This window comes from Cibotium barometz, chromosome 8 (assembly GCF_041138505.1).
Source record: "Cibotium barometz isolate CiBa-2024 chromosome 8, ASM4113850v1, whole genome shotgun sequence".
Lineage (NCBI taxonomy): Eukaryota > Viridiplantae > Streptophyta > Polypodiopsida > Cyatheales > Cibotiaceae > Cibotium > Cibotium barometz.
In genome coordinates, this window is record NC_141053.1 from 43825809 (window position 1) to 43948608 (window position 122800).

Sequence of the window (122800 nt, forward strand, 5' to 3'; positions counted from 1 at the left end):
TCGTGTGGCTAGAGTTTACATGTGTGTGTACACAAGATAGTTTAATGTATGTGGAATAGGTGCTATTTATGGCTCTATAGACTAAAAATATGAATATGATTAAAATACCACATGTGGGAGAAGGAGCCACACACGTCGGGGGGGAGGTTGCACCCAATACTTTTGTCCTTGGTGTTGTTGAGTATTTTTCTTCCTTATGCTATGCCATGGTGAAGTAATAATTTTGATTGTGTAATTTACATGTTTTTATTTGAGAGAGAGAGCTTATGTAAATTCTTGGAGGAAAGATCCTGTTAATAAGAGAAATTAACAAGATTGATCAAATTAGATTAGCTATTAAGCTAATATTTATACATCCTTAAAAACACAAAGTTAGAACTTACGTTAGTGAAGAAGAAATAGAAATTCTTCAACGTTTTAGCTAGAGATAAGTTATAAATGTAGAAAATATAGAAAAAAAATTTATTTTTTTATTTTAGAATTTTAGACTTCTTAGACCAACTGATATTAATATTTATAAATAAAAATGAACATAAATTTGATCAAAAGAATAAATTAATTCTTAAAATAAATATAAATATATTAATAAATATAAAATTTGATCAAAATAATAAATTAATTCTTAATATATATATATAAATATAAATAAATAAATATATGAATATATTGTATATATTTATGATATTATGATATATTTACATGGTTTTATTTGAGCGAGAGAACTTACGTAAACCCTTGGAGAAAAGATCCTATTACAAGAGAAATTACCAAGATTGATCAAATTAGATTAGCTATTAAGCTAATATTTATATAGAAATTCTTCAAAGTTTTAGCTAGAGATAAGTTATAAATGTAAGAAATATTAAAAATTTTAATTTTTAGAATTTTAGACTTATTGGACCACTTGATATTCATATTTAAAAATAAAAACAAATATAAATTTTGATCAAAATAATAAATTAATTCTTAACACACACACAGTGTGTATACTCTGTGTGTGTGTGTGTGTGTGTGTGTGTGTGTGTGTGTGTGTATACTTGAATATATTTTATGTATTTGTGATATTATGATATATTTACATGAATATTATGTATATGGATATATTATGAGTTTATTATATTTTTGTTTATATATTGTAATTTTATTTTTCTTCCATTTTTTAATGGCAGGCAACACTATACCATATTTTCCATCTTTGGCTTGAGAAGTGGATACAGTGTGCATTCTATTACGTGGAAGTGAGAAGTGGACATTGTGTCCATAATTTCTAGAAGTTGTTCTTTTGTTCCTTTGAGGTACATGCAATATCCTAGCTCTTGAAGAGGGCTATGCAACCTAAGTAGTCCATTATTACTGGAGGTTGAACTTTCGTTCCTTTGTTGTACGTCCAATATGTTGGCTCTTGAAGAGAGCCATGTAGCTCACGTGGCATTTTTTCCATTATTACACACACTCTCTCTCAGTGAGCTATAGTCTCTTTCTCTCTCACATGTACACGTCTCTCCTCTACTCTCCTCTCTTTTGCCCTCACTTTAGGAAAAAAAACGATTTATTCCTTTGTGTTTTCTATTGTTTTGCATGTTGGTTATAAGGCCCTTTGGATTCCTAATAAAGCTAGCTTTAATGCTTATATACTTGCTCACATATATAGTTGCTTTAAACGAACACCCTATGCATTGCAAGGGCACTTATAAAGAGTTAAAAACCTCCATTTTGTGATTAAGGGCTACCCTTGATTGCAAATCTCTATTTTTGTGAGATTAAGGGCTACCCTTGATTGTAAACCTCCAGAAAAGGGGGATGTCTTTGAGAACCAGTCATCTAAAGGTTGCACCTATGAGATTTTGATTGAAACCTACATTCAGCTAGGATTTCAGATATCTTGGGAAAACTCCTCCTTTGTATCTGAAGATGAGAGATAGAATCTGATTTGTAACTTGTTGAATGGGGTTTGAGGGCTGCCAAGTTAGCATTTGAGATGTAACTGCTTTTTGGTATATAAATATATTTATATTGGTTTTTTTTTTTAAAAGTGAAGTGCTCGTTAATGCTTGTTACCTACAAAAATAAACCATGGCATTAGGAACATTAGGCTAGTAGTTGATTCTAGTCTGGTTTTGCAAACTTTGGGCTGTCGTCGACACCTCGTGCAACAGGTATGATTTCTTGAGCGGGATGGTTATACGATTGTGCCTTAGAAATAATGTTTCTGAGACCCTTGGCTTCAAAATGGATCCTTTTTATCATCAAAGGGAAACCTGCAGATTTGCGCCCACGAAACAGCCGGATGATTGGGTATGGATTGATGTATCAGGAAGAACCTGATGATTTCAACTGTGTATCCAACCAGCTTCTGGAGCAGAAACTTCAGAGCAGGAACTCATCACAATTATACAGGGCTCTTAACCCTAATGCCATCCATGGCTTAACCCAACACAATATTGCCATCAATGCCCCTAACCCTAACCCTATTTCCATCACTGAATATCTTCAAAGCCCCAATCCTATCTATGGTTTGCCTAATAACTTCAATCCTAACAACTCCAATGACATCCATCGATGGCATCAAAACCCTAATTCTAATGCCTTAAATGGGGGGCCTGATATTTTTAATCCCATCAATGACTGGCATCCAAACTCTCATAACCCTAACCCCATCCCTAATCCTATCCATGGATTGCATCCAAAACCTAACCATAACCCTAACCCTATCCCTGATTCCATCAATGTGTGGCCTCCAAGTACTAATCACATTTTGGATCAGCTTCAGCATCCCAGCCCTCGATTGTCTCGTTCAACTTACCCTTCCCTCTTGCGGTTTTGTGGAAATACCAAGTCTCTTTCAGCAGGAAAACAAATCCATGAGCATATTGTCAGAAGCGGACATGAGAGGAACCTCTTTCTTACCAACCTTCTCTTACAAATGTACTGCGAGTGCGGGTCCATGAGGGATGCTCGTAAAGTGTTCGTGACAATGCAGAAGCGGGATGTGTTTTCTTGGAACTTCATGATCAAAGCATGTTCTAGGCACGGGTTAGGGAAGGAGGCCCTTCAGTTGTTTGAGAAAATGCAAAGGGAAGCATTAATACCTGACCACTTTATCTTGGCTAGTGCCATTTCGGCATGTGCTAGCCAGGTGGTTATCATGGAAGGCAAGCGGCTGCACGCATGTGTGGTTGGGAGTGGTTCCGAATTAGATTCTGTGCTAGGAACTGCTCTCATCAATTTGTATGGCAAGTGTGGCTGTCCAGATGAAGCACGGGGGGCATTCGACAGAATGCGAAAACGGGATGTAGTTACTTGGACTGCGATTATTGACGCTTATCATCAAGCAGGGGCAGCAAAGGAGGCATTAAAGCTATATGTACAAATGCAGGAGGAGGAAATAATGCCTGACAGGTTTATCATAATCAGCATACTTGCAGCATGTGCCAGCCAAGGCGCCATTAATGAAGGCAAAGAAATGCATGCCAATATCAGGAGCAGTGGTTTCGAATCAGATGTAATCATAGGAAATGCCCTCATTGACATGTATGGGAAATGTAATAGTTTGGAGGATGCAGAGAAGGCTTTTGCAAACATCCTTGAGAAGGATGTTGTCTCTTGGAACACCATGATTGTAGCTTATACAGAGAACGGGCGAGGCAATTGTGCACTCAAGCTATTTGAACAGATGCTTCACAAAGGAATTAAGCCTGACATAGTCACATACGTTAGCATTTTTGCACTATGTGCAAGCTTAGGAGCAGTGGTCAAAGGGAAAGGGATACACCTTGGCATAGTTGGCACTGAGTTGGAGTCGGATAACATTGTCAGGACTGCCATCATCAGCATGTATGGTAAGTGTGGTAGCCTGCAGGATGCATTGGATGTATTTAACAAATTGCCCAAGCAGCATGTGAGTCTGTGGAATGCTCTCCTTGCAGCGCATGCCCATAGTAGCAGGGGCACAGATGCAGTTCAAATCTTTCAAAAAATGCAATCCGAAGGGGTGCTACCAAACAAACATACCTATGTCAGCCTTCTTGCTGCATGTGGCCATGCCGGCTTAGCAGATGAAGGCTGTGGATACTTTGAATCAATGACACGAGATTATGGCATTTCCCCCACTTTAGAGCATTATAATTGCATGATCTACATCCTCGGAAGGGCAAGACGGCTGAGCGAGGCAGTCAACCTGAGTGGTACAATGCTTGTTGAACCTAGTACAGCAACATGGTTGACCTTGCTTGGTGCTTGCAGAAACCAGGTTGATGTAAAACGAGGAGAACGTGTGGCAAAGCATCTGTTTGAACTGATACCAAATAATGCTGCACCATATATCATGCTGTTTCACCTGTATTTGGCAGCAAAGAGAGAGGCTGACGCAGCTGATGCGATAAACTTGATGAGACGTAATAAGGAGCTCAAGGAGACACGGGGATGCAGTTCAATTGAAGTGAAGGGTATCATACATGCCTTTCTTGCAGACGATCAATCACATCCACAAAAGGAGGAGATATATGCTGAGCTGACGAATCTGAATAGGCTGATGGCAAAGATGGGTATAAAGCACGGAGGCAACGTGCTGTTAGACACTTTGGAGGGGGAATACCATAGTGAGATGATTGCGACTGCATTTGGGCTGATAAACACAGCTCCTAAGGCAGACATTTTTGTCACCAAAAACCTTTGGATGTGCTCAGATTGTCACACTGCAATTAAGTTCATTTCCCAGGTCACTGATCGAAAAATTGTTTTGAGGGATGCAGATTGCCTCCATCTCATGAAGGACGGTGTTTGCTCATGTGCAGATTATTGGTGATTTGTGGACCAGTGTCAAGTTTTCATCTCAAAAGAGGCATTGAAGAGGCTTATTAAGAATGGAGACTTTGAGGCACTTGGTTCTTGCCCAACATCAAGGGCTCTTTGGAAAGGGATTGGACATGGCTATTGGCAAGGAGAGACCTATTTTTAAGGTCAAGAGCTTATCTTAGCCTTACCGAATCAAGTGTTGTTGGGTCTTGCCTTCGAGCCGCGATGCAACTCTCTGATATGGGTACGCTAGCTCGTCCATTGCGTCCTCGCTTTGTTGTCACACCGGAATGTTCCATGGCTATGGGGTAAAGGTAGAGCTCTCTATGCCTAGACAGAGACAAGAAGAGAATGTCTTTGTCTCACAAAAGGTGGAATGGGAATGAAGCTAATGGAAGAGAGAAACCCACAATCAAACCCATCTAGCAAGCATCCGCCAAGCGTGCAAGATTCAATAGAGCACAAGCAAGCAAGAGTAGAGAAAAGAAGAAGCATAATTAGATTCCTACTTGGGCACATGAAATTGCACTTCACTTTAACATTCATTGCACTTCACTTTAACATTCATACTTCGATCTTTTTTTTTGGGCTTTTAGGGCCCTTGAGATTTGTAGTTTGATCGCAATTTAACACAAGTATGTACACAAAGTTCTTAGACTTTTCTTATTTGACATTAAACTCATGGTAAGGCTGTTTGATAACGTCCTGCATTGTGGACAGCCATAATGTCTTTAGTTGGAATACGGTCCATGTAATGGGCCAATGCTGAATTAGTTCTAAAAGGATCTTGAAAGATCCCTATCCCCTTTGCGTAACGGATTCGGGGGTGCTAGTAGCGGAAGTAGCACTCCTTGCGCGGGGTAGGGTCCCTCACTCGGGGCCTCGTCCACGGATATTTAGACAAGAGACTAATCCCTCAGTTCTTCCAAAACCGAACCCGGAAAAACTTCCTCCGTCCGGAAAGCACGAGCGATACCTCTAGGATATTTTTACTCTGATATGGGTACGCTAGCTTGTCCATTGCGTCCTCGCTTTGTTGTCACACCGGAATGTTCCATGGCTATGGGGTAAAGGTAGAGCTCTCTATGCCTAGACAAAGACAAGAAGAGAATGTCTTTGTCTCACAAAAGGTGGAATGGGAATGAAGCTAATGGAAGAGAGAAACCCACAATCAAACTCATCTAGTAAGCATCCGTCAAGCGTGCAAGATTCAATAGAGCACAAGCAAGCAAGAGTAGAGAAAAGAAGAGTTGACAAGTATTCTATTTCCAGGGAATCAACGGGTAATGCTTAGTGTCAAAATTGACTTATAAACCTAAAAATGATCCGACCACTATTACTCTTAAGTATGTGCACAAAGTTCTTAGACTTTTCTTATTTGACATTAAACTCATGGTAAGGCTGTTTGATAACGTCCTGCATTGTGGACAACCATAATGTCTTTAGTTGGAATACGGCCCATGTAATGGACCAATGCTGAATTAGTTTTAAAAGGATCTTGGAAGATCCCTGTCCCCTTTGCGCAACGGATTCGGGGGTGCTAGTAGCGTAAGTAGCACTCCTTGCGCGGGGCAGGGTCTCTCACTCGGGGCCTCGCCCACGGATATTCAGACAAGAGACTAATCCCTCGGTTTTTCCAAAATCGAACCCGAAAAAACTTCTTCTGCCCGGAAAGCACGAGCGATACCTCCAGGATATTTTTACTCTGATATGGGTACGCTAGCTCGTCCATTGCGTCCTCGCTTTGTTTGTCACACCGGAATGTTCCATGGCTATGGGGTAAAGGTAGAGCTCTCTATGCCTAGACAGAGACAAGAAGAGAATGTCTTTGTCTCACAAAAGGTGGAATGGAAACGAAGCTAATGGAAGAGAGAAACCCACAATCAAACCCATCTAGCAAGCATCCGTCAAGCGTGCAAGATTCAATAGAGCACAAGCAAGCAAGAGTAGAGAAAAGAAGAGCTGACAAGTATTCTATTTCCAGGGAATCAATGTGTACTGCTTAGTGTCAAAATTGACTTATAAACCTAAAAATGATCCGACCACTATTACTCTTTAAGTATGTACACAAAGTTCTTAGACTTTTCTTATTTGACATTAAACTCATGGTAAGGCTGTTTGATAACGTCCTGCATTGTGGACAACCATAATGTCTTTAGTTGGAATACGGCCCATGTAATGGGCTAATGCTGGATTAGTTCTAAAAGGATCTTGAAAGATCCCTGTCCCCTTTATGCAACGGATTCGGGGGTGCTAGTAGCGGAAGTAGCACTCCTTGCGCGGGATAGGGTCCCTCACTCGCGGCCTTGCCCACGGATATTGAGACAAAAGACTAATCCCTCAGTTCTTCCAAAATCGAACTCGGAAAAACTTCCTCTACTTGGACAGCACGAGCGATACCTCCAGAATATTTTTACTCTGATATGGGTACGCTAGCTCGTCCATTGCGTCCTCGCTTTGTTGTCACATCGGAATGTTCCATGGCTATGGGGTAAAGGTAAAGCTCTCTATGCCTAGACAGAGACAAGAAGAGAATGTCTTTGTCTCACAAAAGGTGGAATGGGAACGAAGCTAATGGAAGAGAGAAACCCACAATCAAACCCATCTAGCAAGCATCCGTCAAGAGTGCAAGATTCAATAGAGCACAAGCAAGCAAGAGTAGAGAAAAGAAGAGCTGACAAGTATTCTATTTCCAGGAAATCAACATGTAATGCTTAGTATCAAAATTGACTTATAAACCTAAAAATGACGACCACTATTACTCTTAAGTATGTACACAAAGTTCTTAGACTTTTCTTATTTGACATTAAACTCATGGTAAGGCTGTTTGATAACGTCCTGCATTGTGGACAACCATAATGTCTTTAGTTGGAATACGGCCCATGTAATGGGCCAATGCTGAATTATCCATGTTCCCTTTGCGCAACGGATTTGGGGGTGCTAGTAGCGGAAGTAGCACTCCTTGCGCGGGGCAGGGTCCCTCACTCGGGGCCTCGCCCACGGATATTCAGACAAGAGACTAATCCCTCAGTTCTTCCAAAACCGAACCCGGAAAAACTTCCTCCGTCCGGAAAGCACGAGCGATACCTCCAGGATATTTTTACTCTAATGTAGTCAAGAGCCTTAACTAACTGAACTGATCCGACCGAACCCGTAAGTCCCATAGTCAGATCAAGGAAAAGACTTGCACTTGGATCATAGAGACCAACGCTTTTTTCCTCATTTAGAGGCACAGCCGTTGATTCTTTTCCATAGAACAATTTTTATCCGGGATTTACTTCATCTATCGTATCATAACAGAATTGAGTCTCATTTTAGGGATCCATCAATCCAGCCTAACCCCATCCAATCTCGTGGGTTAGCCAACCGCCCAACCACTGTAGTGATGGGATCCATTTAAGAATTTGGTTAGGTTTTTTTTTCGGGTACCAAAGGAAAAGAGTTCCTAGGTCCCCTAGCCGGATATTCATGCAAACTTAAAGCTAGTCACACCACTTACACACCCAATATGAAATTGCCTTTTTCACAGATTCAGTTGACTTTAAAACAATCTTTTAATGAAACCATAGTATCACTGATCATAATCATCCAAAATATCCGGTTGAATTTTCATTTCTAATCACTCCTTCATCGATGTACCTATGGCATCGTTGAGAACTAGAATGCTCACCACCTGTCTACTCAGGGGCCTTTTCGATAGTTCTTAGCTCATAGTACCCGGCAATATATTCACTTATAAAAATCAAAATGGAATCTCCGTTGAAGATCAGCAAGATCAACCAACAGATCCATATAAAAGAGCCATGGACTCATCCGTTGAGGACCAGCAAGGTCAATCAACCAGATCCATGCCCGGTTTCAGAAAACAACTCTTACTCCTTGTTCCAATATCTTCCTCGACGTACGTGTGGGTATCTTCGGCGACTCAAAGCCCGAGCACCGTATGGTCAGCACCCTCTAGGATCTTTCGCAGGTCACCTAGCGCTTCACTCATAGGTCGTTTCCTTGGTCCCTCATCCACCATATCGGAAGCTCACCATTTAAATCGAACCGAGGCTAGTCAAGACCTCGGCCGACCTTGCTACGCGAGATGTCCTCCGTTGACTCTCCGTCAGCTGTTGTAACTTTATCAGTTAGGTCTCCACGACCTCATTCTCAAGATGGTCAAAATGCTTCCCTAGCATTATTGACATAAAACAGTCATTTAAAAACAGGCCATAAATACAGTTTCTGTAGTAACGAACTCTCGTCTTTTCACATTGTTCCACATTACTTAAACCACATCCAATTCATATATATTCCCATTCTCATCCAATCACATCATTTTCTATCTCATCACATCTTTTCTCATTTATTCCCATCACATCTTATCCACTCGCATCTACCCATATCCACATCACATCACATCCATTTCACCTCACATCTCATTCAATCACATCTATCTCAATTCACATCTCATCCATTCACATCACATCTCATTCATTCACATCTATCTCGTTTCACATCACATCACATCACATTCATTCACATCACACATCATCCATTCACATCTATCTCAATTTACATCACATCTCATCATATCCACTTCACATCACATCTCGATTCACATCACATCACATCTCATCTATTCACATCCCATATTATTCATTCACATCTCGATTCTCATGACATCACATCTCATCCATTCACATCCTGATTCACATCACATCACATCTATTCACATCCATCACATTCATTTACATCACATCCATCACATCTATTCACATACATCACATCCATTTACATCCATCACGTCACATTCATTTACATCACATTCATTTACATCCATCACATTACATTCATTCATATCCATTACATTCATTCTCATTACCATCCTATCACATACATTCTATATCCACATTACATCACATCACATTTCATTCATCCCTTCCACGTTACATCACATCCACATCATATCTCATTCATACACATCTCATCTCATTCATTTACATCCATTCTTTCACATACACGTGTACATCTCTTCTTTCACATATACATCCACATCCATTCTTTCACACATCCACATCCATTCTTTCACACATGCACATCCTTTCTTTCACACATGCATATTTATTCTTTCACATACACATCCACATTTATTCTTTCATCCACATTCATTCTTTCACATACACATCCACATCCACATCCATGTATTTTTCATCTCACTCTTTCACATATCCTCTTATCTCATTCTCATCTCATCATTCACATCCACATCCATTTTTATTACATCACATCTTATCACATCCATTCACATCCTATCACATCCTATTTACATCTTATCACATCCATTCACATCCTATCGTATCTCATTTACATCTTATCACATCCATTCACATCCTATCATATTTCATTTACATCTTATCACATCCATTTCACATCTTATTTTCATATAGTAATTTTTACTACTTTGATACCAATAATGGGATTTTTTCTAAATTTTTGTCAATTGCTTGGTCTAGATAAATGTTCTTTTTCTCGTCGATTATTTTCACATTCCTTCTCAATTTCTCAATTGAATTATATTCAATATTATTCTTTTGAATAAAAGAATTCATGAGATTTATAAAAATCAATTCTACCCATATTTACACTTTTGATGAATAATCATAAATTAAATTATACTAAAATTTTCTTTTCTTCCCATTTGATTTCATGGATCTTAAATACCATGAAAATTTCTCTTTTTGTATTTAATTATTTTCATTCCAATGTCATGAAAATTTCTCTTTTATTTTATCAAATATTTCTCATAAAATAAATTTATCTAAATTAAAATATCCATTAATTCAATATGCTAGAAATTTCTCTTTTTTTATTCAAATGATTGAATTTTAAATATCATAAGAATTTTTCTTTTACCATTGAAATATTTTTCATGGATGAAATAAATTTATCTAAAATTTATCTTTGAATTTAAATAAAATATTCAATAATTTTAACATGTTAAAAATTTCTCTTTTCTCATCTAAATGATTGAATTTTAAATGTCATAGGAATTCCTCTTTTATCATTTAAATATAGATAAAATAAATTTATCTAAAATTTATCTTTGAATTTAAATAAAATATCTAATAATTTTAATATGCTATGAATTTCTCTTTTCTCATCTAAATGATTGAATTTTAAATGTCATAGGAATTTCTCTTTTACCATTTAAATATTTCTCATAGATAAAATAAATTTATTTAAAATTTATCTTTGAATTTAAATAAAAAATCCAATAATTTCAATATGCTAGGAATTTCTCTTTTCTCATCTAAATGATTAAATTTCAAATGCCATAGGAATTCTTCTTTTACTATTTCAATATTTCTCATAGATAAAATAAATTTATCTAAAATTCATCTTTGAATTTAAATAAAATATCCAATAATTTCAATATGCTAAGAATTTCTCTTTTTTCATCTAAATGATTGAATTTTAAATGTCATAGGAATTCTTCTTTTACTATTTAAATATTTCTCATAGATAAAATAAATTTATTTAAAATTCATCTTTGAATTAATATAATATATCCAATAATTTTAATATGCTAGAAATTTCTCTTTTTCTATCTAAATGATTGAATTTTAATTGTCATAGAAATTTCTCTTTTATCATTAAATATAATTATCATAATTTCTTTATTTCTTAATTATTTAATTACACATAAACTTAAAAATTAGTTTTCCATTGAATGTGATAAAAATCATTCTTTTAACCTAGGATATTCAATCCTAGAATATGATAAGAAGTCCTCTTTTCATGTTATGCATAAGAACGAATTATGCATCAATTTCTTAAAAAATCTACCATAGCTTCGCTGCTATTACTGGTAATTTTTAATTTTTATAAAAAGAATAAGATATAGTAAAATAATTGTGATAGTATAACTATCTTTTAGCATTAAATTCAATTTATAGATTTATCCCATAATATTACCATATTTTTCAAGCATATAAGTATAAAAACTATTTTCTTAAACCTTTAGCTTCATAAGCCTAGAGTTTGATTTGTGAATAAAGAATTTCTCCATGAGAAGCATTAATTGAATATAGAATAGGTCATAGGAATGACCATTCTTTGGGGGGGAGAGAGATATGCTTTTAAAAAAATATTTTAATTTAAGCCTAAATGAAAACTTTGTGTTTAATCACTAAAATCCACTAGAGAGCTTCAATTGCATTAAAGAGCCATTCAACTGAATACTTCTCAAGCTTGAGGAGTTGAGAAGTGAGAAACGTTTAGAGATTAAGAAAAAGACCATAAATCACACTTTACCTCTTATTTTGCTTGATTCTTTAGTCTAAGGAGAGGCGTCCAACCAATCAATTCGTTTAGTATTATGATGAAGACTCCAAAGAAGGTTGAAGAGAGAGAGAAACTCCATTCTCTAAATTATAGAGGATTTTTAGAGGATAATAGAAAATATCATTATTTCAGTATAATACTGGCATGGTATAGTTCACTTATTTTTTTACAAAGAGCTAAGGATCTATTTATAGGTAAGGGAGGCCTCTAACCAAGGCCAACTAGTTTCTAGAATTTTTTAGGTTCAGTTTGGCTGAATTTGAACAAGATTTGGACCAGTTTGGCTCCCTTTTTTATTTGGTTTGATCCAGGAGAGAGGAGAGATAAAAATATCTTATTATTTTTTAGTTTAAAACTTCTCCACACATGTGAAATAGGCGTCTCCTTGAAGAGTCTCATTCTTCTTATTACAAAGGTGTCCAAAATGTATCATTATACCCAAAATATCTCATTTTTTAGTAATATTCATAGTTTTTTACTAATAAACCTTATACTCAGTCAACTCTTCATCTTATGTGGGCATTTACTCATTTTGGGTATTTTTCTTTTATAAATTATATTTATCTCCTCCCCACACTTGGATTGATCCTATTGGCCCATAGGAACCTTAATTGGACCATAATCCAAAAATTTCTAAAAATCTAGACCCTTAGGCTAAGGTCCTTTATACCTATTTTCAATTAATTCCAATTGCACATTGGAAAGTTCTTTTTGAATTTCTGTTTCTTAGGGGAAACCATTTTAGACACTAGGAGGATTTTTATATCCAAAAATATCTCAATTTTGGATTACCTCCCTCTAGACATTTTCTGTCTCCAAGCCAAAACAGGGTAAAACAAGATCTTTCTTTTATTCCAGAGAGGGGGATCAAAAGGGGAGGTTCTTACACCTGCACACCTCAAAAGCTAGAGGGAGGAATCTTACAGATTCCTTGTGCCACCCTTACAATGTACACCTGTACACCTGTACACCTCAAAAGTTGGAGGAAGGAATCTTACAGATTCCTTGTGCCACCCTTACGATGTGCCTTGGCATCCAACTCCATTACATATTGCATACAAACCACATTTTAGTAATTAATCATTGAGGACTTTTGCTCCTCTAATTGTTGAGGAGCCGAATACACCAAGCTAACTTGGGACAAGCTAGCTAGTACTTTTTTAAATTTCTCCTCGGGTACCTGACCCTGCTTAGCCTCTTATATTTTCCCTTGAACAAATTGAACACTCTCTAATACCATACCATCAATTGGTACAAGCTGCTCCGTCATGTATTGAGAGGATCTGTTATCAAATGGAAAATCTAGCCCAATGGCAAGGAGAGACAAGCACTCATCTTGCTTTACTTTAAACATTTTTTCTAAGTTCTGCAAGAAGAGAAACTCCTCTCCATCTACCACTAAGGAGCTAAGAGTACTTAGTGCTAACTCGAGCATATCTAGTGCTGCCCCTATCTCATCCGCGGGGGCATCCATAGCCACCATTTCTTCCTCCCACTGATGACCCTTCTCCACTGGCCCGTGAAGTTGTACCTTTAACTTTTTTTACCTCTTTATTTTCTCGAAGAAGAACCAAGGCTAGAGCTTGCTCCACCACTTGATCAAGGAGCTCAGGCTTTGGATCTACCTCCTTGCCCATAAAACTAAATTGGCCATGACACATCACCGATCTTAACCTCATCATCAGACTCTTGTTCATTCGACATCCATGATAAAAATTTGGTGCCGATGTTTCCCTTACCAAGGGCAGTCATTTCCTGAGTAGAGAGCACCTTGAAGTGCATCTTCTTGCACAGCTTGTTGGTATCTATGCAATCTCTTATATTAGTTTGCATCGATTTTGTTGATGTAGCGTAGAAGCTTGCAAGGGACCCTGAGAGTGTTACTATCAGGGATGATCATAGCAAAGGGCTTTATATATGTTTCCATGTACTCCAAGGTCTCCTTGTAGTCCTATTCAGTGAGAGGAGGATAGTTGCTTCGAAGTCAATGGTGTGAGAGAAAATGTGAAATAGCTCTTGTTGGCCAACCCACTCAATCCTCTCTAGGAATGCAAGAAAGTTCTCATATGCCATGGAATGATCCATTAAGATCGCAATGAGAGTGGAAGCTAAGCTGTAGGGAATGTATGTTAACAAAGTGCATGCTAGTGATACAAATGACAAAAATGAGGGAGGTTTCCTATTTATAAAAAAAATTAGAGTTTTGAATCGACAATTTCACACATAAAAAATGGCCCAATCGCCCAAAATACTTTATTAAACGTAGTCATTTTAATTAAAATACTTAATCCAAGCATTATATTTAATCAAACGTATCCAAAAAATAATTTTGTACAAACTTATCCAAATTGAACTTATTTCGATCATTAAGCTTGATCCAAATAGTCCGTGCAATTCATTACATATCAACCAAAAAGGGAAAAGTTGGATTACAACGAAAAAAAATTATAATGACCTTACCCAATTACACTCCTAATTGTAATTCCACACCCCCGTCCTTCCAAGAATCATGAACCATGAAAGACTTCTTCATACGTCTCCCAATCTACACAAACACATATGAACAAATATCATCAGAGCATGGATTGTTAAGAAAAATCAACTCAAAAATTAATGAGAAAAAAGCTAATACCTTTCGCTGTTCTATCTTGAAGCTTGCATCTTGTACTTCCTCAAATCCCATGATTAGTAGGTGTTCTCAAACATCTGCTACTAAGCTCCATTCTTTGCTAATGTTGACAAGGTCAATGGTGCCATTGGGTAGTTTGACCGGTAGTTCTATGGGTGAATCAACACCCTCAAATGACTACAGTGGTATCCAATCCCCCTTTTTCTTCAACCATCGCTCGTAAAAGAATCGGATGTATAAATTTGAGCGTACTTTCAAGTATCAAAGTGTGGTACTTGAAATCACAACTCTGTAAGAATATACATCTCCCTTATGCACCCCTTCCACTATATCCCATGAATTTCCAAATAAACCATTCATCTCCTCATATTGCAATTTCTTGCAAATAAACATTGCTGCCGGAGTGGCTTGTGGCAAGAGCTTACAAAACACGTACATAAAAAGATGAATGGGAGCATACCAACTAAGACCTACTGGATTGAGAGGGCTTTGTAAATTTTAAAGAGGATTAGATATTAATAATCATCTTTTGTTTGAAGGCATCTACACTCCATTTGTCTTGGATTGGCCACTCAATACATCCCAATAAGGGAAATGGAAACTTTTCAAGTCTTCCATAGTCTTTAGGCCTAGAGGGAACTATGTAAGAGTGTGTGAAAAAGAATATTCTATTGCCAAGGGTTCTTGTTAGGAAATAAAACCTCACCTATGGTGGAATGAAAAGTATTGAAGGTCCCTATTATGCTCTTCAATGGTTGTTCCTCTATGTAACTTGATGGGAATATGTCGCATACACAGTTTATCATCAACGGACAAAGCATAGAGCTGTGAGGGAGCATTTCATTAGGGAGAAGATACACGATAGAGAAATTGTGTTGAAACATTACAATACAAAGGACAATGTGACTGATATATTTACCAAACCGTTGGGTGGAGAGCTCTTCATCAAACATAGAGCTCATCTTGGAATGAAGGAGCTTTTCTTAAGGGGGAGAGATTGATGAGTAAGGGAAGTCTTCTTCCCCTCTAGTAAGGGAAGGCTTTCCTTAGAATTGTATATACTTTTCTTTTGTGTTTATTTTGTAGGTTTTGAAGATGATGATGACCTCGAGGGAAGCTGTTAAAGTATGTAAGCTCTTATAATCTCTAGCTTGTGTGCTGATAGTAGTCAGTTGTGCTATATAGTAGTGGGGATAGTGCTATATAACACTAGGTACTACTAGAAAGTAATGCTATAGTCATGGGCATAACATGGGCATGACTCACCCAAAATAAAAGGAAAAATAAAAACTAAATACCATTACAATAAGTCAATGGTAAAAGGCAAAAGACATGCATTTGTGAAGGTCAAAAGTGCTCCTATATCATAGGAGAAATTCCATGCATTTTTAGAATGCTGATTTGTAGAGCCTATATCTCTAGATCCAACCGTTGAAATTTAGCCTATATCTCGAAGATGTGAACAAAGTTGGGGTTTTGACTTCGGTCACTTCTTAGAATCAAAACACACTTGTATGAAATCTCACAGCATCCACACCTCCCTTTCTCTCCCTAGGTTAAGATAAAGATAAACACATCAAAGGTGAGACCATAATTCATGGAAGGAAAGATGAAAGGCTCAGGAGAAGCAAGAATTTTTGCTAGTCTTGTAGCTCCAAACAAGAGGGCAATTCTTTGTTGGAAGAAAATCTTCCGACTCAGGATTATGTGAACGGAAACATACGGGGAATGTTGGTAAGGTTCATCCATTCGAATTGGGCAATTTGGACGAAACATCTTAAAGTAAAAGAATATAGCAATCACTTACAAGAGGATAAAAATACATGGGATTTGCTTTTTGATATAAGATTAAGAGGAATTAATCATTATTAGGAAGAAATAATGGCCAAAAGTCTATAAAAATAGAGATACACAAATAATTATAGTTTTAAATCCATATAGAGTGTAGAAAAGAGGATTAAAAATATACGTAGAGCTTGAAGAGAGCTTCGCGCCTATATAAAAACTTTCAAAAACGGGCAACTGAGCGAAAAGTTATGAGCATTTTACTACAAGACTATATAAAACTGTCAAAATTCACCTAAAAGTTAGCAACTTTGGGAGGAATTCTGATCATGAATGAAGTAAAGGATTAAGAAATTAGTTACATGAGTGGAAAGAGCATATAAAGAGCTTCCTAGCCATATGATCAATTTTAGAAACCAATACCCGAGTGATGAGTAATTACGAGTTGAAATTTGGGTATTAGACCACAAAAACTGCACTTCCCTCTCTTTGCATGAAACCTCAATTTTCGCATAGCCTCTTGCCTTTCATCTCCTTCATGATTCAAGCTAGAGGGTAAGGGTTAACATTGCTCAGCAGAGACAATCGTAAAGATTTACCTATGGTCCCCAAAGTCTTTCCACATGCTCATTACCGCTAAAACCATTGGTACCTCCAAAGGAGGGCGGCAATAAGGCAAGGGCTACCTTGAGAAGTTCTCTATCTATCTATCTAACTCTCTCTCTCTAATCCTCTCTTACTCTCTCTCTAACTCTCTCTATCTCTATCTCTCTACCTTTCTCTCTCTAATTCTATCTTTCTCCAACTCTAACTCTCTTTATCTCTCTATCTTACCCTTCTCTCTCTAATTCTATCTTTCTCCAACTCTAACTCTCTTTATCTCTCTATCTTACCCTCTCTCTCTAACTCTCTCACTCTCTAATTCTCTCTCTCTCTCTCTCTCTCTCTCTCTCTCTCTCTCTCTCTCTCTCTCTCTCTCTCTCTCTCTCTCTCTCTCTCTTTGTGCGTATCACCTACATAGAGAGGAAGAGAGCTCTATAGTATCTCACTTATGCAGGCTGTGCTAACGAGTGGCTGTATCTCCTATGTAGAGAGGGAGAGAGCTCGGTAGTATCTCTCTTACGCAGGCTGTGCACGTGGTTGTTGCGCCGCATGCCCGTCTTCTTTGGTGACTATCTGTGTGTGCCTTAGTCTAGCTGTCTTGCCCACCTTCTGTGGTGCTCGGCAATTCGCCGATGTTGCTTGTTGTGACTGGGTGCCGATTGTGGTTGGTCCTTCTCATTGTGGCTGGGCATCATATATTTTTGCATTTGATGTTATGACTATATAAGGCTGCAAAGGATCTTAACCTCTCTGTTTGTTATGGTGATTAATCTATTGGGTGATCCAATAAGTAAATAGAATATCTTGGGTGACCCAAGTGTGATTAATTTGGTTGTAAGTGAATCCAACCAAGTGTGGCATGTGTGACACATGTAAGAAATGTGTGAGTTTGATTGTGAGTGAATCCAATCAACTCTTTTGAATTAATGAGGGTGACCCTAGTTGGTTGTGAGTCCAACCAGCTATATGACATGTGTGAAACGTGTGGTAAGCTTTTTGAATACATGTGACGTGTATGAAAACATTGTCACGATTTGTCCGTCCATCCTTCTGTGGTTAATTGGGGACGCCTAATTAGCACTATGTTTAAAGCATGGCACCTGGGTGATTCCAAATATTCCATGTGTAGGACATATGAAATTAAAAAATAGTTGGAACTAAGTGTTGGATTTATTACTTATGCGCTATCGTGGACTTGTAGATGTGTTGCTAACTCATAGTGTGTTTGAATGGACAACCTTGTAGGTTGGTGAGATTGATGGGCCTTGTGCTTATAAGCCGGATTGGCTGGGACGTGATGGCGGCGATATGGTGTGAGCTATTACCGGGATGGTTCTCATTTTGATATTTTAATCGTAGTGTCTACTACAAGATTTTGTATTGTTATTGGCCATCCCATTTTGATGTATTCGGGCGTCGACCTATTGAGCCGCCCACTTTTGTTATATTGGGCGTGGACTTATTTATTTGCACGTGAATTAGCCCTTGGGGTTCTTTTTGTAATTATCCGTTAGTGGTTAGATAGGAACACTTTACCTAAACTTGTGTTAAAAGCAACCCCCATTTTTGTAAAGGGCAAGCCCATGCATAAGCGTGCATCTATTTTTGGCTTATGGGCTATTTTTGATTAATAAAGTAAGCATAAATACTTAAGAAGTGGAAGGAAGCTGACACTTCTTGAGGGGGGATAGATTACACCTAATGATTCTCTCTTGTGTTCTTATGCTATGTTATGCTTTTATGATTATTTATTAATTTTTCGGTTATGGTAATTTGATTGAAGTGATGAACTAGTTGGTATTTGGTTGGATGGTGTGTCTCTCTACCGTGATCCTAATGGTTTCAGTGGTATTAGAGCAAAGGGGGGAGAGAAGGTGAAAAATATTAAGAAAAATCAAAGGGAGGAAGGCTTGCAAAAGAAAGAGAGAAGGTATGTGCAACTTTTTGGTTTCTGTGAAAGATGAAAAATTCATAAAATCTCAAGGGGATTGAAGGCTTGGTTGAAGGTTTGTTTTTCAAGTCACATCAAGGAAATAACCAAAGAGTAAAGGCTTTATCTAAAGTCTTGATGCATAAGACAAAGCTTAAGTAAAGATTAAGCTTAACCCAAAGCTCTCTACAGACGGCTCTGAGATTCTCGCCCGTCAAGATGGCTTCAAAATTGCGAATCGATGCCTCATGCTTGGGAGATTGGCTCACAATTCTGCAAACCGGTTAGAAGATCTGTTCCATCAAATGCACAAATCTTATACCTTGTCTGAGAGGTTTTGTGGTGGAAGATCCAAGGATTTGAATTTGCAATGGTGGAGGAAGCTCTGTAGAAATCAAGGGTGGAGAAAAATTACATATTTTCTTTACTCAAATTGGTTTAAAAATATAAGAGGAGATTCATAACGCAAAGTTTCTTCAAGCCAAAACTTCATCAAAATCAGCCCCGGCTTCGAATTGGAAATATTTTCAATTTCTTATTCTGGTTCGGCTCAAAAAATTACAGCAATTCAAAGTTACGGGATTTTCAAATTTGGTTGTTTTTTGCCTTCCCGAAGCTTAAATTCATTCTCGATTCTCAATATTTTTTCTACCGGCGGATGCCGACGCTTCAAGACTACTTCAAGCACTTTGGGGGTTGCATTGGTGGATGGCCACACCGCTCTTCTAATTGCCACGAGATTTAAGATCTTCAAAATTATTACCACCACAAGCAAAAAATCATATAAGTATTTCTAACTTTTTCCTATCTTTTATTTATTTTTAGTATTCATGGGGCTGATCTACCTGCACTTCCGTCAAGAGCAACTCACAGCTTTGCAAGCACAATTGGTCAATGAATGCACTCATAGACGTGCATTAGAAGACCAATTGAAATCACATAAAAGTCATAAGCATGACATTGAAGGCGATAGTGATGAAGATTCTATTCTTCGAACCGTGAAAGCAACTTTAGATACTCAAATGGATCGGACAGAATCTCGCACTAGTCGCAAGGTTTTTCTTTTCAGAATTTTGATAGAAAGAAGGATGCACGCACTCTTTTGGCTTGGCTTAGCCAATTCGATGACTATTTTTCATGAGAGAAATTTTTCGAGAAAGACAAGGTCAAGTGTGCTACGAATCATCTGATTCAGAATGCTGCTTTATGGTGGAATGCTACCAAGAATGGGCGACATAAACCTCATACTTGGGAGGATTTTTCACATAAAATTAAGAGACATTTTCTACCTCCTTAGTAGTACAAGGCTGAATCCCAACAGCATTGGGACACTTGTAGACACTTGAAAGGAGAGGATGTCAAATCAATGAAAAATTTTGGAATGCTCTCATTCAAATGCAATCTATAGAAAAAGTGCATGAAAAGCATCTTAAAAGGAAGTTCATCTCAGGGTTGGATCCAAAAACTAGAGCGGAGGTTAATATGTTTCGTCTCCTCACACTCTTGCCTCTGCTAAATCTCTTGCTCTAAATTGTTAAAGAAAAATGGTGTGCCCAGGTTCCAACAAGAGAATCATACTTCTAAATTTTCCAAAGATTTAACATCTTCTAGTGGTTTTGACAGTCTTTCTTCATTCAAAACGACCTTTTAACAACGGTCAAGATCAAAGAAGCCAGCAATTCAACAACAACAACAAAGCAAATATTGGCAACAATAGCAATGGAGCGGTGGGGAACCAAAGAAGACAGATGTTCCAGATTCATTGACTCGAGATGAAAAAACAAGCAATGTTTGATGTTACACTTGCCATTAAAGGGGACACTATGATAATAAGTGTCCAAATGACAACAAAAACAACAACAACAAGAAGCCAATGGCACGGCTTAACATGGTGGATGGAGATGAAGACACTAGCAATGGAGAGGATGATGATGCTTAGGACGACGACTACGAGAGCTAGAGTCTGATGGTAACAAGTTCAATGGTAAATCTGATCAAGAAGGTACTTCTAACCTTGATCCTCATTCTTTTTCACCACATACTTTACGTAAAATGAAGGAAAAATTTCAAGATAAGGAAATCACAATCTTGCATGATGATGGTAGTACACACAATTTTATTTCTGAATGTCTTGCACATGCTCTTCAGCTTGACATAATTCCTTCTCATTTTAAAGTAAAGGCTGCTTTTCAAAACTAAAAGTAATTGCACTAAGAAACTAAAGAATCTTACTTTTTCTATTGCACAATTTTCAGATGAGCGTATTGTCTTAGTGTAGCACCTTTGCATGATATTGACATGATTTTGGGAATGCCTTTTCGACATGAGTACACACCAAAATTTGATTATGCAAAGCACACAATGTCTTTTGTACATCATGGTAAAAATGTTTCTTTTCAAGGAATTTTTAAGGGTAAAGATCAACCACTTTTGAGCCATACTCAAGCAAAAAGGGCTTTGAGGAAGAGGGAGAAAGCTTTTTTAATTTTGGTTAATCAGCTTAGTACTCAAGAACCACCTCCTAGGGACACATCCCATGACTTTCATTTCTAAATTTTTTGACTGTTTTCTCAATGAGTTACCTCCTGGACTCCCTAGATCACGTCCTCAAGATCATCACATAGACATTATTCTTGGTAGTGCGATTGAGAGAAAATTTAAAATCATTGGATCCCTTTTGCATTAGGAATTTTTTGGACCCAAAAAGGGCCTCCTAAGGATTCATAATTTTAAGGGATTAGAGCTTAAAAAGCTGGGCTTAAGGGAGACAAAGACTATGATGACCCCTATTTTTTTCCTTGCCACATTAGCCATACCCTCCTAGTTTCACTTTTTAAAGGGAATATTATCATACTCTCTCTCTCTCTCTCTTACTTTTTTACTTTTCTCATACTTTCTCTCTTACTTTTTGACTTTTCTCATACTTTCTCTCTTACTTTTTGAATTTTTTATCTTCACTCTCTCTAAATTGAATCTTTCTTATCAGTTTGAAATCTCCTTCCTCATTAACTCCGACCATATCTCCCTTCCACATCAGCAAAACATTCTCATATTTAGGTGGGCCCCAAAAAGTGAAAAATTTTTATTTTTCATTTTTTTAAACATTTTGAGGTGGAAAAAACACGACCCAACCAATATGTATGATGAAAATACCTTTTTCCCTCAAAAAAGCTTGTAATTCAAGGGTCACGTCAGAAGCCTGTCAAGAGCCAGTACATCCATAACTAACTGTCAGGTCCCCACAACCCCATAAACATACCACTACATCCATGAGATCTCGTGTAGGGTTGACATCATCAGTAGAGTAACACGTTGTAGGGCTTACATCACCCTTGCAATGATGACATCGCATTCTATAAAATGGGTAAAATATTCAAAAAAAAATTTGTCAGCTCTGTGAAAGTTTTATCGGTGGGTACCATTCCGTAATCTCCATCTACGGCACAAATACTACCATCCGTTCAGGCACTCAGCACGCTTTTCGCACCGTGGACAACTTCCTCCCTTGACGTTGCAAATAGCTTCGTCCAGTAGGTTCCAATCACGCTTTTCATATCGTGGACAATTTCCTCCCTCAAAAGCGACTAGTCTGGCTCTGAATTCCTTCTCGCTCTCCTCCCATGGCCCGAGTAGACACATCTGGCAAGCTCTAGAACCTTCTATCACACCGTGGACAACCTCTCGCCCTCAACGCCTTCTCGCCCTCCTCCCACCACGACGCGAGTAGACACATCCGGCATGCTCTGATCTCTCCTTTCACACCGTGGCTTCCTCGCAGTATGGCTTGTACAAAGTAGACTGTGAGGATGGTTTACCCAGATCCCTCTCTTCCTAAAGATTTAGTGCCAGAGCAAGAGCCAGAGTAGGAGCCAGAGGCAACCACTTCAAAGCAACCATTAGAGAAGAAATAAGTAAAGGGCATAAGCAATTTCAAAGCAACCATTAGAGAAGAAACAAGTAAAGGGCATGACCAATTTATCCAAGGCAAGAACTTTCCTCCAGAGATAAAAGAAATTGTTTGCTGAGATTAGGCAAGCACAGGAGGCTACACATCTGCTCATACCTAGGGCACCATTCCTTAGAATTGTAAGAACAGTTAGTGATAGTATCGAAGGGCAAGGACATTATAGATGACATAGCAATGCACTGGCATGTCTTCCAAGAAGCTTGTGAAGACTTTCTTATAGACTTCATGAATGATAGCTTCATATGTGCTGCCCATGCAAGAACAGTCACTTTGATGTCGATAGAGGCACGACACTTCTTAGTAGGGTGAGGTACAAGTTTGATAAATTTCTTCATCCCTTACCAATGAGGGATAGGAAATCCTTTGAGATCCTTGCGATTCCCCCAGCATTGAAAAGGAAATCAAAGGTAGATGATATTAAAGTTGAAGAAGTTCCTTCCCCTCCCAAGAAGAAAAAGAAAAGAAAGTTGGTTAAGAAATCTAAGCCAGATGATAAGAGTTCTGAGGAGGAGGAGGAGGAAGAGGAGGTGAAGGAAAAGGAGGAGGAGGTGATTGAAAAGGTCTCACATGTGTATGATATCTTAGAGACCCTTGTGCAGTTGGAAAAGGCAAATACTAAGAGGCTTGCCCAAGTACTAGGGCAACTAATCTGCAATATTGGGACAATGGAGGAAGGCTATCTCTATATTGCACTTGGGAACCTCTACATGCTTGTAGAGAAGGATAGTGAGATCAATAACAGTGTTGTTTTCATGTGTATAGTGAGATGATGTCGAACATGCCAATGAAGATGTTGTGATCGATGATCAAGAAATAAGAGATGATCATGATAATGAGGATGAGCATGCCATTTCTCATGATCATGAGAATGACCCTACCATTGAGGATGATGGTGATGTTGATGAGGATGATCAGGACATCGATACCATTATCAATGGAGTACAGAATATCGATAGTGGAATAAATTTAATCGTAGCCTTACAAATTGATCAAATGGATATTGATGTTGATCGTTTAGCAAGGACGTCCTCCATGTCGGGTGTTTTTGAAATATACTCCTAGCTCGGTAGTGAGATTTTTTCATTCCTTGGGTGCTCCACATGTCAAGAGAACCATATTCATTCATGAAGTATGCACCAACATGTGCATACAAAATGTGCTGCAAAAGAAAACACGACCAATTCAGAAGCTATACTTTATACCTTATAATCATTTCAAATTGATGAGTAGAAAGAAACTCGTAATATTCCTTGTGATGCCTTGTTTGTGGAGTGTGTCTTTTAATTGATGGAGGGCTTGATATCCTTTTGTGCTAATGCTCACCTCATCGCATGCATTCTGAACCTCCTCATCAATGCTTAGAAGATTGGTAATGTCATCCATTATCTCATTTGCGAGTACCTATCGTATCTTCTTGTGGCGTGGGTCTCGAATAATGGAAAGAATGTCACGCCTCCTCACACAACTAGTAATATTTCTCTAAAATCTTGAGGACCATTATCACCACATGCTTCTTTCAAAAAGTTCCTCACAAACCAATAAAGATTACCCAAAAAAGCTTAATCTATTGCTTGTAACAACCACAACAACCAAAAATTCCTTAATCAAAAATAAAAAACAAACCTTGTTGCATGGATTCTTCGCTTGTTTTGCGAGCAACAAAATGAATAAATGAAGGGAAATCAGTGAAGGGTGGAGGATAATGTGAAGAAGGATCATTAGGATATAAATATCCATCAATCCAAAGATCCACATTAGTTCGACCCTATTGTCTTCTTGCATGCTTCTCATGTGCATTCAGATGCTCTTTCGTGTGATTGGTGCATATTCATTCAATATGCGAATATGCAAGTCCACCTTCTGCACTCTTGTTAAATCGAGAATTTTTGTCATAACCAAAATGGAAGAGACTAATCTTAAGTGACTCAGGGCTGCCCTATTGTATTCACAATAGGGCTATTCTATTGTGAAGAGGGAGAGAGATAAAGAGAGAGAGGGAGATAGACTCAGGGCTGTCCTATTGTATTCACAATAGGAGAAGAGAGCTTGGAAAAAAGAGAGAGAGAGAGAGAGAGAGAGAATCTTATGGCAGAGGTTGGTAGGAAACGTGATTAATAATAGTAATGATTGAAAGAAACAGAATGTGGGGAGAATTTCAAATATGACTATTAAAATGGAGTATATAAGAATGAAAGCATGGATATCAGTGATCTTAGTAGGGGGTTTTAATAGCTAGAAAGAGAATCCTAGTTCAAGAATTAGAGAGATCCCCTACTTTTAGGCCCAAAGGTAGGTGTCATTATGAGCTTTATCTCCTTAACCCTCAATAAAATTAGTCTTAATTACTTAACCATGCATGATCCTTGCAGGGCCATTTTTATGCTCAAATGCCCCCTGATGGAAAGGTTTTTACATCATCCTTGTAGGCGAAGACTAAAGACATCTATGTACTTATAAGGGCTACAGCCTTAAATACTATTTACAAAAGGTAACATACCATAACTACATAAGGGTTCCTACACCTATGTGATTTTATGGGCTACTCTCATTAGGGAAAATTCAAGCTCCAAATGGGACCTTTTAGATCCTAATAAAATAATATAAGGCCATCCAATGAGAGTGCTTGGATTCTAGATCCATGTAACATGGATCTTTTTTATCACAATGGTCCCCACAATTTCGAGCTCAAAAAAGAGAAATGAAATATATTGGCATAAAACTCAAAAATAGAAGAATGCCAGGCCTAAATACCACCTACCAAAACATATGTCAGAAGGAATATCATGAAAAGAGGCTAGACTTATTGAAAGATAGTCTAATTGAATTCTTTCTCCACAATTTAAACTTAGTTCTCTTCGTTTCCTGCCTCTCTTATAGTGTCACTTATTTCCACCATATCTGCTTCATCTCTTCTTCTTCTTCTTCTCTCAGCCTCTTTTTTATTCCATCTTAATAGTCTCGTAAACTTCATTAAGCTATGTTTGGGTTATTCCTTGAAGGTAATTACTAGATAATAGATGTCTCTTTGGGAAAGGTAGGCATGCACGACCTTGAAGGTAATTACTAGATAATAGATGTCTCTTTGGGAAAGGTAGGCATGCGCACGACCTTGCAATCTTGCATGCTGAATGGAGTGATTCACATACACCTATCTTGTAATCATTCATGCAGGATAAAGTGATTCAAATGTTTACTTGTGCCAGCAATTCTATTGTGGAATAAATTACTCTCTTTCTCCTTCATGTCTTAAAATAGTGATAAGTGGAAATTTATATTATAATATATTTATATTAAAATTTTGGATCCATTAAGTATTCTTAAATGGGGCTTCAACACGTTGTATCCATGTAGTGTAGGCTTTTAGGGTAGCCTTATAAAATATTCTCTTTTTTTGGAAGTATGCTATACACATCTAGTGTAGTTTTTTGGAATTTAAGCATATTTTATATGTTTTGAATAATGCAACCAATTTTTATCTTTATTTCGTTCAATGATCTCTAATTTTTAAGCATTTTCACACTCATGTAAGTTGTATATTATATGTGCTTGTCATTTGAAACTTTGTTTAATGTTTTACGTTTTTATGCTTAATAGTTATGGAAGATAAGACATTATTTATAATACACTTGATATATCCACCTCGAAAAATACAAATCTCCTTTTGTTTTATGATGTACGAATACTCGGACATGTTTCCTCCAAACTCGAGTGTAGACCATATACCTCAAGGCGGCACAACCATTTTTTAAACAACCTTATAGGTTGAGACAAATCTAAGGGGATAAAGAGATTAGATATATTCAAGAGTACTTATGGATAGGGCATTGAGGCCTAGCAAGTCACCATAGGGAGAACTAGTTCTCCTAGTGAGCAAGAAGGACATGCAAAATTGTGTGTTGATTATAAGGATTTAACATATTTAATGTAAAGATTAAATACCCTTTGTTGTGAGGAAGAATGAATTCATTGATTGGCTTTGTTGACTGTGATACTTCATAAAGATAGATATGATGATAGGTTACCACCATCGGATTAGGTTATTTGAGGGTGATGTCTTTAAGATAGGTCTTAGAACTGGCTATGGGGGAATTACGAGTTCATGGTTTTTACCATTTGGACTTGGCAATGCACTAACTATTTTCTAATGGCTATCCTGATATGAATGTTACAAAAGTTTGAGTAGTACCTTGTTGATCCCATCTCTCTTGAGTGTAGTTGCATCACAAAACTATTGAGAATGAGAGAGACACACACACAGAGAGAGAGAGAGAGGGAGATAATGAGAGAGAGTGAGAGAATGAGAGGGAGAGAGAGAGATGACTTTTCAGTTACGTGGCACCCTGCAATTTTTATCATGGCTCGTGAGGCACGTCCAGAGACCATCCCCGAGATGCTCGCACTCTTAGAGGCTTCATGCAGCCAGCTTCACAAGGATAGAGAGATCGACATCCCGCCACCATGCATCTTGTTGCATTGTTGGAGGACATGCTCGAGACTCTATGTTCCCTTGACGATGAAGAGTCTTTGATAGCATGGCTATAAACATAGCAAAGTGGATGAGTACGTCATAGCTTGTCTCATCAAGAGGTATCCCGATTGCCCTCTATCAAAGAGAGGACATTACAACTATTCATTCGTGAGGATGGAAGAGTCGCAAGACTGCAGGGCCGCTTAAGAGGGCTTGGTGCACCCATGCAGCTATGGAAGCCCACATTCTACCACAATATGTGGCGTATTATGGTGCCTTGCCCCATCATCACTCATGATATTTTGATCGACTTTGCACATCAGATTTTATATGTAGAGTTCGTGTTGGGGCTCAAGGTAGATTATCATGATCGTTGACCCGGTGCGCTGGCCATGGTGTTGTGGGCTAGCTTCAAGACTAGGATAGGAGGCCTGGTTACCAGGCTAGGCATCTCCCACCTACACTTCAAGCACCTTGTGGATTGGAGATGCTACCATTTGCCACAGTGCACGAGCTAGGTGTGCAGATCAGTTCACCAGTCCCATCATGCCATAGAGTCTATTTGACATGCCGTGGCTCTCTTATCAGAGCCAACCACTAGCATGGTATTCTCCCAAACCCTTCTAGAGTAATTCAATTATGGTGTGTATTTCTATATTGGGGAGTTATCCACCTATGTTTTATCTTGTTTGTGCAGGGCCTCGCACAGTTTCACACTCAGGCTTCTACTTCAGGCCAAGCCGAGGAGGAGAGTGTTAGGGCATCATCACCTTACCAGCATCCTCTAGCCATGTGAGAACATTGTTTAAATTATTTTCCCATTACTCAAGTATGCTTTCTTGTATTTGTCTTAATATTGATCACTCAAGTATGTTTTCTTTTATTTGTCTTGTATTTGTCTTAATATTGATCACTCAAGTATGCTTTCTTGTATTTGTCTTAAGTATGCTTTCTTGTATTTGTCTTAAGTATGCTTTCTTGTATTTGTCTTAATATTGATCACTCACTTTTCAAGATACCGAGTAAGATGAGCTTCGTCGACAAGTGTCACAGCTCACTCTAGAGTTGTAGGGGAGTCACACCAGCAGATTGAGTGCCAGAGATAGTTAGTCCGTGAGGTGGATGTGGAGAGACGGATCTCATACTACCGCGCGGAGCACTACATGAGGGAGTGGACTAGAGTTGGGAGAGATGCAGCTTGCCATCATGTGATGCCAAGCATTGCTATCTATCCCTTCCACCAGACTCTTTGGTGCGAGACCACATGCAGACACTGGTACTGTAGCTTGTGGAGTTTGCCTTGGTGAGTTTCAAACTTGGGAGTGGTACACATTAGGGTTCCACCACTAGTTTTATCTTTACTGCCTTGTCCACTCATTTGGCGATGACAGCTAGGTGCCCAACTTGTCGGTGTAGTGTAGAGTTTGTGTTATGGCTCACCCTAACCCTCCTTGAAACACATCTAAAAAGAGATTACCTAGTGAACCGCAACTATTGTGAGGATCTTTCCAATGGCCGAGCTTGTAACCCTTGAGGTCTCCAAGGTCTACAACTCCTTGAGAAGCAATTCCATCATGTCTCCCGCCGCGAGAGCGTTGTCACACTGCCGCATTGCACTATGGGTCCTCGTCCCTCCTCTCACCTCACTTCACTCACACACACTCACTAGCATGCATTAGGGAGAGAGATTAACAAGAGGATTAGCAAGAGAGCAAGACTCAATTGTACAATGGGAGAGTATCTTATATTATGAGAGAAATTCACGCACTTTAGGCTCATAAGAGGCCTAATGCTATTACAATGACGACTCTCATAATATATCCATGAAGTACATAACTTAGGACTTCATCCTATCTTGCTACTATATGCTCTTGAAGCGGGAATCGCCATATAAATACTCCGTCATACCATTACGGGCACACATCCAAGCTGTAGTTTTGGACACTATTGCTTCATATCTTGAATGTATGACCCTTTGGTGTATCTACCGTGACTCCTTGATGTGTAAGATAATGGTGGTAGCTCTTGTTAATCCTAGAATCGGATTAATATTCCCCCCTTTTTCTTGATGGCAATCGTGTCCTCGTGATCGCGTTGAAGACCTTTGTGTGGGGAGAATAAACAAGCTTTGGCGATGGCTTTGATGTTGAATGACGTTTAATGGTCTTTGTTCCTCCGAAAGAAATAAGAAAAGCTTGTTAATGAATGAAGAGGTTAGTGGTTTATTGGAAATTCCTAACGGGGTGGTGAGTGGGGTTTTTTGCGAATGATTACATTTTTACATTTGTGTGAGCCTCCTTTTTTTTGGCTCAATTTGTTTTTGCGGCAAGGTTACATGTGATTTTTGTTAGTGGGGACACTAAGAGATGTTAATAATGGGAGAGAAGAGAGACAAGGATCCGGAGGAATGTAGACTTAATCACTCATCAGAACGAGATGGTGATTCTCAGTTCCTCATTTGATTCATTAAAGCGACATTCATCATTTTAAATAATTGGCTTGTGATGATGTCCCTTTGTGTGGTAGGATTCTTATCAAATGTTGTTGAGTAGGACCTGATCCTTTCTTCTTCTATCCATGTGCTTTTTATGTTTCTATGCATATTTACGTGCTCTTATGAAGCAGATTTACATGAAGTACAAGAATTGAGTCATATAGACTCTTATTGAACTGCCCTGTGTTGAAGTAGCCACTTGTTGGTGAGGTTTGAAAGAATTATGTCAACTTACGAGGCTAAGATAGATATCTTCACTAAGGATTGAAGATAATTGATTTGTGAAGATGATTGCATCATTTGGAGAGGTTTATAATTTGAAGAAAAATTACACGCAATGGGTTTACCATTTACCAGGCTTTCGCCCACATGGCCCCCCCATCCAAGGATGTACCTTGGAAGTTGTTGATGGTGAGGCTTTGGTGCAAATGTTCTCCAGTGCGCATGAGTATGGATACGTACTCATGGAGTAACTGCTACATTAATTGAGCCAAAAGAATAGTAAGCAATAAGCTTAACAATTATATAGTGGCTATTACGTGATATGGCTTAATCTGTGATGAGGCTTAAATTGTGATAGTGCTGGTTCTTAAGCCGTAAGACTGTATTTCTTAAGAAACCTGAACCCATGATATTGCAGGATTTTTGGCCGCCATGAGGGGTTGTTTCGTGAGATGGCCTAATTCGGTGAAGTTGCAGGTTTTGACCCCGAGGGTTTTTTTTAATTTTATTTTATGGGTCATCTAGGTCATGATTTGCAAGCAACAGCTTCTTGTGCGCTCATTTCTCACTTCCAGAGGGGTCACAAAAGCATCATTATTTTGTTCTTGATGTGATCCTAAGTCTCCATATTAATTCTTGAATTTGTTGCTGAAACGATGTCAAGGCAGTAGAGGGAAGACTGCTCTTGATTGTTTGCTTGAACAGACAAGATCTTGTGTGAATGCACAAGAGTGGTTGAGTGATTTGATTACTGTTGCTTGGGCCTCCATTCTTGTCGAGCTTTAGGTGAAGTTGTTGGGGTTGAAGTCGGTGGTGAGGTTTTCTTCACATTGTTTGATTTTGGCAACCATATGATGGAATTACCATCATAGTATCCTTGTTGTTGAAGTACATGCACAAGCACCCATCTTTGACGAACATTATAATATGGTAGCAGATGTGCTTGGTGTTGAGGCTTTCTTCTTTGTGTAAGCTTAGGGGATTTCGGGATGCACTTGGGGACCCAAGCTTTGGTATTTCTTTGGTAGTACCCTTGTGCTTGCAGCATTGCTTTTGGTAACCACACTTGTTGCATTGGTGGAGTTCTTTGAGGAACTCGCATAAGCTTTTGTGGACAATGTTGTGGAGTACTCTTCTTCTTCCTTGGCTTTCGAGTGCTTTGTTGAGGAAGAGGTTTTGACCGTCAAGGCACCCAAATTTGATTGGCACCTTCATAGTAGCCTTGAGCTACAAATAGTTGCTTCTCCACCCACATTTTGATACTATTAAGATATCGTGATTGTTGTAGTCTTGGAGTTTTCTTTTGGGTTGGTGTGGAAGGTTTGGGGCCCTCCTTGACTTTGGTTGGCGCTGAGGCTGCAAGTTTGAGACTCATGGGCATTGTTGATGATGATGAGGTTAGAGTCTCTTGTGGAGTGGATGTCGACGAGGCCTTTGAGCATGTGGTTGTCTCCTTTGTTGAGGTTTGTCGATGAAGATGCATAAGCTCCGAGGTCTTTCTTTTGATTTCCTTGTTAGAGATAAATGGTTTGGCTCTGGGAACTTCTTTGAGAATAGCTGCTGATTGCGAGGTTTTGGCATCGAACTTCATAGGTGAGAATGGGGTTGAAGGAGTAGATTCTTTATCGGATTTAGTCGTTGACGCAAATGGTAGGTCATTGTGTAGAGGGGCTTTTGTGGAAGAGGCTTGTATCCTTTTGCATTCAGAACCATAGAAATCCATTAAAGTTAGATCCTCTTCCTTTCAGTATAGTATTGTCAACTTTTTATCTTTGACCATCATGATGACTCTATCACTAGTAGAGCAAAGCACAGTGGTGCTTGGGCAACAATAGTCCATTTATGCCCCAAGATTAAATCTGCTTCTAATACATACTCAACTACAAAAAACTTGCAAGTGAGGGGGCTAGTTCAATATACATTGTATGTTCAACGTACCCCAAACATGGCATGTTCGTCTTGTGTAAAGTTTATTCTTTCAAGATGTGCCATGACTGTTGGTTGACCTAGCAAATCCCATAGCTCGAGGGTCATGAGATTGTGTTCTCGTGTTGGATAAAGATGTGCTTAAGCTGTGGTTATTTTATTTGAAATTTCCAATCCCACCAAAATCCTAGGGTTCTTTTCAATAAGATATGTTGGAAGTTCCAGCTCTTGCAAGGTTTCTTCCTCCCGTAATAGCAATTGTACATTGCCTGCAGGAGTGTTCAAGGTAACTATTTGCATGGATTCATCTAGTGAATACAACGATTCACCTATCCAAGTTCCGCCAAGGGGACGACATCATACTCAAGGGAATCTAGGATAACATTGACAGGGGGTGTAAAACCTGATGACACGCTTGTTATAGGCATGGCCAATGGCATTGGGAGGTGAATTTGTGGCATAGATCTCAATGGCTCGAAGATGTCAGCCATTGGGTTCAATCCTTGTGTAATCCCTAGCAATCCCTCTATCGAGGCCATGTCAGAGTGCCTAAATTCTCCTTAATGAGCAATCACAATTTTTTTAGGGTTTTTTTTTAATTCTCCCACAGCTCGTTATAGCCTTAAGAGGCTTGGCGTACTCTTCGTTGGATCAAACAGGTGTCCGTTTGCCCTAATTAGCTTAGACGTTATACGCACATGAATGACCTCTGAGATATTTTTCTTGAAAAAGTGTATGCTAGGAACTTCCCAAATGCAAAATTTTAAGATTCCAAGTGAAAATATATTGTTTATTAAAATTGATGATTTTTACACCACAAAAGACCATAAATTCATCTATCAAATGGGTATATACTATTATTGAAGATGGGCATGTTACATCCTTCTCCCCTTAAAGAAATTGAGATGTCCTCATCTCGTTCATGAATTCGGGGTATTATTTTAAGAGTGTAGCTTCATCTTTCCAAGTTGCATCCTCTTCAAGGTAATCTTTCCACTGTACTAGATGTTCTACTAAGAGTTCCATTACGGAGTTTCCTTTCTCTAAAATCTATGACCCTACTAGAGTGTAATTCAAGGACTCCTCTTGAGTTGGGATTACAACTTGCATCAAGAATATGATCGAGACTAGGTACATAAGGCTTTAACAAACTTACACATGAAATACATTGTGGACCTTAATATGGGCTGGGAGTTGTAGCTTATAGGCACTTCTACCCAAACATTTGATGACTATATAGGGTCCACATTATCTTGGGTTGAGCTTTTTATATTTCCTAAGTGATAGAGAGCTACGCTTGGATCGCACTTCTAGAAGAACTTTCTATCATTTCTTGAAGATCCTTTCAGACCTCCTTGTGTTGGCATAATGCTTTTGCCGATCTTGAGAAGCTTTAATATCTTTCTGGATAGCTTTGGTCCTGTTCCTCCATCTCCTCGAGCATTTTTCTAGATGCCCTAACTCTTAAGGTCAGATCAAAGATAAGCATTCTTTCCCATAGAGTTCTTTGAATGGTGACATTCCTATGCTCTGATGATAAGATGTATTATAAGCGAATTCTACCAAAGGAAGGTATTGAATCCATTTTCTTGGCTCTCGTCCAAATATGCTTTGATAATGTCTTCAATTATTTGGTTGACTCTCTCAGTCTGGCCATCAATCTCTGGATGATAAGCTATACTAAAAGAAAGTTGAGTACCCAAGGCCTCAAATAAGGACTGCCAGAACTTCAAAGTGAAGTCATAATCCTGGCGGTCATTGACTATCCTCTTTGGTAGACCATGAAGCTTGAATATCTCCTTGATGAATAACCGGGAAACATTAGAAGCTTTAAAAGTTTTCTTTGCTGGTATAAGATGAGCTACTTTGGTAAACAAGTCCACCACCACTAGAATGGAATTATATCCTCCTTGTATAGTGGGGAGACTTGTGGCAAAATCCATACTAATACATTCCCGCTTCATTTGGGAGATATCCAAGGGTTGAAGCTTCCCATGAATTTTGACTCTTTCAATTTTGATCCTTTGACATGAGAGACACTGCTTCAAGTACTGAAGGACATCATTTTTTAAGCCGGCCCAATGATAGCTCCTCCTTATAGCATTCAAGGTTTTTGCATAGCCTAGATGCCCTGTAGTGGAGCTATCATGAGCTTTGTGGAGGATTAACTTCTTTAGGGAAGGATCCTTAGGAATACATAGCATGTGATTAAAGTAGAGACACCCATCATGGGTGGAGTAATCTTTGACTATATTTTTCTCTTTTTCTGAGGTTCCTTCTTATTTGACTAGGTTCACCATCTTTTGGTAATCAAGATCATGAAATGATACTTCTTTCACCTTGATTAGAATGGGATCATTCGGCATAGAAATTTCACTCAAGAAAGATTTGCTAGGGATGAGTGCATCAACTACCACATTATCCTTCCCAGGGAAGAATTTGATGTCAAAGTCATATTCTTGTAGGATTTCAATCCATCTTCTCTACCTCATGTTGAGGTTAGGCTAGGTGAAGATCCACTTCAGACTCTTGTGTCAGTAATAAGATGGAATTTGAACCCCAAGAGATAATGTCTCCATAACTTGGGGCAATGAACAATAGCTGAGAGTTACAAATCATGGGTGGCATAATTTTCTTCATATTGCTTTAGCTTCTTGCGAGAAGTATAAGCTACTGGTCTTCCTTCTAGCCTAAGCATCCACCAAATGCTAGACTACTAGCATTGGTAACCACCTCAAATTCTCTGGTGAAATCAAGAAGTTTCAGGACTGGAGCTGAGGTAATGATGGCTTTGAACTGATCAAAGTTGACTTGATGGATTGGCACAACCACACTATTTTATAATCCTTCTTAAGAAGATTCGACAAGGGTGTAGCTACCAGGGCATAATCTTTAATGAAAATCATGTACCATCCTATGATTCCCAAAAATCCAAGAACTTCACGGGCTGATTTAGGGGGTTGCCATTCCAGTATATCCTTGATCTTGGCCGGGGATCTACTAAGATACCATCTTGGGAGACAATGAATCCAAGATACTCAATCTGATGAGTAAAGAAGGTACATTTTCTCTTCTTAGCATAGAGTTTATGACTATGCAGCAATTGCAGAACTCTGTGCACATGCTCCTCATGCTCTTCCATTGACTTGGAGTAGACTAAGATATCATCAAAGAAGACAAGCACAAATTCATCCAAGTAGGGACATAATATAACTTGCATTAGGTGGTTGAAAGTTGCAGGAGCATTGGTTAACCCGAATGACATTACATTAAACTCATAGTGGCCATAATGGGGTATTGAAAGTTGTCTTGGGTATATATGCTTCTTTGACTTTGATTTGATGGTAGCCAGACCTCAAGTTTATCCATGAAGCCTTTGAAGAAGCTTGTCAATGTGCGAGGGATAGGATATTTGTTCTTGACAGTGACTTGATTTATCCCCCGATAATCTATGCAAAGACGAAGAGTGATGTCCTTCTTCTTTTGGAAAATAATGGGTGCTCCCCAAGGAGAGCTACTGTTGAGGCGTACAAATCCTTGCTTGATAAGTTGGGAAAGTTGTTCCTTGAGTTCAATGGCTTCAAGGAGAGACATCTTATAGGGTGTTTTTGAGATAGGTTGAGCATCAGGGATTAGCTTGATGTCATGATCGACTTCTCGAGGAGGAGGTAGCCTTGTAAGCTCATCAAGAAAGATGTCAGAGAATTCTTGGAGCAAAGAGAGTTCTGATTCCTTACTAGGTTCAGCAGCTTTGTTGAGTTTAACTAGGAAAACTTGTTGTCCCTTACGTGCTCCCTTAAGATGTTTTGCTTTGACTACCCTATACTTGGGTTTACATGTCTTTTCCTGAACTAATACTACTTGGCCATGCTCATTTTTAAAAGTCATACTCCACTGGTTACAGTGAATACTAGCATTGTTTGCAATTAACCAATCCATCCCAAGGATCCCATCATAAATACCTAATGGTAAGATTCTAAAATGGCCATGAGTTTTCTCACTACCTAACTCAAAATCAAGGTTTCCTACATAGTGGAGAGATACTACTTCCTTCCCACTAGCTAGTTCTATAACCATTTTCCTAGTAGCTGGTTTTTGACCCAAGTTTAAGCACCTAGGAGAAAGAAATGAATGGGTACTGCCACAGTCAATCAAAAGCTAGAATGGCTTACCATGATGAGTGGCTAGGGTTTGAATTACACCAAATTGTTGATTTGAACCTTGATGTTCTACTGCCACATGGACGATGGCATGCTCTGCTTCAGCTATCTCCAAAGTTGGTTCTTTATTTATAGCACAGGCTGCGCAAGCAACTGCCCGCGAGCGACCTCTACCATGCCCACCACCTCTTTCACGTTGGTGGATGGGGGTTCCACGACCTTGATTTGCTTGATCGCCTTGAGGAAAAGATGATGCTAGCTTGGGCAGTTGGCCCTAAAGTGTCCTATCGTCGCATTGCATTCGAAACATAGAGGGGCCTCTCTAGCAGATGTAGCATATAAACAGGGAACAAAGGAATTGGTTTTCTACCCTCGGTTGTACTAGGGAGCATTTTGTTGGGGCTTCTTGTAAGACTGATCTTTAGAGTTTTCTTGAGTGTAAGACCTCTTCTAAGGCTTAGCTTTTCCATAATTTAACCCTTTCTCAAGAGGTTTTGTTCATATGAGAGCATCTTGCAATGTGCTCGGCCTCATTGCTTCGAGGCAGGAGTCCAAAGGTTCATTCAAAACTTGGCAGAAACGAGCTACTTGTTGGAAGGTAGTCATGGCTGGGGAATACTTTCAAAGGGTGGAGTAGTATTCTTCCATGGTTAAACTGAGCTTCTTGAGGCTAAAGAACTCATTCATCTTGATAGATTCATGAGATGGGTGAAGATACCACTCCTTCACAGCTTGCTTGATGTCATCCCATGTTTGGGAGTGTTCAGTGACTCCCTTGTCACATGGCACCTTTGCTTTCACCAAAGTTAAGCATGGGATGAAATCGTGCAACCATGGACTGGTTTACTGCTCCAGTACCGGCAACTGAGAAATAATCATCCATTGCTTCGATCCAAACCTCTACATCCTTCTCAATTTTTGAACCTTCTCCCAAGGAGGGAGGTTGCTGTTTAAGGCTGAAAAATAGATGCCACTTTTGTCTACTTTTTTGTCTTTCAATTTGTCATAATCGGATGTAGTGTGAAGTGTCTTTTGAAATCTGGATGGAAGTTAGAAATGTCATGCGAAGTAGTAGTGGTGATCCGCAATAGAAGAAGACGGATTTTTTCATTCATAGATATAGAGATTTTTGTAATCAGATAGACAGTTATTTTGACAATGAAGATGCAGTGTGTTTTGTCAATCTGGTTGTCACTAGTGTTGTCAAATTAGTTTGTCAAATTGTTTGTTAGAAATTCTGAATTTCCCTTGAAGTTTGTGAAAGATGTGATAAGCAATAAACACTTGGCGATCACGTTGTTTGTGATGAATTTCATGCGCGGGCTTACATTCTTCTGTTAATGGTGAGTGCTGGAAGATGAAGAGATTCATGCAGGCAACGGTTAGAAATTTTTTCATTCATGCATTAATAGCGGCGGGGGTTTGAGTTCGCTCTGGAGGATTCAGGGGAATCATCTCATTTCTATTTTACAAGGTCAAGAGCAAGGCGTTTGGGTTTGCAGCATCGGGGAGATGACCAACATCAACGATGGTCGCATGAAGGTGATGACAGTGGAATGTTAACAGCAGATAGTTCTGATGAGGATTCAGAGAATGCGGTGGTTAATTCAGGGGCAGCAACTCCAGGATTAGCAGGAGGATTTCCACATGTATTAGCAACAGCAGTAATACAACAGGCATTATTGAATCGAAGACGGTTGCAATTCAATCCGTTACCGAATAGGAGAACCAACAGGCAGGTACCCCCAAATAGACCTTTTAACATGGCAGCAGCGGCTAGAGCAGATTTGCGCGTCAAATTCGGAAGCTTTTCAAGAAAGTCAAAAGAAGACCCTGATTGTCACGTAGCTCAATTTGAGACTCGATGGCAGGCTAGAGGATTTGCCGGAGTATATGATGCGCAAGACAAAATGCGCCAATTTGAGGAAACATTTGAGGGGGGAAAGCTATGCAATGGTTTAGCAATTTTGTGCCAGGACATTTTGCAGATTATGATGCATTGAGGATTACATTTTTGAATCGGTTTCGGGTGGAAAAGACCACCAATGATGTGTTGACAAAACTTAAAGCAGTAAAGCAAAAGAGGATGTTTGTGGAAGATTATACACAGAGGTTCAATCGGTATGTGAGAAGGCTCACTCCTCAAGAAAGGCCCACTAATGAGATGCTGGCAGCATATTATGTTAAAGGCCTCAGAAAGAGAGGAAGTCAAGTAAGAGGTCAAAGGAAAAGACTAAGGAGGTGTCAGTTGAGAAGGTTGTGGAAAAGAAGTTGAAAGAGATGGGATTTCAAAAGGAGTCAAAAAAGAAGAAAGAGCACTGTGACATTTGTGTCAAAGATGGTCACAAGACAACGGATTGCTGGTATAATCCTAGCTTTAGGGGGGTAATTCCTGAGAGAATACAACAAAAGATGCAGCAGAATATGACACAGTCTCATGGCATTTTTTCAAAAACTTCGGATGGCAGAGGCTGCAGCAACCCTATCCGAATTGGAGACCATTAGGGAGACCACCATTTAGAGGAAATTTTAATCAAGGAGGAAGATCAAGATTTGGTGGATGGCAAAATTTTCGGCCATCATGGGGAAGAAATTGGAATCAACAATAGGGATGGTCACAACAGCAAAATTGGCAGCCGTCCCCAAATTGGAATCAGCAAGGCTAGAATCAACAGAACTGGACTCCGCAGGGGTGGAATCAACCAAGACCTCCTCAACAACTACCTCAGTTACCTGCGCCACCTGTGTAGCAGGTGGAAGTGAATAAACCTCCTCAGAGTAATATGGTGAATGTGGATGTTTTTTTGGAAGCAAGAGCAAGTGGAGTAATGGCGGAATGTGGAATAACATGTGACTGTTCGGAGTGTGTTGTACAGGATTCGAAAGTTTTGGCAGTTACACGTTCCAAAGCAAAGCTAAAGTCTCCATTGGATTGGGAGGAACAGAAGGATGTTCGTGAAGAAGTAACTGAAGGAATTTTGGATGTTCAACAGAAAGAGGAAATGCAGAAGAGAAAGAAGAAATCCTTGGATAAGGAGGAGCATAAGGAGAATAAGTCAGAAGCATTGTTTCAAGAGTTGTTGAATAGTCCTATCAATTTTACATTGGATCAGTTGCTTTCATTGGTTTCGATGTTTAGGGATCGAGTTTATTCAGCTATGAGGAAGTCGAAGGTGTCAAGAATCAGGGCTGTGTTGAATCAAAGTGTGGGCAGTCATCAGATTAGTCCTGAAGATGTGGATTTCACTGTTCCCATAGTTCAGCTGGATTTTGATGATCAAAAATTTTCAACAGTTTTTTTGGATGGCGGATCTGGAGTCAATATTTTGTCAGAATCAGAGTTTTTAAAGATGAAGAATGTTCAGCTTGAGCCAGCACCATTTCAGGTACGCATGGCAGATCAAAGCTAGGTTCAACCTATTGGGATGCTGAGGAAACAATCCCTTATCATACAAGGTTTACAGTTTCCAGTAAATTTTATTGTTTTGCGGATGAAGGATGATGCAAATGCATATTCAATGCTGTTAGGAAGGTCGTGGTTTAGAACAGCAAAGCTCAAGCAGGATTGGGAGAAGAATGTGGTCACATTGAAGAAGGGTAAGAAAGTGATTTTACAATACCAATGGGATCTAAGCAGGAGCTGTCAAGGGCAGTGAAGCCAATGATGGCACAACCGGCAGAAGAAGTTGAGGATGATGAGGAAGATAATTTTTTGGCCAATCCGACAGTGGTTCCTGTTTTTGAAGTGGATGTGGAATGGATTCTTGATAGATATGTTGATTATCCGATTCAGGAGGATTTATTTTGTCAAACAGTCGACAGTACTTTCGAATAGATTCCACAGATAAAGGAAGAAAAAACTGATGATGGTGACAAGGTGGAAGAAGTTGATGATGCTGCAGAGATCGCGCCTAAGGAGGCAATAATCAGAGCAGAGTTCTTGTATGATAAATTGATGGAGAAGGTTTCCAGAGTGAAGGAAGATGATTTGCAGGATTTAAATTTGGGATCTGTGGAGAATCCGAAGGTTGTCAAAGTGAGTGTCAACCTGGATGATGATTTCAAGGACAATTTAAAGGTGTTTTTGCAGGAATTCATGGATGTGTTTGCTTGGGATTATTTTGATTTGAAGGGTATGGATCCCCAGGTGTATAGGCATCACATAAATTTAAAGGAGGATGCGGTGCCTGTGATTCAGCAAAGGTACCGAATGAATCCGAATTACGCCAAATAGGTGAAGGAAGAGTTGGATAAACTTCTCAATGTTGGATTTATCATCCCAGTGGATAAAGCAGAGTGGTTGTCCCCAATTGTGGTGGTGCCAAAGAAGTCAGGGAAAATCCAAGTTTGTGTGGATTACAGAAAGTTGAATGCAGCAACCATTGCAGATCCATTTTCATTGCCATTCATTGATTCAGTTTTGGATGATGTTGCAGGGCATGAGATGTATAGCTTTCTTGATGGATTTTCTGGCTATAATCAGATTCCAATGGCAGAAGAGGACATTGAGAAGATAGCTTTTATCACTGAATGGGGAGCATTTGCTTATATAGTGATGAGCTTTGGTTTGAAGAATGGACCACCTTCATTTTCAAAAGCAGCTTTCAAAACTTTTGAACCATATTTGATGCGGATTTTCATGGATGATTTTTCAGTTTTTGGGGAGAAGATTAAACATTTGGAGCATTTAAGGAAATGTTTGGAGAGGTGTAAGATGTTTAGAATGGCTTTAAACCCGCACAAATGTGCTATTGCAGTTCAAAAAGGAAAGCTACTTGGTCACATCATATCCAAGGAAGGGATGTCAATTGATGCTTTGACAAGATTAGTGCAATTCAGAGGGCAATAGCACCGAATAATTTGAAGGCAGTTATGCGGTTTCTTGGTCAAACTAAATGGCATAACCGTTATCTGAGATATTTGGCAGATGTGTGTGCACCTTTGAGTCATTTGACCAAAAAGGATGTGAGTTTTGTGTGGGGTGAAGCACAGGAAAAAGCCTTTCAGATTATCAAGAAAATGTTGGTAGTTTCACCTATCCTTCAACCACCAAATTGGGAGTTACCTTTTCATATTTATGTGGATGCGTCGGATATGGCAGTCGGAGCCGTTTTGATGTAGGAGAAGGTTCGAGGATGGTTTAGACCAGTGTACTATGCAAGTAGAATGCTAAATCCAGCGGAGAGGAATTACACTGTCACAGAGCGAGAAGCCAGGGGAATGATTTTTGCATTGGAAAAATTCAGGCGTTATTTGTTGGGAAACAAAGTTGTTTTTCAAGTGGATCATCAAGCTCTGTTGTTTTCAGTAAATAAACCAAAGCTAGAAGGAAAGCTTGCAAGATGGATGCTTTTGTTGCAGGAATTTGATTACACTGTAGTACATACACCTGGAAATTAGCATGCAGTGGGCGGATTATTTGAGCAGGCTAGAAAATGTCTCGGATGCACCAGGGGTGTCTGATGAATTGCCAGATGCGGAATTGTTTCAGGTTCAAGGTTGAGTATATGACAACTGGTATGACCAAATGGTTCAGTTTTTAACAGATGGGGTATTACCTTCCAACATGACAGCTAATCAGCGGAAGAAGTTTGCTCTAAGGAGCAGACCATTTTTTATAATTGCCGGATCTTTGTATAGAAGAGGAGCAGATCAGATCATTCGGCGATGTGTGCCAGATGAAGAACAGAAGGCAGTTTTACAAGAAGCACATTTTGGTGTAGCTGGAGGTCATTTTTCGGGAGAGATTACTGGTAGGAAGATTATGCAAGCTGGACTTTGGTGGCCATTATTGCTGAGGGACGCTTATTCATTTGCAAGAGAATGTGTGCAATGCCAGAAGATGGGCCAACCAACATCCATGGATCGGATGCAGGATCATCCGATATTACCCCTTGAACCATTTCAAAAATGGGGTCTTGATTTTGTTGGGCCGATTAATCCAAAATCAAGAAGAACAGGAGCAAGGTACATCTTGGTTGCAACAGATTATGCCACCAAATGGGTGGAAGCAGTGGCTTTGAAGGATAACAAGGCAGCCAGTGTGGCTAGGTTCCTGTACAAAATGACCAGATTTGGGTGTCCGATAGAATTGGTGTCGGATCAAGGTGTCCATTTTCTAAATTCAGTCATTAAGGAATTGACATCCAAGCACATGATTCTTCATAAGAAATCTACCCCGTATCATCCGCAAGCAAATGGGCAGGCGAAAAGCACAAATAAGGTGCTAGTAGTGAGGATTTTGAAGAAGATTGTTTCTAAAAACAGGGCAAATTGGGATGAGAAATTGGATTCAGCATTGTGGTCATTCAGGACTGCATACAAAGTGGCAACACGCATGACACCTTTTAAGCTAGTTTATGGGATTGAGGCAGTTGTCCCTATGGAATATGTGATATCTAGCTTGAGGCTTGCAGTTCAGCATAGATTGAGCCTTGAAGATTCAGTGATGCATAGGCAGCAGGAATTGTTAAAGTTGGAAGAAGATAGAATTTATAGTGCTTATGTGGCGGAAGTAAGTCAAAACAGAAGGCAAGCATGGATGACAAGGCACGTCAAATTCAAAATTTTTCAGAAAGGTGATTGGGTGATGATGTACAATTCGAAACTAGGGCCACACCCGGGAAAGTTGAAGCTTACATATTTTGGTCCATATCAGATTGTGCAAGAATTGGGGCAAGGAACTTGGTTAAAGCGGATTGGATTATTTGAGTATGCACAGTTGCTATGCAGAGTAGCAGATGCAGCATATCACTGATGACAAAGAGGTGACGCTGCAATTAGTGGCTGAGGTGTTTAAGTTGCCAAATCAACAGGGTGGTGCAAAGCTGAAGAAGATTACGGATTCTATCATGAAAGGGGAGTTTGGGCCGCCATAGGGCACCAGGGCCTATTATATGGTGAGGAATGTGGAAAAAATGAGAAGCAAGCATCTGTTTTGGTACTTGGATAAAATCTGTTTGTTGGAGACAGCATACATGTCAAAAGAGGCGTTTGCACTGTTGTGGAATGCAGAGCGTGGGGTTCACATTGATTGGGCCTCATTCCTTTTTGAGAGACTGCAGATTGCGAAGATCAAAGATAAGAGGAGATTACTGTCCCCTGACGAAGCTTGTCCCATATTTGCGGGGTATTTTCAGTCATGTGTTGAAGGTACCTGTGGGACCGGTGATAACGCTGTCGAAGGAGGCAAAGAAGCGGAAATTGGAGAACTGATCTCCATCGGGTCCAAAGCAACAGCCAGCAAATCACATTACTTGGGTGACTCCGAAGTGCAGTGATGTGGTAGCCCAAGTGGGAGCAAGTAAGTCTACATTGTTTTCTTCTTTGCCAAATGTGCCTCATGTAGGGCCAAAGGCTAAGACTTTTACTTTCATTCCGCAAAAGTTGGGGGAAAAGTCGGGAGAACAGAAGCCATTTCAATCTGTGTCCAAGCCTATGATGTCACAGAGTTGGGCTAGTGTCAATTTGCCTGGGGTATTTACTGCAAACGAGGCTATCAACAGCCTAGCGGAGTTAGGCAGATTTATCAACAATCAAGAGGCAATGCTTGCATCTTTGGAGGGCCAGAAGGTGAATTCAAAGCAACTGGGAGTATTAGAAAGGCAGATTCAGTTTCTTAAGGATCAGTTGGAAGTAGCAGGAAAAGAAAAGGCTCAGCTTGAGCAAAATTTGTCAAAACTAAATGAGCAGATGCAAGGGAAGATGGAAGAAGTGTTGCAAGCAGCTATGGAATTTGGAAGTTGGGCAGATGGCTTAAAAATGTCTATTGATGTGCAGTTCACGTCCTTTAAAGAACGGATTGTGGAGCTTATGTCGGATAATAATTTCCTGATGAACAGATTGACTCCGTTGATCAGTATGGAGAAAGCAGCCTTGGAGGGGAAATCCGTTAACAGGTGTGCTAGTGGTGGCTGAGGTAGAATTGGAAGAGTTAAAGAAAGAGGTGCAGCAATATACTCAAAAATTATGGAGTCATGCCAGCCGAATGTTTGAAGAACATTTGGGGGAGCCCATTGACAAATTCAAAATGTGGTTTGAAGCTGCAGGTGATAAGAGTGTTCGAAATGAAAATGAGGAGTTGAAGCGGATTGTGGCAGATTTGCAGCAGCAGTTGGAAGCGGAGTGAAATGTCAATTTGGTGCAGTTGGAGTTTGATGGGGAGGAATCAGGAGTTAAAGCGAAGGCAGACAAGCAGGATGAGCTTCAGGTGAATACTATTGTTCTTCTAAATGCAGAGCCAGAAGCTGAGAAGACAAAGAAGTTGGAAGTTGAAGTGACAGTTCAAGATGCAAGTACTGAGAAGACAAAGAAGTTGGAAGTTGAAGTGACAGTTCAAGATGCAAGTACTGAGAAGGATAAGGTGGAAAATAATCCGGATCAAGGGATTGTGGATCCAAAGTCAGCCTTTTGCTCAAGCCACCGAGCTGTGCCAAGTGTTTAAGGCTGAAAATTAGATGCTACTTTTGTCTACTTTTTTGTCTTTCAATTTGTCATAATCGGATGTAGTGTGAAGTGTCTTTTGAAATCTAGATGGAAGTTAGAAATGTCATGCGAAGTAGTAGTGGTGATCCGCAATAGAAGAAGATGGATTTTTTCATTCGCAGATATAGAGATTTTTGTAATCAGATAGTTGACAGTTATTTTGACAATGAAGATGCAGTGTGTTTTGTCAATCTGGTTGTCACTAGTGTTGTCATTTATTTTGTCAAATTGTTTGTCAGAAAGTCTGAATTTCCCTTGAAGTTTGTGAAAGATGTGATAAGCAATAAACAGTTGCATCTACTTGAGTAGGAGCTTCTTCTCCTAGGTATTTGTGTAGAGGGCATTGGGGAGTGAAGGCTCATTGTCTTGGTCATCATCACAATATTAAATTTTAGGATTACAAGATTCATACATTGCACTACACTCATGTTTTTAAAAGTAAAACTTTGAAATCATTTTATTTCTCAAATATTTACAAGGGAAAGTTTTATTACAAAGATTTGAGACTAATATAATTAGTCTTATTCATCATAAAAGAAAATCCTAAGCTCAACTAAGACATAAGACTAGAGCAGTCAACATAGGTGAAATATGGGGGTTCCACCGTGGTTTCTAAGACACGAAAGACTGATGGTAGGGGAGGTAGACTCTAGATTGGGTTGCATCCCATAAACGACTACTATGTCGATGGGGTAAGAACTACGTTACTTGGTCAACCCATCGGTCCTATGGTATATGATTCCCATCTATGATCACAGAGCTATCGAGTACATGAACCAAAATAAACAGAACATCTTCAGCTTTTCGATCCAATCTCTACCCCTCTCTTTGGATACAAGAGGGATGAGGGATGGACAACCTCTAGTATTTGCACCATTGTATCACAAAATTCAAAATTTGAGGAGGGACAAGCCGTCTAGAAGATGTACTGAAAGACTAGGAATCTTGAGTATGCATCTCCCTCTTCCTACAATCATTTAATCACCAATTCAAATTGTTCTAGTAAGGTATTTTATCAATCAAAATTATGTTAGGTAGAACATACATTCCAAAACAACCTTAAATAACAAATCTTGGGAACTAAGATCGGTTGTAATACCAATTGTAAGGTTTCCCCCCTTAAATAAATAGGGGAAAACCAGAAGATAGTCTACTAAGTCTAACTCAAATCAGTTGTAATACCAATTGTAAGGTTTTCCCCCTTAAATAAATAGGGGAAAACGAGAAGATAGTCTACTAAGTCTAACTCAAAAATTTCCTACTCATCGACACCTTGACCATGTAAAGATACAAGGATACAATTCATAGGTAAGACCTAGTTCTATCCTATAGAGGAGGAGCGTGGTCTTCTAAATGACTCTTAAAATCATCACTCATAGAGTGACTGACCTTAAATCAAGCAACCTCTATTCTGATTCCTAGAAACAATGCTTTTTTTCTCATCTATGCAAGGCATAGCCGTTGGCCTAGTCCTCTAGATTAGAGGTTCCTAGGAACCTACTTACCTAACATAGAACTTCCAATTAATATGTTGGAAAGCTACCCAACAAATTAGGTCCACCCGTCCATAGGATGGTGCCATCAGGGCATTCCATCCTCCCACTTTTCACCCAACTCACGCATCAATTTTGTTTTCTAATTAGTCATACCATGCTATGTGACATATATAGACAAGTTCCTTAATTAATAACCTTATCTTCAATAGGCCTTGAAGAACATGGGGAGTGATCTCTTCACTAAATATATCATTCCACAATCTACACATCTCTGAAATTGGCATACACCACCCAAGCTTGGTGATGTAAGGATGCCATCACCATTACAAAGAGGGGTATGTTACCTGCTCTGCTGAGCCTTTAGTAAGGTGCTTTACCATTACAACAAACGAAACCCCATATTTTGTAAGATGGCATTTGACTTTATAAAGTAGCCCTGACCTCAGCTCAATGCCAAATGGGGAAGTGATAAACCTTATGTCCGTAGTTTCTTAGGACTATAACTAGTGCCATGTTAGTATACACTCAATGCCTACCTCTTAGAGCATAGATTTGTTTGGTGCACATTTATAAAGGCTCCCATTATGAGGAGAAGCCATTGGTGCATGTCTTTGGTAGGAAACCCGACTTAGATGTCAATAGTGGGGTCATTATTATCAATAATGGTCAGAGGGTCCAAGGCGAGAGCCCCCAGTTCAATACTATGGGTTCATTACTAATGTGGGTAGTGGTTGGTTATAGCTGCATTTTAAGAGTAGTGATCGTGTTTATGCCACATAACTACCCACATTGTATACATGCCTACCACACCACCTACAACACTATATATGGACATAATTACAAGCTAGGACATCCAATTCTTATGAGTATCCCACCCTCTACATGTAGTACATCCTCTATCTAGAGCCTATCTAGATCGCCATCCAAGCTCTACTTGTGAGAGCGTACGAATGGATAACACCATCACATTATACCTATCTCAAAATTATAATTTCTCTCTATTCTCTCGATCTATTGCATTGTCTATTGCACTTTGTTTTGGTATCGATCTTTCCACTATGCTATTCCTATATGTTAATGGACTAGTTTTATATGGCCTAATGTGAAATCTAATCATTCATAAATAAGTCAAATTTGACATTAAGCAATATGCATTCATTCGTGACCTCCCTCTTCTCTTCTCTTACTTGCTTATGTGCTATTGGATTCTTGCATGCTAGATGGTTTGCTTGCTTGAATGGGTTTAATTATAGGCTTCTCCCTCTCATTAGCTTCTTCTCGTTCCACCTCTTGTTTTGTGAGAGAGCACCACCATGAAAGCCAATCACTTCTTGCCTCCATCTAGGCAAGAAGAGAGAACCACTGCAAAGGCCAATCTGTTCTTACCTCCATCTAGGCAAAGAGAACTCTTCCTTCGCCCCCCATAGCCATGGAGCAATTTGGTGTGACAATGAAGTGAGGATGCGACGGATGGGCTAGCACACCCACTTTAGGAAGTTACATTCATAACTTAAAGGCAAGGCCAAACGACACTTGATTCAATAAAGGCTAAGGTAGACAAAGTGGAAGACCACTAGAAGACCACAATGGTACATTCATAACTTAAAGGCAAGGCCAAACGACACTTGATTCAATAAAGGCTAAAGTAGACAAAGTGGAAGACCACTAGAAGACCACAATGGTATATCATATAGTTGATGATGCTAGATGCATCTAGACCAATGGTTACAAATTATATACATGATGTAGCTATTCTTAACCCATAAGCTAAAGAATAAAAAATAATAGCTCAAGTAGTAAAAGAAGAAGCATGTAGTTGATATGTAAATAGAGAACCTTGCTCCTTCTTAGAAAAGGGATTTGATATAGCATCCAATCTATTGTTTAGCTCTATTTATTTAGCTCTATTATACATTGCTTGGATATAAGCATATTGAAGCTAATAGAAACCTATGAGAAGTGTAAAGCCAAGGCCATAAGTGAGCTAGCGAAGACTAGAGAGAAATAATTATTGCAAAGGCTTATAGAGACAAAGAACATGAGCTTTGGAGATACCAACATGAACAAGATCAACTTAAAGAACTACTGCTGATGATAAAGAATGTGGCGGAACTCAAGATCAAAAGAGAACGCAAGGCATCTGAAAGTGTGAGCATAAAGAGATGAAGTGGCTAGCACTAAAGCAATGGAACAAAGACATAGTTAAGATTTGGGACAGATACACACACCCACCCATAATAAGGAGCTTAAGAAGCAACTAGATTAGGTTGTTACTGACTGAAGATATAAAAATAGGTGATTATCCTTATAGATCAAGGTCTCCTCATCAATAATATACTCTTCCATCAAACACATAGCCCACCCTAATCAATGCACCCACCCCCCACAATAAGGAGCTTAAGGAGCAACCAGATCGGGTTACTAATTCAAGATGCAAAATATCCTCATCATCAATAATATAGTCTTGGATTTTTTGCACTAACACTCTCTTTCTTATAGCATAATATTAGTTGCACAAAACCATTAACACCTGAATATTTTCAATTTCTTATCAACCACACTATACATTATACCCACCCTCTTGTGATCATGGTCTTTTCCATAGACATTACATTGGTGATCCCAATGATATTTTTAAAATTATGTACCATCTCATATTTCTCAACTTCTAATGTTGGTAAATCCTCAAGATGCCACCATCCTAAAAATGATATAAGGAACATGCCATCATTGATCTTAGTTGCCTAAAAATCTAACACCAAGAAAGCAATGTACTATTATTGGAATCTGCAATGAGATGCATTTGGACTTTCAACTAGATGTGTGGACTTTTTAGGTAGGTACATTTGGACTTTTTGTGAGTATGCATCTGTACATGCTCTACCCACTAGAGTGGATACCCAATTAGATGATCTACCCACTTGAGTGGGTACTTAGAGGGTATCCACTCCACCCACTTAGCAGGGGGGATCCAAATAAGTAGTAAAAATAGGGCTGAGAAATTCACCTTGGAAAGGAGGGGTTGATGCTGCCGTTAGCACCGAGGTATGCTTGCCAAAAGAGAGTTTGGTGTGGGAGGTGGGGCGTACTGCTTGGGAGTTTGGTGTTGATCCTTTTCGTGTTAGTCAACAATGTCACCACTCTTTATTGATGGTGCTCCTACCTCATCGAGGGATAGGCACTCGATTGTGTCATCAATTGTTGTGTTGTTTTTTATTTCAAGTTTATACCCCACCCACCACTAGTTGTGCTTTCTTCCTCCCCAGGTTTCCACCCACCAATTGTGCTTTCTTCTTCCCCAACAAGTTTCCACCCACCGGTTGTGCACTTTCTTCCTCCCCAGGTTTCAACCAACCGGTTAACTGGTTGTGCTTTCTTCCTCCCTGGGTTTCAACCAACCAGTAAACCCGTTGTGTTTTATTCCTCCCCTAGGTTTCCACCCACCACTGGTTGTGCTTTCTTCCTCCCCTAGGTTTCCACCCACCACTGGTTGTGCTTTCTTCCTCCCCAGGTTTCCACCCATCAAGGTTGTGCTTTCTTCCTCTCTAGGTTTCAACCAATCGGTTGTCCTTTCTTCTTCTTTTCTTGCTCTTAGCCAAACCTTTTTGCTAACTTGCTTTCTTTTTCACCTCCTACATCTTCTGATCTTCATTGCCTTCACTTTCTTTCTCGATTCTCTTTCTCTTGTTTGCCATCTTTCGTTGTGCGAGCTTCTTTCCCATGCATTTTTCCTACCTTGGTGTAACGATCTTCTACGTTGTGAAGTGCTACCTCAAATTGCCATCGGCATGCTAGTTACTACTTGAGATGTTATGAAACTGCCGCTATCAAATATCCTATGGATGGCCAGACCTACATCGCCAATGCTATGTGGCCCATCAAAATTGTGTGGAGCCATCAAAGATGGGCCCTTCACCCATGCTTATGCCATAGGAATGGCCTACATGTGATTGCACTCATGGCCCTACGCCCACCTATCCCGATGGGAAAAGGGCCTAACCCAAAATTTCTTTTTTGTTCTTTTGTGCACATATGCGTGTGTGTTTTTGTGTCGTTGTCAACAGCCAGCAAGTTTTGAACCTAGCACCTCTTGCATGGGACTTTAACACCTTACCGCTAGGCTATGTCTCCATTGGCCTAACCCGAAAATTGTGTGTGTGTGTGTGTGTGTGTGTGTGTGTGTGTGTGTGTGTGTGTGTGCGCATCGCCAATGTTGTGTGCCTATAAAAATTATGTGGAGCTGTCAGAGACAAGCCCTTCACTCACCCACACTTATGCTAAGCAAACCTACATGCGATTACATTGTGGCCTTGTGAGGTTAAGGTCCCCCACCTAGCCTGACCATGGGGGGCTAACCTAGAGGGCTAGACTTACACCACCAATGGTGTGTGCATGGCAAAATTGTGTGGAGCTGATGGTGCCCACCCCACTCTTATGCCAAGCAAGTCTTCATGTGATTGCTCTGAGAGATTGTGCCGAGGCACTATGGTTCTATGAGATTAGGCCCATATTTAGCCCACCACAACAAGTCTGGCCTAGGCATGTGTGGTTCCTATTAGTCAACCTATGTGGCCACGTGGCCACATGGCATGGCCATGTGGCCTTAGGCGGCTCACCCACACTTGTATCATTTTTTTCCTTTTTCTCCATTTTTTAAAATTAGGGAAAAAAAGAAAGAAATGGGTATTTTTATATTTTAAATAAAAAGAAAAAAATACATTAGGGGGTCAAAAAGCTAGTCTAGGCTAATTTCCTAAGTATATACTAGGGGCCAAGGGTCTAAAGTCAAAGGTTTTATTTATATGGTCATTTGTAAAAGGTGAAGTCAAAGGTCAAAAAGGTAGCACATGGAAATTGCAAGGAGGCACATGTAGTGTGAGCATTTATGGACACATGGTTGGCACTAGGGTGCACACAAAGCATGGATTGGAGCCCTTCCCAAGGAGGCACATGTAGTGTGAGCAATTATGGACACATGGTTGGCACTAGGGTGCACACAAAGCATGGATTGGAGCCCTTCCCAAGGCTATAAATATGGGTGTGTGGAACTTGATTATAGGATAAGATTATTGAGTTTATGTCCTTATTATTGTGTGATTGCTTAATCTCTAGCATAATTTTGTATTAGTATTTTTGTTAAGCTTCACCATGGATTTGATTGCTTGCTATGAGCCACCCTAGATCCATGATTCTTAACATGGTATTAGAGGTTGGCCAGGCTAGCTCATTATCAAGTGATCAAGAACATAAGGTTTTAGGGACATCCCTATTCTCTCATCTTCGCCAAGCTTCTCTTAGTGTGCATTAGAATTAAGAGAGAGAGGATCATTGAGCTTGTTTTTTTTTAAAAAGAGAGAAGCAAGAAACCGACTCTAAAGCTAAGCAACATTCAGTAGATCAGAAGGCGGCTAGCAGAAGCGAGTGGTGAGAGAATCTGTCACTAGCTGTCTGAGCCCGTGCTGCCAAGGTAAGTAAGAGCCCCGTCTCACATAGCATTAGCAAGGGGACTGAAGCTCTCTTAATCACATTAATGAGTACTCACGTAAATTTAAAAAAAATAACTCTTAAAAATAGTGAAACTTTAGTTGCACTACGAGTAAGGAAGAAAAATAATACGATGATTTAGGGTACTTTCACCATTAATAGTCAAATTGTTTCAAAAAACATAGTGAAATTGAAGATTTCAGTGGGTTATGCAGCTATTTTTATGGGAGCTACGAAAGCATAGGACAATAATTTTAACTATCTCATGTTAATGACCCTATGTAAGAGGGTTGAACGTGAGAAGGGGCTCTAAGAGCAAACAAAGAAGAGGAGGCCCTCAGAACTGGGCTCCTCTTGGCAGTGTGTTGGTGACTACAACTGAGTTCTCAGCACAGCGCCTAGCTGAGGCAACAGTCGGATGACTACAAATGTAATTGTATAATATCTCCGCTGACAGTGGCTAAAGAGAGAAAGGGAATAAGAAAACAACAAAACAACATAGGTACAACTGAGTTCTCAGCACAGCGCCTAACTGAGGCAACAGTCGGATCACTACAAATGTAATTGTAGAATATCTCTGACAGTGGCTAAAGAGAGAAAGGGAATAAGAAAAAGCGCTCTTCTGTGCTACACTCGCAACATCAACCTTCATTAGCAGCTCACAACAAGTTCGCTCGCCAACAGCACACTCACCATGACTGCACATAATAATTGTTCAAAAATATAAAAAAAATTAAAAAAAAATCCCTAAGGCTTTTTTTTTTAAGGGTGTCGTGCAAAAGAACCCTCCAAAAGAGAGTGTTCACATGGCCAGCCATATTCTAGTGTTTTTGGGCTTTTGTATTGCATTATGGGCATCACCGTAGCCGCACCGGCATGGATCGCAACAACACGTGGTTGTGTGGCTTATCTTGCCTAGCCTTAGCTTTGTGGTGCTAGGCCTCTTTTTTCAACTTTCGCCCAAAACCTCTTTTATTTTATCTTCTTTCTTTTGGTGAATGGATTATAATTAAAGGACCATAGTAGCGTCTAAGTTTGCTACTATTGAAGAATCCTTTCATCTCCACAAATCTCTTTGCCCCCTTTCACACATGGGGTTATCCACACATGGGCTTCCATCTTCACTCCCACCTGATGCCATTCACACTGTCCACCATGTCCCCGTGCACATCTGCATCTTGTCCAGAGAAAAACACAGGGTTGTATTCTCAATGGTACCAGGATCCAATGGCACCAGAATACAAAAATACCTCTATCTCAAAAAGTGTATGCATACATGCACAAATAGAGTTCGATCCATATTTCCATGAACCAAACCAACTCTAGGACTGCTCGCAAGACTTATGCCCTCCATAGAGTTATCCATAGTTGTAGTTATAGTTCAAGGTGCGGCCGACTGTGAACCATACTCAACCACCATCTCATGTGTCTAGAACACAAGATCATAGAAGTCCATAAGCAGATGTACTGTCAGCCTCAATACCTTCGGGTGAATACAAAGATGTCACCAAGCGACTCCTAGATAACAACTGAGCCTGTCTGTAAAGGGAGCGGAGGTGCTACCCCCCTCTTGAGCATCAGGTAATGCTCCAGACCCATGCTTTGCTGAACCTGAATGAGCCGTAACAAGAGTCGACTCCAACTCATAGGCATCAAGATAAAGCTGCAACTCCTGAGGTGAATCTGCTAAGTCACCCTCCTCCATCCACTTCGCATCCATCAATGAACCTCCTCCATCCACTTCGTATCCATCAGTGAACAGCTCTTGAACTTCACAGGATAGCGATGGGAAACCTTACCCTGTACCTTTCTTTCCTTATGTGCCAGTATATGCTCAGGAATAAGAACCTCATCAAGTTCCTCCACTTCCATCTGAGCCTCATCTGATACATCCTCAGGCACCCAAAACCTGCTTGCACTCCACCCAAGTGATAAGCACAAGTCCTCGATGAAGCATAGTAGATCACCACTGCTAAACATAGAAAGAAACTGTCTTCCGAACCCATGACGCCTCTATGAAGATACCACCGGTGACACACTGTTGAAAGCCATAGCCTTCAACGCATCTCCTGCACCATAACACTTCAACTGCTTCTTGTTCCTGGCCGACTACTTCTTGTCCTTGGTGTCTTTTCTCCTGAGCTTCATCTTCAACTCTTGCTCTTCACCTCATATAGGCAAAGACACAAAATCCTGCAGTGTGTCCTACACTTCCTTTTCACTTTCCTCATGTTGAAGCTTTTGATGTGACTCTCATGAGACAACCACGAGCTCGCCCCCTTAGGAAAGTTGGCGATTGTCCCGACCAAAGCAACCACGGACTCGCCTCCTTGAGAAAGTCAAAACCGGCCTTCAGAAACCAAAGGGCGGTGGAACACTCGCACATAAAACACTTCAACACCATTGAGGACCTAGAAAAGGAAAACAAACAGGGGGAGCTAGAGTGCTCCTGCAAATAGTACACGGACACCGATTGGCCCCAAAATGCAGTGGCGCCCCTTGCGGTATTTCTTTAATTGATTATAAGAGCTTTGATTACAATATAAGGCTGGTAATTCAGCCGTCCCAGTAGAACTCCTGAAGCCTGCAAAGAACCTGCATCTGGCTTCTTGTCCACACGGCATCCACAAATAAATCCAGCCATTGTTCACATCGAAAGACTCTCTCACATTGAGTCTGCATACAGAAGCTTTCTCCCATGATCAAGGCTGCCACAACCATCCATAGCCTCTCACACTATGAGCAACATCACACCCTGACACATCCAGTGCTTCTACATCACAACACAGACTCCCAAACTGTCTCAGCACAGCATACCATACAATTGACACACCTGTACAAACCCTCTCTACCATCCAAGGGTACTATCCATCTCTGTCATGGATTCCCTGTCCCTTGTCCTATCAGTATAGCAAGGCTGTACCAAACATGTGTCCACTCCTGTACCTTCTGCCTGCATGTGACCTATCTCATGGAGAAACCCAAAAACAGCGCAGCAATCGACTGAATCAACGCCGCCTGTACTTGCACAGCCGGCTGTACCTGCAGCAGTCGTACCTGTACCTGCTGTCGTACAGATCAGTATGGGCAAGCTATACGGCCTGTTCTTCCAGAACTCACAGCAGCCACTCCTGACTGGAAAAGCACACCCACCACAAAAGATAGGCGCCTGCTGCTTTTTCTGCCCTGCAGCCCCTCTTTTACCAAAAAGCTCACACGTGGCCCCAAAATAGCTTATGGGCCACGTTTTCTTTTATGAAGGGCTTAATAATGACTTTTAAAGGTTTTTAAACCTTTTAAGCTAAAATCTCTTTGCCCCCTTTCACACATGGGCTTATCCACACATGGGCTTCCATCTTCACTCCCACCTGATGCCATTCACACTGTGTCCACCATGTCCCCGTGCACATCTGCATCTTGTCCAGATAAAAACACAGGGTCGTAACAGATCATATAAAATGAAAACATAAAACCATGTATAAAAAATGTATGTCTACACTGGCACGAAATAACATAGGCATCACACTGTCTATGGGTGAAAAGATATGTCGATAACACTACCACACCCACTACGCAGCATTGTGCCCAATATGGCACACCACCATATTAGTGTGTCGATGAAGAACCACCACCATTTTTAACATGTTGCACCTTATGCATCACCGTATAAGCTCTTACCCAGTGCACAATTATAGGAACTAGAACTTGCTTGACCGAGGCAAAAGATAGAAAATTATCTGCCTCATAACTATGGAACTCGGTTGGAACATTAATGGAAAAGGCATCTGACATCGAGGATATCTCGTGGCACTCATGTATACCAGTTGCCTGACATAGTGCTACGACCTGAAAAATTGCTAGCTTACAACGATTCTTAATCCTAACTATGGCCATCAAAGATAGGGATATTTCTAGAATCTTTTCTAGTTTCACACCATCTAATATAACTAGGAAGACCCAGTCAAGCTGTGTTGCTACATATTATTGAACATTTTGAAATCCTTCCATATGCATACTGTTAACTTCAAATTTGAGCCATGTTCCCTAGCCAAATTAATGGCTCTAGGTGTCATATCAATGATATCACCATCTCTAACTAATTGTCTGATTTTGTTGTTTTGCTAGGTGAGAAGATTTATTTTTCTATGTGCTCTCTTCAGGTACACTCCTTGACACTTACTACACTTATTTTCATTCTCATCAAACCCTCCCAACACCCTGGTTGTTAGAGAATACACACTTTGTTGTGAAGCGTTTCTGCCTGTCATGTAGGCATTATGCCCCTTTGAGCTCGTAGAGACATCCATTGTCATCTTCTCTCTATAATGCATGCTTTTATTACACCCAGCATACTTTTGGTTTCCAAATACCTCACAAACTACTTTATCTACCCCACGATCGATTGGAACACATGAGCCTTCTCTTCGCATGGTAGAGTACCCCCCATAATATCTTTAAGACTAGATGACCCACAGTGTAAAGAGGATGTCTCTTTGGCATTCTCTTCGCACGATAGAGTACTGACAAGTTAAGTGCATTAAACACAAGGATTAAATTGCACTATAGGAAAATAGTACTTCAAAATTAAAAAAGAAAAAATCTTCGATAAACAAGGAATAAATATTTGATATTATATCTCCCATAGAGAGTTTGCATGTAATTTCTATTTTAAATTAATTATTATATGTACTGAAAGTATACAAAAAGAATATTTTTTTGTACAACATATCTTTATGTATTTTTACTTAATTGAATGATCCAAGGAAAGGAAATTATGAGGACAATGTAACCATATGGTCAAATTTCATTCTTAACGGTTAGATTTTCTCAGATCTCCATTGGAAATTTACTTCAAAGTCTTAGAGCAGTTGAACATAATTGGTAAATTAATTATAAAAATTTATTTTTATGTGTCATGCAATAATTTTATGTGAGAAAGTAGTGCTAATCATGGTGAATCTATGGAAAACAACTTGGTTTAATTCGAATAAGAAAATGTCTATTTTCATCCATTTTATGTGAAAATAGCTCTACTTTCTTCCCTTCCAAGCCTAAACTCAAGTCTAACTAAGCTTAATAAAGTAGGTTAGGTAATGTGCCAAACCTAGGTGGAGACCCCTAAGGTGGCCATGTGTTTAACATGTCACCTACACATGGCATGCATTCCACCTTAATGTGCCATCTCATCATTGATGACATGGCATGCCACCTCATCATTGATGACATGGCATGCCACCTCATTATTAATGGCATGGCTTGCCACCTCATTAGATTCCATGCCGCCACATGCATTAACACATCATCAAGGAGGAAGAGCTACCACATCACTCAAACATCCACCACCCATGGATATATCACATCATCTTGAGTTGGTGCCACTTGTCACACATATGTATGTGACATTAGTATTCTCCCATGCCATGTTATCAACTGGATTTTCCATGTCATCATCACCTCCCATGCATGGGTGTATCCATTCATAGTTTCACATACATGTAAAATATCTATGTATATTTAATTTATAGATAATCCATGCATATGCATGTAAAAATATATATATATATATATAATTTATAGAAAATTCATGCATATGTATGTAAAATACTCTTATCAACTGGATTTTTCATGTCATCATCACCTCCCATGCATGGGTGTATCCATTCATAGTTTCACATACATGTAAAATATCTATGTATATTTAATTTATAGATAATCCATGCATATACATGTAATATATATATATATATTAAATAGATAATTCATGCATATATATGCAAAATAATCTTATGATATTTAATTTTTAAATAAAATATACATCAATTAGAAAATATATTATTACACCTATATGATTTTTCAAAAATTAGCTATTTATTAATTTATTTAATATATAATTTAAAGGATGTTTTTTTAATTATTATTTTTTATTTTTAAATAATAAATAATATATATAAATTAATAAATACATTATTTTATAGTTAAAAATATTTTTTCTTGTATATTTTAAAAAATATTTTATTTATTTTTTAGAATTATTATTTTAAAATATTTCTTTTTAAAAAAATATAGGATCAAATTCCTTTCCTATTTTAAAAATCTAACCAAAGATATCATATAGATTTAATTAAAAAGATATATTTATCAATCCATAATCATCCAATTGAATAAGAGAAAACTTATCTTATAAATTAGAATATCCAATACAATGCAAGATAAGAGAAAGTTACTTGCTATAAATGCATACATTTCTATGCTTATTTCATTCAATCATATCTTGGTGTCTCTTCATAGTATTTTTTTATAGAAAATGTGCTCACAACGTCATAGAAGTAATAAATCTGATAAGAATAGGAAATGCCTTACTCATGAGGCTCAAGAACGGAGAGAAATATGATAGCTCGCGAGTGGAAAAGAGAGTCGAGAGCACACAACGAGCGTTAACGTTGGTGGGCCACCACCACCCTCACCTCCTTCACATGAGCCTCCTCCATCTCTCCCCACTATTGTCCCCTTGATTTGAATGAAGCGTGTGAGCCGCCTCCTCCTCCTCCTCCTCCTAGTGAGTGTGAATGCAAGAACCAGCATAGGCAAGCCAACCATACGTCATTGTGTGTGTCCAAGATGATTCACAACTTGTTTCAAGATCTCACTCCCTTGTCACAATCTGTTGTTCTCACATCTCTTATTGACCATCCGGACCTAGGCGAGTGTAGGGATATTGTTGGGATTCGTGAGCATCAAGAGAGGAGAGAAGGCGCTGAGGTTCGTGAGCCAGATGCCTTATGCCATCACCTTTCATGTGTCGAGGGGATGTGTGTTGCATATGAGGGGTTGGCAGCGTACCTATGCAGCGTGAGGGGGATGTTAGTGACATTGATGTAGTGCATTAGTGACAATATGAGTATGTAGTGTGCCAGCTTGATGGTGGTGGGGGGGAAATCCAAGAGGTTTTAGCTCGTGGAGAAACATACTCCACGTGCATTATTCACCACTACTTTTAGAGAGCACATCTACCCTTATATATGACACACCCATTTTGCCAAGGGGTGGGACCGTCAGTTTCATGCATGCTTGGAGTAGTTTCCCATTGGTGTGATTATCTCAGTGGTGGACTTGATGAGAACTATACTTTCTTGCCCTACCAGGAGATACTATGTGAGTACTACTTTTCAACAGAGCAAGTATAATATCTTTGATTTCTTTGTGATGTAATAGATTTCTTTTGACCATTCTATTAAGTTGTATTGCACTTTAGGTGGCTATTTTGGTGTATATTAGCTATCATCATGTAGAGATACACTTGAATGGAGTTACCAGCATCCGTGACGCGCATATCATTATTAGGGGGAGTACCATTTTTACATTTAGTGATGATCACTCGCATGATGCACATTTTGTACAACATTTTTTATCCCTTCATAATGCATTTATAATGGATCGTGGAGTGACATGGCATGAACGGTGGATTTGGTCTGATGGATATGGTGGTCAGCTCAAGTTCTTGATGAGGAAATTCTATTCTAGGTGGCACTCATCGGCGATTGGTAGACAGGTCATTTGGAGCTTTTCTGAGACTGGCCATGGGAAGGGTAGCATGACGGTGATGGTGCATGCATGAAGGACGCTTTACGGCATCACCGGCTTTGGCACAATGGAGAGTGGTTTAGAGATGCACAATAAGTGGTGGAGTGGTGTACAATGCACTTGAGTGTGGTAGTGTGACCTCTTCTTATCCCTCATGTGATATGAGGATGGTCAAGAGATATTTTTGTGTGTGGATGGTAGCACTATTGATCGCTCAATGGCATTTGACACTGGCAGACAGTTCAAGGCACTTTGGGCTTCCACTCCATTCGGAGCACCTCTCTCGTAGCAACCCCACTATCTTCACATGACAGTTTGCATGCTTCGGTGAAGAATGCATTGAGAGTGATTGGGATGAGTGTGTCATGTTGGCACTTGAGATTTACTTTGGGAGAATCGTTATGCTCATTGCCCGGGGATGTGAGGAAGCCAAATGAAATTGGCACCTTCACAGTAGCCTTGAGCTACTAATAATTGCTTTTCCATCCACCTTTTGATACCATGAAGATACCATGTAGCCTTCATAGTAGCCAAATGGGATTGCCATCTTCCAAGCGCTTGAGATTTATGTTGGGAGAATCACTGTGAGCATTCCTTGGGAATGTGAGGTACACAAATGGGATTGCTACTAAGACAATCAATAAGCTGATTTATTGACCATGGATGATATCTTTACTATCATTGTCCCCGATGACAATGATGAGAAGGTGGACTACTATTTTTTGAGATGCTCTATGATGAAGAGAACTCTCAAAACGAGGATGCCATTGATGGTCATGGGGTTCAGTTTGATACACATAGTATAGTCGTGGTGGTAGGCTACTATTTTTAGGCATGGGAGATACATTCAGTTCTAGTAGTACGAGGTTGATCGTGAGGCCTACATCTTCTCTAATCGATCAAGCTTTATCTTGATCGAGTTCAGATATGCAAAAACGACGCTCAACCTCTTTGGCGGCTTCATGTAGATAAGCACGAGAGCATATTAGATGTATACAGACCGATACAGTATTATAACATACCCCAAATGGAAAAAAATTCCACAATTGATGGTTTTTTTTAGCACAATCAAAATAAAACCGCATGGCAATCCTCTAATCCAAGCAATGTGGAAAGCATGAAACAGATGTAAACAAGAGCTGCAGCTTCATACTAAATATAGAAGACGCACATGTTTTGAATCTGGATTTGGTGTGGTTCTCGACTGCGATAGCAAGCAACATCCCTGCAGATCAGTTTAAACTTGCACACAAACTTCACAAAAAGGGAATACAACCCTAGGGTGACCTATGGTGTAATACGAGGGACAAATACAAATCAGATCGAATTTTATGTACAGAGTTCAGACTCTCTCCAACGGATCTACTTGTAATTAAAGACAAAATGCTTTTATGGCCTGAGGAGAGATTTGGATTTCTCCAACTCAAAGGCCCGCAGTCTCATAAGGCTTTCTCGAAATCCAAACGGAGCGTGTTACCTTTTCTCCCTCTCCCCTCTCAAGATCCTCCATTACATTATTGCAAACAATAGATGGAACCTGTTTTGGTATAGGAAACAATGGAGTTTTAAATTCTCAAAAATATGGTCACCCATTATCCCACCAAAGAAATCTTGTTTGATGTGGTTAATCATGCACAAAGCACTATGGACAAATGCCCATGCAAATAGATTTGGATATGGGGACCGACTATGCCCAAGATGTAAAAAGGAGCCGAAAAAAATCACCCACCTCTTCATTAGCTATACATGCACTGTGGATGCTCCGAAATTTTTAAATCAATGTATTTCACTGGTCCAATATTGGGAATTGACCAAGATAGAAATCCTGTTAGAACAACAAATTAAATGCTCTGCAAAACTATGGAAAATTATCCATGCTCAATACTTGTGGTTTGTCTGGTTAAACTTAAATGCATGTATTTTTAGTCCTGATTTGATGCGGAGTCTACAAGCTAGTCCAAATGTGCAGATGAAAACTCTTCACAAATCCAATGTGCAAGCAATCAAAGCTCAATACACAAAGAATGCCATGGAAGAGCTCATCCAAATGAATAGGGCTCCAGGAATTTCACAAGATCAACGAAATCCACAAGGAACGCTTGGAAGAAGGCAATCAAGCCATCTCTTAAGAAATTAACCTGCTTTCAAGGACTCAAAACTCCAAAATTATATTGTGCATCTCATTGAAGTGAGAAATATAATTGCATAAAAGCTGGACATTAGGTTATAAGTTATGCTTCTTGAAAATGCTTTTTTGTAAACTTTATATTTATCTTTTAATATAACCACGCTTTTTTTTAAAAAAAAGTTAATATTATGTTCCTTGTTCCCTTCTTTTTTTCTCAAAGTGACGTATGTGAGGATGAAGGTATAGGTATTGCATTAATAAAATTAGATAATTTTCTCTTTAATTTCTTTTCCTGTGAAGTGACCTTCAATGGTCCAGCTTTGAATCAAGATCAAAGGCTATATTTTGGCATGTTTAATCTCACATGTCGAATATGAATTATGAGAGGTTCTAACATGACAGATGTATCTATTCACTTTTCTTATTCATGATGGAGTATACTTTTCTTATTCATGATGGAGTATATAAAAAATGTTGCAGCATTGTTGAAATGATCTGATATTCACAGCACTAATTAAATTCTACAAGATCTAGCACACTAAGTTCAAATATGATGGAGAATGAGAGCTAGATTCAATGTCCAACAAAACTCCAAAAGAAAATGTGATGTTTAAGCAAGACCTCAAAAGACCATGCTTAATCATATGGAAGCATAACTTTTAATACTCAGTTTCTCCTCTTCCCTAACGTGGTGGGAGACAGCCACCATGACAGACCTTGGATGATTCATTTCTTACAAGGGTAGAAGAGTGTAATCGCTACTTTTTTGTGTACCAGAGCTCCTAAAATATTGCGCAATGAATGCACACAAAAACGTGGACCATGGTAGAACTACTCACAGATAACAGCCCCTTCAAGTGATGTTGTGGCCTTCTAATACGTCAATGTTGCGACCATCTTGAGAGGGCTTATATAACCATGCACAATATGACCAGACTGTAGATTACGAAGCCCAAGACATCCAAAAACATGGCCGCATTAGTCTGTCTTTTGCTATGCAAGAGCCACATTTCATCAGATGTGTGAGTGAGAGTATTTGATGTTTTGTCTTGTTTAACTACATTATCTTCAAAAGACTGAATATTTCTTCCACTATTAGACTTAGGTAAAACAGGCCCGAAGCTAATCAAATCTCACACTGCCCTTGTGAGAGACTCTAATTATGCCCCCCAGCCCCTCAAGCCATATTAAAGGCTAGCAATCCACACAAAAATGCTTGCAAATTACTAAGCAGTGAGAGGAGCCTTTCAATACGGACAGAACTTGCGAGCCCCCCGTAAAGTCGCTATCTTCTTCTTATCCTCTTCAAATCGCTGTTGTAACTCTAAAATTTCTGTCATAAAAAACAGAGCACATCCAAATGTTACTATAATGAGAAAGGATCTAACAACCATGGTGATTTCTGCAAAAGAAGAAAAAGTAAAAGTAAACTGCCAAACTATACATGCCCATGCATGTGCCTGCTCTGACCATAGCCCTCATGCCTCTGCATCTCAGCCCCTCACCATCTTCCCTCTCCTAGCTGCTCCCAACTGTGCAATTATTTTGCCTTTGGGCCTCGTTTGACTCTCCAACAAAAAAGCTCCATGGCTAGCACTCCAACACACTTAAATGCATTCAGTTGGCGAGCGAGCTCTAATTCCTGCATTTGCTCAAGTTTGTCACCTTAGTGGACCAAGCTTTGGGTACCTGACAAACTGATGGCCACCTCCAGATAACTTGCAGGCCAGACTCAAGGGACATCCTAATACTGATGAAATACTTGAAGAGACAAGTTTCCTTGCCACTAATGGTAATGCAGATCCCAGTCACATCCCAAACAGGATTAACTGGAATTTTGGAAGCCCAACAGGCACCCAAGACATGAACCAATAATTGGGACACATTTTGGGCATAATATGAACATGTTTAATTGGTATTTTGGGGCCTGAAAAGGGCTGGCTGACTGGCATACGAACTGCCATCAAAATCCCTATATAAACGAACGTCAAGGGTCATAATTCAACATTCAGCAATTGGACAACAGTCCTCGGTTCTGGATCAGCAGAAGGCAATCCCAGGACAGTACAAGGAGCAATCAATTTAACGGTATTTAGGGACCTGAAAACGGCTGGCCAACCAGCATATGACCTGCCATCAAAATCCCTATACGAACGAAGGTCAAGGGTTATAATTCAGCATTCACAGAAATCGGACAACAGTCCTCGGTTCCGGATCAGCAGAAGGTAGTCCCAGGACAGCAATTTGCAGCACATGAAGCAACCTATTTAATCATTAGCATGCATAGAAATTAACGCATACCATTCAAGTGTCCATACGTACTTTGAATCTAAACAATCTTTGTGTATACATATCATGTTTTTGTAACCTACAGTAGAAGTGGCTTAGGTAAAGAGTCTCTCCTCTACTTCTCTCTACACTTCTTTGTGTCATCATTGAACACGTGATTTAGCATTAATCTATGTAGCCCAAATCCATCAAGAACAAGAAGCACAGCAAGCCACACGTGAAGCAAGGTTGGAAGAGTACAAGAAGAACACCAAGTGAGATGCCTGAAGAAGTTCGAGAATATGTTGGCAGCTTTCTTAAGGCTAAGTACAATCAATGCTACAGTGATAGCATAGGCACGTAAGGTTGATAAGAGCACTCCAATGGTTGAAACTCAGCAAGAGGAAGTTTCCTCACATGAGTTTGAGCCAAAGAAAGACTAGGGACAAAGGGATACTAGCGACGGGATCCACAGGTCCAGGTCAACCAAAATCTGCAAAGCCAACACCAATTCCACAACCAATGACCAAGACAGTTCTTCAAGTATTTCTCTAAATTCCATGTGGACGAAAATGAGGTGAGGTTAGTGCGGTTTATCTAGAGCTACCCACGTCTCATATATGAGATCATGCTATGACTTGATCCTGTATCTATCAATGCAATGCTCGTTGCATGACATTTAGCTGTAGAGACTCCCACCATGAGATGTGCTGGCTCAATGTTAAGTTCATCTTCATCAAGGAGATTTAGTGAAGCCATGTTCACATGCAATATCCTTTTCTGGAGTATCTGTTTAGCCTTGGCCTCCCTTGCCTTAACCTCTTCAAGATCTTGCTAGATATTTTCTTTTGCAATCTCCTTCCGTTGTTTTACAAGATGTTCTTGCAAGAGCATATCTTGGGTCAATGGTCCAATATTTTTTAAGTTTGCTTCCATTGACGTAACCCTCCATTTGTATGCCCTCAAATGTCTCAATTCTAACTGACCCCTGTACAGAAGTTTCCATACCAGAAACTCCTAGGTTTCCATTCGAAATAGAGATAGTAAGTTCGATCCTAGAGTTGGATCGGACATTGGATAAAGCAAAGTTGCATCTGCCCAGCACATGGCATATTTACTCTTTCTCCTGAAAAGTTTGAAGTTTTTCGCAAACTGCGGGGCTTGCCTAGCTCGCGCAGGCTGGCCCTCCTGGCTGGGCTCCCCATGGGCTAGCCCATGGCCTGGCAAAGCCATGGGGCTGGCTGACTGGGCTGCTCAGGCCACATATGCTGGCCTCAAGGCTGGCCGCCTTGCTGTCCAGGCCCCCCTAGTGCTGGCTGACAGCATGCCCAGTCTACTAGGACTGTTGGGCAGTGGCCACGGGTTACCTAGACCCCTAGGGTGGCCTAAGGCCTACCCTATGCTCAGTCAAGGGATACAAAACCCCTTCTTGGAGTCACCCAAAGGGCTTGCCCCTTCTCCCACATGCAAGTACATGCTTCGTAAGACTCAGATGCTTGGTATTTGGCTATAAGCTGAACACCCGGAACACCTGTCATCATTCCAAAGGGTGATTCATAGCATGGACTGGCACTACTTCATGTGTAGGACAATGCACACCTGACCAAGATCATGTAAGGACTTGTACACCTGAACTTGGACGCTTAAGAGTGGAACCTTGGTTGACTCGTCCCGCAGTGGGGCTCACATGGGACCAATTTCCACTCCAAGTCCTGCACGTGCTGTACAGATATGTCCACGTGGCATCCAAGTGCGGGATGCATGTGACAATGAAAGTACAATAACATGAAAAGGTAACACACACTAAATACCTTAGGATGTGTTCCTATGCATGGTGGAAAAATAAGGAGAGTAAAAAGTGCCCCGGCTATCCTATGGTGTTCACACACCACTGCTTGTGACAGATGCCAACAAACCCCCCTTGGTTGATGATGTGAACATGTACATGGATAGGCTGATCAATGCCCAAAGGGCAATAAGCCCAGAGCACACAGCAAGGGTAGGCAGTGGACAGGTGCGAAAGGCGTGTATTAAATATGCATGAGCAGGTCGTGGGCTCTTATTAAACAGGGCGACTCATTCTAGAGCATACTGACTAGCATAAAGGGCACTATAAATAGCTTAGGCCAGAATTCATTTGAGTATCTTAGCATTCACAAAGAGTTGCAGTTTTCCAGGGGTGCTGCCACACAAGAATACACCACGCGACACGTGGACACGAACAATTTCTTGCCTTATTAGATGCAAGAGCAACACCAGCTACTTCCTCGAGTCATCCTCCCGAGAGAATGAACTTCAATAAGTATAATGGTAAACTCGACCGCACGACTCTTTATTCCCGGTTGCATCAATTTGAAGCTTATTTTGCTGCTGTTAAGAAAAATGATACTGACAGAGTGATCTTGGCTAGTTGGTATTTAGAGGGCGAGGCCATCCCATGGTGGACTCAGTGAGCTCATGCCCACACCAGATTCGGTATGGCAGCTTATGTCTGGGACGAATCCGTCGTAGATCTCTTAAGCGGCGGTTTCTACCACGCCCATTACCTTGAGCGACTCAAAGACGAGTTCAAGGGGGCACGTCAAAACACACAACCAGTCCTGCAATTTGCCAACAAAATTTCAAACTTATGTTTGCAATTAGGCATTTCTGATAAGGACAAGAAAGGGCAGTTTCTCTATGGCCTCAACATGCAAATCCAATGGGAAGTGCATATGTTTCGACCAGCCACCTTCGAAGATGTCCTCTCACTTGCACAGTGCTCAGATAAAGTACAATGGAGGAAAGCCCAAGACTTCCCAACCCGGCTGTCACGTGCATCCCACACTTGGATGCCACATAGACATATCTGAACAAGAAGGTGCAAGACCTGGAGTGGAAACTGGTCCCATGTGAGCCAGTCCGGGACGAGTCACCCAGGGTTCCACTCTATGCGTCCGAGGTCAGGTATGCATTGTCCTGCACATGAAGCAGTGCCAATCCATACTATGAGTTTCCCTCTAGAATGATATCAGGTGATCTGAGTATCTGGTCTGCGACGACCGAGTGCCGGACATCTGTATGCATGTAGGTTTGCATGTAGAGAACGGGCCAGCCCGTAGGGATACCCTACGTCAAAGCCTAAAGCTCTTGCTATGGGCATGGGGGAGGTGTAGAACCACCCTCAAGGGGCCAGGAGGGCCCCAGGCTGTGCCCACCAGCCTTGGCTTGGGCTGGGAGGGCTGTCGGCCAGCCCTAGGGGCTCTGGAGTCTGGACAGGCAGCTGATAGGGCCCCAGGCCCTGGATAGCCTGTCGGGTGTGGGGCAACCCACACAGCCAACACATGGGCTGCCCACCAGCAATCCAGATGTGTGCATATTGGCCATCCCTTGCATAGGTGTGAAACGTCTGGTTTAACTAGCATTTAATGCTATTTTTCAATAGGCCGACTTCTATAAGTTGGCCGACGTGAAGCATGAGAGGGCATAAAAAGCCCAGCAAGATTTCAGGTTTGATATCTCATAATTCACGACGGGTTGCTGCATTCCAAGGGCCAGGACAACCAAGGTGAAAAGTGCAAGTCAAGATTAGGTCTTTATTTTCTGATTTACATCATTCTAATACATAGGGTATTTGGGACCCGTCACCCAATATTGTATCCTCTTCTCCCTCTCTCTCTCTCTCTCTCTCTCTCTCTCTCTCTCGCATTATATTTGTCAAGAAAGATTGCTGCATTCTAAGCATTGAAGTTATCGATTCAACCACAAAGCTTCCACAAGGCTAGAACCAGACGAGGTCTTCCCAGGACAAAGCACGGGAGACTCTAGCTGAAAGCACTCTATTCGTTTGTGTAGTGCTACATGTGAACAGGCACTTACCAAGGGCACTTTTTATCCTATGAGGTTTTTCCCCCTGGACATTTGGTGTGACAGGACACCTAGACTAGGTTTATTATTATCACTTGTACTTGTCTATTTGATTATTATTGCGTGAACAGATGTGGAAGCTCTTCTGCCACTCTCTCTCCAGCTCGTTTTTGCTTCCTGTGTGAGTGTGTCAGCTTTCTTTGCCCTGCAAACCCTAACATTAGCTTCCTAAGAGCTAACATTTAGTATCACAACCCTTCGTTCCCGCCATTTTAGGGTTGCTACAGATTTAGGTTTTCAATCCGTTTTCGGGTTTCTACTCTGAATCTACCCAAACCCATCATACACGGGAAACTACAGGACATCTCGGAATTGCCAAACTGGTCAAATCCTGAAACCCCTAATTTCAAGCCCAGTGTGTTGCTAACTCCAAGAACTGTTGCAATTTGGCTTCCTACAACCCAATGTGTTGCCTTTTGCACCATCGATCCTACTTGTCAAGAAGAAGGATGGGTCTTCTCAATTGTGTGTCAATTATTGTGCACTCAATAAGCTGACTATCAAGAGTAAGTTCTCGATGCCTCAAATAGATTACATTCTTGAGAGGCTGAATGGAGCTAAGGTGTTCTCCAAATTGGACTTGAAGAGTGGGTACCACCAGGTGAGGATTGTTGAGGGAGACATCCCCAAGACAGCCTTCCGTACGGAACGGGATCAATATGAATTTGTGGTCATGCCTTTTGGCTTGACAAATGCCCCAGCCACATTCAACTGCATAATGATGCGTGTGTTCAGGTACTTAATAGTAAAGTGTGTGTTCATATTTTTGGACGGCATACTAGTGTTTTCAGCTACTGTTGAGCAGCATGACATTGATGTGTAGAAAGTCCTCAAGTTGCTGGAAAGCAACGACCTCCACGCCAATGAGAAGAAGTCAGAATTTTATTTGTTCGAGGTTTAATACCTTGGATACATTATCAGTGCCGAGAGCATCCGACTTGATCCGGCCAAGGTGGCCGAGATTGTCAATTGGGAAGCACCACAGGTTGCTTATGACATTAAATCCATTGTGGGTATATGCCAAGCATACTTTAGGCACATAGACAAGTTTTTTGACCTCTCGACGAATCTCACCAATCTGCTAAAGGGCGTCAAGACTAGAAGACAGCGGATTTGAATGACTCCACGGGCGTTAAGAGGCATTCAAGAACCTCAAGGTAGCTTTGTCAGAAGCGCCTTGTTTAGCGCTTGCCTCGTGGGACGAGCCATTCCAGGTGATCACCGATGCGAGTAACATCACAATGGGAGGTGTATTACATGTCTCGTAAGTTACTACCCGCAAAAAAGAATTACTCGGTCTACGATCTAGAACTCCTCGCAGTTAGTCAGGCCCTGATACATCGAAAACATTTTCTCTATGGCCGTGAATTTGAGGTTCACATTGACCATTAAGCATTACGCTGGATTCAAACAATGCCAAGTGTACAATGGAGTGACCATCGGTACCGCTGAAGCCAAATTTTCCAACAATTTGGTGGTATGATCGAGTACCTTCCAGGAAAGGCCAACCATGCTTTGAGCAAGAAGGGACAAGTGACTTTAATTCAAACCACCTGTAACATGCAACAGAAGTATTCGTAATTAAGGATCCTGTCACACAAGTCTCACACCGCCTTCTGTATCCTGAGTTTCGCGCGTTTAGCAATCCACTTACATGACTTCAAACTTAAAGAGATTTAGAGAGAGAAAGAAAGAAAGAGAGAAACTGTACACCGTGTGGGGTCCCGCATTACCCATTGAAGGGCCCCCTATCCCGTTACCGGAATAGTATTTGCTTTATTACTTTGAAGAGACTGACTTTGGACTGATGATAAGCCAAACGCAAGATCTCGGAGGACCAAGAGTCGGGCTGAACTCGGCTGTAGAAGCACCAATGATGACCAATCTCGAGCCTATGCACTCTTCCCAATGGAATGAGGGAAGGCTACAAATATGAGGTTGAGGTATGGGCTATTTGGGACTGTTCTAAGCTATGTATGAATGCTGAAAATGAATGAATGAATGCGGGTTACCTTCTCTAGCAAAACGATGATGATATGTATGCTAATAACTGCTTCTATGTAGAAAACGCAAGGTCTCCTGATGGGCTGAATGCTGATACTAATGCATTTTGTTGATGAAGGCTGAATGCACATGCATTGATGCTCCTAGTTGCTGAAGGATGAAACGCTGAGGGCTGAAGTGCTCTAGATGCTGAATGGTCAATCGTTGATGCTCCTTAGGCTGAAGGCTCCAACGCTTGATGCTTGACTGCTGAATTATGATATGATCGAATGAAGGGTGTAAAAGGAAGCCTGTTAATATGAGAGCTAGGGCTGCTCAGTTGTAGCTAGTTTGCTACACGACTTGTCCATGATGATAAATGGTATTAAATGCTGAAAATTATGGGAAAAATGCCAGATAAATGCTAATAAATATCCTAAAAATACTATATGCTATTTCAAGGCTTCTACAATGGTCTATCTGCAATGGATGAATGATATGCAATATGCAGAGTACTTTCTAATGCAAACCCTAAGGTTTCTACTAACTCTACATGCATGAATGAATCTCTTCAAGTGGGTTAAGGGACTTGACTGACTAACTGACTCACTATGGCTGAGAAATGACCTAAGTAGCTCGTGCCTAACATATCTTGGACTGAGGATTACAATGGGGTCACGACGTACGACAAATATCATCCTAAAGGGTGCTAATACTGTACAATGTTGCACTGATGATGATGAGCCATCTTGTCACCATGTACTACAGTGCAGAGTGCATGTGACATTCCTTCCTGCTTAGCTTGGCGGTAGGTTCATGGCTTCCAAGTAGTCCGACAACAACTGGGGGTACTCTTGAAAGAACTCTTCGTCTAGCCAAATGGCTTCGTGGGTACCTCGATCTCGGAACTTCGTATAGAATTAATGTATTCGTCGACCAGAACCATGCTTCCAACGATGAAGAAGAATCTGATCAGGCTCAATGACTTCTGCTTCGTCTACCACGTCTAGCTGTTGTTCATCTGATACATCAAACACTTCTCGTCCAAAATATGGTTTTAGCCAAGAAACATGGAAAATATCATGCATTGTCCAACTGTTAGGCAACTTCAACTTCATGGAGACATCACTTATCTTTTTAACTATTGGAAAAGATCCAAAACTATGGAAAGAGAGCTTGGGACAACGTTTGCCCACTTGTTTCAATCTCTGTTTCATGATGCACAGATAGACCCAATCCCCTTCCTTGAAGTGGACGTCTTGTCTAGGCTTATTTGCATGTCTGCCTATAAGCTTCCTGGGCTTTGGTCAAGCGGTCTTTAACTGACTCAATGATTTCGGAAAATAATTCCGTCGTTTTGTTAGCCTCAATGTGATATGCAGCGGAAGTCTTTGTATTGGAAGATCCTGTCACACAAATGCTCACACCGTCTTCTGTATCCTGAGTTTCGTCAGTTTAGCAATCCACTTTAATACTTCAAACTTTAAAGAGATGAGAGAGAGATATATGAGAACTGTACACCAGATTGGGTCCCAAATTACCCACTGAAGGGCCCCCTATCCCGATAACGAGATAGTATTTGCTTTATTACTTTAGAGAGAATGACTGTGGACTATAGATAAGCCAAACACAAGATCTCCGAGGATCGGAAGCTTGGCTGAACTGTACACGGCTGTAGAAACACCTCAATGAACTAATCTTGAGCCTATGCACTCTTCCCAAGGGCATGAGGAAGGGCTGCACACCTGAGGCTGAGAAAAGAAGGTGGTGGACTGTTCTACGCTATGTTAGAATGCTGTAAATGCTTATGAATGATAGAATACCTTTAACAGATGACTGGTGTATGCCTGGATGATGCACTGAATGCTGGATACTGATGTAGACTGATGAATCAAGGCTGAAACTGCTGGGAATCTGCAAACGCAGGTCTGTAGGGCTGACTACTGTTGTAGGACTGATGCCGGACTGAAACGCAGACTGTATGGCTGCTGTGGGACTGTAAATGCAGGGCTGTAGAGACCTGGACTGCAAGTGGTTGTGATCTATGCAGAAAACGCAGAGGTGCTTGCTGTTTTGGGCCTGTGGATGTACTGTATGGCTGCGCCTATGGCTATAGGGATTGCGGAACTGCTGCGTTGGAGAACCAAGGTTGGCTGAAGCAAAACGCAAGTACTCCGAGAACTGGATGAGACTAGTCTAGGGCTGAAGGCAAGGGTACTCCTAGGGTTGAGGAGGAAAGCTCTTAGTACACTAAAGACTGAATGAAGAACTAAACCCTATGCAAGCCTATTTATACTAACTAGGGATTGGTCAAGTTGGCTGGTCATAATTTAATAAACTTTATGTTTATAAATGACAATAAATGCTTAAATAAATACCATAAAATATGAAAAAAATAGCAGATAAATCATAGTAAATTCCCTGAGGCTTCTGGGATGTTCTAAATGATGCACAAGCATATGAATGCATATTGTGCAAGATGCAGAGTGCTTTCTGATGCAAACCCTAAGGCTTCTAATGACTCTACATGCATGAATGATTCTCTCCAAGTGGGTTAAGGGACTTGACTGACTCATTGACCCGCTAAGGCTGAGGAATGACCTATGTAGCTCGTGCCTGACTTATCCTAGACTGAGGATGTACAATGGGGTCACGGCGTACGACAAATATCATCCTACTGGGTTCTAATAATGTACAAATGTTGCATTGCTGATGATGAGCCAGTTTGTCACCATGCACTGAGTGCAGAGTGCATGTGACATTCCCTCCTGCTTAGCTTGGCGGCAGGTTCATGGCTTCCAAGTAGTCTGCCAACAACTGGTGGTACTCCTGGAAGAACTCCTCGTCTAGCCATACGGCTTCATGGGTGCCTCGATCTCAGAATTTCGTATAGAACTGACGTATCCGTCGACCGGAACCATGCTTCCATCGATGAAGAAGTATCCGCTCGGACTCAATAACTTCTGCTTCGTCTAGCACGTATGGCTGCTGTTCATCTGAAACATCAAACACTTCTGGACCAACATATGGTTTTAGCCAAGAAACATGGAAAACATCATGCATTGTCCAACTGGTAGGCAACTTCAACTTCATGGAGACATCACTTAACTTCTTAACTATTGGAAAAGGGCCAAAACTACGGAATGAAAGCTTGGGACAACGTTTGCTCACTTGTTTCAATCTCTGTTTCATGATATGCAAATAGACCCAATCCCCTTCCTTGAAGTGCTATCTCGTCTAGACTTATTTGCCTGTCTGCTATATGCTTCCTGAGCTTTGGACAAGCGGTCCTTGACTGACTCAATGATCTCGGAAAATGCTTCCGTGGTTTTATTAGCCTCTAAAGATGGAGACACCATTATCGTCAAAAGAGAAAAAAAAAAAACGACGACCAAAGGCTGCTTCAACATATGGAGTCCGTCCGACACTTGATGAATGAGTGTCGTTTAAGATAGCTTGGACCAATGGAAGATAATGTTCCCATTTGGACTGCTGGTCATGACAGTATGACCTGAGAACATCAAAGGCCAACTGGTTATAAATTTCTGTTTGGCCATCTGTCTGCGGATGGAATGCACTAGACAACTGCAACTTAGCTCCAAAGTTTTCAAATAATGCCCTCTGGAAATGCGAGGTAAACTTGAAATCTCTATCTGATGTTATGGTGCTAGGCAAACCACAAACTGGATACCAATGCTTGAGAAACAGACGGGCTACGTCCTCGGCTGTGGCCGTATGCTTGCATGGGATGAGCATGCAGAATTTACTAAAGAGATCCACAATGGTAAAACACTGAGTGTTACGGGATCCGGTGGATGCTGGTAGAGGCCCTACAAAGTCCATAGATATGTCGATGAAAGGTCCATCGAGGATAGGCAAAGTGTCACCATTTGGCCACCCGAATGGTTCACTCTTGCTTTCACACTATGTACATATTGGATTGGTGTCCATGGCTTATGGAATGTGCCTATGCATGTGATTGACACGTGTCATGCTGTATAGTTGGATATGATATTCCGCTGGGACTTGACGTTATCATGCCCGGAATATCTGGAGGACTTGGCTTTCCGCTGGGACTTGTGCCTTTGTGTACATGCCCGGAAACGCCTGGAGGATTGGCTTTCCACTGGGTCTGGTATCGCATATACTTGCCTGGAAACACCTGATCTTATATGGTTTCATGAACGGAAATTGCTCATGCCAATGCTGCATTGCATAGCATCTTTATGTGCTTGCCTGCAAATGAAATTGCATGCTGTTTTCATGCCTGCATGACCTATGTGTAGTTCCAGGCTAGGGGACGCCCGCCCGTGAACTGTGCGTGTGAAACTGTCTGCTGACATGGTTGTGTGGCATGTGAACAGGTGTTAATTATTACCCAATCTAAGCTCAAATAGCCCTTAGGACTTAGCCAATATTTGTAAGTGAGTGCGTTCCCACTTCATTAAAGTTTGGGCGCCCAAAAGTCACTTATAAATTATGACCGCTTCCAAGTTCACACTCACTGAAGTCTCGAGGCGGACAAGACTCAATGTCCAGGACCTGATCCTCCCCTTTTACTCATAAATGGGCATCTCCCCATGTCCCTTCACCTGATTGGACCCCAATTCACTTACTTATTAAGAGAAAATTCGTGTTTTCTCTTCATGAGGATTTTTGGAGGCTGAAAACTCTGTTTTTCCATCATTTCTCTCCATTTCCAAGCTCTCCTAGGAACCACTTGTGGAGCGGCGAAAGCAGGGGATCCAGGCTCTGATGGAGCGGGAGAAGAGATAGGAGAAGGAATGGCTGTAGAGAAGTGGTCTCCTGAAGCCATGTTTGCAGACAAATAATCCTCCTCTGTCTCAGGTGGTCTACTGACAACCTGCTAAGCACCACTGCTGCAGTGTATAAGAGTATGGAGAAGTAACGGGAGCAGAGAATACTCTAGTAACCCTGTCCGCTGAAAAAAAACAGCAAAGTACCTCCTCTCAAGCTGTGCACAGCAAGAGAAAGAAGGGAAGGGACGGTGGGAATCTGAAAATAGAAGAAGCAGACTATCTCAGGGTTCCTATCCTCAGCACCAATGAAGAGGTTTTCAGCTAATAACAGCAAAAACGCAGAAGCTATGTAGAAAACGCAGCCTGCAGTAGCAAAACGCAACCACTCTGTAGAAAACGCAGCCCTCTGACGAAACCTCAGCTCTTGGAGAGAAAACACTCATGTAGGGTTCTACCACTAGTCCACGGTATAACCACTTTCACCCAAAAAATATCCTAAATATAGAACATGGGCTCTGATACCATGAAAGAAAATGAAAACGCAGAAAGAATGCCCAAGTAGATGGCTGGAAACAGAGTTTATTGCTGAAAAAGAACACGACGCGGGAAACCCTTACTTCTTACAAGATGCAGATAGGCTATTGCAACAGCCAATGATGACAGGTTTTATCAGAAACGTAAGATGATTGAATAAGGAAAGTAGCTAGGCCTTATATAGTCCTAGGGGAGCAGGTCGGCCTGCTGTAACGAGCAGACAGCAGCAAAATGGACAAAATAATCATAAATAACCTAAAAATGCTAGAAATCACCAGAATTGGTGCCAAAAAATAGGTAGACTAAATGTAGATGCAGGGCCTCATAAGTCTGGCATGTACAAGCATGAATACACCTAAATATGAGTCCATCTGGAGATGACACTTTCCAACAACAATGACAAGTTTTAGCTTCTTACTACTTTAGTGTTGCTATAATGTTTAGGTGACAAGTCTGAAGATAAAATTCTATATGAAAATATTAAAAACCTTTTTTAAAAACGGCATTTCATATTTTGGCCCGAATTTTAGAAATGTTTCTTACGCGTTTCATACATTTTCGTTTCCATTTCTAACGTTTCATACGTTTCTAGCGGCTATGGTACTTGCCCCTGCCGACTTTTACGGCTTTATATATATTCATGACTCTTTGACATGTACATTTATCTACTTTCATTTTCTATGCAACATTCGAAATTTCTATGTTTTGGGTAAGTTGTAACTTCTCTATGTTTTGCATCTATGTGTATGTGTGTATAACAATATATATTTATATTTTTAAATTTTAAGTATTTTTTAAATGGACGATATTGTGTGTATAACAATATATATTTATATTTTTTAATTTTAAGTATTTTTAAATGGACGGTACCTCCACCGTATTTTTATTTTAAAAATTTAGCGGTGCGTTTCGAGACCATATTTGAACGTATCGTACCAAATCGAACTTTCCGTACCTGACAATTGTGCCTTAAGCGAACAAATTGACGGAGTCTTACCAGGAGATCTTGGAATCGGTCAAAGATAGGCTGGCTAAAGCGTAGGAGGCCTGCACTCGACAGGCCACTAAAGATTGAAGGATGTGAAATTCTCGAAAGGAGATTGGGTGTATCTTGAGATAATGAAGCAACGGCTGAAACGGGTGGGCAAGCGATGCCCAAAGTTATCTTTCAGAAGCTTCGGTCCATTCTCTATCTAGAGAAATATCAACAAGGTGTCCATGAAGTTGAAGTTACCTCCGTGCTAGACTATGCACGATGTGTTTCACGTCAGTTGGTTAAAACCATATGCAAGTCCAATCCCTTCAGAGATTAAAGACGAAGTGGAACCAGACGTAGCTAAAGTAATGGTTCCCGAACAGATCCTTCTAAACCGCTTCAAGCACGGCTCTAGCCGAAGACAAAGAGAATTCCTCAAGAAGTTTCAAGACCGAGGGACTCACGAAGCGATTTGGCTTGACAAAGAATTTTTCGATGACAATCCGCCTTTATTGACGAACTATCTGGAGACTATGCAGGTTCCGTCAAGTTAAGCAGAAGGGGATGTCACGTGCATCCCACACTTGGATGCCACGTGAACATGCATCCCACACTTGGATGCCACGTGAACATATCTATACAACAAGTGCAGAACCTAGAGTGGAAACTGGTCCCATGTGAGCCCCAGTCCCTTATGCTGTTTTTGATCCAATTGTGGATGTAATGCCAGTCATACCAGTGTTTTTTCTTCTTCTAGCTTTTGTACGGCAGATTGTAGGTTCTTGTTACGATAGAACCCGTACCCTTTCTCTCAACCTTTGAAGCTAGCAGATATTACGACAATATTACAGGGACGAGTCAGCCAAGCTTCCACTAAGCGTGCAAGGTCAAGTGTACAAGTCCTGTACATAGTCTTGGTCAGGTGCACATTGTCTTGCACATGAGGCAGTGCCAGTCCGTACTGTGAATCAGCCTCTGGAATGATGACAAGTGTTCCGAGTGTTGGGCTTGTAGCCAAATACCAGGCATCCGAGTCTTAGGAAGCATGTAGTTGCATGTAGGAGAAGAGGCAAGCCCTTTGGGCTACCCCACGAAGGGGTTTTGTATCCCTTGACTAAGCATGGGGGAGGCCTTAGGCCACCCTAGGGGTCTAGGGGACCCGTGGCCATTGCCCAATAGTCCTAGTGGACTGGGCATGCTGTCGGCCAGCCCTAGGGGGCCCTGGACAGTAAGGCGGCCAGCCTTGAGGCTTGGCCAACCTGTTGGCCAGCATTATGGCCTCAGCAGCCCAGTCAGCCAGCCCCATGGCTTGGCCACACTGTGGGCTAGCCCATGGGCAGCCAGCCGAGTCAGGAGGGCCAGCATGCGCAGGCTAGACAAGCCCAGCAGAGGTGGCCATAGCACACAGCAGGGGCGGCCAGTGGACAAGTGCGAAAGGCACATATTAAATATGCATGAACAGGTCGTGGGCTGTTATTAAACAGGCCGACTCATTCTAGAGCAAACCGACCAACAAAAAGGGCACTATAAATACCATAGGCCAGAATTCATTTGATTATCTTAGCATTCACAACGGGGTGCAGTCTTTTAGGGGCCAAAACCATAGTTACCACGGAACGGGAACGTTCCGGGAACGTCGGATGCTAGAACAGGAGCGGGAACGGAAACGGGAACGGGAGCGGATCGGGAACGTCGGGGAACACCACATCATATGAGAGTGTGGGGCAGCCAAGAGGAAGGGTGGAGTGGTAGGGGAGAGCAAGTTGCAACTCAGCAAAGGGGACAGCACTTAGACTTCAGCAAATGGCAAAAAAACAGCCGCAGCAGCAACAAAACACGTCACCGTCGCCGCCGCACAGAGACAGTCAAGCCGGAACGCCCGAAACGCGCGTTCCGCCCTACGTTCCGGCGTTCCGGGAAACATCCCCCCACGTTCCGAGTTTCCTGGGCGTTCCGCGCTCCGATTGCACGTTCCGGGCACGCGGCATCTTCCAGACCGGCATTCCGGCGTTCCAGGAAGGCGGAACGCCGTTCCGCGGTAACTATGGCCAAAACAGCCAAGGGGAACTCTTCAGCCAAGGTGAAGGTGAAAGAGAAGATTTTACAGATTTGCATCATTCTAATAAAGCATCCGTGGTGGGGGACCTACAGAGGGTATTCGGGAAAGCTGCAGTCGCTTAGCTCAAAGGTGGGAGAGGAGAGAGAGAGAGGAAATAGCTCCTGTACAGCCAACACAGAAGAGAGAGAGAAACGGCTGCTGCCAACCTGTATACTTGTGCACCCCCTCTCTCATGAGCAACCCCCCTTGCTCCTTTTTAGCAATTAAGCCATCCTCCTTTAGATGGAGTCGGCCAGCCTAAAATTAAAGCTCGTGCTTTTCCTTTTTGCCAAAAGTGGCTAAAGATGTCCAACCCTTTGCTTTGTTTAGCAAACCTTCCTATAAATAACAAAAGTTGGTGTGAACCGGCCTCAGTCTTCAGAGGAAACCAAAGGGCAGTGTGAAACAAACACTCGCACACAAAACACTTCAACACCTTTGAGGACCAAGAAAAGGAAAACAAACAGGGGGAGCTAGAGTGCTCCTGCTAACAGTACAAGGACACTGATTGGCCCCAAAACGCAGTGGTGCTCCTTGCGGTATTTCTTTAATTGAATATAAGAGAGCTTTGATTACAATAAGGCTGGAAACTCAACCGTCACAGTAGAACCCCTGAAGCCTGCAAAGACCCTGCATCATGGCTTCTTGTCCACTCGGCATCCACAAAAAAGTCCAGCCATTGTTCACATCGAAAGACTCTCTCACATTGAGTCCTGCATAGAGAAGCTTTCTCCCATGATCACGGCACCCTGACACATCCAGTGCTTTTCAATCACAACACAGACTCCCAAATTGTTTCCCAAAAGAGAATTCGCATCACAGGACAGCATACCATACAGTCAACACACCTGTACCAACCCTCTCTACCTTCCAAGGGTACTATCCATCTCTGTCATGGATTCCCTGTCCCCTGTCCAATCAGTAGCAAGGCTGTACCAAACATGTGTCCATTCCTGTACCTTCTGCCTGCATGTGACCTATCTCCTGGAAAACCCAAATACATGTTTCCTCGAGAAACCTACGACCTGTTTTCACATGAAACCCTTAGGCCTGTTTCCCTTTGAAACCTTTGTCCTGTTTTCATACAAAACCATTCACAGCACCATTCAACAACAGTGCCAACAGCGGCATACATCTAGTTACCTATTCCCTCATGAAACATCTGGAAACATAGAGATGCCCATAACTGTAGGTCCCTCTGTTCCTTTCCAACAAGAAGAAAACAATCTACTCCATGAGCATGCAGCCATGCGAGCTTGCATCACTCCCATGCCAAGGAACACATTCAAGTGACCTGTACTTGCAGCCGGAAACCCAAACACATAGCTGAATTTGCAGCCAACCAAAAATAGCCCATAAACAGTCCTCGAACTGATCTCAAAACAGTCCCGGAATTGCTCATGTTCGTAGCCACATGCACTGCCACGAAACAGTCCATAAGCCCTTTCCAAAACAGTCCCGAACCAAAGCAAAGAGAAGCTGAAAGTTCCATCAGTTGAACGCCATCAACATGATGTCTGTGTTCATGTGTTCAGAACCACCGAACACCAAGCTGATGCCCCACGAGTATGTAGGGGAGAGAGAGAAACCCACACGGCTGTACACTTCTTGCAGCCGCCTACAGCCCTGTGCCTCCTTCCAAGAGAGAGAGAGAGAGAGAGAGAGAGAGAGAGAGAGAGAGAGAGAGATTTTATTAACGTCTTCCAAAAGACCAAACTCGGCCTATGAGACAAATCAGTGTACCTATGTGGGGTATCCTCTATCATCCCAACAAAATGAAAAAGTACTGAACTAAAAAGCTGAATCTGGGTGTGCAATAAGTACACTGAGTGGGGGAGGGGATGGAGCTCTACTACTACGAAAATGCAAAGCTATATGCATGGAGTATACAATCATGATATGCAACCTAGCTAGCTCCATCCTGTACCATACTGGGGGTATAAAATGGTATACATCAATGAAGGGGGTGTCCACAGCTCCCTGAAGAACATGCCTCGGTCTGCTCTGAAGCGAGCCAGTCGCTCCGCACCCCCTCTGTGAAACTGAGCTCTGATCTCTGTCATCTCTCTCTGGTAGAGGCGTGGTGTCCGAAAGCCACGTGTCCTCTGTCTCCTGCGGGCTCTGAGTGTCTCTGCTCTCTGGAGAGTAATTCCCTGTTGTGTAGGAGCTGGGAGTGGGGTGGATCTCTGAAAAATGTAGTAATCTGTGTCTGTTGTCCCCCCTCTCGAGCTGTCTGAGCCTGTAATGATGTCTCTCTATGACGTTGTATGTCTAGAATGAATCTCCCCAGTATGCGCTGGTCTGCTGCCTCAAAGAGCTGGCGTAGGGAATGTGGCTCTTTGAATAAAATGGGATCTCTCTCTCTCTCTCATGGCTGTATATGCTCTGCATCTGCATACATAATGCTCCTCACTCTCCACCTCCTCTCTGCACAATCTGCATACCCTCTCCTCTCGGGGGATCCGTGCTGCTCTGCCGGTCTCGATCTCCAATCGATGTGATGAGACTCTAAGCTAACCAATAGCTACTCGGGAGCCGTGTGGTAAAAAGCCCTCCATGTATCTAGGCCTCTCTATAAATCCATCATCAGTGATACTCATGAAGTGATCTCTGTGGTACAGCATCAGCGATGGAAGAGGCTGTGTAGGCGATATCCATGTCTCTCGTGTATAGAGTTGCCACAGGTCCTGTCTCAATACTCTGTTCCTCTCACTATGAGAGAGACGGTGCATCCCTATCATACTGGAATGGTGGTAGATGATCCATGTCTAGGCCATGCTGTGAGAACCAATGTGTGACCTGTGCATACCATGATCCTCTGTCTCCTGCCTCAGCCAACTGTCTAGATGCCTCAAAAGCTCTGTATGACAATCTGTCCTATGGCATCTCTCTGAATCTGTCTAGCAGGCATATAGTCTGGAATATGGCCTCTACCATCATAGGAGACGCAGCAAACTCTGCTCGGATAATGTCATGAGGTACTGACCGTTTGCTGCGTATCATGTGTGCCATCATGAGGGCCTGTGGTCTATCTATCTGTGTCCACCAATGGGTAGCAAGGCCTGGCGCCCATACCGCTGCTCCATACATCAGTGCCGGTGTGACTAATGTGTCAAATAGCCACCCCTTCGTCCGGGGCTCCTAAAAATGCGCCTGGTGGCACTGTCTCTCTAGCATAGCCAATGCTACATATCCCCGTGTCAATCTAGCTCTGGCTACTGAACCCATGGTGAAGCGCGTGGCTTCTGCAGAGAAGGTAACCCCTAGGTACACGTATGATGTCACCACCTCCACCTGGCGTCCTACGAGAGTGAATGTCAGCTCACTCCTGCCCTGTCTCGATGTATGAAAGACCATAACCTTGGTTTTCCCAAGGTTCACAATAAGACCCCTCTGTGTGCAGAAATCATCGAGTGCATGTAGATGCTGCTGTAGACCTCCTGGAGACTCAGACACTAATACAATATCATCAGCATAAAGCATAATATGTACTGAGGTACCTGCTAGATCAACTCCATCTCCGCCTCCCCGTGTAATGAAGTCAGCCACCTCATCAATGTATAACCCAAATAGCGTGGGGGAAAGTGGGCATCCTTGCTTCACATCAATGGTGCTAGCAATAGTCTCGGACATACCTCCTGGGCATCTGACTCGCCCAAAAACCTACTCATATAATGCATAGATGCCCCATATCATATCTGCTGGTATGCCAAGAGACTGCAGGCACTGAAAGAGCCTCTCTCGTGGTACTGTGTCAAATGCCTTGCAGAAATCCACAAAGCAGCAATAGAGCTTTCTCTTCCTCACTCTAGCCTGATGAATCATACATCTCAAAGTGAATACATGGTCAGTGGTAGAGAAAGCTCTCCTGAAACTTGCCTGCCCTGATGAGCATAAACCTGCTCGCTCAGCATGTAAGCTAAGCTCTTGCTCCAACACTGCACCATAGAGTTTGGCCAACACGTGGCCAACCATAACCGTCCTGTAGTTGCTCGGATCGAGCATATCCCCTATTTTGTGGATCGGCACAATGGTGTGCATCGTCCACTCCGCAGGCAAACCCTCTGCTAGTGCCCTGTTAAATAGGTGTGCAAGAAAAGGAGCCATAGAATCTACTCCATATATGAGATGCTCACCCTATAGGCCCATATGGTCGGCGGCCCGTCCATGCTGTACGCGGCGGATAGCTTCCTTTACCATCGAGTGGGTAAAGAAGCTAGCTGTGGTAGGTCGAGGCTCCTGTGGCTGAGGTATAGGTGGCTGCTATGGGGCGTGGTATAGGCCCTCTGCATATGTGTGCCATGTCTGTGGGTCTGCAATGGGTGTCGGTGTCCGGGGCTCTCTGAAGTGCCGCCATGAGATAGGGCTATCTCTACTCATGGAGAAATGGAAGATCTCTAGCTCCTGTATCTCTGCGAAGGCCCCCCTTTTGTCGCGAGTATGTCTCCTCATCTCTCTCCTTGACTCCTGCTCTGTGATGGCTCCCAAGGCTCTCTGTATGCGGAGCCGTGAGTATAGGGCTCTGCACTCGTCATCATACCATCTGTTCTGGGACATAGTCCTAGATCTCGCAGGCTCTCCTGAGTGGACACGATGTGGGAAGCTCTGTAATGCAGCCGTGTGTAGGAGTGATGCCAGCTAAGCTGTAATGGTATCCATAGGTGCCAGGGGATCCATGAGTAGGAGCCCATCCTCTACTCTGCCAGTGTGTATGTCTGCCATGTCATGAGGTAAGTAGATGGTAGTGTGTGGCGTCGGTATGTGGGGGGCTGGTGATACTCGTGATCCGGCTAGTGAAAATGCCAAGTATGTATGATGTGCCCCAATAGGACGAGGTGGGATGGAGAATGAGATGACAAGCTGTGATGCCTCCAAACACCCCATAATGTAGTCTACCACCGTGCCTCCGGTCCGTGTATTACTGTAACTTGGTTGAACACAATGCTAATCAATACACTTAAATACACTAAGATTTGAAGGACACTTGCTCAAATACAAGAAGTAAATTGCTGAATTCACAAGAGACACACAATGAGCCGGAACGGCCGACCCCTCCCTTGAGTAAATTGTATTACTATTGGAGAAATTCAATACATAGCTTCACGGACATCCATTGCCAAATCCTCCATGCCAATGCATATGAAATTCAGCATTTAGAACACAATGGTATGTCGATGTAGATCACCAAGGAGCTGCCTTGATGCCCGGCTCGACTTCAGTGCCCATATTCTCTACCATTGGCTCTATGTTCTACCAAGCAAGATAGCAACATCTTCAAGAGCACATAGGACAAGAGAAATACTACACAGGGCGGCTAAACAAGGAGTCCTGCCCTTCTACTGAATAAGTAATGACAACACATTGTCCAATTAGCTTACCAGTCTTCATAGAAGTTGTTGCAAGCGGAAGCCTTCGCGTTGGAAGCTTTAGAAGTGTTGATATCTTCGATTTGCCATAATCCTTCGCGACAAAAGTCTTCAAGAGGATGAAGGGAACCCTGGGAAAGCTTCCCCTATGGTTCAACTTGAGAAAGAAAGGCTGAAACTAGGGTTTTCAGCAAAAAGACCAAAAATTACAGCAAAAATGAGAGCTGTTTTACTGAATTTCAGTCATTGGGAGTGAGTAGGAGAGTGATTAGCACTTGGAAACACTCTTGGAAGCTTGGAAAACACCCTAGCAAGTTGGGTATGGCTATGGAGAGCTTGGAAATGGAGAGAAATGGTGGAAAAACAGAGTTTTCAGTCTCCAAAAATCCTCATGAAGAGAAAACACGAATTTTCAATTAATAAGTAAGTGAATTGGGGTCCAATCAGGTGAAGGGACATGGGGAGATGCCCATTTATGAGTAAAAAGGGAGGATCAGGTCCTCGACATTGAGTCTTGTCCGCCTCAGGACTTCAGTGAGTGTGAACTTGGAAGCGGTCATAATTTATAAGTGACTTTTGGGCGCCCAAACTTTAATGAAGTGGGAACGCACTCACTTATAAATATTGGCTAAGTCCTAAAGGCTATTTGAACCATGTCAGCAGACAGTTTCACACGCACGGTTCACGGGCGGGCGTCCCCTTACCCGAAACTACACATTGGTCAAGCAAGCATGAAAACAGCATGCAATTTCAATTGCAAGCAAGCACATAAAGATGCTATGCAATGCAGCATTGGCATGAGCAATTTCTGTTCATGAAACCATATAAGACCAGGCGTTTCCAGGCAAGTATATGCGATACCAGACCCAGTGGAAAGCCAATCCTCCAGGCGTTTCCGGGCATGTACACAAAGGCACAAGTCCCAGCGGAAAGCCAAGTCCTCCAGATATTCCAGGCATGATAACGTCAAGTCCCAGCGGAATATCATATCCAACAATACAGCATGACACGTGTCAATCACATGCATAGGCACATTCCATAAGCCATGGACACCAATCCAATATGTACATAGTGTGAAAGCAAGAGTGAACCATTCGGGTTGCCAAATGGTGACATTCCCCCCCGCTTCTAAACAGTTGTCCGCAACTGAAATGCATCCAAATATGTCTGAAGCACATGCGGGCAATCTTTGAAGAACTCTTCATCTACCCATTTAGCATCAATGGGAAGATAGTTCTTAAACTTCACAAGGCAACGCCTCACAACTTTGCCTGCACAGCAAGCTTGCGTTCCTTGTGATACACAATCTGCTCTGGCTGCAAGATCTCCTCAAGCTCATCCACTTCTGGTGGATCCTCAATGACCATTTCATTGGGCTCCGACCCTACATACTTGCGAAGGAGACTCACATGAAAAGCATTGTGTATGTGCCAATGAGTAGGTAATGCCAATCTGAAAGCCCACTTCATTGATCTTCTCGATCACTCGAAAAGGCCCATAGTACCTGGTTGCAAGCTTAGGATATGCACCCTCTTTGCCAGGCCTCTTTGCAAGTCTTGCTTTCTCAAATTTCAGCAATACCCAATCATTCTCTTTAACATCCAATTGCCTTCTATGCTTGTCGGCAGCCTTTTTATGCTTGTCTTGTGACCTTGCAATGGCTGTCCGCACCTGAGCAAAAGCAATATCCAAGTCTCTTACGTACTCATCAGCTGCAAATATCTCATCCTTTGTGCGAAGGATGGGTGGCAAAACCACCTTACCATAAACAATCTCAAACGGGGCCTTTCCCGTAGATGCATGCATTGTGTTGTTGTATGCAAATTCCACAAGCGGTAAGTACTTCTCCCAAGAAGACTTCTGATCCGCCACATAACATTTCAAGAGATCCAACGGTGGCGGCTGCGATTAATTGGTGTAAGGTATGACCAGGATACATTTGTAATCCCGCTTTGTACACGGGTTGCAATTCCGATTGAAACCTTCTCTTCCTTTCCGCCTCGGTGACATGCATAAATGGAGACACCTCCAAAAGCACTTTCCAAAACTTTTGTACATATGCATTTACCGATTCCCCCTCATTTTGCTTTACCCAATCCCACTTCATTGTTATCTCATTCAATGCATTGGGAGGCAAGAATTGAGCATAGAACCTCTCCTTGAACTCTTCCCATGATCTAACAGGATTCGGTGAAAGCTTCTCCGTGAGCCACCAATAGGCAACAGTGCCTTTCATGAACATGCTTACATGCCCGATCATGAATTTCTGAGTGAAATCCTCATCACTGAAAGCAATATCAAACTGGGCAATAAAAGCAAGTGCCTCTGATGCATCATATTCCCCATGATATGTGTCAAACTTCACAGATTTATCTCCGGCTTTGAAGTCACGAGACTTTGATGCATGTGTGTGCATCTCAACATGTTTTTCCCCATGTTTGTCCATTGGGACAGCCCCTGTAACTGGCATCATTTTGGACCAAAAGGTGATGCATAAGGCATAGATACATGTGCCCTGTAAGCATGAGGCATGGCTGGCCCCTCAACATGCATTGAGACATTTTCAGCCATAACTTCTCCCTCACGAGCACACTCGAAGGCATGAGTGGCATGAGAGATACGCGGAATACCTGCACCAACAGAAAATTGCAGCCCATGTTGCATGTGTTGTGCATGTACATTTTCAGCCGGCAATGGTATTTGACATACATTTTGACCACTGCCATAAACATTGTATCCTTCACAGGCTACATGAGGTATTCCTGCATGGCGTGAAGTCACTGATTGTTCCTCTCCCATAGCATGGAGATTTATCCTCTTAGACATAGGTTCTTGTTCGGGCACCAGTGGGGATTCCAAGACATGTGGGATGGTTGTCTTTTCTGCATAGGCATCCTCGGTACGAGCCAAGTGTGCACGTGCTGCATCCCTCGGTTGCATGTGCAACTCTTGAGCAATCATTGCCATTGCATGATCCATATAAGATTCAGCTTTCTTGGCCTTCAAACGATCATGTACCAATGGATCCTCGCGGCGATAGAGATTCAATTCTTCTTGTTGTGCATGGAGAAGAGCCTACATACGAGTAAGTTCAGCCCTCAAGACTATGGACGCTTCTTCTTGCATCTTCTCTTTGCCACGGGACGGCTGTCCCACATATTCATGTTCCCTATTGTGCACCACATGAGTTTGCTCATCCTGTAAAGCATTGGAGGCATGCATTTCCCTCTTGTATTAGCATCTCCAACATTCATTGTATGGCTGTCCATAATGTTCTAAGTGTAGAGATAGCTAGTGTTCACGGTGATCGTCTCTCACGATAGAAGTGAAAGAGAACCGTATGCTCTCATACCAATGTAACTTGGTTGAACACAATGCTAATCAATACACTTAAATATCCTAAGATTTGAAGGACACTTGCTCAAATACAAGAAGTGAATTGCTGAATTGACAAGAGACACACAAAATTAGCCAGAACGGCCGACCCCTCCCTTCAGTAAATTGTATTACTATTGGAGAAATTCAATACATAGCTTCACGGGCATCCATTGCCAAATCCTCCATACCAATGCATATGAAATTCAACATTTAGAAAACAATGGTATGTCGATGTAGATCACCAAGGAGCTACCTTGATGCCCGGCCTGACTTCAGTGCCCATATTCTCTACCATTGGCTCTATGTTCTACCAAGCAAGGTAGCAACATCTTCAAGAGCACATAGGACAAGAGAAATACTACACAAGGCGGCTAAACAAGGAGTCCTGCCCTTCTACTGAATAAGTAATGACAACACATTGTCCAATTAGCTTACCAGTCTTCATAGAAGTTGTTGCAAGCGGAAGCCTTCGCGTTGGAAGCTTTAGAAGTGTTGATATCTTCGATTTGCCGTAATCCTTCGCAACAAAAGTCTTCAAGAGGATGAAGGGAACCCTGGGAAAGCTTCCCCTATGGTTCAACTTGAGAAAGGAAGGCTGAAACTAGGGTTTTCAGCAAAAAGACCAAAAATTACAGCAAAAATGAGAGCTATTTTGCTGAATTTCGGTCATTGGGAGTGAGTAGGAGAGTGATTAGCACTTGGAAACACTCTTGGAAGCTTGGAAAACACCCTAGCAAGTTGGGTATGGCTATGGAGAGCTTGGAAATGGAGAGAAATGGTGGAAAAACAGAGTTTTCAGCCTCCAAAAAATCCTCATGAAGAGAAAACACGAATTTTCTCTTAATAAGTAAGTGAATTGGGGTCCAATCAAGTGAAGGGACCTGGGGAGATGCCCATTTATGAGTAAAAAGGGAGGATCAGGTCCTGGACAGTGAGTCTTGTCCGCCTCGGGACTTCACTGAGTGTGAACTTTGAAGCGGTCATAATTTATAAGTGACTTTTGGGCGCCCAAACTTTAATGAAGTGGGAACGCATTCACTTATAAATATTGGCTAAGTCCTAAAGGCTATTTGAGCCTAGATTGGGTAATACTTACCACCTGTTCACATGCCACACAACCATGTCAGCAGACAGTTTCACACGCACGGTTCACGGGCGGGCGTCCCCTTACCCGGAACTACACATTGGTCAAGCAAGCATGAAAACAACATGCAATTTCAATTGCAAGCAAGCACATAAAGATGCTATGCAATGCAGCATTGGTATGAGCAATTTCCGTTCATGAAACCATATAAGACCAAGCGTTTCCAGGCAAGTATATGCGATACCAAACCGAGCGGAAAGCCAATCCTCCAGGCGTTTCCGGGCATGTACACAAAGGCACAAGTCCCAACGGAAAGCCAAGTCCTCCAGATATTCCAGGCATGATAACATCAAGTCCCAGCGGAATATCATATCCAACTATACAGCATGACACGTGTCAATCACATGCATAGGCACATTCCATAAGCCATGGACACCAATCCAATATGTACATAGTGTGAAAGCAAGAGTGAACCATTCGGGTTGCCAAATGGTGACATTCCCCCCCGCTTCTAAACAGTTGTCCGCAACTGAAATGCATCCAAATATGTCTGAAACACATGCGGGCAATCTTTGAAGAACTCTTCATCTACCCATTTAGCATCAATGGGAAGATAGTTCTTAAACTTCACAAGGTAACACCTCACAACTTTGCCTGCAGCAAGCTTGCGTTCCTTGTGATACACAATCTGCTCTGGCTGCAAGATCTCCTCAAGCTCATCCACTTCTGGTGGATCCTCAATGACCATTTCACTGGGCTCCTGTTACGACCCTGTGTTTTTCTCTGGACAAGATGCAGATGTGCACCGGGACATGGTGGACAGTGTGAATGGCATCAGGTGGGAGTGAAGATGGAAGCCCATGTGTGGATAACCCCATGTGTGAAAGGGGGCAAAGAGATTTTAGCTTAAAAGGTTTGAAAACCTTTAAAAATCATTTATAAAGCCTTTCATTTAAAAAAAACGTGGCCCATATGCTATTTTGGGGGCCACGTGTGAGCTTTTTGGTAAAAGAGGGGCTGTTGGGCAGAAAAAGGAAGAGGCGCCTATCTCTCTGAAGGAAGTGGTCGCCTGAAGATGCATGTTGGCTGCGCATGGAAGGGACTGTGCAGGTACAGTGTACGGCTGCTGTGCAGGTACAGTCCACGTGGCAGTGTACGGCTGCTGTGCAGGTACAGTCCGCGTGGCAGATCTGGTGGTGCAGGTACAGGCGTGTACAGGTTGCTGGTACAGGCAGCGCAGGCAAGTACGACAGCAGGTACCGTACTGTATGACTGCTGGTACAGTAGACTGCTTGTGGGCTGGACTGCAGGTTCAGGTGGGCTGCGTGGAGGAGAAGACAGTCGGGCAGGGGTTGAATAGAGCGTAGGTCTCTTCCCTTTCCTGGTGAAAAGCTGGCGCAAAGAGACTGTCTGCATGGACTCCACGTGGATGGACTGCAGAGGTGCTGGACTGTACAGGGCATGAGAGGTTCTCTTGGAAAGAGGGGACTGCAGGAGAAACAAGGGCGTACATGTGGGGACAGCCAGTACCGCTTTCTCTCTCTCTCTTTCTCCCTCTCTCTCTCCCTCTGCTGAAGAGTAGACAAGGGTTGGTTTCGCTTGATACAAAGGTGGACAGAGGTTGGTTTTCCATGAACATAGACATCATGTCGATGGCGTTCAACTAATGGAACTTTCAGCTTCTCTAAGCTTTGGTACAGGACTGTTTTGGGACAGTTTATGGACTATTTTTGTTTGGTTGCAAATTCAGCTGTGTGCTTGGGTTTTTGGCTACAAGCACAGGTCATTTGGTTATGTTTCTTAGCATGGGAGTGATGCAAGCTCGCATGGCTGCGTGCTCATGGAGCAGATTGTTTTCTTCCTGCTAGAAAGGAACAGTGGGACCTACAGTTATGGGAATCTCTATGTTGCCAGATGTTTCATGAGGGAACAGGTAACTAGGTGTATGGGAAACATGACAGAAGTTTCAAAGGGAAACAGGCCTAAGGGTTTCACGTGGAAACAGGTCGTAGGTTTTCTCGAGGAGACATGTTTTTGGGTTTCTCCAGGAGATAGGTCACATGCAGGCAGAAAGTACAGGAATGGACACATGCTTGGTACAGCCTTGCTACTGATTAGACAGGGGACAGGGAATCCATGACAGAGATGGATCGTACCCTTGGAAGGTAGAGAGGGTTTGTACAGGTGTGTCAACTGTATGGTATGCTGTGCTGTGATACGAGTTCTCTTTTGAGAGACAGGTTGGGAGTCTGTGTTGTGATGGAGAAGCACTGGATGTGTCAGGGTGTGATGCTGTTCATAGTGTGAGAGGCTATGGATGGTTGTGGCAGCCATGATCATGGGCGAAAGCTTCTGTATGCAGACTCAATGTGAGAGAGTCTTTTGATATGAACAATGGCTGGACTTGTTTGTGGATGCCGTGTGGACAAGAAGCCAGATGCAGGTTCTTTGCAGGCTTCAGAAGTTCTACTGGGACGGCTGAGTTCCCAGCCTTATATTGTAATCAAAGCTCTTATAATCAATTAAAGAAATACCGCAAGGGGCGCCACTGCGATTTGGGGCCAATCAGTGTCCGTGTACTGTTTGCAGGAGCACTCTAGCTCCCCCTGTTTGTTTTCCTTTTCTTGGTCCTCAATGGCGTTGAAGTGTTTTATGTGCAAGTGTTTGTTTCACCGCCCTTTGCTTTCTGAAGGCCGGTTTACATGGTTCTGTTTGCCGGGACACGTCGTCGACTTTCTCAAGGAGGCGAGCCTGTGGTTGTCACATCAAAAGCTTCAACATGAGGAAAGTGAAAAGGAAGTGCAGGACACAGTGCAGGATTGTGTGTCTTTGCCTATATGAGGTGAAGAGCAAGAGCTAAAGATGAAGCTCAGGAGAAAAGACACCAAGGACAAGAAGTAGTCGGCCAGGAACAAGAAGCAGTTGAAGTGTTATGGTGCAGGAGATGCGTTGAAGGCTATGGCTTTCGACAGTTTGTCACCGGTGGTATCTTCATAGAGGCTTCATGGGTTCGGAAGACAGTTTCTTTGTATGTTTAGCAGTGGTGATCTACTATGCTTCATCGAGGACTTGTGCTTATCACTTGGGTGGAGTGCAAGGAGGTTTTGGGTGCCTAAGGATGTATCAGATGAGGCTCAGATGGAAGTGGAGGAACTTGACGAGGTTCTTATTCCTGAGCATATACTGGCACATAAGGAAAGAAAGGTACAGGGTAAGGTTTCCCGTCGCTATCCTGTGAAGTTCAAGAGCTGTTCACTGATGGATACGAAGTGAATAGAGGAGGTTCACTGATGGATGCGAAGTGGATGGAGGAGGGTGACTTAGCAGATTCACCTCAGGAGTTGCAGCTTTATCTTGATGCCTATGAGTTGGAGTCGACTCTTGTTACGGCTCATTCAGGTTTAGCAGAGCATGGGTCTGGAGCATTGCCTGATGCTCAAGAGGGGGGTAGCACCTCCGCTCCCTTGTTGTTACAGACAGGCTCATTTGTTATCTAGGAGTCGCTTGGTGACATCTTTGTATTCACCCGAAGGTACTGAGGCTGACAGTACATCTGCTTATGGGACTTCTATGATCTTGTGTTCTAGACACATGAGATGATGGTTGAGTATGGTTCACAGTCGCGCGCACCTGGAACTCTAACTGCAACTATGGATAACTCTATGGAGGGCATAAGTCTTGCGAGCAGTCCTAGAGTTGGTTTGGTTCATGGAAATATGGATCGAACTCTGTTTGTGCGTGTATGCATTCACTTTTTGAGGTAGAGGTATTTTTGTATTTTGGTGCCATTGGATCCTGGTATCATTGAGAATACATTGGGAAATACTCTACATTGTGTCGTGTGCTGCATGTATGTTGGTATGATACATCAAGTGCTTTATTATGTGCATGGATGCACCACTGGGTGTAACTCTTGCGGGATGACCATGAAACATATGTGGGAAAGTACTTACTGGATGTAGTGTTTGGATGCATTGAGTGCTTGCATATGCTCATGTTGTACCATCAGTCGTGGGTCCTGCGGGATGCCTATGGGCGTAAGGCTTGCGAGCAGCCCTTAGACTGTTAATTTGGAGTAGGTAGAGCATTCTGAGGAGCATATTGTTTGCGAATGCATATGTGTGTCATATGTAGAATGATGCATGGTTTTGTTTTTGGCTAACACAGTTAACGTGTTTCCAATTGGTTTTAGACTTTTGCTGTAGGTTCTGAAGGAACAAGCAAGAGGACAATGTGGCTTATTGTGCAGGATGATTGTTCTATCATCCAGATGCATTGGAAGGCCATTGTTTTTGTCATATGGGGTGTCTTTGCTCATGAGATGCTTTACTGTGCCATTGAGTGCAATCGAGGACGCTATTTGGTCTTAAAGACCCATTTGACACCAATGACTGACCGCTTCGACGGCCTCGGTACCAACTCCCAAGTGTTGTTCTTCTCGATGGCATCAAGTTCCACCTGCATGGCTTTCCTCCAAGTATCCTTTGAAAGGGCTTCCTTTACGGAAGTGGGCTCTTTATCCCGCATGATACGAGACATCAAAGCATAGTTCACCTGAAGAAGCTCCGCTGTGTTGCTTTTATCTTGGACTCGATGTGATCTTCGAGGGCCGTCCTCTGTGGTCCACTCGGAGGGAAGCTCCGTGACACCTCACTCCCGAAGGGTGTCTAACAACCACCTAGGTACTCGAACAGATCGTGGAGCCTCCTGTGGTCGCGGGGGCTCTACTCCAGCTACGGGCTCAACCTCCTGTGATGACTGAGGTGGATCAACTGGAATGATAGACTGGGAATCATCATCAGACTCCTCTGGATCTCCAAGAAGTGGCGGCTCCTCGACAGTGGATGCTGGAACATGCTCGTCAAAAACCACATCCCGACTGACAACAATCTCGTTCCTATCTGGATCATACAACCTGTATCCCTTGGAAAGAGAGTTAGACCTCAGCAGATACCATCTTTGGGGGGATCTCTCTACTTTATGCTGCTTGTTGATGATTGTACCAGATTCACGTGGGTCTACTTTCTTTCCCAGAAGGACCAAGCTTTTGCTCGGTTCAAGGATTGGCACGTGATGGTGGAGAAAGGGTCTGGATTTCAGGTCAAGACTCTCAGGGCTGACAAAGGAGGTGAATTCTCCTCGACTGTATTTCTCCGATTTTGTGCAAATCATGGCATCAAAAGGAAACTGGCCAATACCGGATCGCCTTCGGAGAATGGAGTTGTTGAACGCAAGAACAAGACTGTGGTGGAGATGGCGAGGACCATGCTGGAGCATCGTGATCTTCCTCGTCCACTTTGGGGTGAGGCTGTGGCAACGGCTGTCCATACCATTAACAGATCTCCGACCTGAGAACCTGTCAATGTGGAGAGTGCAGAGAGCTTGTAGATACCATTCTCCACACCGCCTTCCCAAACAACCTGGCCAGTCTCACGGTCTCTTAGAGCAACTGAATGCTCCTCAAATTCCACCCGAAAGCCAGTCTTGCATACCTCATGCTCTGACAGAAGATGAAAACCCAGAGCAGGGACATAAAGAACACAGGAAGCATGCTTGCTCCCCTTGCCGTCGGGAATAATCTCCATCCGGCCCTCACTATGTATCGGAATAGTGGAGTTATCGCCAATAAAGATGCGACCTGACTGCCGTTTCAGATCCAGAAAGAAGTCACGGGATGGAGTCATGTGCCTGGAAGCACCACTGTCGAGAATCCATTCCCGGGTATCCTTCGCGGTGAAGCCAACTGCCTCCTCGCTCGAAGATGATGAAGCATCGGAGTCCACCATCTCTAAGTGCACAAATGCCGGAGTCTTTGCAGCTGAGGCTGAGGAATCAGCACTCTTCCCTGTCCGCTTAGGGCACTTCCTCCAGTAGTGGCCTTTCTCGCCACAATCATTACAAGATCTTTCGGCCTTCAGCTTCTCTCGTTCTGAATCAGGCTTCTTCTCAGAAGACTTCTCCGGTGAAGCCTTCCCTTTGCCCTTGTTGTTATTCCGGCCTTTCGACCGTTGGCCAGTTAAGCAGAGTCACACGGGGACGCGGGGACGGCCCTTAGGGACGCGGGACGCGGGGACGGGGACGGCCGGGGATGCGGGGGGGACGCGGTGCAGAATGGGGACGCAGAAAGGCGTCCCGGGGACGCGTTCCCGAAACGTGGGACGGGCAGGGAACGCAAACAGGGACGCCTCCAACAGTGAGAAACGGGCAGAAAACGGCCAGAAATGGGCAAATTTCCAGCTATAAAAGAAGGCACACTTTAGGACTTTTCTCCACACTCAAGTTTGAAGCTTCAAGCCTCATTGCTCAAGCCTCAAGCTTCCAAAGTTCCAAGTTCCATTGTCCAAGCCTCAAGGCCCAAGTGGCAAGTTAGCCCTCTCTCTCTCTCTATACTATCTACATTGTGCCAACTTCCAAGCCATCTCTCTCTCTCTCTCTCTCTCTCTCTCTCTCGCTCTCTCTCTCTCTCTCTCTCTCTCTCCAAGTTCCATGATCCATCCCTCTTGAGACTTGCAAGCCTCAAGAGTCAAGCGGCAACTTGCAACTCTCTATTGCACCCTTCTTCCCTCTCTCTCACACTATCATCATTCATGGCATCTCAAGGTGAAGGCGCCGCCGCCACATCTTCCGTTGCGGGCTCTTCACGAAGGAGGCCGGCGGTGCACACATGGTCATGGTGGGATGAGGTCCACTACACTAGTCGTGGAGTGGGCGGTGGTTCAAGGGCATGGAATTGCAAGCTTTGTTCCTACAAGAGAAGTGGCGGCGCCAACAAAGTGCGAGCTCACTTTTTGCACGAGGCCGGTCATCAAGTGCAATTTTGCGCACGCATTACTCCTGAGAAGCGAGCGGAGCTTCTTGAGAAGCTCAAGGTTTATGAGACGGCCGAGGCGGCAAAGAGAGGGCGACATGTTGCCGTTGATCCTCATGATGTGGTGAGAGCACGAGAGCAACCGACGCGAATGGAGGTGGAGAGGAACCCAAATCTTGCTTCAAGCTCTCAACCATTCAAGTCCACTCCATCCACATCGGGTGCCTCCATTCCCATCCGCCGTCAATCCACTCTTAACGAGAATTGGAACCCAAAATTGAAGGATGAGGTGGATAGGTCGGTGGCTAGGTTCTTCTACCACGACCACATTGTGTTTCAAGCGGCACGGTGAGAGTCGAGACTCAATTCTCTTCACTCTTTTTTTTTTAATGTCTCATGCTTCAAAGCATTTGTCATATTGCCCAAAAAAGCTAACATGCTACATGGTTTTCCTTACTTGAAATAGGTCTCCTTACTTCCGTGAGATGGCAACAAAGATCGGGGAATATGCCCCTCTTATGTGCCACCTTCATCGCAAAAGATCCGCACCACTTTGCTTGATAGGGAGAAGTTGGCCGTTGAGCACGCGGCGGCGGATACAAAGGCAACGTGGGAGACTAACGGAGTCTCTCTCATTGTAGACGGATGGAGTGACACGCGCAAGCGCTCCATCCATGGAGTGGTGGCCTACTCAAGGGACAAAGTGTACTTCATCGAGTCACATGATGCGAGTGGCACTGGGAAGGCCGTGGATGTGCTTGCCGCGGAATGGGCGTCCACGATCGAGGTCATTGGGCCGGAGCTTGTGGTCGGCATGGTGGCGGATGGAGAGGCGTCAAATAGGGCAGCCGGGACCATTATTGAGTCAATGTATCCATCCATCACAGTTTCTTTTTGCATGGCCCATTGTCTCAACAACCTCCTCAAAGACATAGGTGCCTTGCCATGGATTGCACCCACCATTGAGGAGGCTAACCAGCTTGTATCCTTTGTCCCAGAGTCACATGGGGACGGGGGACGGGGACGGGGATGGGGATGGGGATGGGGAAGTGCCGTCCCGAGGACGGGTTCGGGAACGGCAAAAAAAAACCTCTTTTTTAAAAGCAATTTAGGAGTTGTATGCATGACATACATATAGAGACACACTTTGAACAAAATTTTACACCGAATAGACAAAAAAACAAGAGTCATTTTGAGCAAAATGCGCTAATAAAACATCGATGGCACACTGATTATGTGATTGATAGTCTGATAGATACAAAGAGATAAGTACATGCCTCATGGGCAATGAGGGTTACAAAAAAGAGTGGGTACAAAATAGAGATACTAGATAGATCATAGATGATAGATCACAATAGATCATGCAATTCCATGCCCTTGAACCACCGCCCACTCCACGACTAGTGTAGTGGACCTCATCCCACCATGACCATGTGTGCACCGCCGGCCTCCTTCGTGAAGAGCCCGCAACGGAAGATGTGGCGGCAGCGCCTTCACCTTGAGATGCCATGAATGATGATAGTGTGAGAGAGAGGGAAGAAGGGTGCAATAGAGAGTTGCAAGTTGCCGCTTGACTCTTAAGGCTTGCAAGTCTCAAAAGGGATGGATCATGGAACTTGGAAAGGTCTATGAGGCCATGGATCGCATGATCGAGTCACTCGAGCAGCTTGTGATGACAAGGCCGAGTTTGAGGAGATCCACTCATTATGTGAGTCCAGGTGGAACTCCTACTACTCCCCTCTTCATGCGGCTGCCTTTGTGGTTGATCCAGAGTTCCAGGGCAGAAAGCAAGAGGCCGACAAGGAAGTAAGCAGGGGATGGCGCAACAGGGAAGGCGGATCCCTTCACCGAATGGGAGATGGCATAGCAGGATCCTGCAGCTCAGGAGCATCTTGAGGAGGTAGAGGAGGAGCTACAGCCTGAGGGGGAGGAGGAGGCTTCAAATGGCATCGACGACTTCGACTTCCAAGCCTCCCGCGAGGCTAGCACTTCAGGAGCTTGAGGCTTGACTCTTGAGCCTTGAGCCATCTCACCTTTTTTGTGCCCACTGCCAATGGCCATGATCTATTGTGATCTATCATCTATGATCCATCTAGTATCTCTATTTTGTACCCACTCTTTTTTCTAACCCTCACTGCCCATGAGGCATGTACTTATCTCTTTGTATCTATCAGACTATCAATCACATAATCAGTGTGCCATCGATGTTTTATTAGCGCATTTTGCTCAAAATGACTCTTGTTTTTTTGTCTATTCAGTGTAAAATTTTGTTCAAAGTGTGTCTCTATATGTATGTCATGCATACAACTCCTAAATTGCTTTTAAAAAAGAGGTTTTTTTTTGCCGTTCCCGACCCTGTCCCCGGGACGGCACTTCCCCGTCCTCGTCCCCGTCCCCCGTCCCCATGTGACTCTGCAGTTAAGGCCTCCGAACCTCCGCTGTGAGGAGGGTTCGTGAAACGTTCCTCCTGGTCCAAGACCATTGGCACAAGCTCCTCCCAGGTTATGGTGCTGAGCCTGCCACTCGTAATCAACGAGGAATAGAAAGCAGAATACTGACCAGGCAAGTGGGACAGCAAAGTGATGGCCATGTCTTCAGATGATATCTCTTTCCCAGCTTGTAGAACTTCCTGCTGAAGGGCTTGCAGCTTGTTAATGTGTTCCCGCATCGTCGAGGACTTTGCAGGGTTCATAACCCGCATCTGCACTTCCAAGGAGATCCGTTTCATGGGTGATACCCTGTTATACAAAGAAGCGAAGTGCTCCCATATGCCTCTCGCCAGCATCATGTGCTTCACATGATTAATCACTTGTGGTGTGCAATTGAGGAAAATAAACGACCGGACCCTGGCGTTGACACGATCCCACATGTGTGCCTGTGCCTCACGGTCCTTCCTCGTAGATAGTAACTCCCCTTCCTCAGCTTCCGGCCTTGGAACCCCGATGATGATAAAATCACTCCAGCACCGACTCCATCATGACCTTCCAAATGCCGTAATAGGACCCGTCCAACTGACGATCCACTGGGAACGTGGGGAGAGTCGGAATCTTCACGTGCTTCTCAGCCATCTCTAGTAAATCTGCCATCGCGGAGAGTAAGCTAAAAGGGTGGGTGGGTGGGGAAAAAAAAATCTGTAAACCTACAAGTGGCTATCCAGCACCTTAGCCCACCTTCCTCTTGCACCTTCTCTTCCCGTACAGCCCAAAACAGTCCACCAATCACCAGCCTAACGCTCCCCCTCTTGCTCAGAAAAACTCCCAAGATCTATCTCGAGCCTAGGGCTCTGATACCATGTCAGAATATGCAGCGGAAATGATAACCAAACTTGGGTAGACAAGAGCAAGTAGACTGCAGAAAATAAACAGCACAAGAAACACAGAGAGAGAGGTGTGTAAACTCTTCTCTATACACAAGATCCCGAGAAAACTGAATGAATAAGTGGTGGGGACAAGGGGCCTATATATATGCCCCTGGGAGAGCAGTCGGCCAGCATAAAAAGTGCCCACGACTCCATAAATGCAGTCGTCCAGCAGAAAAATGCCCACGACTCATCTGTGTGCAGTCGGCCAGCAGCCCTAAAGCCCACGCATCACCTGTGTGCAGTCGGCCAGCCACAGGACTGCTGTTGGGACAGTCGGCCAGCTCTGGAGTGCTCCTGCCACCCTCTGGCAACCCTCCCCACCACTAGAAAAAATGGAAAAAAATAGGAAAAAATACGGGGAGTGTGGAAAAATGATAAAACACCTTCTACAGGGCGGGCACACCCACAACAGAGGCCCTGGTGTATAAATATAGACAGGAGATGACTTGTAACAGATCAATGCGATGATCTTCCAGTCGTACAGGTCGTAACTCATTTGGTAACTCATCAGCAAAACAATCATTGTGCTCTTGCAAAAATTTCAGCCTATCATTACAAAGAGTGTTTACATGTACATCATTTTCCTCAACAGGATCTCGTACAAAAATCAAGTACGCAAAAATACTCTTTTTCATTACTTTCTTAATTTGTACATGAGATACAAGGGGAATGGTTCACCAGCATCAATTACATGTTCTCGGCCTTTATGCATGAAGGTGATCCTGTTAGTCTTGTAAGCCTTGCACGGATCAATACGTGTATGCCAAGGCTTTCCAAGCAATACATCACAGCCATTCAAAGGTGCCACAAGAAAATCCTCATGATCCACATAGCCTTGAATGTGTATGCGCAACTTACCAAAAATAGGCATGACCTGCACTTCTCTACCAACAAAGGCAGCCCCTGCTTCAATTTGAGGATCCATGTCCTCCACTTCAATACCCAAAGCAGCTGCCATCTGAGTGGCTATGAAATTCTCCGTTGCACAATCATCAAACATAAACAAAGTGGGCTGATTCTTGAGTTGTCCCCAAGCTTTGCATACAACCCTATCTTTGCTATCATGTGAAGTGTTGCCCTGCACATCCGGAACCATATGCACATTAGGCTTCGGTACATTAGCATTTTCAGCTTTGTTCTTCTTATTTGGGCATGCTCTTGCCATGTGCTCAGTGCTGCCACAAGTAAAGCATTTGCCTTCACGCATATATTGCTCCTTCTTCTCAGCACTAAGACCAAAGTTTGCCGGCTTATAAGGACGCTTTTTAGCAATTTTATTTTCAGCTTTTGGACCTAATTTGGCTTGGTTTTGGTCCCTTTTAGGTGGCTGTCCATCATTTTGCAGGTTTTAGACAGCCCTCTCTTTGCCTTGAAATGAGGGTTTAGCCTTATTGGATCGACTCAATTTGAGTTCCGGTGGCGGTAGCGGCTACGATTAATTGGTGTAAGGTATGACCAGGATACATTTGTAATCCCGCTTTATACATGGGTTGCAATCCCGATTGAAACCTTCTCTTCCTTTCCGCCTCGGTGACATGCATAAATGGAGACACCTCCAAAAGCACTTTCCAAAACTTTTATACATATGCATTTACCGATTCCCCCTCATTTTGCTTTACCCAATCCCACTTCATTGTTATCTCATTCAATGCATTGGGAGGCAAGAATTGAGCATAGAACCTGTCCTTGAACTCTTCCCATGATCTAACAGGATTCGGTGAAAGCTTCTCCGTGAGCCACCAATAGCCAGCAGTGCCTTTCATGAACATGCTTACATGCCGGATCATGGATTTCTAAGTGAAATCCTCATCACTGAAAGCAATATCAAACTGGGCAATAAAAGCAAGTGCCTCCGATGCATCATATTCCCCATGATATGTGTCAAACTTCACAGATTTATCTCCGGCTTTGAAGTCACGAGACTTTGATGCATGTGTGTGCATCTCAACATGTTTTTCCCCATGTTTGTCCATTGGGACAGCCCCTATAACTGGCATCATTTTGGACCAAAAGGTGATGCATAAGACATAGATACATGTGCCCTGTAAGCATGAGCATTGGCTGGCCCCTCAACATGCATTGATACATTTTCAGCCATAACTTCTCCCTCACGAGCACACTCGAAGGCATGAGTGGCATGAGAGATACGCGGAATACCTGCACCAACAGAAAATTGCAGCCCATGTTGCATGTGTTGTGCATGTACATTTTCAGCCGGCAATGGTATTTGACATACATTTTGACCACTTCCATAAACATTGTATCCTTCACAGGCTACATGAGGTATTCCTGCATGGCGTGAAGTCACTGATTGTTCCTCTCCCATAGCATGGAGATTTATCCTCTTAGACATAGGTTCTTGTTCGGGCACCAGTGGGGATTCCAAGACATGTGGGATGGTTGTCTTTTCTGCATAGGCATCCTCGGTACGAGCCAAGTGTGCACGTGCTGCATCCCTCGGTTGCATGTGCAACTCTTGAGCAATCATTGCCATTGCATGATCCATATAAGATTCAGCTTTCTTGGCCTTCAAACGATCATGTACCAATGGATCCTCGCGGCGATAGAGATTCAATTCTTCTTGTTGTGCATGGAGAAGAGCCTGCATACGAGTAAGTTCAGCCCTCAAGACTATGGACTCTTCTTCTTGCATCTTCTCTTTGCCACGGGACGGCTGTCCCACATATTCATGTTCCCTATTGTGCACCACATGAGTTTGCTCATCCTGTAAAGCATTTCATTGTCCCTGCCTCTTGTATTAGCATCTCCAACATTCATTGTATGGCTGTCCATAATGTTCTAAGTGTAGAGATAGCTAGTGTTCACGGTGATCGTCTCTCACGATAGAAGTGAAAGAGAACCGTATGCTCTCATACCAATGTAACTTGGTTGAACACAATGCTAATCAATACACTTAAATACACTAAGATTTGAAGGACACTTGCTCAAATACAAGAAGTGAATTGCTGAATTCACAAGAGACACACAAAATTAGCCGGAACGGCCGACCCCTCCCTTGAGTAAATTGTATTACTATTGGAGAAATTCAATACATAGCTTCACGGGCATCCATTGCCAAATCCTCCATGCCAATGCATATGAAATTCAACATTTAGAAAACAATGGTATGTCGATGTAGATCACCAAGGAGCTGCCTTGATGCCCGGCCCGACTTCAGTGCCCATATTCTCTACCATTGGCTCTATGTTCTACCAAGCAAGGTAGCAACATCTTCAAGAGCACATAGGACGAGAGAAATACTACACAGGGCGGCTAAACAAGGAGTCCTGCCCTTCTACTGAATAAGTAATGACAACACATTGTCCAATTAGCTTACCAGTCTTCATAGAAGTTGTTGCAAGCGGAAGCCTTCGCGTTGGAAGCTTTAGAAGTGTTGATATCTTCGATTTGCCGCAATCCTTTGCGACAAAAGTCTTCAAGAGGATGAAGGGAACCCTGGGAAAGCTTCCCCTATGGTTCAACTTGAGAAAGGAAGGCTGAAACTAGGGTTTTCGGCAAAAAAAACCAGAAATTACAGCAAAAATTAGAGCTGTTTTGCTGAATTTCGGTCATTGGGAGTGAGTAGGAGAGTGATTAGCACTTGGAAACACTCTTGGAAGCTTGGAAAACACCCTAGTAAGTTGGGTATGGCTATGGAGAGCTTGGAAATGGAGAGAAATGGTAGAAAAACACAGTTTTCAGCCTCCAAAAAATCCTCATGAAGAGAAAACACGAATTTTCTCTTAATAAGTGAATTGGGGTCCAATCAGGTGAAGGGACATGGGGAGATGTCCATTTATGAGTAAAAAGGGAGGATCAAGTCCTGGACATTGAGTCTTGTCCGCCTCGGGACTTCAGTGAGTGTGAACTTGGAAGCGGTCATAATTTATAAGTGACTTTTGGGCGCCCAAACTTTAATGAAGTGGGAACGCACTCACTTATAAATATTGGCTAAGTCCTAAAGGCTATTTGAGCCTAGATTGGGTAATACTTACCACCTGTTCACATGCCACACAACCATGTCAGCAAACAGTTTCACACGCACGGTTCACGGACGAGCGTCCCCTTACCCGAAACTACACATTGGTCAAGCAAGCATGAAAACAGCAAGCACATAAAGATGCTATGCAATGCAGCATTGGCATGAGCAATTTCCGTTCATGAAACCATATAAGACCAGGCGTTTCCAGGCAAGTATATGCGATACCAAACCCAGTGGAAAGCCAATCCTCTAGGCGTTTCCGGGCATGTACACAAAGGCACAAGTCCCAACGGAAAGCCAAGTCCTCCAAATATTCCAGGCATGATAACGTCAAGTCCCAGCGGAATATCATATCCAACTATACAGCATGACACGTGTCAATCACATGCATAGGCACATTCCATAAGCCATGGACACCAATCCAATATGTACATAGTGTGAGAGCAAGAGTAAACCATTCGGGTTGCCAAATGGTGACAATTACTCCCATGTGGGAAGCATGTCAACCCTCTGATCCCGGCCACTGTAGCATCCCGTTATAAATAACGAGACGATGCCTGGCTCCCAACTCTAGTAAGTGGTCCCCATAATGTCCTCTGCCTGGTCCAATGTCCTCTGATGCCCGACTAGCCCCTATCTCCTCTGGATCCACAAGGTGGAAGATCTCCAAGTCATTTTAGTCATACACCTCACACTGTCTGCTCTGTGTGTGGGCATTGAAGTCACCCGTAAGAAATACCTCCCCTAGTGTAGAATAATGCATAATGTCCTCTAACAGACAAGTGTATGGCGAGGCTCCTATCTCCTCCTCCTGTGGCATGTGCTCTGTAATGACATAGGAGGATCCTGATGGAGGAAAGTAACATAGGGCATGTATATAACCCTGTCCTGTGAGAGCTGTAAGCTGATGTTATATGCACATTATGTGTGCATATACTAGGAGGCTAACCCACATTAGGCTTGTGAGCATGGGAGCATGGGAACAAGCTCTAGTGAAGCATGGGTTAGGACTAACCTTAAGGGTTAAGGTTAGGGTCAGGCATCCAAGGATCACACATGGGAAATGGAGAGTCAAGAGTCACTTGAGGGCCCTCCTATATAATAGGAGCATGGGACACACTCAAGGGAGGCTTGGAGGCTTGGGCTTGTAAGGCCAAGGCTATGTTATTGCTCTCTTGTGTAGAGGATCATATCTACTCACTTACCATTTCACACTATAGTTACATGCTATTGGATTGGAGTTATACCTCTTAATGGTATGGGACATCAAGGTAGAGGTATGATGTATTTCATTATATTTCATGTGTCCATCCCTTGGGCTCGGGAGTGGATGGGTGATTGAGTTTATGCCTGATTTATGCATATTTAAGCATAACAATTATCTAGAGAGATCTTAGGGTTTTAACAATGGTATCAGAGCAATCTCTAGTTAATTGTTGTTGATTTTTTTTTAAGTAAATTATAATATTTACTAATAAAAATGCTGTTTTGTTGATTTGTGTTGATGATTTGCACGTGGATCATCGATATGGCGATTGGAATGCGTGTTACTACAATTCAATGGACGAATCGACGTTGTGGGAAAATTCCGTGAGTTTCATACTATTTTTTTCCTAATTTTTGTGGTTTAAAATAAGCATTAATGAAAATTTTTATGAAAATTTCACATATTTTATTGTGAAAATTTTTTTGGTAGAATGGATTCCTTAAATTTCTAGAAATTTTAGAATTTTTTTCTATTTTTTTAGGAATTTTTTGAGCATTTTTATGGTTAAAAATATATTTTTTAACATTTTTGCAGGTTTTTCCACAGGTATGCGATCAAATTTCTGTCGATTTTCTGCTGAAATTCGGTAGGGGACAGCATGTTGATGCATAAAATGCTCTCCCGTGTGCGTGGGATTCTCTCCGCCTCTCAATTCTGATTTTTCCTTCCTTTTTCCGTGAGAAGTTCTCTTAAAAGGGTTTTTTTTTTAATTAAACATTAATCATAATTAATATTAATTATGATTAAGTAAAGTTTAATTAAAAACTTTAATCAAAAGATTAAAGTTAATCTTCCTGTTAACAAAGGAGAGAGCGGAGAGGAGGAAGGTGTATTGGATGGAGAAGGAGAGGAGAGAGGAGAGAGGGAGGATTCCATCTCCCTCATCTTCAACAGGCGCAACGAGAGGGAGAGGCTGCAGCCAGCCGGGCGAAAATCGCCCCTCCCCCTCCCCAAAAAAAATCAAAACCCACCAAAGCTTATTAATTTTATTTTTTATTTTTTATTTTTAAAAACTTTTGAAAATGTTTCAAAAAAAAAGCTTGAAATTTATGAGAAATTATGGGATTCGAGGAAAAAAATCTCTCAAAATTTTTGAATTTTTTTTCTTAAAAATTTTTTGGCTTTTCATCTTCCGGAAAACCTTTGGCTTTCCGCATTTCCAGGAAACCTTTTGGCTTTCCGAATTCCGGGAAATCTTTTAACCTTCCGTATTCCGGAAACTTTTGACCTTTCACATTTCGATTTTTTTTTGTCTTTTCATTTTTCCAAAACTTTTGGCTTTTCGTATTCCGGGAAAACCATTGAAATTCCGAAATTTTTTAACCGTTCGTATTCTAAAATTATAAATTCTCATTGAATTTGAGAATTGTCAAGCGGAATTAAAAATTTTATGAACGACGGGATTCTCAGGAGAAATTAGGAATATTCTAGAAATTATTTTTAAAAATCCTAAAAATTAATATTTTTAAAATATCAATGGTATTTTGGCAAATTAAAATTGCTAAAAATTTTCTTAAAAAATATAGGTTTGGAATGCCATAAGATAGGTTTGGTGGAATTCAAAATTATGATATTTTGAGGTCTTAGAAAATTAGAAAAAATTAAGAAAAAATCATGATAATTCTTTTTCTCGAGAATTTAATATTTTCGAGGGTTATTTAATGTTGAAGTACGTTTTCTCGTACTGACATTAGATAGATGCGGGTTATTCGCATATTATTAATATGATTGTACCTCGTATTAGTAGTTATTTCTGTTTGGATTAATTCTAAGCGATATTTTCATGATTTTTTACCTTTGTTTAGCCATTCTTTTTTGACATGTTCCTTAATTTCTTTTGATGGCTATAATTTTCGTTCAAAGTGAGTTTCACCTTTGACACTTTTCCATGATAATTTATTTTACACTTGTTTAAGTGTGGTTTGTGCTTAATTTCTTAAGCCTAAGACAAATTCTATCATGGGTTAGTTGATCTGTTTGTTTTGGTGGATTTTATTGAATGTTTTTCAAGTTTTATATAGACTCATCAGATTCTGCCTAGATCACTTGTGTCTAGGGTTTTCTTATCGAGTGCTACACACGTGTTTCACTTGCTTACTTTTGAGTTTCTCTTGAACGACACCACGTTCATATACTCCGAGGATTAATGAGTTGGCCACCAATTTTAATGCTTCTTTTGGCATGATTAATGTCCATTAGATGGTATGCATTGATTTTTATGATCAACTATGGTTTTCATGGATACGAGGAGCTTCTATGCTTTTATCCATGGTTATATAAGGATCTTTTGATCTTTTGGATAATATCATGTGCTTTGAAGGTAGCATTTGCCTTCGTTTTTTGCACATAATTTTGGAGTATATTGCTTGTACTCTTGTACATATTCCAACTCGGATACCTAGTTGCTCATATATCTAGGTGAGTTATTTTTCTACCCTAACTTTATTGAGTTTATTGAGTAGTTATCATTAGAAAGACGCCAATAATTCAATTTCTTTTCTAATAATATACTCGGAAAGAGTTATTCCTTGATGTCGTCTCAGTTATATAGAGACAGGATTTAGTATGTGAAAGTCTGGATAAGGCCATCTTATTCCTCTTATACAAGATTTTATTCATTTTTTCCTAGACGGCATACTAGGGAGTTTCAAATTGTTAAGGTATGTATGGGTGGTATCATGGTGGTATGGAACGCTAGTGATCCCTCACATATATTATCTTATGGGATAATTTGGGCTACATCACTTAGCATGTTGACCTCAACATTCAAAGACAATCTCATTTTCTAAATTCACTTATACAATCAACCTGATAGGTTTACGGATGAACATATGTGACTCATCGAGACATTGATGACTCTATATGTTGATATGGATAACTCGGGAGGTCGATTATTCCATATGCAGATGTGGGTATGTGGGGGCGTCGATGAATCCCTGGTTTCTGCTGTTATAATGCCATGTTTTCCTACCTTATTCTGAATGATTTACAACAAGGAAGTTACTTTGATTGTGAATTGCTCTAATCATCCGTAGTCTGATGGGCAAATAGAGCGTATGAATCAGATTGTAGAGTATATGCTTCGTGCATATGTTTTTAGAAAAACATCATATTGGAAAATATTCCAATGATGGAATTTGCCTATAACAATTTTAAATATACGGCTATTGGTTTTAGTCTGTTCATACTTATGTATGGATATCAACCCAAGGCACCTATTGATGTTGGTCTTAAGCACATCGAGCTTGATGCATCGAGAGATTTCTTGCGTGATATGTAGGAAATGCTGACTGAAGCTCGGGATTCTATCAGCAGTGCTCAGGATATGGCACGGTTCTATGCTGATACTAAGCTTCTCCACTATGTTGTCGGATTCGGAGATAGAAAGCTTATCCAAATCTTCTTCCAACTTAGCTATCTTAACCGTTGAAAGTCTTCCATATTGCATTTGTATAGCGTGCCATAATTGTTGAGCCGTACTCCTTGTAGAGAGAAATTGAGACACAACCGATGTAGACATGCCATGCACAAGTAAAGCTTTGGCCCGTGCATCCATATAGGTTTGATATTGAGAAGGCACCATATGAGGAGAAGTGATTATAGACCACACCTGGCGCTTTCCAAAAGAAGTTGCATAAACAAGGACCAAGTGTGGTAGTTGTTTGGGGTAAGCTTTTGTGAATCGGAAAGAGTTGGAAGGCTCAAAGATTGAGTGAATGGGTTAAAGGGCTGATATGATTGAGTGGGGAGAGAAGTAGCAGTGAAAGTAGTAGAAGGAGGAATCATAGTAGATGAAGTTGCCATAAAAGGCATAGATGATGTAGGGGGATATACCATAGAGGACATAGAAGTATGTGGATAGGAAGGCATAAAGGACAAAGAAGAAAGAGAGAGAGGATCCGTAGAAGGTAATGGATATGACGGAAAAGAGAAAGTAGAAGCACCTACCGAAGAAGGAATTGCATCAACTTCCGTTGTAGTAGTTGCCGGTCCAACCGTCGTAGGAGATGTAGGATCCATAGTATCTTCAAGTTTACCTTTGTCTTTTGGAGTAGAGGACTTCCGAGATCCCATAGGGAGAGGAGGGTGGGAAAACACAAGGGAAGAAGTGTCGTACCTCCAAAAACGCAGCCAATAGATGGGCTGTCCACCAAGGAAGTTATCTCCAAAATATGCACAAAGATAGTGCGAAAAAACGCAGCCGATATATGAACCAATAGACTCCGTAGAAACCACCAAAAGAGGGCTGAGAATGTAGCCTTAAGTAGAAGGAGTATGGAGAAGTTGATTGTCCACAAAAACGCAAACACAAAGTGTGTAGTAAAGTGGAATTTTCAGCCGGTAGAAAGGTGTAGAAAAGAGGATGAATATATACCTCAAAACACCATGAAGAGGACTGAAGTTGATGATGAAAACGCAGCCAAGAAATCTCTCCACAAGAAGCCTCCAAAAAAACGCTACCGCATGTAGGGAAAACTAGTTGGCAATGTTTTCATCGCAAGTAAAGTTGTAAGACTCGCACTGAAGTGCTTTAAAAACACACTTGTAGAGAATGGTAAGGGGCTGGTTTGAAGCCTCTTACATCATTGAATGAGTGCAAGAATGATGAGTAAGGGCTTCTGCAAAAAACGCAAGCAGAAATTCTGCATGCAGGCAGTCTGCGAAGAATAACTCAAAAACGGTGAGGAATTTACGAAAACTTTCTTCTGCAAAGTTGTAGACCACGATGATTCCAGTAGGTCACGCGGGCACAATCCTCAAAAACGCATTCGTTTAGCAGATAATCAAAGAATGAAAAAAAACGCAATTGAAAGCAGGATTGTTGAAGAGGACTAGAGGTAGAGAGGAAGAAGGATAAGGAGGCTCTATGTGCGCCACTGAAACCGATCCCGTCAAGTGGGAAAGACTCCGTTGGACACCCACACGCTTAATAGCACAACTTTAAAACCACAAATTTGAAATGGACAACTTAAAACAACTTGAAATTTAAATGAAATGAAATGGAAAGATGGACACCAGCACTGGGGCCGGAACGGGCCGACCCCCCCCTCAATATATGATATATTTATTGGGAGTATTTAATAAATACAATGCTCCATGGGTTCCAAGAACCAGATAATGTCCATGTACATATGAAAACAATACCAAACAAATAGGCTCGGATTTCGATGAATAAAACTCGAAGCAGAACGACCACTAGTGTGGCCCAATCACTACGGTCCTGTGCTTTCACTGGACTCCGCGGAGAGCGCCTCACTGGTGTTCCGAGACCACGCACAAACAGGCGCTCTCGTACTAACGCCTGGCTCTCCCGATCTCAGCACCTTTGGACCGAGGTTCGCCAATTCAGCTTGGACAACCCGGCACCGAACGGGTGTGGCCGTAGAGGGATGAATCCCTTATCAGATTTAAACATATAATACTTTACTCAAATCTGAAAATCACTTACTTGTATATGGTTGATAGAAAACCAAAACTTGTGGTGTTTGTATAGACTATGAAGCCACCCTTGTCGAAGAAAGAGTTGCCTCAAGTAGTACCATCAAGACAAGCACCACCACGAAGGGTACAGCCGCCTTGTATGGAGAAGAGGGATACTTGCTGCAGCCGCCTGTAGGAGAAGAGGGATACTTGCTGCAGCCGCCTGTAGGAGATCTCACGCAGCCTGCTGAGAAGGGGAACCGGTAGAGGGTACAGCCGCCACAGTTGGTCCAGAAGCGCAGCCTGGACAGCATATAGGTGAAGTTGCCAATAAATGGTGGGCAGCCTGTAGCATGTGCAGTTGTAGAGCAGCCAGCCGCCTGGGAAAAACAAGCGCAGCCTGGAGTTAACAGCCGTAGAGCAAACAGCCATCTACCACAGTATTCAGCCTCCTGTAGAGAGGCAGGCGCAGCCAGCAGCAAAGGGTCGCCTCCATGAAGAGCATGCGCCAGAGTACAGGGGGAAGATGGCAGCGCCAGCAGCAAAAATCAGAGTGGCACAGCCCGCAGCCTGGTTGCTGTAGGAGCAGGGGCACATATGGATTCAGCAACAGCCGCCTGGGAGCATGCTTGGCTGCAGCCAGTCCACAATCGCTTGCAAGAAAGGAAGCGCAGGTTGGTGAAATAAACGCCTGAAGGAAGCGATGGATGATGGATCAACGCCAGGTAGATGCGATGGCTTCAACGCTTGAAGGGGGCCCCTTTTTTTTAATAAAATTGAAAGTGGAGTTAACCTTGGTCATACCCACGTTTGCATGTGGGGGATTAGTGGGGGTAGGTGACCATGCCCACCCCCACACTCACTTAAAAGTGGGGCTCCCCACCTCGGCCCCAAAGTGGGTGCCCAAAGGGGGTGCCCACTTTTAAATAAGTGTGAACACCTAACCTTATAAATAAAGGGGTTAGAATAAAATAACATTAAACAACATGTACCATATACTTACCACCCGTTCACATGCACTGAAACTCGTCAGAATACAGAGCAGACTTCACGACTCACTGGCAGGCGTCCCCGCTCAGTAAGTAACACGTCAGGCAGGCAAACACACAAATACATGTCATGCGAAAACAGTTTCAAGCATACAAATTATGTGTGCATGTGCAAATAGTAACATGGACATATCTCCCGTTCATGGAACAAGTACAAAATATCTGTCGGCACAAAACTGGCACGACATAAAACATAAAAACCTGGTCTTCCTATGGAGTGACAGTCCCATAGGTAAGACACAGTTCCAGGCACGAGTTTCCCTAAGGTGTGACAGTCCCATAGGTAAAACACGGCACGAATACTGGCTCTTCCATGGCGTGACAGTCCCATGGATCGAACACAGTCCAGGTCATACACGGGTGGCACTGGTCTGGCTCCCGTCCATACGACACCATCCTGCTAACACACGGGTGGCACCAGTCTGGCTCCCGTCCATGTCAGCAAAATACTGGCCTCTTCACATGAGACACCGGCCTGGCCTCAAGTGAACGAGACGCAAAAACTAGGAATGGACCAAATGGTCGGCCAATTGGTGACATCCCCCCGGGCTTCTAAAGAGTTGACCTCAACTTAAAAGCCTCAAGATATGCCTGCAACAATTGCGGATAATCTGCAAAATAATCTTCATTTACCCATTTGGCATCAATAGGCAAATAATTCTTAAACTTCACAAGGTATCTCCTGGAAAGCTTTCCTGCAGGTAGCTTTCTCTCCTTGTGAAAAACAATCTGTTCTGGCTGGAGGATCTGCTCAAGCTCTTCAATTTCTAGCGGATCTTCTGTGACAGGGTCATCAGGATCTGGCCCCACATATTTCCGAAATAGACTCACATGAAAAGCATTGTGAATCTTCCAATGACTAGGTAAAGCAAGCCTGTAGGACACTTCATTGATCTTATGAATCACCTTGAAGGGTCCATAGTAGCGAGGAGAAAGCTTAGGATATGATCCTTCTCGTCCTGGCCTCTTCCGAAGCCTGGCCTTCTCAAATTTCAGCAATACCCAATCACCTTCTTTGACTTCCATGTCCCTTCTATGCTTGTCAGCAGCCATTTTATGCTTATCCTGAGATCTTGCAATGGCTGTCCGCACCTGACCAAAGGCAACATCCAAGTCACGAACATATTCATCAGCTGCAAAAATCTCATCCTTTGTACGAAGGATGGGTGGCAAGACCTGAGCATAAAATCTATCTTTGAATTCCTTCCAAGTGGAGATGGGATCCTTGGTGATCTTTTCGGTGATCCACCAATGGGCAGCAGTGCCTTTCAGAAACATGCTAGCATGGCGCACCTTTGATTTTTTCTGTAAAGTCCTCATCGCTAAAAGCAATGTCGAACTGTGCCACAAATGCTAACACCTTAGAAGCATCATGTTCACCATGAAAGACATCAAATTTGACAGATTTATCACCTGCTTTGAATTCCTTGAGCTTCCTGGCATGAGGCTCATGGTCCTCTCTTTTTCTTTTCCCCTTATCCAACGGGGTAGCCCTGTCTGCATGGGCTCCATGGGCCGTCAAAGAAGCTTCATGGGGCACGGTGGCATGTGCTCCACGAACTCGAAGCTCAGATGCATGTGACTTACCTGCATATGGCCTGGTCTCTCCATGAGACAACTCAGAAGGCAAAATTTTTCTGGAAGCAGACTTGTCACCATGAGATACATATCTGGCATGCATGTGACTCTCATGCCCTCCATGAGCACTGGCATACATAAATCTATCAGGCTTAGTGCCTTGGGGAGAAGATGCATGTCGAGAAGTGACAGTCACCTCTTCCTTTTGCATAAAAGATTTCAGCCTCTGGGATGCGGGATCTCCATGCTTCAAACGAGGTGGATTTCTGAATTTTAGCTCTCCGTCATCCCCCTCTTTGATATCACCTTTGCGAAAGAGATAGGCAAGTGCCAACTCCCTTGGTTTCTTGCCCACTTCACGAGCCATTGATTCAAAGGTTACATCAACCATAGCATCAGCCTTCCTGGCTTCAATAGCACTTTGCAGATGGGGATCTTCATGTAAAAACTTTAACTCTTGCTCTTGAGCCTGCAAAAGTTTTCTCATATGTTCCATTTCAGCCCTCATAGCATCAGGCTCTTGTTCAAGCATAACTCTCTTTCCTGGAGACAGTTGACCCTTGGGTTCACTATCCATAACCCTTTCAAGGGGCTTGTGTCTACCACGCAGGGCATCAGACCCACGAGAAGCACTAGAGGGACCCCTCGAATTTGGCACTTCCAAAGGGTTGCCTTGGCTGTCCATTGTGTTCAAAGTTTGCTAAAAGCGGGATGTCCAGTACACAGGTTCGTTTCCCCACTAGGAAGAGGGAAACAACCGTGCTCTGATACCAATGAAACCGATCCCGTCAAGTGGGAAAGACTCCGTTGGACACCCACACGCTTAATAGCACAACTTTAAAACCACAAATTTGAAATGGACAACTTAAAACAACTTGAAATTTAAATGAAATGAAATGGAAAGATGGACACCAGCACTGGGGCCGGAACGGGCCGACCCCCCCCCTCAATATATGATATATTTATTGGGAGTATTTAATAAATACAATGCTCCATGGGTTCCAAGAACCAGATAATGTCCATGTACATATGAAAACAATACCAAACAAATAGGCTCGGATTTCGATGAATAAAACTCGAAGCAGAACGACCACTAGTGTGGCCCAATCACTACGGTCCTGTGCTTTCACTGGACTCCGCGGAGAGCGCCTCACTGGTGTTCCGAGACCACGCACAAACAGGCGCTCTCGTACTAACGCCTGGCTCTCCCGATCTCAGCACCTTTGGACCGAGGTTCGCCAATTCAACTTGGACAACCCGGCACCGAACGGGTGTGGCCGTAGAGGGATGAATCCCTTATCAGATTTAAACATATAATACTTTACTCAAATCTGAAAATCACTTACTTGTATATGGTTGATAGAAAACCAAAACTTGTGGTGTTTGTATAGACTATGAAGCCACCCTTGTCGAAGAAAGAGTTGCCTCAAGTAGTACCATCAAGACAAGCACCACCACGAAGGGTACAGCCGCCTTGTATGGAGAAGAGGGATACTTGCTGCAGCCGCCTGTAGGAGAAGAGGGATACTTGCTGCAGCCGCCTGTAGGAGATCTCACGCAGCCTGCTGAGAAGGGGAACCGGTAGAGGGTACAGCCGCCACAGTTGGTCCAGAAGCGCAGCCTGGACAGCATATAGGTGAAGTTGCCAATAAATGGTGGGCAGCCTGTAGCATGTGCAGTTGTAGAGCAGCCAGCCGCATGGGAAAAACAAGCGCAGCCTGGAGTTAACAGCCGTAGAGCAAACAGCCATCTACCACAGTATTCAGCCTCCTGTAGAGAGGCAGGCGCAGCCAGCAGCAAAGGGTCGCCTCCATGAAGAGCATGCGCCAGAGTACAGGGGGAAGATGGCAGCGCCAGCAGCAAAAATCAGAGTGGCACAGCCCGCAGCCTGGTTGCTGTAGGAGCAGGGGCACATATGGATTCAGCAACAGCCGCCTGGGAGCATGCTTGGCTGCAGCCAGTCCACAATCGCTTGCAAGAAAGGAAGCGCAGGTTGGTGAAATAAACGCCTGAAGGAAGCGATGGATGATGGATCAACGCCAGGTAGATGCGATGGCTTCAACGCTTGAAGGGGGCCCCTTTTTTTTAATAAAATTGAAAGTGGAGTTAACCTTGGTCATACCCACGTTTGCATGTGGGGGATTAGTGGGGGTAGGTGACCATGCCCACCCCCACACTCACTTAAAAGTGGGGCTCCCCACCTTGGCCCCAAAGTGGGTGCCCAAAGGGGGTGCCCACTTTTAAATAAGTGTGAACACCTAACCTTATAAATAAAGGGGTTAGAATAAAATAACATTAAACAACATGTACCATATACTTACCACCTGTTCACATGCACTGAAACTCGTCAGAATACAGAGCAGACTTCACGACTCACTGGCAGGCGTCCCCGCTCAGTAAGTAACACGTCAGGCAGGCAAACACACAAATACATGTCATGCGAAAACAGTTTCAAGCATACAAATTATGTGTGCATGTGCAAATAGTAACATGGACATATCTCCCGTTCATGGAACAAGTACAAAATATCTGTCGGCACAAAACTGGCACGACATAAAACATAAAAACCTGGTCTTCCTATGGAGTGACAGTCCCATAGGTAAGACACAGTTCCAGGCACGAGTTTCCCTAAGGTGTGACAGTCCCATAGGTAAAACACGGCACGAATACTGGCTCTTCCATGGCGTGACAGTCCCATGGATCGAACACAGTCCAGGTCATACACGGGTGGCACTGGTCTGGCTCCCGTCCATACGACACCATCCTGCTAACACACGGGTGGCACCAGTCTGGCTCCCGTCCATGTCAGCAAAATACTGGCCTCTTCACATGAGACACCGGCCTGGCCTCAAGTGAACGAGACGCAAAAACTAGGAATGGACCAAATGGTCGGCCAATTGGTGACAGCCACCACCTTGCTCTGATACCATGTGAGAAAGAAGAGATGAGAGAAGAGACAATGTACTCAAGAACTCATCAATGAACCACTAGCCAACTTCATTAGAAATGTTCTACAATGCCTCATATATATAGGAAAGTTCCTCCACTCTTTCCTCCACCCAAAAATGTGTGTAAATAAGAAAAAATGGAAATGAATGCTATAAATCCCAAAAATGCCTAGAGGCTAAAGAGTGTGCCACTAGCATGACACCATCTGGAGATGACACCTATACAACAGTTGCTTCTTCATGTTACAATTCTTATTTCTTAGAAGCAATGAAATTCTGCACCCTCCTTAGAGCTGCGTTTGGTTGAAATTTAACTTGTAAACACAGGCAGGCTACCCAAAACTGGCTATTTTTGTCCAAATCAAGTCCCGACCTGATTCTTGCTGATTGGTCAATAATTTCTCCCAGATACTAGCATCCAAGTGTCCTATTTTTCGCGTTGGTGCCCACTACCCATATGGCTGTCCTAGGCAACCTTTACGGAGGTGTCACAAATGGGACCTATAACCTACACATCAACCTGTGGGTGAGCTACAAACATCACGGGTGTAGGCCTTTCCTGTAAGAGTTGAACGTCTATTCCACTCCAGCATGCACGTGTGATGTGCATGCAGGGATGGGTGGGGCTTTGTTGTTTATCCAACCTAACAAGACACTACTCCCTCAGCACCCCCCCCCCCCAATTCTCCCTCTGTCCATAGGCGGAACCCATTTGACATATTAAATAGGCAGATATTAGCATATAAATAAAGAGCCCAAAAGAACATACCATTTCTACGAGCTTCACGTGGCTGAAAGCGGTAGAAACTGAGAGCTGAGTCTTTATTTTGCTTCTTGTGCTTTCTCTGCACAGCAGCTGAGGCTACACCACCAACACTAATTCCACTCTCCAGGTCAGTTGTCTTCTTCCTTCCCTTATGATGTTCCACTACTGTCCAGCCTTCTTCAACTGCAGCAGCCTCCCTTTCTTGCCTAGCCTGCATCAAGTCAAAAGAACCAAAAGAATTAGAAGAAATTTGAGCTAAAAACAAAATCCTGGAAATGAAGAAAAAATGTTTTCAAACCTTCTCTTCGCGAGCTTCAAAATCTGCTATGTATTCATCTATCTGCTGCTGTAGCACATGGAAACCGGGTCTTTTGCTGCGATAATCAGAGAGCCACTCTATGCCATCCCAAGACATAAACAAGGTATAGAAAGGTGAGTCCCAAGCATGTACACTCCACAGAAAAACCAAGGGCTATCAACTAAGACCACATATGACCGGAACTTGAGCTACTTGTATGGCGTCAACTCCATCATACACGTGCAGACTACGTGATACAGCAATAGTCATCAGCTCTATGTAGGTTTGGGTGTGCTCAAAACCTCGTCCATGATGGGTTTCCATCGCTTCTACAAAACTCAAGGGCAGACCCAACCATGCTGAAGGGTGTAGATAAACCATTCAAGTTTTCGCTCAAAGAACACAAAAAGGATGCAATGATCTCCACAAAAAGATCTAGCATGAATTAGCCCTTTAAATTGAGAGGAAACGTAGAAACAGAACTTACTTCTCATTCCATACAAAGGACCGTTTTCTGTTGGTTGAATCTCTATAGGATCTCTTCTTTCCACAGGCACGGCAGTTTCGCAGTCTCCTGAGACATCCGACTTTTCCACCTTTTGTTTTCGTTTTTTCAAACCTGAAAATTTTTCCTGGATTGCTCTTGTCAAGGCATCTAATATCAACTCTGAAGGGTTCAGAAATTTTTAGTGTGTTGATTACATGTAAGCCAAAATTCTTGGAAATAGTTCAACCCATACAATTTGTCAACAACCTACATTATATATATGTATAGATACAAAATTTTATATAAATACATATGTATATAGACATATTTGTATAAGTGCAAAAAGAATATGGGATTTGAAGCCATTATTTTTCTTCCAACCAACTACAAATGTGAAATGAAATTTTCAAAAGATTTTATTTTTGTCAACCAAATGAAAATAAAAAAAACAAGGTGCCTTCGAGTTAGGGTTCAGGGCTTACATGATTTTATTTCTAGAGAAGCGGAACAAAGAAAGGGAATAAAAAGGGGAACCTTTCTTCAAGTTAGGGTTTGCTTGGTCATCTGTGTCTTGTTTGTTCTTGTATCTTGCAGGCTTCTTGGCATTCTTTCTTTTCTGCAAAATCATAGGATCATAAGCTTCAATAAATGTTCATCTCTCTCTCTCTCTCTACACACACACATGCATACACTTACACAAGGACATACTTACATAACCCCCAATCAGAGGAAATTTCCCGAGGATAATTTTTTAAAGCAGAAAAATCATTCTGCTGTATACTGGAATGGGCAATGCAAGCGTTACCTTTTCCTGAATAGAGGAAACCAAGGCGACCTGCCGCGAACATAAAAACGCAAAGTCAGTTCAGGAAGACGGCAACGGCAACAAAAAAAGTGCGAAATTTGATTGCGGCGAATGAAAAAATGCACCATAGTGGCGAAGGTGATTCAAGCACAAAGGGCAAACTAGAGTGAGGGCTAAAGGGTTAATGGAGGAAGGCCCAAACGGAATAATAGAGAGGGAGGGTAAAAGCTTTAGGATTTTTGGCTATGGCGGACAGGCGCTCCTGCTGATGCTGCATATTTTGATCTCGGCCTTTTGCACGACTGCTCCCCGGATCTTTACTGTATTTTTCACGGGCGGATATAACATCCACTCACTTAAGCAAATTACTAGTATCCGCGCATTGCTGCTACCGACCAAGGTTCCAGAAAAGAAAAGAACTATTCCCTCTTTACAAACATCTCTCTCTCACACACACACACACCCTTTCTATGTCATGTACACACTCTCAAATGTTTAAACTCTCTCTCTCTCTCTCTCTCTCTCTCTCTCTCACACACACACACCCTTTCTCTGTCATGTATACACACTCTCAAATGTTGAAACTCTCTCTCTCTCTCTCACACACACACACATGCACACACTCCCTCTCTCTTCTTACACTCTCCCACACATAGAAGCGCTCTCTCTCTCTCTCTCTCTCTCTCTCTCTCTCACACACACACACGCACGCATATGCACACATACACACACACTCTCTCTCTCTCTCTCACGCACACATACACATATGTAAATATATAGTATATACAATATTATGTTTTAGATACATACTAGTATTGGACCCGCGCGTTGCTGCGGCGCAGGTAGAGTTTCAGAAAAAATAGGCTCAGTTTCTCGAATTTAGGTCATGTTTTAAGTAAACACAATACATTATTTCAAGTGACTTCATATATACGTATCTCAAAACAACATCCATGTCTCGTAGATTTATAACGAAAACAAAAATATCATAATAATGTAACATACGAAGATGTAAAAAAGGACCAATATTACATATTCTCGAAATGCACCACAAAATACGTATTCTCAGTCTCAGTAATGTCACAATCAACAAATTGAATTCTTCTCTTGTGAGAAGGATCATTCATTTGTCTCCTCACAATACACTCTCTATTGTGAGAAGGATCATTCATTTGTCTCCTCATCACAATACGCTCTCTATTGTGAAGCGGTGATCCATCCCGCACATGTTCTACTATCAATGAATGCAAAGGACCTGCACATAACGACACATCGATAAATAAAATCTCAAAAAAATCTTATAATAGAAAAACATAATCAAAATTACCTCGTACAATAGAACATCGAGTGGATGGTACATGAGGAGCTCTAGTATAAAACCCATCACGAATACCAATGGTCATGAAGGATGTAAGAAACAACCAGTCATCGGGTACTGAATACCCCTCAAATGATGCAAAGCATCTGTCCATCTCTCTCCAAAACAAATAGACACCCCACTCCTCATCAGGAACATCGATCCCGTACATCTCGATGCCTTCGTCGACAACTCTTACCATAAACGTATCAATGTCATGCAATATCCTAAAATCAAAGCATAACAAATAGGTTATACAATTATTTATATATAGGTTCAAAAAATATTTTTACAATGCCTAACAATTACACTTATACTTACCCATCCCTATAAGCATCAATCATAATCCCTGCTACATGACCTGCAGTAATAGGAGCTCATAGAGCGGTGGCTCTGTACAGATAGACATCAGTATAGAATGTCATGTTCCATACTTTGTAATCAAGAAAAGTTATGCAAATATAGAGAATAACTCACCTACTATTCTCGACAAAGGCATGTCCAATGTAAAGGTAATCTTAGACATGTCTGTCAAAACATAAACAACAAAAATAGGTACTTTTTACCATGGACAAATATGTATAAAAAAAGAAATCACAACAAAATTAATCAAATTGTAGAACTTAAATAAGAACCTGACTTGTCACTCTAAAGTCATCAAGATCTCCTTATAAAACAATATTGTTTTTTGTAAGTGTAAAACTTTGAAGATCATCAAATGAACACTCCACATTAGCGTTATCCTCAAGTAACACCTTCACAGCATGAGGAGACCGTGCTCGCGCGAGACAACGCGACATACAATTGCCCATGAGTAAACACTAGAGTCACCAAATACAACCCCAAGACATTCAGGGTTTGGCCTTGTGATTTGTTTATTGACATGCCAAATGCCAGCCACACGGGAAACTGTCTCCGCCTCATGGTGAATGGTAGTTGGGCCTCGCTGCATATAAAGGTAATCCGTGCAAGAAATACTCTTTCACCAACTTTAGTACCAGTGATGATTTCAGTCTCCAAGACTTTAGAGTGAAAGGCCTTACATATCATCCGTGTACCATTACAAAGTCCACGTCTTGGATCCAAGTTACGAAGCAAAATAACAGGAGCTTCTAACTTTAAAACCAAGTAGTGAGGTGTGGATATTCACCCCGAAGGTCGATTATGTTCAAAAATTCTGTGGAATATAGGAATGAATTTTTATCATTTTCAAGAATTGAATCTGCACTGAAATATTGCTTAAGCTCACCAGGCATTGCATCCACAAAGCTGTCTTATTCACAATATCCACTTGACTGTTTATCGGAGCAAGAATAGCATGCTCACTAAAGTATGAAGCATATGTCGTAGTGATAGCCAATTCAGAGTATACCCAATGTACCAAGTCTTTAAGAGTCAATCTTTGTTGCAAGACCATATTACTTAGTAGTGTCACCATCGTATTATCATCGCTACAATCCACTCCATTCCCAATATTCATGACCCACTGTTTAAACTCATTGCATCCATTAGTATTGCTTGATTGAATACGCATATTTCCAGTTAACTTTAGAACTTTGAAAGAGTTCTATAGAAAGGAACGACACAATGCTACATTAACAATATCCTCACGTCTTCCCTTCATAATAACAGGCAAGATTAAAATCTCCCCCCATTACTACAACCTTTCCACCAAATGGCTTATCTGAGAATAATACATCTTGTAAGCTCCTATCCAATGCTTCAAAAGCATAACGATGAATCATTGGAGCCTCATCCCAAATAATGAGCTAACAAACTCTTAAAACCTCAGCAAGTTGTTTATGTACAGGGATTTTGCAAGTTGAAGAATTGTTTAGCTCCAGAGGTATCTTGAATCTAGAATGTGCAGTACATCCATTCGCCAAGAGTAGAGAAGCAATACCTAACGATGCAGTGGCCAAAGCAACATACCCTTGTCCACTTACTCGCGCAAGCAAGCAATTATACAAATAGGTCTTGCCCGATCCCCCCGGACCATCTAGGGAAAAAATGTCACCTGCATCTGTCGCAATTGCATGCATTACAGCATCGAAAGCAACACGCTGGCTCTATCGGTTAATGTTGACTCCATAGCACTTGACAAGTTAGATTGTTCGACAGTATCAAAAGATCTCTCTTCCAAAAGCAATCTATTTTCACCCAAGACTTCCAAATCAGTTCTCAGGCATTCCTTCAAAATATGCCAATGTCCGTCTCTGAGCACGAAGAATTTCTTCTAAATGTAGTAGTGTATTAGTTTTAGCTAATTGTTCAAAACCAATAAACTGACCCCTGCTTCTCGATAACTGTTATAGAAAATCTTCTATCATTTCTTCTCGAAATCTCTTCCACAATATTCCTGGACAGGAAGGCTCACAAAATAGCAATATAGTACCAAAAAGACATCTCAGCTGTGCAAGGCATTTTGCATGGATGATGCTTCCTCCATACATGCAACCCATTCAGAATCATCTTCCAGTATCCCTCTGGCAATGCAAGCTGCCTTGAAAGAAGGATAGATGTGACCATTGAGCGAACGCAAATCTTCAAATGACTTAGATCCTTTACATATTGTAAGAAGTAGACGAACATAGTATGCCTCACCTGTCCCAAAGGAGCTACAAAGTACATGCACCCTATCGTGTTTCCAATCTTTCTTTTGGTCCATTTCTTCAACCTGGAGTTCCAAACCCATTGTTGAGGGAAATCACTATACAATGTATTGTTTGCTTCAGGATGTTGTTGATTACAGGTAAACCATTCAGTCATAAGTAGTCTTGCCTACATTTTCCCTCTGAAAAACATCTGCAATATTATCATCATCTCTGAAGATAACATTATGACCCCCATCTAAGTGTACCTACAACCGTTGCACATCAGGCTTCTCATTGTGTAAATCACACTCAAAGAGTCTCCAACATGCCTCTTGATGCAGAGACATAACGTGCATCTAAATACCTTGAATCTCATCAACTACGCAAGAAGCATTAACATCCCCACCTTGTACAGTGCTAAATCTTATTGTTGCTCTGTCATGCCCCTTGTATATGTACTTGTAACGCTATTTCACTTCTGCTATTGTTGAGCATATTTCCACATTTACATGAGCATTATATGTGACTGAAAGATAAGGGTTATATGGCACAACCCATCTATTATCAACATTATACTTTTTCAATGCCACAGTTCTTCCATCATTTCGACGCATATACACGCATATACACGGGGTAACCACTCTCATCCACAGTAGTCTCTTGTGCAAAAGCTCGTGGATAGTTCCTTGTACATTTCCCTTTATCCATACAAATTGCACTTGGATTGAATGGCCCACAGGGCCCATGGATATTGCAATGCAACACGACATCATGCAGAGTAGAAAGCATTTACTTGTCAGGCAATCTGGCACATACTAATCTGTCATAGTCTTGGACAGTCTTAGGTTTATGGGCACTATCCAAGATCAATAACGTGTGTGAATGAGGCAATCCTCTTTTTTGGAACTCAATGACACTCACATATCCAATCACCTTACCAAAGAGCTCCTTCTTCACGATATTTTTCATCATATCTGAATGTTTTTGGGGGTGAAATACTCTAGTAGTCAAATCAGGCCGCTCACATGCACTTTGCCCCGGGAGTAAAGCATCTAATACCTCTGGCCACTTTGGGTTACAGGTGAAAGTAATGAATAAATCGGGCTTGCCCTTTGAACGAACAATTGCCATGGCATCCTGATAAAGTTGATACATTTGTTGTGGCCCACCAGTAAAACTGGAAGGTAACTCTATTCTGCTCCCATTGTCCTTCCTACAATACCACTTCCACTTCCTTCTACATGAAGCATGTTTGCTAAACCACTATAAACCTCTGAACGCAAACTTTCTTGATTATGGTGTAGGGAAGATAATCGTGACTCTTCAAGACTGCAATAGGCATCAACCATAAACTGTTGCAACAACCTTCCACCACGTAGCAAGCATGCATTTGTATCTGGGCAGAATTTGCAATCGATAAGCATAGTATTGTCGTTGAGTCACACAATGACCATTTCTCAATGCACTCACTTGTGCATCAGCATAAGGGATTCTCAAGTGCCATCCGTCCTCCCCTCTTGGAAATAACATTACGTACAAAAGAGGCATATAGCACCTATCCAAATCAGAGATGTGTTTGCATGTGCCTTCTCGAGTATGCAATAAAATATCACGACGACCAACATTATGATCATCACCTTGACCAATCATGATACCAGCAATCTCAGAAGCTGTTGGCATTGAGTACTGCCTAGATGTGGATTTCGTCTCACATATAGTCATTTTCAAATCCAAACTCGGATTGTCACTCAACATTCTTCCCACATACTTAAAAGCTTGTGCAAATGGATTAGAAGTGTGCATCATGGATTGAAGTGCTTCTAGGGTTGTGGATTCCAATCCATTCATGACACCTAGTCGATTTTATAATTCGTGTGCTAAGTATCAAACACATACAACTGTGCAAACTGTGTCTTAGGATTGTACATATTATTGGGGACCAAGGACCCAATCCGATGATAAACAGTCCCATGCACCTTGAAAGTATAGACACTACTATTGTGAAAGAGAGAGTCATCTATTTGTGCACCCAATGATGAAAAAGCCAACACACTATTATAAGCCTTAATGTTTTCTCAAAATTTTTTACTTGTAGTGTCACTACCAATCAAAAGAGACCTTAATGGCTCAGGTGGTTCAGCAAGTGAAGGAACAGACACACGCCCATGATTACAACAATATTTACCAAGAACCTGTCCACAACTCATCTTCTTTTCACTTGCCCATAACTGTGCTCCACAAAA

At 42.1% G+C, this 122800-nt stretch overlaps 2 protein-coding genes across 2 annotated transcripts; one reads left to right on the forward strand and one right to left on the reverse strand.

Annotated features, from left to right (window-relative positions):
* The first annotated feature begins 2203 nt into the window (after positions 1 to 2203).
* Positions 2204 to 4804, forward strand: LOC147636305 (pentatricopeptide repeat-containing protein At3g26782, mitochondrial-like). Its single transcript, XM_086802103.1, has one exon. It carries the CDS (start codon positions 2204 to 2206, stop codon positions 4802 to 4804), a length of 2601 nt encoding a protein of 866 aa, XP_086658229.1.
* Positions 4805 to 62034: 57230 nt separating this feature from the next.
* On the reverse strand, positions 62035 to 117048 carry LOC147636306 (ribosomal RNA-processing 7 protein). The gene is made up of 7 exons (XM_086801758.1): positions 116732 to 117048; positions 116607 to 116636; positions 116336 to 116417; positions 115802 to 115933; positions 115315 to 115412; positions 115020 to 115227; positions 62035 to 62816 (listed from the first exon to the last, which is right to left on the reverse strand). The coding sequence occupies exons 1-7, from the start codon at positions 116732 to 116734 to the stop codon at positions 62731 to 62733; spliced, it is 639 nt and encodes a 212-aa protein (XP_086657884.1). The 5' UTR covers positions 116735 to 117048; the 3' UTR covers positions 62035 to 62730.
* Between the last annotated feature and the right edge of the window lie 5752 nt (positions 117049 to 122800).

Excerpts from the sequence above, each read along its gene's own strand:
- LOC147636305 (XM_086802103.1), top strand. The coding sequence starts at position 2,204 with ATGTTTCTGAGACCCTTGGCTTCAAAATGGATCCTTTTTATCATCAAA.
- LOC147636306 (XM_086801758.1), bottom strand. Across the intron at positions 115,934-116,335 it reads AAACCCTAACTTGAAGAAAG|GTTTGAAAAAACGAAAACAA; the intron begins GTTCCCCTTTTT and ends AAAAATTTTCAG. Across the intron at positions 115,413-115,801 it reads TCCTTTGTATGGAATGAGAA|AGTGGCTCTCTGATTATCGC; the intron begins GTAAGTTCTGTT and ends GGGATGGCATAG.